At 39.9% G+C, this 144,179-nt stretch overlaps 1 protein-coding gene and 1 pseudogene across 8 annotated transcripts; one reads left to right on the top strand and one right to left on the bottom strand.

The window, feature by feature from the left end:
- Positions 1-21,167: 21,167 nt before the first annotated feature.
- LOC127643786 (RNA-binding protein 47-like) lies at positions 21,168-55,571 on the top strand. 8 transcript variants are annotated; one of them, XM_052126666.1, is made up of 6 exons: positions 21,168-21,434; positions 43,676-44,399; positions 45,100-45,568; positions 46,880-47,086; positions 48,368-48,558; positions 51,262-55,571. In XM_052126666.1, exons 2-6 carry the CDS (start codon positions 43,707-43,709, stop codon positions 51,505-51,507), a joined length of 1,806 nt encoding a protein of 601 aa, XP_051982626.1. In that variant the 5' UTR covers positions 21,168-21,434; positions 43,676-43,706; the 3' UTR covers positions 51,508-55,571. The 8 variants fall into 8 exon arrangements, with proteins under 8 accessions (XP_051982626.1, XP_051982633.1, XP_051982634.1 ...); XM_052126673.1 differs by having other exon boundaries at positions 46,883-47,086; XM_052126671.1 differs by having other exon boundaries at positions 21,185-21,323.
- Positions 55,572-62,232: 6,661 nt separating this feature from the next.
- LOC127643541 (5,6-dihydroxyindole-2-carboxylic acid oxidase-like) lies at positions 62,233-82,565 on the bottom strand (annotated as a pseudogene).
- Between the last annotated feature and the right edge of the window lie 61,614 nt (positions 82,566-144,179).

Consider the following 144,179-nt stretch of genomic DNA (forward strand, 5'->3'; position numbering starts at 1 on the left):
CTAATATGCCCTTTACTGGGATAGGTGCCGATTACTCTGGTAGCCCCCTGTGATATATTTTCCATGGTACAGTCTCCCTGTCAGGAGACCAACATCTCCCTTAGGCAGAGCTCTCTCTGCCCCCGGGCGCTGTGTTTGTAGAGCTCCTCCCCTAACCGTGCCTCTTCCATGTGCGGCTGGTGAGGCCATGTGTCGTATTGCCACACGCTGACCTCCCCTTTTGGGCAGGATGTGGTCTCCATGGGGTCTTTCCCCCCTGAAAGAATAGGAAAGGAAAAGAACCTGATGCGTATAATAGCGTTAGATGGCCCCAGCCGAATCTAATACTCTATGGAGAGAAAAATGCCGCAACCTGCTCCCATGCTAGTTATGTCACTTCCCCCCCTCAGGGATGTGGTGAACTACAGGCTATGTGCAGTCTGATGCACCTGCTTTTATGCTCGCAGCAGATTGCTTGCACCTGCATTGGCAGTTCATGTAACACGGTTCAACTGTTCAGCCATGTGGCGTTTTTCTATAGGGACCCCTAGTGTCACTACATCAACACAATGTGAGTTAATGTCTTAACCTCAGGAATGAGACTTTATGTCCCTCTTGCCACAATGCTGTACTAGCCCCTGAAATGGCCGGGACCTTGTCTCGGCTCCTCAGCACAAAATCTGAATGAGAGTGGGTATTCCTTTTCCTTTTATACCCAATTGTCCGAGGGAGTCGCCAATTTTCATTGTCCTTTTCTCAAAGATCAAAGAGGTGTTTTGGGGCTCCCAAGAGCGACCCCTAGTGTCACTACATCGACACAACCTCTCGTCCCCTCCATCAGGGAACGGAGGTTACGACACTAACCGAGACGTTCTGCATTAGATGATTTTTATAACATTTATTTTTAAAGAATGGCAAAGTGAACACTGAATGGGTCTGCCCAAAAGAAATAGGTTATGCTAGGTGCTTGGTTATGCAATGAAAATTAGAGGGAACATTGGTTGGATGATTGTGTTTCTCTGGTAGGTCGACAATACTGATGCAGAGGGCAGACTGATTCTGGCTGATGCTCTGTGTAATGCTCATATTTTCAGCCCAAAATCAATAATCCATGCAGTGCCACACACACACACACACACACACACACACACACACACACACACACACACACACACACACACACACACACACACACACACATACTCTTAATAGACGTGGCTTGACATAAACATGGCATGACCTTAACATCTACATTTACAGACAGAACTATAATCAAGATAACAAAACTAAAAAACTTAAACCAATGACAAACTAGAACTGATAATGAGTAACAAGACAATAAACCAAAGAATAGAAGTCACATAAACATGGAGGGAAACAGGAATCACATGACTAGGGATACAGGAAATATACTTTTCAAAATAAAAGACATGGAATACATGAACCAACACATTAAACATTACAACCATTATGTTTTCTCATTTATATGAATTTATTTCTTCAACGGAACACAAATATTTATTATTATTATTTATTTTTTTAGATATGTCTGTTTGTAAAATGCAAGTAAATGGTGACCAAATTTTCAAGCTTCAAAAAGCACATCCATACATTATTACTCCAGTGGTTTAATCAATGTCTTCTGAAGTGATCCAATTGGTTTTGGGTGAGAACAGACCAAAATGTAACTTCTAGTCTTATGGATTTCCTTTTTGATGCCCTCGTCATTTTTTGAGCTTGGAATTCAGTTCACCATTTCCTTGCATTGTATGGACAAACAGATATCATATCCCTATTAAAATATCTTCTTTTGTGCTCCGTTAAAAAAAGAAAAGGCATACGAGCTTGAGTCGACATAAGGTTGTGTAAATGATGAAAGAATGATAATTTTTGGGTGAACTATTCCTTTAACGTGTGCTCTTGTGTTGGTCTGGTGGTAACAAATCAGTTTACAAAAGGGGGCCATAGAGTTACGTTCAAATGTCTTTAAACAGGAAGTGTTATTGTTCAGGTACAGTAGCTAGTTTTAAGCGTGTTAAGCAAACTTGCTTGGCAAAAATATCCCTCCCTCTCCTCTGACTAGAATGTTAGAGCAGCAGATTATGGTTTTGGTGGGCCAAGATGTGAACTTAAATCTATTGGCCAATGGCCATTAAAAAAACGGATAAGCTCCTGATCAAGGATGCATTCTATTCACCTTTTGGCTAAAGTGGTTAACCTAATTTTCCCAATATATTTGGTCAAATTGTCGACAATGTATTGATCAAAATCACTTGAAATTAGTACTTTAAGCTTAAACACTTTACTTTAACTTTAAATACAACAAACAAATAAACTGAAAATACCTTTTCACCTCTCATGAATTTGCATTGCTGCTTGATAAATCTTGCCCCAACTTACAATTTAAATAGAAAATGCATCAACACAGGAACAGAATTTAGTTTGGAAAAACCCATTTTACGGCGTCTTTATTCTCCATTTTAAAACCAACAGAATAACATCTTCCCATTGATGTCTCTGTGATATGTAATCACTGTTGTGACTGTGCTTGTTTATGGTTGCCATGCCACTGAACTGGTATGTGACCTCACAACTCAGGAGGTGCTTGTACTGCTGCAGCCTTCCTAAGAGTTTGTGACAGCTGATCATTGGGGTTTCATGACCAACAAGGACAAAGTGCTTTACCTGCAGAAAGGAATGTCTGGAAGACCTACACACACTTTGGTGGAGTTTGCTGCTGGCTTGGCCTCTGAAACCTAATATGAACTCTTTGTGACCTAACTGCCTCAGGACTGCAGCCAAAAAAGAACAGACATGTATCCATGAGGATCAATGTTCAGGATGATGGTTATAAATATATACTGTTATAACTATTTATGTAAATCATACAGGTTTGGAACAACATGAGGGTGAGTACATTTTTGGGTATACTATCCAATTATGTTCCAGAGGAACTGGGAAGGGGAAAAAATGTCCAATGTAAACCTTTATTACATAAAAGATAATGGTTGATGTATTTATACAAATGACAAATATATTGGTAATTGCTTATTTCTGTTTAGTTCATTTTTAAAGTAGTATTTTCTTTATTGGGATTGAATGGAAACCCTCTTGGTGCAGTCTTGTAGAAGTTTCACTCTTGCTTTTTTTTCTTCATGTCACATTATAGGCCAAATTCATAGACATTTTGTGTCTGTAGTGCTGAAGCACCATATCAATTGGTGACATGGCAAAATCTGCTCAGCCCAAAGTGAAATTATTGCAATTATATGATTTCCATCTTTTAAAGTTATGAGTTCAATTTTATATCCAATATATTAACTTAAAATCTCTGAGCATTGTATTAGGAACAGTGTGGTGCTAATATATTGCCCATTCACCTCAAGGTTTGACATGTGCAATTTGAGATGCTGTTCTGGTCACTGCAATTGTACAGAGTGGTTATCTGAGTTACCATAGCCTTCCGTCAGCTCGAACCAGTCTGGCCATTTTCCGTTGACCTCTCTTATAGTTTTTGGTACCATTCTGAGTAAATTCTAGAGACTGTTGTGCATGAAAATCCCAGGAGATCAGCAATTACAGAAACACTCAAACCAGCCCGTCTGGCACCAACAATCATGCCATGGTCCAAATCACTGAGATCAAAATTTTCCCCATTCTGATGGTTGATGTGAACATTAACTGAAGCTCCTGACAAGTATCTGATTTTATGCATTACACTGCTGCCACAGGTTTGGCTGATTAGATAATCGCATGAATAAGGAGGTGTGCAGGTGTTTATAATAAAGTTATCAGTGAGTGTATATGAAGAGGACATGAAAATGTATTGCATAGTAGTAGGAATGACTCATTTAATGATTGAGTAGCTCTGTACTCATCTCCACTAGATGGCATTGTGTAAGTGAATGAAGGAAGAAGAGAAGGGTTGTGTTATCTCAGAAAATTCAATGTTGTGTCAGCTGGGCCTGTACACACACTCAACATTTAAACAAAACACAGAACAGTTTACTGGAATGAAAGCCGCTCACACCATGCCTGCGTGTGTGTGTTCATTACCTAGCTAGTATTACTAAATGTCTCCCAAAAGTTTCCAAAACGTAAAACTTTTTGGGCATCCTGAAAGGGAAAAGTGGTTCACAAATAAAGTAAAGGCTAGTTTGTTTTCTTTGTTTCTGCTAAAAATTCAGAAAGATTCTTTGTAGGTTTTTAGCTATTTTTTTTCTGTAGTACTTTTAATAAATAGCTAGGTTAAACATGAGTGTGTGTTTTGTAGACATTATGTTGTAAGCTGATGTGGAATTTGTGCAATAAACTGTTAATCTGAAAAGCGGGGTATACATGGAGAGGAGAACGATTGTTCAAAATGCGTGCTATGCTTTCACCCTGAAATCCCCCTTACACGTGCACAACCTTACACCAAATATCCACTACACACACACAACATGTTCCCCACTTAATCTTACAAACAACACTACATCTCATTACCTCCATGGTGGCATTTTGATCATTACATTTTACATGTTAGTAACTGTTAATGATAATAAATTGAGAATGAGGTGAGAGAAATTTCTTCAATAATAACATTTGTTTTAGTTTAAAAGCTTAATTGATACATCTATGTGAGTGATATAAAAATTGTGGAATGTTTGAAGTTGATTTAAGTGTCTAATGAACAAAACCAGACTTAAGATTGATTTTATCTGGAGAATTGTTCAGAGGCCATAGTTTGGTAGTTAAAAATCTTTCTCTCTGTGAAACACTACTTTCACGCATCAAGAAGTTGAATCAGTGTATACGATTTTAATAAGGTGATACGTGAGATTTGTGTGTATTAGAGAGAGAGAGAGAGAGAGAGAGAGAGAGAGAGAGAACAAGACAGAATAGCTTGATAAAAGTCCAGAAGTGCAGTCAGAGGACAAGGTCACTCTCTTACAGTCAAAATATACTTTTTGTCACTTTGTGCATTTATATTTTTGGCAAAGAGAACGTTGTGGTGAATGAGTGCTGTTGGATTGGGAACAGCACACTAGCGAGTCTACTTACCTATAGGAGTAAAACATATTATTTACACTTACATGTTATTTATTTAGAAGATGCTTTTATCCAAAGTGACTTACAAATGAGAATAATAAAAGCAGAAGCAATTAATCCAAGGGAGAAAACAATACGTTTAGTACTAACATACACAATTTTATTAGAACAGCACAACTCTAAAGTGAAAGTTTTATTAAACTCTGGTGAATTTTTGGGTTGTCTCCCGCAATATTTCTCACTCAAACTTAAAAGCTCACAAATAATAATCAAATCTGGGCTGTAATTACTCTAACACCTGTCTCTCATTATAGTGATGGTGGAGGGAGACCTGATAAGGCTCGCCAGAGCGGCAGAGGAGGGAGAGAGAGTGGCTCAGAGCAATCGTGGATGAAAGCCCTATTTGAGTTGGCCGCTAAGCACTGTTTTCTTTGTATATGTAAAGCTGAAGTGTGTGTGAATAAACACTCAACTGTTTGCTGTCTCCTGACTCCTCCATTGCCACGAACTTAACGTTATCACACTCACAGAAAAGTAATCAATGGCTTATTTTTTTAGAGAACTTAGGTAAAAGCAGATATCAAGTTTTTAGCTATTTGGGGCTTACAGCAGCAGTTATTGGAGCATAATTATATGTTTGTATTTGATGATATAATCACTTTGTGATTCATTTGAAAATCTTTCGAACTATGATATTAGGGCACAGTCACAATGTACAGTCACATTTATGAGAGTGAGAGCTTTCATTTGATATGTGATTGTCCATTTATGTGCTATGCGAAGGACTTTTATCTTTATGTACATATAGTGACGTGAATGTTTTGAGGCCTTATTTTGTTATATTAAGTAGCATAAATGCAGAAATGGTGGTTATCTCTGAAAAGTTCGGAGACTTTAACATTTTGTGCATAACCTTTTTCGCAATACAGCGCCCTCCTTTGGACCCGCTGTCAATCCATAGAGTTTAAGGTTACAGAACAGTGGAGAAGGATTTTTTTAGTCAATATGCATTCCTCTGGTCTTTAGTGACCCAGGACCTTATTCCACCCCCTGTACCTCATACATTTTTTTGCAGGTATGCCCACACCTCTTGTCTTCAGTATTCCTCAACCTTTCTCTTCTGCGTAGTGTAACGTTTGGTTACGTATGTAACCTCCGTTCCCCGAGGGAGGGAACGACACGTTGTGTCGGAGAAGCGACACTAGGGGTCTCTCTTGAGCGCCGATATTCACCTCTGACCTATTGAAAAGGGCCAATGTGAGTTGGCAGTCAGTATTTGCATACCCCGCCCCCGCATACGGGTATTTAAGCGGGGCAAATACGGAAGTTTAGTCAGGATTTTTCTGAGGAGCCGGAAATGGTCCGGCCACAACAGTGGCTCGGTTCAGTGACATGGCGGAGGAAAAACACAACATACGTAACCAGACGTTCCCCTTCTGTCGCTCTCTCCACGTTGTGTCGGAAAAGCGACACTAGGTGACCCATTCCAATCTTGCCATGTGCTGAACCGTGTACGTGAACTGCCGATACAGAGGTGGGCAGGGATTCATCCAGTGCCGCGCATCGTCTGTACCTGGCTGCACGTACCCTTCCCCAATGCCCCATACGAACATCGGGATCCTTCTAGTTACCCTGAGAGGGGAACAAGGCGATGTTTGCCAACATGGGAACGGGCCAGCCTGGCTGGGCCTCTTTTCTCTCTATGTTTCTCGCATAGAGCAATCACGGCCGGGGCCCTTACCTGCGGAGACCACACCTGCCCTTTTCTTGGGGAGGAAAAGTGGTAGATCCAGCCTCGAAAGGGGGGAGTTGCTACAGCACGGCGACCGGGGCAGCTGTAACTGCCTAAGGGAGACACTGGGGTCCGCTCGTAAGGGGACAGAACCGTGGAAATACACACAGGAGGAGTCCAAGCAGGAGGCCTTACCTGTGGAGCACCTATACCAGTACAGGGTAGCCATCAGGGTACCCGCAGTGGCTTGGGTCGGCGAGTTCCTCCGCTGAACCGGGGACCCGGAGGGCTGGGGAGGAATCGACCAGGGTCCCGACTCGGAGTGGGGCGCCCTGGGAAAAAAGGCGCACTACTTAACCTAGACATCAGGAAAGGGTGCTGGGCGCAAGCGATCCACCCGGCCGGTCGGTCTACATGTTACCGAGTTCTACAGGCTCGGACCTGACAAAACACGAGACGCAACCGACTCAACGCGGAGGTTGTAAAACCTCGCGAAGGTGTTGGGTGTTGCCCAACCCGCGGCTCTACAGATGTCTGCTAGGGAGGTGCCCTTGGCCAGTGCCCACGAGGACGCAACACCCCTTGTTGCGTGAGCTCGGACCCGCAAGGGTAGGGGCACGGCCTGGGTGTGATAAGCCAGTGTGATGGCGTCGACAACCCAGTGGGCGAGCCTCTGTTTGGAGACGGCATTCCCTTTCTGCCGCCCCCTAAAGCAGACAAAGAGCTGCTCAGAGCGTCTGGTGCTCTGTGTGCGGTCCAGGTAAATGCGCAGGGCGCGCACTGGACATAGCAACGAAAGGGCTAGGTCTGCCTCCTCCCGGGGCAGCGCTTGCAGGTTCACTACCTGATCTCGGAATGGTGTGGTAGGAACCTTGGGCACATAGCCCGGTCGCGGTCTTAGGATCACAGACGTATCTGCCGGACCGAACTCCAGGCAAGTGTCGCTGACAGAGAACGCTTGCAGGTCCCGACCCTCTTGATAGAGGTGAGCGCGATCAGCAGGGCCGTCTTAAGAGAGAGGGCCCTGAGTCCAATTGATTCAAGCGGCTCGAAGGGGGGTCTCTGGAGTCCTGCCAAGACTACCGAGAGATCCCAGGAGGGAACTAGGCCTGGCCGGGAGGGATTCAACCTCCGGGCGCCTCTCAGGAACCTGAGGATCAGGTCGTGCTTACCCAAAGACTTGCCGTCTACAGGATCGTGGTGGGCGGCAATGGCGGCAACATACACCTTGAGGGTGGACGGGGACAGCCTCCTGTCCAGCCTCTCCTGTAGGAACAGGAGCACTGACTTGATCGCGCATCTCTGCGTGGTCTTCAGTTCGGGAAGAACACCAATCTGCGAACAAGCGCCACTTTAGGGCGTAAAGGTGCCTGGTAGAGGGGGCTCTGGCTTGGTTGATTGTATTCACAACGGTCGCCGGTAAGCCGGCTAGCTCTTCCGCATCCCGTCCAGGGACCAGACGTGGAGGTTCCAGAGGTCTGGGCGCGGGTGCCAGAGCGTGCCCCGTCCCTGAGAGAGGAGGTCCTTTCTCAGGGGAATTCGCCAGGGAGGAGCTGTAACGAGAAGCCTGAGTTCCGAGAACCAAGTCCGGGTGGGCCAGTAGGGGCCACTAGCATGACTTGCTCCTCGTCCTCCCTGACCTTGCACAGCACCGGTGCAAGAAGGCTCAGTCGCTGCTGGCTCCATAGGAGGAGACGGCGGGCGAGTTGTGACATGTGGCGGGAGCGTACGCCGCCTTGGCGATTTATGTACGCCACCACCGTGGTGCTGTCCGATCTCACGAGGACGTGTTTGTCCCAAACTAACGGGAGGAACTTCCTGAGAGAAAGAAGGACGGTCAGCAACTCCAGGCAGTTGATGTGCCAACGCAGCGGGACCCCTTTCCAACGGCCCGCTGCTGCGTGCCCGCTGCACACGGCACCCCACCCGGACCAGGAGGCGTTGGTTGTGACCAGAACGCATCGGGACACCTGCTGCAGGGGCACTCCTGCCCGTAAAAAGCAGAGGTCTGTCCAGGGTCGGAGTGTTTTGAGGCAGGCGGGGGTGATCCTTACCCGATGCGTGCTGTGGTGCCATGCTTGTCTCGGGACTCATGTCTGGAGCCAGTGCTGGATTGGTCTCATATGCATCAATCCCAGCGGCGCGACAGCCGCGGAGGACGCCATATGCCCCAGGAGCCTCTGGAAAGTTTTAGAGGGACCACTGTGCCTGGCTTGAAGGAAGCGAGGCAATCCAGCACCAAATGAGCAAGCTCGCTCATGAGACGTGCTGTCATTGAGACTGAGTCTAACTCCAGCCCGAGAAAAGAGATGCTCTGAACCGGAGTGAGCTTGCTCTTTTCCCAGTTGACCTGAAGCCCCAAGCGGCTGAGGTGCCGGAGCACCTGGTCTCTGTGTGTGCATAGTAACTCTCGAGAGTGTGCTAGGATGAGCCAGTCGTCGAGGTAGTTGAGAATGCGGATGCCGGCTACTCGTAGCGGGGCAAGGGCCGCCTCTGCGAACTTCGTGAAGGCGCGAGGGACAGAGACAGGCCGAAGGGGAGGACTTTGTACTGAAACGCCTGGCCGTCGAACGCGAACTGTAAGAAGGGTCGGTGTCGTGGCAGAATTGAGACGTGGAAGTATGCGTCCTTCAGGTCTACCTCTGCGAACCAATCTAGATGCTGAACGCCAGCCAGAATATTTCTCTGCGTGAGCATTTTGAGCGGGAGTTTTAACAAGGCCCGATTGAAAACTTCGCGAGGTCCAGGATTGGTCGTAAGCCACCACCTTTCTTGGGTACAATGAAGTAAGGGCTGTAGAAACCCTTCCTCATTTCGGTTGGAGGGACGGGCTCTACACGCCCTTGGCTAAGAGGGTCGCGATTTCCGTCGCGCAGGGAACTGGCATGCTTGCATGTACTGGCCATAAAGCGGGCGCCCTGAAGGGGCGGGAGCCGGGCAAACTGAATTGCGTAACCGAGTCGAATGGTCCGGTGCAGCCAGCGTGATGCGTTGGGAAGCGCAAGCCACGCTTCCCAGCTCTGCGCTAGGGGCACCAAAGGGACGAGTATTTTGGACGTACCCGGCGGGGCCTCGCAGCGGGGCGGAACAGGTAAAGCAGCGTCGGGCGGCTTCGTCGTGGCCTGAGGTGCTGAGAATAGACTCAAAGCACTTACCATGCTCCGCGCACCCGGCAGGGGGCGGGTTTGTGACTGAGGAGGAGGTCTGATGCTGGTGTCCTCTGGACTTGTCTGAACCGGCCGGCCGGGGGACAGTCGTGGGCAGGCGGAAGGCGGGATCGCCGCGTCCGGTGTACCAGGGCTGTCGTAATCTGAAAGCAGATTGCCGTGAGAACGGCATTTGCGGGCCAGGTGACCCAGAGGCAAAGGAAATAGCTCTTATTGAGAATGTGGGTACCACAGCCCCCGTCAGGGGGTGTGGCAAATGAAAAAACAAAGGATTCTCCTCCGGCCCTCCACCGGGGGCGGAGCGGTCTTACCACCTCCGGAGCTAACGTCTTCGGCTCTGGGTCGGCTGTCTCAGGAACAATTGGGAGCCTTCCGGGTCCTCGAGGGGGTTCGTGAAACAGGGGGCGTGCGCCGCCTGCGGGGTGCTCGACGCTGGGGCTGAGAGCTGGGCCCGGGTTGAGGCGGAGCAGGAGCTGGTTTTTTCACAGGGGGACGCCCTCGGCGGGCAGACTGGGCAGGGCCTGTAGCGGCAGGTCTGCGGCGGGGCATGATGCTTGAGAGATGACCTCCGTCTGCTTCTTCACCGCGGAGAACTGTTGGGCGAAGTCCTCGACGGTGTCGCCGAAAAGGCCAGTCTGAGAGACAGGTGCGTCCAGGAGGCGGTTCTTGTCAGCCTCACGCATCTCGACCAGACTGAGCCAAAGATGGTGTTCCTGGACCACTAGGGTGGCCATCGCCTGTCCGAGTGCCTGCGCTGTGGCCTTCGTCGCTCTCAGGGCGAGTTCGGTCGCTGAGCGCAGTTTCTGCAGCACATCAGGATCAGGTCCACCCCCGTGCATGTTTCTGAGTGCTTTGGCCTGGTGGACTTGCTGGAGGGCCATCACATGCAGGGCGGAGGCAGCGCGTCCAGCCGCACTGTAGGCCTTCGCGTTGAGCGAGAATGTTGTCCTACAGGGCTTGGACGGGAGTACGGGGCAGCCACGCCAGGAGGTAGGGCTACCGGGGCATAGATGGTACGCAACTGCCCTATCGACCTGGGGAATCGCCCCGTATCCGTGGCGCTCTCCGCCATCGAGGGTGGTGAGAGTGGAGCGGGTGCACCTAGACGGGCGGAGAGCAGGGCTCTCCACGTGAGCGTCAGCTCGTCATGCACCTCCGGGAAAAGCGGGACCGGGGGATGCGAGGCCGCGAACGGCGCTGCCCCCAGGAACCAGTCATCCAACCGTAAAGGCTGTGGGGAGGATGGAGGGTTCCAATCCAACCCCACGCTTACGGCGGCCGGAAAGCATGTCAGACATCTGAGCGTCGGCCTCAGCCTGGGCCTGCTGGCCCGGCGGCAGTCCAGGGAGTCCTCGGCATCAGACATCACACTCTCCGATGCAGCGGCGAGCTCATCTGCTTCGGGCTCGGGAGGATAGACAGCCGGGCCATGAGGCGAGCCGCTGCCGCCCCCAAATCGCCCCCAGCGCCAACCGCATCGTCCTCAATCCCGTGGGAAGAAGGAGCAATGCGGGGTGCAGCTGGGGTGGCTTGCTTTCTGTTGAAAGCAAGCCACACACACATCTGTTGAAAGCAAGCCGCGACCGCAACGTGGTCATGGTCATGTTCTCGCAGTGAGAACATGAACCATCCACAATCGCCGTCTCGGTGTGATCGCGGCCCAAACACACGAGACAGCGCCTGTGGCCGTCTGAAGCAGGAACGTTTTAATGTGGTGTGTAACTCGCAGCAAACTGCAGACAGACCATTGGCTCAGAAGAAATTTTCTGACTAAACTTCCGTATTTGCCCCGCTTAAATACCCGTATGCGGGGGCGGGGTATGCAAATACTGACTGCCAACTCTCATTGGCCCTTTTCAATAGGTCAGAGGTGAATATCGGCGCTCAAGAGAGACCCCTAGTGTCGCTTCTCCGACACAACGTGGAGAGAGCGACAGAAGGGGAACAAAAATTACCAAAAGTGCATTGGGTCATTAAAGACCCTAGATATATAATAGTGTCTTCGATTTTTTTATTTATTTTTGTACTTCCATGAATCATATTTTTATGATTATTTTATATCAATTTAAGTTTACTAACACAGGATATATATTCATTTTAATTACAAGACAAATTAGTACTATATTCATACAAATGACTACTATATCATGTTGACAATAGTGAATTATCAGTATTTCATATACGTATACACGTACATATTGTCACAGTCTGGCTATGACTGTGTGTCATGTCTGCGTGTGCCTGTGAGTTTCCCTCTCGATTCTCACAGGTGCTGCTGAGCAGCAATCAGCATTGCTGGAGGTATTGCTTGTTAACAGATCTGCAGCACCTGTGTCCCTTTATTTTCACCTCTATTTTTTATTTATTGATTTTTTTCCCCCCAATTTGGAATGCCCAATTCACAATGCGCTCTAAGTCCTTATGGTTGCGTAGTGACTCGCCTCAACCCGGGTAGTGGAGGACGAATCTCAGTTACCTCCGCGTCTGAGACCATCAATCAACACATCTTATCACGTGGCTTGTTGAGCGTATTACCGTGGAGACCTAGCGTGTGTGGAGACCCATGTTATTCTCACAGCATCCACACACAACTCACCACGTGCCCCACCGAGAGCGAGAACCACACATTATAGCGACCACGAGGAGGTTAACCCAACGTGACTCTTCCCATCCTAGCAACCAGTCCAATTGGTTACTTAGGAAGCCTGACTGGAGTAACTCAGCACACCCTGGATTCGAACTGCAACTCCAGGTGAGGTAGTCAGTGTCATTAATTGTTGAGCTTCCCAGGCCCCAACGTTTTCTCCTCTACTTATACTCTCCTCTGTCTCGTGTTCCCTTCTTATTTGTTTTTTCATGCACACAATCTGTTGGTTTGACCGTAGAATTCTTCATTCGGTTGTTGTATTGTACTAGTTTGGTTTTGAGTAAAATTTTTCTTCCAATGTGAGAGTTTTTGTTTGTATTTTTTCTCTTTATTTAATAAGGCCTTTTAATGGAGTCATATGATGCCATGCGAGGAGCGGACATGTAGATGACGAGCTCTGCGTACTTTGCTAGTTTTTAGTTATTTTTGTTTTATAATCCGGTGAGATTTATAAACCCTGCTGCATATTTGCTCTTTGAAGTCAATATGTAAAAAAAATCGAAATCCTTGGGCTCTGGAGATATTAAAAGACACTTATGTGCTCAAGCTGAAATTTATGATGGGCCTGCTGACCGGGACTCGATTTGTGCAGCGTGACAAGAAATCCAGTGTCAACTGTCCAACATGTTTGTGATGCTGACGAAAGTTGTTGCTGACTTAGAAGATCTCACTGTAATATGTCAACCGATTACAGCAATGGAAACAAAATAATTGGTTACAAGAGTGGTTACAAGAGTGGCAGATGTTGAGAACAGGATCGATTATCTGGAATCATCGGAGAGGGAATTATCTGATAATCTGCTTGCAACCAAAGTTGATTTGGTTAAAAACTTGAAGATCTTGAAAAACTTGAAGATCTTGAGAATAGCAGCTGCAGGAATAACATCTGAATTGTTGGAATTCCTGAGCATGAAGAAGGCAGAGATATGGGGAAATTCCTAGACGAGCTGCTCAACATAACAGGCCATAAGCTGGAAATCAAGCGAGCTCACAGGATTCCAGACAAGAGATCCGCTGAGGGAGACAGGCCCCGATCAATCCTGGCCAAATTCCTGAAATCATCTGATATAGATCTTGTGTTACATGAGGCGAGAATCAAAGGAAAGCTTTCTTGGAAGAATCACAAAATTTTCTTGTTCACAGACTTTGCGAAATCGACAAGAGAGAAACGTGGTTGATTTAAGGAATGCAAGCAACTTTTACATCAATGGAAGGTCTCTTTTCCACTGATCTTCCTGGCCAAACTGAGCAATAATACTAAGGATGGCCGTAAAGTATTTTTATGCCCCAAGCAAGCACTGTCCTTCATAAAAACATTGGAGTGAGTGAGCCATTTGGTGTTCCTCATGTTAGTGGATTGACTCGCTGTACTTACTCTGGTTGTTGGAGGAAGCTGGGTGCCATTTTTGTTTCTTTTCGTGTTTGTTCCGCCTAGCAGCTGGAGTTTGTTTTGTGGAGTGACACTCCTTCAAGAAACTTTTGCATTGACAGAAGATTGCTTTTACACTGAAGTTCCTGGCCAGTGATAAGGATGACCACAAAATATCTAAATGCCTACAAAAAGCAATGTCTTTTATAGAGTTGATGGACTGAGGAAATAATGGTGTGTTTCTTATGTGGCCTCTGAGTCAACTCGACTTGTTAAATATATACTTGACCGTCCAAGGAACCAGGATGCCTGTTTTGTTTATTTTTGTGCTGGTTCCACCTAGCGGCTGGAGTTTAATTGTGGAGGAACATACCTTCAGGACAGCTGTGGATGAATCTGCTTGTTCTTTGTGCTTATGCCTTCTATTGTCTGGAGTTTGTTTTACAAATATTTTCTGTTATGTAATTTTGCCTCACAAAATTTTTATAGAAGCACTGTGAGTGAGCAATCCGACAGCAAAGTTGTTGCGGGGACTCTCGTAGGCGTGCATGGACTCTTTGAGTGTAGAGGGATGGACGCCTGTTGGCGCTGCTGTGGCGCAGCTGTGCTGTGTGATGATCAGATTTTGTAGATCTTGAAGGGTTGTTGCAAACCGTTGGTGCCCCTCATGATATAATACTGGGAGGAGACTTTAATCTATTGATGGATTCAGTCAATGATCATAGTGAAGCAAAAGTGTGCAAGCCCCCTAGAGCAACATTGATGCTTCACAGGATGTGTAAAAATCTTGGACTTTGGAGTTGGAAGGGAAAGTGCAGGAGAAAGTATAAAAAATTCAGAGGCAGAGCTGAAGTACCAAATGTCATCGTGTGAGCGCATGGTTTCAGGTTGTGATTTCACTGCTGTGCCCTCTTCGGTCAGTTTTAAAATCACACGTGTTATTGAAGTACATGATTGGATTAAACTATACAATCACAATCCCCTATCAATAGACATCCAGTTAGTGAACTGTTTGAATAGTCAGTTTGAAAGTGCACAGAAGAAATTGCGGCTGGACAAATCTCAAGGAAGCTTGTATGTACATTTAATGTGGATCTTCGCAAAGTGTTTATATTTCTAAAAAAGGCATCACAGACAGAGCCCAGTAAAGTGAGGTGTGAGATTTGTGGAGCTCACTATTCTATTGCCCATGGAGGCTGCCTCATCATCCTGCTCCATATAAATAAAGAAAGCATGTGGATGCTGCTAAAAGTAAGTATGCCACACCAAGTGTTAGTGATTTTATTGTGAAGCAAAGTTCAGTATCTGACAAGGTGCACGCAAGTGAAGGACTTCTTGCTTATAATCCTGTTGTGCACAGCCATAGCTTTACACATTCATGACCTGAGATAAGTCAGGCTGGAGGAAACATTCATACCCTCTGACATTAAAAAAAACACTTGGATGCCCTGGCTGAAGCTGGTGACATGCAAGCAGATGATTTCTTTTGTGCAATATGTGGTGTGATCACTTTTGCCTTCAAAACAGCTATTCTCCTACTTATACCTTGACACAGTTTTTCTTGGTTTTTGGCAGATAGGACGTTCCAAGCTTCTTGTATAATTCGCCATAGTTCTTTTATTTATTTAGGCTGTCTCAATTACTTCTGTCTCTTTGTGTAATCCCAGACTGACCTGATGTTCAGTAGGAGGCTATATATATATATATATAAACAAAAGACTTTCGTAAATAAATGTGTAAGTGTCATTTATTTCTACTTTTGCCATCAAATTTAAATCATGCCTATGAATTTCTACACCCTATTTTGATTATTATTGTTGTTGTTAGGCAACAATTAATTATAAGAATAACTATAAAAACCAGCAATGATAATGATAATAATAATGATAATAAAAATAATGGAATATGAGTAAATATTAATTAAGAATTTTATTAAATTCTTCCATCTGCTCAACAGCAAGGTTTAGTAGAAAACCAAGAACATTACAAACTTTCTTCAAAGCTTCATTTTAATTTTTTTTCTTTCTCTATGTCTCAAAGGGACTGGGTGCTTTGACATCGCAATTTGTAAGTGCCTTCTCCCATGCAATGAAAATTGCGTGACTGTGAAAAAAATTATGTGGTTCATTACACATCTCAGGGCAGTTCCGAAGTGAAATTTCAACTGTGTGGCGCAAAAAGTGAGTGAAATTTTCTTTCGAGCATTTTTAAGGTTAATGCTCTATCAAGGTTTCATTCAACAAAACCAACCTCCCTACCCTAAAGCTTAAACCTAAACCTAACTGATATTGTCAGAAAAAGCAAATGTGAGAAGAAAAAACTCACTTCATTTTGTGGTGCTTCTATGACACTGTGGGCTCACGTGTTGATTCACATGCCATGCTCTTCAGGACTCTTACCCCAGTCCCCAGGCCAGTACGCTCTATCAGTTGAGCTACAACACAATATAATGACACTTGAACAAGCTTGTAAATGTAGTTGGTTATGTAATGCAAATGTTAAAATGAGCTATGCGCTATAGTAAATATGTTTATATGTCATAAGATAGCATTGTGTGAGGAACAGAGCGAAAAGTAAGTCTTAATGACCTGATAATCTGCCGTTTTACTCTTGATTTGAGTGGAAGGGAATAAAAGTAATTGCTATTGTAGCGCCTCTAGTGTTCATTTCACCAGCAGTGTTACGTACATCAGGCCACAAAAATATTATTTCTTCTTTTTAATTTAGTAATTGTAACATGTTTCTATGACCAGGTTATGAATGTCACTGGGGGAGAAAAGACGGTCATTGGAGACAGTAAAAAGGTTACTTAAAAAAGTAACGTTTTACTTTTCTAATACAATGTAATGTGATATCTTTTTACCTTCACCCAAGTATGCTTTTGGCTAGATACTTGGACTTTTAATTGAGTCAAAATTTCACTCTGTGTCCATACTTTCACATAAGTATAATTTCAGAGTCCTTTTTACATCCCTGATATTTGGTAAAACACCCATACATTTAAGGGTTAATACATTTTTTGTTATATTTTGTATTTATTAGCACAACAGCTGTGCCATGGCTCAATCACAAATGAGATGTTATTGCTCAATAGTTTATCCATGACAGCATTAAGATTAAGTGGAAATCAAATCAAAATACAGTTGCTTCTCAAGAGCTTTTGCCAAATAAATATCCTATTGATCTCACAAGATCTCAAAAATGACACAAACTGTTCTCAGATTTGACAAAATATGCAGTCAAATGTCAAAGATTTTATTATGAACTCAAACATTTCTCATCAAATTCTTCCAAGACCAAATCATCAGTTTGGCAATTCACATTAATTGTATCGCAGGTTGATAATCTTATCAACCATTGCCTCTCATTTGTGTCTATGTTTTGCTCCTAGGAGAAACCTAATTGGAATATAACTGAAAACTCCATTAATTCACCTGAGCTGCAAGAGAACAACTTCAGAGCCATACATTTTTTCTCTGGGTGTATGTTAGTGTTTTGGGTTGAGGGGGTGGTGTATTTGTGTTTTGGGATTGCAAATCACCTATTATGTGTATGTTTATGGACTGCATGTTAATGAATGTGTGTGGTTAGGGTGGGGAGCAGAGTGTGTGATTGTACTCCCCCTCTTCAGGCAGGAGTGTGATTGGCTTTAAACCGATTAACATTCTAACAGTCAGAGTCTCAAATCCACCCAGTAACACAGAACAAAAACTGCTCATTAGAACATACTGACCCAATCACATGTTCCTCACTCCCTCTCTGAACATTTCTTTCATTTTTTATGTTTACTTCTCTCTCCACCAGTCTTTGTATATCTTCTAAATTTCCCTTTCCCATTAACATCACTCAGTGGAAAATGTTGTTGCTCAAAGTTTTCTTTTTTGAGATATTAAAGAGATCTTTAATTTCTATAGGCAGCAAAGTAGGCCTGTATCTCGCTGATCAATCTAGTTCATATTGCTGTGTCACTGTACTACAGAGTGACTGTGCAACCAGAGATGTCAGAGGAATGTAATGTCGTTCACTCCTCCTGTTTCTGGCCTTTTTCATGGCAAGCTTTGAGGAAGTGTTTCCGATAATTCTCGCTTTCTCCCCATATTGTCTCTCAATAGAAGGTGTTTTGAATGCACTGACTGTATGAAAGCCATTTTCTGTGTGTGAGAATGGAGAGGAGCCCTCTACACAAAGACTTGGGTTTCATGCATGGGTCTCTCATGGGGGTTGGATCATTCATTTTGTCCAGCTGAAGAAAGAGTCAATAATTTCTCTGACCGATCCAATCAGCAACTGTGGGAAAACAATGGTACACATGAATAAATTACACATTTAAGGAATGATTCATCGTCATTATTTACTCACCCACATGTCGTTCCAATCCAAACCCTTCTTCTGTGAAACACAAAAGTCTTTTGAAGGCATGTGATCACTTTGTATGATAAACAGAGTGAAATTTAAGTCATTATTCACTCAAATCAAATCATTGATCAGCTCATGTATACAGTTGGGTTGGGCAAAATAAGAATTTTAGAATTGGCTCCCATTGAGTTGGAATTTGAATTGAATTGGTCACACTTTACAGGAAGTTAAATTGGTTAAATTTAGGTATATTAGTTTAACGTAACAACACACATTTTGTGACATAACGAAACACATTATTAGATTTGACTAATTATGCCTATTTATTTCCTGATAGAAAATTAAATGTTTTGCTTATACAGTATTTCTTCTATATAAACACTTGCGACCAACATTTTTGAATATTGTACAGATTTTGCTCTTTTGGAAGGAAATTGGTACCCATTGAGCTTTTGTGGGATCAGCTAGACTGTAAGGTGCGTGAGAAGTGCCCGACAAGACAGCCATAGCAAGTGCTACAGGAAATGTGGGGTGAAATGTCACTTGAGTATCTGGACAAACTGACAGCTAGAATGCCAAGGATCGGCAAAGCTGTCATTGCTGCATGTGGAGGATTTTTTTATGAGAACACTTTGAAGTAGTTTAAGAAGTTCTGATTTTTTTTTTTTTTATTGTTTTAGTAGTTTTTCAAATTATTAATGTCTTGACTATACATTGTGATCAGTTGAATGCCACTTTGGTGAAAAAAGTGTTCATTTTAAATTTTGCCATTCAACACCATGGTCTACCATATTATTTTCGGATAACTTCATAAAAATAGATCAAAAACTGAATATATTGATTGTGTAATACATCTTTTATAATGTTTCTGGAAATACCCCATATGGTGTGCAAATGATAACATGTTTCATGTAATTCTGAAAATAATCAAATGTTTAATAAAAAAAACTGAACAGGAATTAATTTCTTTTAATTTCTATCTACTTTAATTCTACTACCTCAAGCTTGAATTCTACATCCAGTTAACTAACCCTACTCTAATTCAGGAATTGAATTGGAGTTGAATTGCCATTCTTAATTTAATTCTGAATGGTACACAACTCTGGTATACCAAGCCCAAATCAAATATGACAACATGTCATTAACACCTGACGTCATTGTGTTTCTGGGTCGGCATGAAGTAATGACATAAGACAATGGTATCCTTCTATGTTTCACAGAAGAAAGTAACATGGGTTTGGAATGACATGAGGGTAGGTAAAAAATGTCATTTTTATATAAAGCTATCTCTGAATTGTAATTTATTTATAACATGAATATACTTATGGCATAACAACTGTAGGACATCACACTGTTGTTTCTGTATGACCATATTTTTTAATTAAAGGAATATTCTGGGTTAAGCTTAAATGACAACATTTGTGGCATAATGTTGATTACCACAAAAAATTATTTTAACTCTTCCCACCTTTTCTTTAAAATAAAATAAAAAATCTGGGTTATAGTGAGACACTTACACTGGAAATCAATGGGGGCAATTCGTAAATGTTAAAATAGTCCCTGTTTCAAAAGCACAAACACAAGACAAACAATATGCATGTTAACATGAATTTAGTGTGATAAAATTGCTTGCTAACCTTTACTGTGCAAAGTTATAGCCAATTTTACAACTTCATTGCCATGATGACATGATGTAAATGACAGTAAAACGACAATTTAAACAACTTTACTGCTCAAATAAAAACAAGTTTTAACAGAAGAATTAATGTAAGTGCTTTTATAAAATTATAAGCTTCACATTTCTACCTTGAAACCCTCCAAAAATTGGCCCCATTCACTTCCATTGCACCTGTAACCTTGATTGCTGCAGTTTTAAAGAAAAGAAGGAACGAGTCAACATTATGCCACATTGTTGTTGTTTGAGCTTAACTTGAATTGCACATTTAATTCAATATACCGTACGTGTTTGTTTTGTTATCATGGTAGGAACTTTCCATTGACTTCTATTGTTTTTATATTTAGCTAATTATATTTGTTATACCTGAACCCTAAACCTTAAGCATTTTTAAGATATTATTATGTTTTTAAGCTGCTTCCCTAATGGGGACCGTTGGCTGGTCACACACAAGCTGGAGGTCAGTGAACATAGGTGAAATGGTTATTTGGCAGATGGAGTGATCACACACACTCCCTGAGTGTCTTTGTGTATTTTTTTGTCTCTTTGAGGACTTTTAGCATTATTGCATAAATCAGAGTAATAGAAAGGGATGGTGAGCTTATGTTTGTAAGGTGTGTGTGTGTGTGTGTGTGGAATGCTGCCCTGGCCAGTCTCCAGGTTGAGGGAGGATAGCATTTCCAATCCGAGAGGCTGGAAGCATTCTGGTTTGGTGAGTTTCTTAGACACACACACATACACACACAAAGAAAGGAACAGGTTGCTCGGACCAGCCCGGTGAAAAAGAGACTAAACATTTCCCGGTACTAACTGTGGTAGACACCGACTGACACACACACACACACACACACACACACACACACACACACACACACACACACACACACACACTTTCTCTATTCCTATTAGTGTCTAAGGCCTTCAAATTGTCAAAAAATCATACCTGTTTCCATGATTTCCACTTATTGGAAAGTTTTTGATGTTTTTTTGAAAAACTTCTAGATTTTTTTAGACCATACACTCTCATGCGGGGCCAGTATTCCTACACATATTCATTCTTTTTCCTCCTCAGAGCAGAGGAATGTGAAGATTATGTCAGTGAGAGGCAGGTACTGAGACTTGCGCTAATTACTCTCTCTCTCTCTCTCTCTCTCTCTCTCTCTCTCTCTCTCTCTCTCTCTCTCCCTTTCTCTCCACCTCATTCTCCCTCATTCTCCCTCCTCCTCCTTGCCAGTGAAGGAGAGAAGCAGGAGTAGGACGAACAAGCAGGGACAGGGAAGTGAAACAGTCTGGAGACAGAAGTCAAAAGACAATTACTTTACATTTTTTCCATTACTCTGGACTGTCAAGACCAAGACTCGTCAGAGGTGAAAACTAGAGAAACAGGGATGAATGTGACTAAACTACTGTACCTTTGATTGGTTTAATTAATCCAACACTTACTGTAGATTCTGTTTGACAACTACTAAACTGTGCAGGTAAGCTCGTACATCGGATTCTTTCATTCTAACTTGTTCTCTCTCTGTCATCTTCTCATAGATGGTCCAGTGATCACGTTTTCCCCTCTGATCTTATTTATTTTCATATAGTTCAATTAACATTGCTTACTTCATCTCACTCTCCCACTCTTTTTTCTTTCTCTCTTTTCCTTCAGACAGTTTATGGTTAGAATGTCTTGTGTTGCAAAAACTGTGTTGAAAGTTGTTCTGCGGGTATTTTGTGTGTGTGTGTATGTGTGTGTTTGTGTGTGTGTGTGTGTGTATGTGTGTTGTGCAACTGCACTCAGGGGGTGTGCTATAATTAAGTGTACGTGAGAGAATCGGGTTTCTGATAGAGAGATGGCTCAGTCTAACAGAAAAAATGAGGGAGATAATAAAAAAAGAGTTTACTTTGGAAAATACAATGATCTTATCATATTGAAAGCAAGATTCCATGCGTTTCTAGAGATTCTAGATTTTGTAATGTGGAGAAGTGTATGTGTGTATATATATATATATATATATATATATATATATATATACACACAAGGTATAAACAGTCTTTATAAATGAGTTGTAAACAAGTTATAACTAACTAGAGGTACAAAAAAGGTCCACTTGTGGGGACCACCTCAAGTACAGTTCAGCACTTTTTGTCCCACTTTATATTAGGTGTCTTTAACTACTATATATTAACATTAAAACACATACAATACAATGTTTTTATTTTTGCAAAATTCTCACAAAATTCACATTTGCTGCTACTGAGGTTGAGGTACGTGTAGGTTTAGGAGTAGGGTTAGGTTTAGGGTTAGGGGTCAAGGTTAACAGTGTAACTACAAATGTAATTAAATGCAGGTACTTTAAATGTAAGTACAATGCAAAAACACGTACACACATAATTAGTACATTGTATCAAATGCATAAGTACATTGTAGTTAAAAACACAGAATATAAAGTTGGTTCACACTTTTGTTTAAAATGCATGAATGGATGAGACACACACACAATTAAACAGATAAATCAGCATTTCATAAACAAATGATTTTTCTAGAGCTGTAAAATCTTATTTTCTGCCAAAATGTATTGAAATGATCCACTGATGCTGATCTAATTGTGAAGTGCTTAAACTTAAGTCCTTGAGTGCATGTGTATGTGGGTTTACTTTGACAAAATTATTCTCAGAAGTGCACTAAATCTGACTAAACCTCCCTATAGGGCAGTGACGTGCGGTGATGTCTTAAAGAGGCTAGGCACTGAGTTATGAAAGCCAGATCACCTGATTTATTGTTTAAGATAATAATACGTAATAACAGTGAACGTTACGCACAAGCGCGGCATATCAAGAAATGTACAAATCAGGATGTATATCGTGTACTCTCTCTCTCTCTCTCTCTCACGCACACACACAAGCGCGTAAACAGTGAACGTTACGCATTTATCAGATCCTTCAAAACCTCTCGGTTTTCCTTTACCTTTTCATTGTGGTAGGTTATATTCAGCTTCCTTTGATCGTCAAGTGCAAGGTCGATCCGAGATTTTCCAAAAGTTTTCTGTGTAATTTGACACTGGATGTGAGCTGACGACTTTTCATGCTTGGTTAAAGCTGCGGGCAGGTTGTTCAAATCACAATATCCCGCTGAAGTCCAAACAGTCTGACTGGTTGAAAAAAGCAGGCAGGGATAGCAGTACAGCCGCTGATTGTTAGCACAGCCACATAGCCAATCTTTTCTTACATGCCAATCAGTTTGAAATGATCGGATCATTTTTGGGCCCTTTTGCTGTACTAGTCCATCTAAGGCTGGCGTAGACCTCCCTCTTGCAATTAACTCATATTTGGAATTAAAATCGAGCTTGGAAAAATTTCTTAATTCCGTGATTACGGCCGGTGCTGTCATTTTGATTTTGAATTTGGTGGGGATTAGGCATGTACACTAGCTGTGGTGTAATGACGTTAGCTACGCAAATGTCCAGGAATATCTCGATTTTAATTGGTCCATGTCTGATACGTAACGGAGATGATTACGGGCATTACATATTTACGTCAAAAGGCACAGCAGATTTGTGCTTTTTGCCGTACATGTTAAAGAATACAGGATCGAAGTGCGCATGCGCAACATGGGTTTTCCGCTTGTCGTCTGCAATGAATGGACCGTAAAAGCACTGCTTATTCTACCATTTGTTTTTAGTTGATTATGCGTAACTGCTGCATTTGTCATCATAACGTCTAAACAATTGGAATAACACACATATTGCATATATAAATCACAAGAATAAAAATACAAATACAAGTTTATTATTTAATAAACATTTTATTTTAGAATTTTGGCATGGTAGGCAGTGCCTAGTTTGCCTACCCAGACCGCACGTCAGTGCTATAGGGAAGTCTGAGGACATCCTCAAAAGTAAGATTATTCCTAAATAAATACATAAAATAAGTGTATCTTAAAATGCTCAACAATTTCTCTAAGGGTTAGTCTGTAGCATTTATAATAAGCTTCAAATAAAAAAAAAAAAAGAATTCTATGCAATGTCTTCATTAAGATAACTAGATAAACGTGTGTGTGTGTGTGTGTTTGTGTGAGAGAAAGAGTGTCTATGAATGGGTTATTTTACACAGGGGATAAAACAAATATTTTGAGTAAAATGTTAAATGCCGTTAGAAGGAATTAACTCTGAGGGGAAGGACAAAGTAAAATGTGATGTGTGCGTACCGATGGTCATGTGACTAAAGGCATCTCTGTTGTTACTCCAAATACTGCACCTGTGAAATGAGTAAGGATGTTTATTTGGTGACAGACCTCTGGGGGCCCAGTAGTGCATGCACTTGAGTGTGTGTGTATGTGTGTGTATGTGTGTGTGTGTGTATCTAAAATCTGATTGGCTGTGGCTGTGAGCTGAACCAGTTCTTGTTGTCTCCATTTAGATGCTTATCTGTTTCTCAGAATGCAGCATATTCAGGTGTGCGTGTTGTGTGTGGGTATGTGTGTGTGTCATTAGTATTTGTATATGCTACACTTTTAATTTCACACTTAAGCATTCTTTTATTCTCTGTGGTAAAATAATATAACAAAACAAAAACACACACACACACACACACACACACACACACACACACACACACACACACACACACACACACACACACACACACACACACACACACACACACTGTTGGTGCGGCTATAATTATGAGGACTCTCCATAGACATAATGATTTTTATACTGCACAAACTATAGATTCTAACCCCTAACTTTAACCCTACCCCTAAACCTAACCCTCAAAACATCGTTTAGTATGTTTTTTAAGCGATTTGTATTGTGGGGACATTAGAAATGTCCCCATAAACCCCATTTATAGCATAATACCATTGTAATTACCAGTTTGTAACCTAAAACAATGTCCTCATAAATCACCCAAACCTGCCTACACACACACACACACACACACACACACACACACACACACACACACACACGTTTACTTAACTATCCTAATGAGGACATACTTCTATTAGACTTCGACTATTTTTATGTAAAGCTAATAAAATTTACTATAGACTAACCTTAACATGTATATTGTTTACATCTGGTAGCTATAATTTTGAAACATTGCGTAATTTAACATTTACAGATTGGCCCATTCACTTCCATTATAAGTGCCTTACTACAACCCTTAATGTTTTTTAGAAAACGATAGATGAGACAAAATTATCTTTGTTGTAATCAAAATTATGCCACAAATGCTATCGATTGAGCTTAATTTGTATTGATCCATGAATATTCCTTTAACCATCAAATAAGACTTTCTGCATTTCCTGAATTAAAAAATAATAATAATTATAATTGGGTTCCTTTATGAATCAATCACCAATTGAGAACGTCCTCAAATGTTCAGGTTTTGTCAGATTTACATAACTTTTGGGGGCGAATTTGATCACCAAACTATAGTTAAGTAAGTACACACATCACGTGCACACACACACACACACACACACACACACACACACACACACACACACACACACACACACACACACACTTGTAGTGTTTCCATGTTTTATGGGGACTTTCCATAGACATAATGGTTTTTATACTGTACAAACTTTATATTCTATCCCCTAAACCTAACCCTACCCCTAAACCTAACCCTCACAGAAAACTTTCTGCATTTTTACATTTTCAAAAAACATAATTTAGTATGATTTATAAGCTGTTTTCCTCATGGGGACCGACAAAATGTCCCCACAAGGTCAAAAATTTCGGGTTTTACTATCCTTATGGGGACATTTGGTCCCCACAAAGTGATAAATACACGCTCACACACACACACACACACACACACACACACACACACACACACACACACACACACACACACACACACACACACACACACACACACACACACACACACACACACACACACACACACACACACACACACACACACAAACTGGTTATTCATCCACCTTGAGCACTTCTGTCAGATTTTCTTTACGTCTTGTAGACATAGGCTGCTATAAGAGTCACCTCTCGTTCTTGGTCCTTAAAGTCATATGACTGATCATGTGACCTCCTCAGCATGATTTTAACCCTGACAGACATCTGGACAACAGTGTGTGTGTGTGTGTGTGTGTGTGTGTGTGTGTGTGTGTGTGTGTGTGTGTGTGTGTGTGTGTGTGAAACAGGATCTCCTCGCTCTCCCTTCTGCTTTTCTTCCCATCTTTATCCCTAACACACACCAAATATCTGCACTCCACAATGAATGCATTCTTCCACTGACTGTCTCTATAGAGAGGTTACAAGAGCTGTGTGTGTGTGTGTGTGAATGGTTCTCCTCCAGGTAGTTTGATTAATAGTGACTTCTGAGGGGTGGAGCTCTTTTAGACCAAAGACTTCATTTGGGATATCCCACAGTGTGACACACACACACACACACACACACACACACACACACACACACACACACACACACACACACACACACACACACACACACAACTTTGTAGTGGCACAGGTTCTGCATTTCCAAATCAAGTTGCTCAATTTCTCATTCTCTTTCACTAATGCTATTATGCCGTTTCATTACACAATTATCTCTTTCCCTTTTCTTCTGTTCTCTGTTGAAGTGAGTAATAATAGGCCTCGTCCACTGAACCTAACAAACAGAACAAAGGAGCACTGGCAATAGTATTTACACACCAATTACATCACTACAGTGCTGGTCTCATTTTATATATAAATCCTTCCTGCTTCAGTGTGTGTACGTGTCTGTTTGTACAGTGAGAGTATCAGACAGAACACAATGGTCCCTATCAAGTTTCCTTTTTTTTTTTTTAAGTAACTGTTTAATACATTTAGACCCTTTTGCTTTGATACTGAAGACACTCACACGCAACTGTTTCCATTTCTGTTCCCAGATACTCAAATAATGTAAGTACACCCCAGCGCTAATAAAAGACTGTTTATTAACCAATGTGCAAGACTTAAGGGTAGTTCACACAAACTGCTGTTTGCAGTGACAAAGCGGATGGAAGTGATTCATTTTCAGTGAGAGTTAGTAATTTGAGGAGACATGAGCGACAGAGACTGTTGGCGATGGAACAAAGTTGAGTTCAACTTTATGGAAATGAGCTGTGACATGATGTGAAAACTAACAATGGGAGTGGAGACAGTGAAGCCTACGTGATATAGTAGTTGAGAATTAACACAAACAAGCCAACAGTACAGCGAATGTAAAGTAAAAATGTTTAAATCAGATATGAGCATCATGTTGCACGTCTGTTCATGAGATGTGATGAGAATGAATGATGTTTGATGTTATCGATGTAGATTTTATTTAAGCAGTTCACTTTATTAAAATGATTTGATATTTAATAATGACTTAAATTCCACCAAGTTCATCGCACAAAGTGATAGTATGGCTTCAAAGACATGGAATATATTGTATGAGTCATGTCGATTACTTTTACTGTGGTTTCATATTTTTGTCCTTTTTCAAATATGACAAAACAGAGTCAGTATTCACTTACATTATAGTGAAAAAACTCTCACTTTTTATAAATTCACTTTTTGTGTTCCACTGAAGAAGAAAGTTATATATTGGTTTGGGGCAACATTAGGGTGAATTTAAATTTTTGGGTGAACTAATCCTTTAAATTGCTGTCAGTGTATATTGCGTCCTAACCAGATGCAACATGAAAAAGTGACTTGCAGTAAGAGCTATTTTCCTTATAAATCTAAGTGTTTGTCTTAAGCCAACAGTTTTTGTCCATTGGTTTTCATTGACCCACTACACATATCCGGGTTTGGAATGCAGAAGTAAACAATAGCAGGGAAAAGTTCTATAGCGGCGAATGTCAGACCACAGCAAAAATACAGTATATACACTCACCTAAAGGATTATTAGGAACACCTGTTCAATTTCTCATTAATGCAATTATCTAATCAACCAATCACATGGCAGTTGCTTCAATGCATTTAGGGGTGTGGTCCTGGTCAAGACAATCTCCTGAACTCCAAACTGAATGTCAGAATGGGAAAGAAAGGTGATTTAAGCAATTTTGAGCGTGGCATGGTTGTTGGTGCCAGACGGGCCGGTCTGAGTATTTCACAATCTGCTCAGTTACTGGGATTTTCATTCACAACCATTTCTAGGGTTTACAAAGAATGGTGTGAAAAGGGAAAAACATCCAGTATGTGGCAGTCCTGTGGGCGAAAATGCCTTGTTGATGCTAGAGGTCAGAGGAGAATGGGCCGACTGATTCAAGCTGATAGAAGAGCAACTTTGCCTGAAATAACCACTCGTTACAACCGAGGTATGCAGCAAAGCATTTGTGAAGACACAACACGCACAACCTTGAGGCGGATGGGCTACAACAGCAGAAGACCCCACCGGGTACCACTCATCTCCACTACAAATAGGAAAAAGAGGCTACAATTTGCAAGAGCTCTCGATTTCTGTTGAGACATTCAGATGGTAGAGTCAGAATTTGGCGTAAACAGAATGAGAACATGGATCCATCATGCCTTGTTACCACTGTGCAGGCTGGTGGTGGTGGTGTAATGGTGTGGGGGATGTTTTCTTGGCACACTTTAGGCCCCTTAGTGAAAATTGGGCATCGTTTAAATGCCACGGCCTACCTGAGCATTGTTTCTGACCGTGTCCATCCCTTTATGGCCACCATATACCCATCCTTTGATGGCTACTTCCAGCAGGATAATGCACCATGTCACAAGGTTCGAATCATTTCAAATTGGTTTCTTGAACAAGACAATGAGTTCACTGTACTAAAATGGCCCCCACAGTCACCAGATCTCAACCCAATAGAGCATCTTTGGGATGTGGTGGAACGGGAGCTTCGTGCCCTGGATGTGCATCCCACAAATCTCCATCAACTGCAAGATGCTATCCTATCAATATGGGCCAACATTTCTAAAGAATGCTTTCAGCACCTTGTTGAATCAATGCCACGTGGAATTAAGGCAGTTCTGAAGGCGAAAGGGGGTCAAACACAGTATTAGTATGGTGTTCCTAATAATCCTTTAGGTGAGTGTATGTGAACGCAGAATAAACATCAAATATTTTCTAATTGGCTGTGATTATGTGGTTCCAAAATGATTTTTTTTTTTGCTTTTAATTTGGGCATAGACATTTGTCAGGTCATGCCTGATTATTACAGGTGCACTCAGTAATTTTTTCCTCATTAAAAAGTTTTACTCCAAAAGAAATTAATTGGCGTTTTAAAAACATATGTATAAAATCATAAACTCTCACATGAGATTAGGACTCTAGCCATATCAATAACCTTATAAAACCTATTTTAATCTACATGAAGAGCATCCCCTCATAGGGGCTGCCATGTTAAAATCACCTGACCAGTCGAATACTACTTGCTTAATCTCATTAGGCGTCCTTTTACTGGCCACTTTCTCTCTTGCATTAAATAATCATGGCGGACTGTCAATAGTGAATTTCTACAATGGCATCTGTAACTGACAACAACTGATTTTGAATGATACTGCATCCATGTCGCTAGGTTTCACTGTACGTTCAAGGTGCACTTGGTTTTGGCTGATAACGAGAGAGATTTTTTACATGATGCTGACACTTATTGGTGTGGATGTAGCATCACGCAGAAGCAAATGTCTTTGGCTAGAAATACCCTATAAGCAGGCGTATTTATACATTTCTTGCTCAATCAAAATGATCCAAAAATAGGTTGATGACCGAGATAAAGTGAGTAGTGAGGCTGGTCATGTGATCTCCACTTAATGACACCCATGAGGGTGCACCCAGCTCCATTAAGAATTAAACAGCTCTAATAATACTGGAGTCTTCATCTCATACGAGTGTTCATTATTTTTAAAATAATATTAAATTCTTTCTGTGTAAAACGTTTTTTTTTTTCATTCTGAGTGCACCTTTAATGAGCAGTGTTGAGCATAAATAAGAAGAACATTCAGGGCAATCATGAAGTTCTGATGTGTACACTAGAGGGCTCTTCCATGTCTGGAGATATTTAAAGCACCGGAGCAGTTGAGCCACCAAGGCATAATCAGCCATCATCAGATGACCTTGACTCAGAGTAGATACTGTAGGTCAGATGGCCCATAAGCATAAAGTTGAAGCTAGCGCTGTGACAGTCAGAGTGGTGTGCGCATGTCTGTGTGCGTGTCTGTGTTTGTGTGTACATACAATAGTCTATTCATGTATTTGTACAGTGTTAAAGTTTGAGTTAAACCTGATTTTCCAGTTACCTCTACCATCAATGTGTAATGCAATGTGTGCAAAACTAAAATGCACTTACATCTTTATCCCCTCTTACTCCCTCATACACACACGTCTTCTATCCCCTGTTCCCTGAGGCTTCATAGATAATAAGTGTCATTCTTGTATATCCAACAAGAGCAGAAGAAAACCGGCCTGAAATCACTGAAGGAGAAGGTTTTTTTTAATATACAGTACATAGTTGCAAGATGTATATAATGGGTGCTGATAAGGCAGTAAAGGCAGACTTTGCACCCTCTCAAGGCATGTTGACTCTTTACACAGCCTCACCCTTCTTTATGACCTACCCATAATGCATCATGCGCTCAGGGATTATGACGTTGTCAATGATTAGAAGATAATAACTCATGGTGCTTTTTTGCATCTTGGTTGATTTTTGAGAGAGGAGGGTCACTAGTGTGTTCTTAGAAGGTACCCTGGAGAAACTTCTTGAGTGTCTAAACACATATTAATATGTTTCTTGTGTGTACATGCTGACAGAGCTCAGATCTACTGTTGACAATTGTTTAGAGATCCATCCAACTGGTTTGCCAACCCTGTGTGTGTGTGTGTGTGTGTGTGTGTATGTTATTTATTCTGTGTGGCTACTAAGGATTCCTGTGATCAGCCAACCACTCAGAACAGAAATGGTTTTGCCCCGTTAAGCATGGCATCATTTCCTGTTTATGCATGTACCCCGTCGCACTTCTCTCACCCCCCTCCCCCATCCCACCCCATGCTGTTCAGTAGTTATAGCTGAATGTGCAACAAAAAGTGACCACCACTACAAAATATCCCAGTGACTCTGCAGAAATGTACTTGGGTAGTTGACAAATGACATGTCCATGACCTTTTCCAAGAATGTAGGTTCAAACTTAGTTTTTAGTAGTTCAATTTAATAGTCAGTTAGAGTAACATTTATATTTTTAAAAGTAACAACAGGGCTCAACAATAAGGAAGGTGTGAGAGAAGTAATATTTAAAGATTCTTTCATCATTTACTCACCCTCATGCCATCCCATATGTGTATTACTTTCTTTCTTCACTAGAACACAAATTAAGATTTTTAGAAAAATATTTCAGCTCTGTCCATACAATGCAATTGAATGGCGATCAAACATTTTTAGCTCCAAAAATCACATAAAGGAAACATAAAAGTAATCATTATGACTGGTTAAATGTATACCTTCAGAAACTACATGATAGATGTGGGTGAGAAACAGAAAGTCCTTTTTTTTTTTACTTTCACTTTTACATCTGAGTAAAAAGGGACTTAAACTTAGATGGACACTCATGGAGCATATTGTGTCATTGCGTAGCATTTTCAGCATACCGTCACATTTTTTAAGTTCAGTGTCAAGTTAAAAGTAGTTTGAAACTTGAAAAGATACCTGCAAGATCCCTGCACGCTATCGTGCTCAGACAAGGTGTCTTTAAATGCAAAATGTTGTTTTTTGTTATCTGTGAATGGCTCCTTTTTTATTTCATGCTGCCTGCCTGCTGTCATTTGTTTGACAAAGCTCATTGCCTGTTCAGTACAGCCCACACTTTTTTCTATGTCTATGGTACAGCTCCAAGATGAGGCTTCACTGACTGCCCCCTGCTGACAGTGGAACACACAAAACCACAAGTTTTATTAAAACATTTACATATAGGATGAATTGCTTTTTTGTAACACATTATTTTTCATACAATTAATCACACTGTAACAATTAAGACGGTAAGGAGGAAGCTGGGACAGGCTTGACAAACACATATAAATTTAATGACACTTTTCAGTGTGAAAAGAAACAAAAACTCGTACTGCTTTTCAGCCAGCTACGTCAAATCATAAAACACACACAAGAACACGGACAAGCTTCGTGCATCTCTCTCCGGTCTGATGCTGTCTCTTCTCCTTAAATACTACCGCCTACCCTCGCTGGAATGCGAGGTCGGTGTGGCACGCAGGTGGAAGTCATTCGCAACTTATCTGCCCAGATGCGGCTTGGCTCTGCCCTGCTCACCACATACTCCCATTGCTGAAATCAGGTTGGGGATTTCTCCGGCCTGTGACCTAATCCCCCCATTGACGGGTCACACTGGTCTCCGGATCTGACCTGTGCATGCCTGGGAGGGGGGATAGGATGAAAAAATAGGAGAAAGGGAGGGGGATATCAAAAGGGGGAGAGAAAGCAGAGAGGGGAGAAAGAGGAGAGAGAGACGAGCTCGCCGGCCCTGGACACACCATTGACTGGCCCTCAGCTTGTTGTTGTGCTTCTGTCTGCTACACTGGGTGATGGCACTGGACCCCTCAGCCATCCCTTTTGTTTATGCTGTGGTGGCCGATATGGCAATTTTCTTGGAATGACTGTATACTGAAAGCTAGCGGCATGTATGCAACATCATGCAAAAGCAATTGTTTTTGGTTACCAATGTCATTTTAGAAATGCACTTTTCACAGTCAGCCATGATTAATTTATTAAGTGAATGAAAGTGTATGAGAATAAGGGGGGTTACTAAAATAAAATTATAATTTGACTGGAGATTTCATCTCATGTTCAATCTCATTTTCAAAAAGTACTATTTATTTCTTTAGAGGTAAACTTTTTAATGTGGAAAAAAGTACACATTACACAGTCTGCACTTATATAGTTATTTTTTAACCTTAGTGGTAGTCAAAGCACTTCACACTCTGACTCATTCACCCATTCACACACACATTCACACACCAATGACAGCAGAGATGCCATGCAAGGTGCTAGCCTGCCAATGGGAGCAACTTGGGGGTTCAGTGTCTTGCCCAGAGACACTTCAGCATGTGGAGTCATGTGGGCCGGGAATCGAACCGCCAACCCAGTGATTAGTGGCCAACCTGCTTTACCACCTGAGTCACAGCTGCCCTCGAAGTACACTTTTAAATATGTATTCAAGGAAATGATATCTCGCCTAGCTGTAGATCTGGATTTGTTGAAAATGAAACGATGACATGATAATGTTAAGAGCACAAGTCGGACTAAAAATTATAAACTAATTAGTAATTTTCTGCACTGTAATGTTTTTCAGCAAATATGTGTTTATGACTTTGTAGGTGTCATGGAGTATTGTTTCTAACAAAAATAGAAACGTGTTGCTATAAATAGCTATTTATAGCTATTTTTAGATATAGATATTTTTACAGCATGTCACACTTCAGGATACTACTGTCACTATTTGACAAACCATGTTAACTACCCACTTACTGTATGTGAGTGTGTGTGATTTTGTGTTTCAGGCTTGCGTGTTTATTTGTGTGAATGGGAGGTGGAGAAAAATGTTGTGGTGTTGTGTACACTTGTGTGGAATGATAATTGCATGTTTCTATTGTACCCATTGTCTTGTGGCATCTTTTGCGTCGGACGATTGTTTTCCTTGTGTTATCAATTTTTAAAACTACTCGTTCTAAATAGATTTTTTTTGTGTGTGTAACATGCACATGCACTGAAGCACAAGCACAAACACACACCCTTGTGAAATCAATGATTTACACCTTATCTATGTAACTAAATAACGTAAAACACACTATGACATGTGAGTACCTGTTTCTTAGGAACTGGAATGAGATTTTACAGACGTTTCCAGGATTGTGTGTTAGTGATGGAGGCTTAAAGGGTTAGTTCACCCAAAAATTACAATTATCCTATATTTTACTCACCCTCAAGCCATCCTAGGTGTATATGACTTTCTTCTTTCACCCAAACACAATCGGAGTTGTATTAAAAAATATACTGGCTCTTCTAAGCTTTATAATGGGAGTGTATGGTACCTTAGAAAAGGTAAAAAGCTCATTCATCCATCAAAAAAAGTAATCCACATGGCTCCAGGGGGTTAATAAAGGCCTTCTGAAGAGAAGCGATGCGTTTTTGTAAGAAAAATATCAATATTTATAACTTTATAAACTATAATCACAGGCTTCCGGTAATAGCCGTCCACGCGTTCACAAGAGAGTCGAGTTCCGGCATATGACGTAGGCGTAACGTAAGCTCCAGTGAGAAGTGACAAATGCAGAAGCACGCATTGTTTACAGCAAAGGAAAACGGCGAAAAGAAGTTAGTTGTTTTATCTATACAGTAGATTTGTATTAGTCTTAAAATGGTGCGTTTGTGCATCTATCCAGTTATTCCAATCATCCATTCATGGCAGCAAACACTCTTAGCCTCTGTTGGCATTACCTCCCATTTCCTGCATGAGCACCACCACGTCTCCCGTACTCTCCATCTACCAGATTCTTTTGTTTGTGCTGCTGCAGCCTCCTTCATCTCCCGGAGTTCCTGGTTGGTGTACTCCGGTTGCAACAAATAGGGCTGAGCAAAAAACTCAATCTCCTCTTCTCTTATATCGAAATCCTCCAACATTTTTCTTTAAAAATCCTTGTTGTTGTCTTCTAATTCGTGACCGGTGATTTGTTTTGCTCCATTCACTGCACTTCCAAGTTCATCACTTCTGTCATACACCGGAACTCGACTCTCTTGTGAATTGCTGACGGCTGTTACCGGAAGCCAGTAATTATAGTTTATAAACTAATAAATATTGATATTTTTCTCACAAAAACACATAGCTTTGCTTCAGAAGCCCTTTATTAACCCCCAGGAGCCGTGTGGATTACTTTTTTGATGCATGGATGCGCTTTTTTGGGCTTCAAAATCTAAGGTACCATATACTCATTTATAAAGCTTGGAAGAGCCAGGATATTTTTTTTTAAATAACTCTGATTGTGTTTGGGTGAAAAAAGAAAGTCACATACACCTAGGATAGTTTGAGGGTGAGTAAATTATGGGATAATTTTCATTTTTGGGTGAACTAACCCTTTAACTTCTATTTACATCTTTAAATGTTTAAGAATGCAGGAACTCAGGAAACTGATCTATATCAGGACATACAAGTTTACTATTTATTTCAGTCAGTTGCATTCTGTAATGAACTTTTCTTCAGTCAATGAACAATCTCATTCACAGTCCATTACACACAGTCACGCACCCGCACAGACATCTCTCTCTCTCTCTCTCTCTCTTTCTCTCTCTCTCTCTCGCTCTTGCTCTCGTTTGCGCCCAGAAAAGCAGGAAAGAAGGGTTCTTGGGTGTGACAGGGAAAAGGAGAAAGAAATATAAAGACTGACAGAGCAAGAGAGAGAGAGAGAGAGAGAGAGAGAGAGAGGTGTAGGAGGGGGCACCTTTTCTCTGCCCCACCCCTTACAGGCACTGAGTAAACACTCTTCTACCTACTGCACCTCCAGTCACACACTCTGCTCCTCTTCCCTACAAAGAAAGAGGGTAACCACTGACGCCAGACAGAGAGAAGGCCTTAGAGAGAGAGAGTGACTGAATGTGTGTGGTGAAACAGCATCACAGTACACGTATACAGCTACAGTGCCACTTGGACACACATTCATTCACCTGAAGAGGCAGGTAAAGTCTGTGTTTTCGCCCTCCACAAGAGAGTGTGTGTTAATTTCTGTTTGTGAGCAGTCTGTTAGTTCAGACTCTTGTTTTAGCACAAAATATACTTTTCGGCTGTTTGGATCTTCTTTTTTGTTTTTGAATTACTGTCTTTTTTGAATGATAGTATTGTAATGACCTTCGGTGACCTTCCGTGGAACTTTAAAGAGAAAAGAAATCCATTTGTTTTCCATATGGTAAGTATATTGAAGTGTAAATTCCACAAAAGAACAAAAATATGTTTAAAATGACTATAGACTTTGCTGTAATCTGGCTAGCTGCATTGGTTGTTTATGCAAGTGAGCGTAAAATTGCCTAAAATGCAATTGTGCTTTACTGTGCACTTCGTTGGTTGTTGGTCTCTGGACTCGACTCCTACAGCCTCCTATGTTTGCTGCTGGGGTGGGCCCAGACCTGTGCATGTTACTGTTATCAGCTGCCATATTTTCTCAATCAGTGGCAGAGGTATGTGTTGATTTCACAAAAGAGAAAGTGATGAGACATCAATACTTAGCTATCAGCGTTCCTACTTAAAGTATTTTGAACAGATCATCAGCTGTGTGTGTATTTGTGGGTCTGTATCAGTGGGTAGTGTTTGATCAGCCATGTCACATTGTTTTGCAGTAAGTAGATTAACTGCAGGAGTGAAGAGTTTAAACAAAAGATAAGAAACCTCAAGATGTCATCAACATTTGCAACTTATTCCAGTGTTCTATGTATGTGTGAGCCAGAGGACTGTGTGTAACAGGTGCATAGCTTACAAAGGGTTATTAAATTGTAGGTTTGTATTTGATTGAGTGTGTATTCAACGTAATCACTTTTAGTTTTCTCACTTCCTTCTTCCTCTTTTGTTATTGATTGTTAGGGGTTTTTATTTTACTGCCTGTCAAGAAAATCTTGCTTTTGTGTTTTTGGCTAGTTTCTTAGTCATGAGAACAAAATTTTTGTATGCTTGTCATATCAATGACTGTCTAAATGTTTTACTGTAGCCTGTTTTCATAGAGAATTGAAACTGAGGATTACGGGAATTGAGAATGGTCTTGTGGGTGATGCAGTTACCATGTCCACTTGCTATCTGTCTGCTGTCGTTCAACTGTCGTGTTCTTTATTAAGAAACTGTGATGTGTTCTTTATTAATATCTTTTGTGACTTTGATTTCTTGTGATCTGGAGTGCAGATGATATCTTTAGAAGAGAACTTGTAAAAAGAAATACAATTACAAATCACAAATTAAAAGTATGTTTTTTTAAGTCAGCATTAAATGGCAGTACAACATATTCTATTTACTATTAATACCATGGTGTACAAGGCAAATTAAGGGTTCAAAACAATTTACGGTCAATTGACAGCATTTGTGGCACAATGCTGATGACCACAAAAAAATTTTTAGACTCGTCATACGTTTCTTTAAAAAAAGCTACATCTGGCTAACAGTGAGGCATTTACAATAGAAGTGAATGGGGCAAATCCGTAAACGTTAAAATACTCACTGTTTCAGAAGTACTGCCACAAAATATAAACAATGTGCGTGTTAACATGATTTTAGTAAGATAAAATCGATTACTAACTTTTTCTGTGTAAAGTTCAAAATTTACAACTGTTATGTAATGCTGTAAACACTAAAATAAAAAACAAACAAAAAAAAAAAAAAACAGCTAAACAGCTGTTAAACAGCTAAAATAATACTTACCTTTTAATAGAAGAATGAAAGTGCTTTTATAAAATTATATGCCTCACATTTCTGTTTTTAAACTCTCCAAAAATTGGCCCCATTCACTTCCATTGCAAGTGCCTCACTGTAACCTCCATTTTTGAGAAACAGTTTGAAATAAATTTTTGTGGTTATTTGCCAAAAATTAACAATAATAAAAAAAAAGGAATAAAAAAAATATATATATATATTTTTTTTTTGCATTTTAGAGTCATGCTACTTGGGTGGTTTAAATGTGCTTAATTGACTGAATTGTCTTAAAAATAGTTAGAATTTTTTGGAAGCAAAATATGTTCTTTCTTTTTATGGGTGAATTATGAGCCCAGACATGCTCTTAACAGATTTCATGAGGTTCACTTGTATACTTTCAAAGTTCTGTCAATCCCACAGTCTTGTTCAGCAGTTCAGATTGATTATTATTGTAACAAATTAACAGGAGCTGGAGCTGGAGGTTCATATCACAGTGCGATTATCAAGAGGTGCACAGTGAGCAAATTGAAAATCAACAGTCAGTAAGAATTTACACAAAAAAAAGTATCTGCTCAATTTATTCAGAGAGCTTGTTAAACTATAGAGAATTGTGGATTCTCATTTTGAGTGAGGTTATGTTAATGATCATTTCAGTGATTACAAGGTGCCACAAGGGTCAAAGTTTGTCAGAGATGAGGTTTAATAATTGTAGAATGCGATTATACAAGCACAAGTTTTTTTGCTTAGTCACTGAGAAGAAGACAAAGTTCTGCTTTGGTTTGTCATGTGAGTGGTTGACTGAATATGAGATGTTTTAAGAGGTCTCTTTAGCAATACACATTAACCCACAAGATTATCTGTTGACTCTTAATGCGCCGACCACTGTGCATGGACACTGATTGTAAATGGAGTTAATCTAAACCTTGCTGACAACCAAATATTCAGTCCGACTCTCTCTCTCTTTCTCTCAATCACTCTTTCCTCATCTTCATGACACTCAGACCACTGTAACTTGTGTGTTTGTGATTGCTTTCTTTGCTCTCTTGGGTGATCTATTGGGTGTATGTTGGTGTATGACCTTAGTCAGGTAGACGGCATATTTAATTTTCCGTGATTGAAAACGAGGCTGTGGGGCATCTAAATGTACTCAACTAAGTAATTGCTATTTTTAGTTGTAAATTATGTCCCTTACAAAAATAGAGAGTTCATGGTAAACTTGCGGCAAATTGTCCAGTGTTGCCAATGGTTTGCTGCAGGTTCACCACTACCGTTGAAGAGCTGCACACTTCTAGTAAACAAGCTCATTTGCATGTGAAAATGATGAGTTGCAAATTTGTGGCAAGGTTGCGGATAGTTTGCCAGAACTCTAATTTTTGTTTTAGGGGAACTACAGTTTACAGGAATACATATTTAACTAACCATATTCTAACAGTTAGAGGAGTGAAAACGCAACTTCTAAACTTTGCCACCATTATTTATGTGATAGCAGTTACTTCCTGGTTTTCATGGGAGCAGAACTCATGTCTCAGAAGTTGCTCAGGGAACACAGAGCCAGTGGGAAAGATAAACTAGCTTGAATTGATGAGAAAATGTCTGATGGGGAATGGCGCTTGTCAGTATGTTTGCAGATTAGGGTCAATTTCAGGGTTCTTTAACATTCGGAAGCAACATGACGATTTCCTGTGTGATTATGTTGGGTCTAGAAATGCACAAACACTTAAACGGAAAGAAAATTTAAAATGAGATCTCTTTAATATCTAAACTTTTTCTCCTTGACAGCAATGAGAATAAATAGAGAGCAAATTGAGATATTTTTTTTCCTAAGAGAAAGACCCTAGTAATCTTCCATGCATCTCCTCTAGAGTTTTAGAAGTGAGCTCAACAATATTTTAAACTATTACTTTTTCAAGACCAAATTATCTGAGCTATGCAATTCACAAAAATTGTGTAGCTTTGTAATCTGTCAATGGTTGTATCATATCATTGTAATAGAGAGTCTGTTAATTTGAATGTCAACTTTTAAAGGATGAATTCTTGTTACTCTGTCAAAATCACAACCTTATTATTCATTAACACCACATGCATGTAACCACACTACTATTTACAATCTTATCAAAGTGGAGCACAAATTCACATACAATACATGTGATGATATGTAAGCAAAACATTTAGATGAAAATCTCAACAACTGACTTAAAAAGCTACCCTACACCCCAAGCCCCCCCAACACACACTCATACACATTATACACACACTTTCTCTAATCATCCAAAATGTCTGTGCTTTATTTTCTGATTCATTTTCTTAGCCACGGTTACCCAGCCCTCTACAGCAGGTGTTTTTGTGTGTATCTGTATACTTTGTGTGTTTGCTGACAGTCGAGTTCTCTTGGAAGCCAGCATGTGTATTGTTCTAGTCTTCTACATTTCACTCTTTTTTTTCACCAAGATTGAGGGAGTTTCACCCAAGTGATAATAATTGATCCGTCTGCACAAAAAAGACCTGTGTGTTTTTCTGTGTGTATGCGTGTGTGTGTGAGTTTATATGTGCTGATTGTCACATATTATTTTGTGTGTAAAAGAAGTCAAAGATCAGATTCTTCTGTCAAACAGTATCTTAGATAATGACAAACCATCATCCCGTGATCACACGCACGTACGCACGCGCACACACACACACACACACACACACACATGTTGTGTTTCCATGTTTTATTGGGACTTTCCATAGACATAATGGTTTTTATACTGTACATACTTTATATTCTATCCCCTAAACCTAACCCTACCCCTAAACCTAACCCTCACAGAAAACTTTCTGCATTTTTACATTTTCAAAAAACATAATTTAGTATGATTTATAAGCTGTTTTCCTCATGGGGACCGACAAAATGTCCCCACAAGGTCAAAAATTTCGGGTTTTACTATCCTTATGGGGACATTTGGTCCCCACAAAGTGATAAATACACGCTCACACATACACACACACACACACACACACACACACACACACACACACACACACACACACACACACACACACACACACACACACACACACACACCAGTTTGTAACCTAAAAAATGTCCTCGTAAACAACCCAATCCCATAACATAAGTTTATGTACAGTATGTGATATTTGACATAAATTGCAAAAGCAAATATGTTCAGGATTCTGTTTTTTCAAGGCCTGTTGTAAAAAGCACATTCTGCATGGGTGTGTGTGTGTGTGTGTGTGTGTGTGTGTGTGTGTGTGTGCACCTAGTGATTTGTGTTGGTTAATCATCCACCTGCTGCTGCCTCAGGTTTCCTTGCACACACACACACACACACACACACACACACACACACACACACACACACACACGTAAAGGTCAACCATTGCCAGGAAGGTACAATGAGAAATGGAGATCTGATGTTTGATGGAAAATAAATAATCCTTTCTCTCCCTGTTGATTTCTCATCTCTCTCTCTCTCTCTCTCTCTCTCTCTCTCTCTCTCTCTCTCTCTCTCTCTTTCTTTCAATCGTTTCTCATTCCTATCTTGACCCGTTTTCTCCCTCCCTCTTTTGCCACTGATTCTCACTTCCTGCTGCTTTCTGTATCTCTGTACAGAACAAGGAAACTTCCAAATAGTCTCACTTCCATAAACACATGACAGCCTAATGGGGCTGATCAAACAGGAGGAATTTTGCATTCAGAGACAGCAAGATGCAACACAATGAAATGAAGTAGAACGCAGGGGTCTCGAGACACGTTTTAACAGTTTATGGTACCCATCAGACTGAAGACATTCTTGCGTAAAAAGAAAAAAGCTAGTTCTTGCATTAGTTCTCGCAGCTACACGAATGGAACTGAATGCAAGTGTCTCAGAACGCATTTAAAACTAAAAATAAAGCCCTTTTAATGTGTCTTAACATGACGCTGTTGACACGTCACATCGGTCAAAGACGTCCGTCTAGCATGTGTTACTTAACAAATGATTGTGTCTTTTGTCCCCACCACTGATTTACCATGGCCTACCTTATAATTGCTTTTTACTACTTTTGCTGAATCACTTTATTATTCTAAGTTTCTTTATTCACTCTCTCGGATCAAATAAAAAAAAATCTCTGGTGGAGTTTCATCATTTATTTTTCTCTCATTCTCTCCTTCCTTCTGAATTTGGCTGAATCATTTTCCATTCCCACACTTCTCATTTATCTCACACTGAGAGTCATTTAATACAAATTGAATACAAACTGACAACCAGTAGCAGTACATTTGACAGTTTTTTGGAAGACAAAAATATAATTCCATTATATGTTTTTTTTATTGTGATGTTAACAACTATTGCTCATCATTGATCTGTACTGTTTGTCATGGGGCAGCTGCCTGTACGTAAAGTCAACATTCATAATCCATTTAGCTTTTGTAATCTGGATATTCAAATAGCAAAACGTACGGCAGGACTTAATTTTATTTATCTGAAATTAATTGGATTGTGAAAAGTGTATGTTACATACCAGAATAATGCCATTAGGGAGGGTTTGAAAAATATGAGCATTTGTAATGTCCTCTGAAAATGAAAGTCATATAAGAGGCGATGCAAATTATTACATTTTGATGAAGAATTATGAATGACGGAATTTTTGTGCAATCACACACAATAAGCATTGAACGTGCATTGAGAAATTTCATGCTAACTTTAAATTTCCTAAAATTAACCCTTTAGTTACAGGGTTATGAGCTGGTTATGCCAATGTCTCCTCATATCTGAGTTTTAACCCTTTGCAGAAGTGAGCACATAAACACTGTATTCACTGAAGGATTACTAAAATATCTTCTATTTGTAAGTCTGTTCGTCCCGCTTAGCTTTTGATTAGTCAGTCTGCTTTTCTTCCTGTTTCTGCCTGACCTTGAGCCACACATGTACTGATTTTCTGTCTATGTGTGTGAATGAGGAAGTGTGTGTGGATGTGTGTAAGAGAGTTTTGGGTTAGTACTGCTGAGTTGCCTGTTATTCCAACCTAACACTCACAGTCACATGCTGCTCCAACAAGCCTCTTAGAACTCATCATGAGAAAACCAGGTACCAACTTGAGTACTGTGTGTGTGTGTTGTAGCTGTGCATTTGTAGATTTGAACTTTATTGCTGGAGTAAATTACTAATTAATGACCTTTAAACAGTTTTTTATATGTGTTCCAATTCTCTTGATTGTATTTTTGTGTCTGTGAAAGTTGTGAACTTAGTTGTGCGTTTTAGGATAAGCTTGGATTGGGTCAGAATGCTCTGCATGTGTAACCATGGTTTTATTGCTAAGCAACTACCTTACCCTCTAACAGGGCATCAAGGTCCAGCTAACTGCTCATGCTAAATTACTGACTAGAGCCAACTAACAGCAGCACATATTCTGGTTGAATATATGACACATTTTTCATTCTCCAGATTAACACCCAAACTCCCTACAAAGTATTAGTTTCATTAGTCAAAGATTTTGTAGTTTACTTCAATTCCTCTGTGTCCTGCTTATGAAAAATTCTGGACCATAGGATTTGGGTGTTTTGGAGATTTTTTCCATGCTAAAGAATGTAGATGCAGCTTAGTGAGGTTTATTAGGCAGCTTTAAGCTTGGAAAAGGATTTAAGTTTTGTGTGTGTGTGTTTGTGTTAAATAGTGTAAATAAGATTTAATGTTTAATTTAAAGCATAAGCATGTAATTTCTGCAATACTATTGCCACCGAACGGAATAGCAAAAAGAAACACTGTTTTCAAATCAGCTTTCTGAATAAACCCTGAGTCTGCTGTTATTCAAAAAGTCAGATAGTCCCATTGCAAACTCATGGCATTGGTTGTGTAACGTTGTTAAAAGTGGGTCACTCAAAACAAACACACACATTTTTATCCTCTACAAAGACTTTTCCGCTTCAGTGTTTACAGTTTTCAAAGAAATTAACCTATGAATTAACCTTACTTATCAAAGTTGTCTCTTTATATTAAGCTGGGATAGAAGAAAGTATCATAACACAGAAAAAGGTTCTTACTTCAGCTTTTTAATGTAATAAGATAAATGTAATGCAATAAATTAAACAATCATATGATGATTATATAATGTATAATGTATATGTCAAGTATTGACTTTCTTTTCTTTTGTTGATTGCCCCTGGATTACTAACAGCTCTCTGGTGCAACTGTACACAGTGGCATTTATTCTAGGGTACTCAACTAATCAGTTTTTACACTTGAGATAAAATTTGTATTGTTTATGGAGAGACATTATTGTTTGTGTATTGGTGCTCATAGTTTGAATAGAACATGGAGCATAATGAGCAAATACATTTTTCTGTTTTTTTTTAGACTCCAATCCTGATTGGATGCTTATTTCAGAATGACAGCTGAAGACTCAGCCTCTGCCGCTGCTATGAGTAACCCTAGCCCTTCCTCCACTTCTAAAGCCTCCTCAGGGCATCCTCAACATCACAGCTCCATTCCAGAGGGTGTGGCTGGTGCCCCCAATGAAGCTGCACTTTTGTCCTTAATGGAGCGGACAGGCTACGGAATGGTGCAAGAAAATGGACAGCGCAAATATGGCCCGCCACCTGGCTGGCAAGGCCCTGTCCCCCAACGTGGCTGTGAAATATTTGTGGGTAAAATCCCACGTGACGTTTACGAGGATGAGCTGGTGCCAGTATTTGAGAGTGTAGGACGGGTTTATGAGATGCGCCTTATGATGGACTTTGATGGGAAGAACCGTGGTTATGCATTTGTCATGTACACACAGAAGCACGAGGCTAAGCGAGCTGTTCGTGATCTCAATAACTACGAAATCCGGCCAGGAAGGTTACTAGGCGTTTGCTCTAGTGTAGATAACTGCCGCCTCTTCATTGGTGGAATTCCCAAAACCAAGAAGCGTGAGGAGATCCTGGAGGAAGTTTCCAAGGTTACAGAGGGGGTGCTGGACGTGATCGTGTATGCAAGTGCAGCAGATAAGTTGAAAAATCGTGGTTTTGCCTTCGTAGAGTATGAGTCTCACCGTGCTGCTGCTATGGCCAGAAGAAAGCTCATGCCAGGACGAATTCAGGTTTAAGAGCTTATACAATATTCCTAACCCTAAATCCTAAACCTTTCCCTAAATCCTAACTCTATCCCTAAACCCTGTCTTTATATTTCGGTATGCCTGTGTATCGCTAGGTGACACCAGTGTCAAACCCTGCTCCTGGAGGGTGAACTTTCTCCAAATCTTATCAAACATCTCAAATCAAGGTTTTCGGTTTTACTTAAAAAATTACTATCAGATGTGTTGGAGCAGGGTTAGAAGTAAACTGGGATGACTCTCCAGGACAGGGCCACCCAAACACATGGCTGGACCCCTGAAGCATTCAAGTGAATGGGCCCCTCTCGTTAACGATCGGCGATTTTTTTCCACCTCGGAAACTAGGCCCTTGTTAACAAGTGCCTAGGCCCCAGGAAAGCTTTCCCCTCTGCCCTGTTTATATGCGGCCTTGCTCCAGGAGCAGGGTTTGACACCCCTGCCTAAACCTAATCTTTATCTATAAATCAAATTCCTTAAATCAAAACAGAAATTATAGGTTGATAAGAATGGTGCACAGGCCTCCAATCCCCAAACCTAAACCAAACCTTAACCCTACCCTTTCCCTATCCCAAACCTCTACTAGGTTGTTCCCAATTGTCAAAATCATGTTCACAATATTGAATATACCTTGCTGACCTAAAAATGTATGCATGTGTGTCTTTCTATTTGTGTATGCCTGTGTATACAGCTCTGGGGACACCAGATTGCAGTTGACTGGGCTGAACCTGAGATTGACGTTGACGAGGATGTCATGGAAACAGTAAAGATTCTATATGTACGGAACCTGATGATAGAGACCAGCGAGGAGACTCTGCGCCAAACCTTTGGCCAGTTCAACCCTGGCTGTGTAGAACGTGTCAAGAAAATCAGAGACTACGCCTTTGTCCACTTTGTCAGTCGAGATGATGCTGTGGTTGCAATGGACAACCTGAACAGCACAGAGATCGAAGGTTCTCTTATTGAAGTGACCCTGGCCAAGCCTGTGGATAAGGAGCAGTACACTCGCTATCAGAAGGCATCGAAGGGAACACCGGCTGTGACGACTGTCGACAATACCCCACAAAGTTACTTGTATCAGTGTGACCCATATACACTCGCCTATTACAGCTATCCGTACAACACACTCATTGGACCCAACCGTGACTACTTCATCAAAGGTTAGACACCTCAGAATCTCTCCTTTTCTTTCTCAGATCAGAAAAATCAGTGAGGTAAGTGTGATTCATAATCACACAAGAATATGTTGCAATGAATTGCCAAAATCAATGTAACTTTGTTAGAAACTCAACAAATGCAATACCATTTGATGAAATCAGTCTGAATGAACCGAAAACGTTGTAAAAATATATTTTCTGTGGAGGCTTTGAGTATCATACTATTGAATGTAGTTGGGAATCTCCAATGTATCCCAATTCTCTATCCCATAACAGTCAATAATCACTTAAATTTGATATGTACGACAACTTTACAATTAATGTTAACATTATGTCACCTATAACCCCTAGGTTTCATTTTGGTGCATCCTAGCATCAAAAAAATAATGACCTTTAATAATAATTATAATTATAAGTTTTGAATCTGGTTCAAAATTAGTCATTCATTAGTCAAACAGATATCCCCTCCCCAAATTCACACCATTTTTTATTCAAAGCAATGTTTTGAAACTGCCACGGTGCTTCAGTTTTACAGTTTTCAGGGCATGAAACCTATGAATGGCTTGTTAACATAGAGAAAAGAAGAAGCTCTCAAAAAAAGCTCTGCTTTGTTTATAACTAATCACATCTTAAATATGGCCACCAGATAGAGTGCACTTTCAGACTTTTTGGGCTGAAGAGCTGAGGAACAGTGGAGATACCTGAAAAAGTATGATACCACAACTAATGATGGGATTCTGGTATTATTTCATTTCCTAACCCGTCATCGTCAGTTACAGATGCTTGTGGTTTTGGGTTGGGTTTGTAACAATTGTTTGAGATCATTTTTGTCTTTCAAGATCTGATTGCATTTTCAAGTTTTCATCAATCTATGATATTTGGTCCCCCCATTTATCTGATTAAAATATCATTTTACCTTCATGTGACATTGTTACACAACGCTAGCACCACCACCCCTCCAATAAATAAAATTCTTAAACTTTTTTAAGGAAATTATACATTCCTTAAACAGAATTCACACTGACAGTGATTTGAATGAGAATAGTGAAGAGTAATAGTGCCTAAGCTCTGCCTCATTTGTAGCCACACCCATATCTTTATCACTAAATCACCCCATGCTAGCAAACCATTTAGCAAATATATTTAACTCTAAAGGAAAACCTAATGACAAATGCAAGGCAATAACTTGTATTTGGAATATGCCTACTCATCCTCAAGCAGTGGCATTACCCCAAGCTACCTGTACTATATTTAGGCATGCGCCTCCTTGTGGCTCTGTACCTGAACAGCACCCCCTTCCATTTGTATCTCAAGCAGGTACTGTAAGAGGCCGTGGTCGTGCTGGGGCTGGTAACAGGGGCCCAGGGCCCCGTGGCTCATACCTTGGTGGCTATTCAGCTGGCCGAGGCATTTACAGCCGCTACCATGAAGGAAAGGCCAAACTGCCGGACAAACCTTATGAGATCATGACCAATTTAGAGCTTGCAGCTGTGAACCAAGTCGGCATGAAGCCTGGCACAAGTCAGTTTTTAAATTGAACCTCATATACACAGAATTGAACAAAATCATGCTGCACTCCAACCAGTAAAGGCAGAGTTAGAAGTAAACTTTGTTTAAATTCAGAAAGTAAGCAGGATTGTAATCAGAGTAAATAATTAATTGTATTCATTATTGAAATTGAACCCCTAGAGAGTTTTTATATTCCACTTGAAAATTTGTGAAAAATAATTACAATCAAGGAAATTCTACTGGGGTTTACCCAACACAATCAGACAGACTCTACTGCCCCTGCTGGCCTGGAGTGGAGTACTGACTTCTTCCTCTCTTTATAACAACTGTCATAACTATGAATGCCTACCTCAATAAGCATACTTTTGATTTATTATTCGGGCTCTCTTGCTTTTTTTTCAATGCTCAAACAATTCTCAAAATGCACTCAACATTTTAATTTTAACTGTTCAACTTTTCAATTATGAACATAAAAATACCTAATTAGATTAACAGTGCACATTGTGACTCATTTTATGTTTATATACCTTTTTTAATATAGCATATCACTGACGTGTTACAGAGTATTTCATTCAATTGAATACAGGGTGGTTAGGAACACTAGGATAAAACAGGACAGAAAATTAAACAATTCATTGAGTAGACCTAGAACCATTTAGTATTACAGAACAATCTGAGAGTATTTTAGTTTGTTTGGGCCTTGAGTTTGTGATTTTTAATGACTTTATTTTGTTACTAATCTGCTGCTCTTTTGAAACTAACTGATCTTTTAGAATTCTGAACTGATTCTGATCTTAGAGTATTCTGACATCACCTAAACCTACTGATCCTAAATCTGAATTAACGTGGGGAATGAAAAGAGTTTTTGTACATGGAAACAATAACTGTGTGTGTGTGTGTGTGTGTGTGTGTGTGTCTGTGTGTGTGTGTGTGTGTGTGTGTGTGTGTGTATGTGTGTTTGTGTGTGTGTCTGGGTAAAAGAAAATGTGTATGTGGCGTGGTGTGGGTGTGTTTTTGTTGCTAATCTTAAGCTGAGTCATACATTTGTTTTAGCTAAAGACAGGTTGTGTAAGTTTTACCCTCTCTCATTTTTTCTCTCCTGTATTATCTAACCGAAACATATCTTTCTCATTCACTTGCTTGTATTCCTTTATTATCTCATGTACTATTTTATATAAGCTACATAAGGTACACAATTTACATAGTGATATACAACATGTACCATTTTATATAATACTTTGTAAACTGTCGACATATTTGTGCCATTTTCTAAGTGTATGTGTATGTGTGTAGTGGCTCTTCCAGCTCTTGGTGCCCAGTACCCTGCTGTGTTTTCTGCTGCCCCACCGACTAAGTTAATGCAGGATGGGAAGATGCATCCAGTGGAGCACCTGATAAACCCTCTGGCCCTTCAGCATGATCCCAATGCTGCCCAGGCCACTGCGGCTGTCATACCTGCAGTCTCCACACCACCCCCTTTCCAGGTACTGTCCTACACCTGTGCAGATGGGACAATTTAAGTTAATATACAGTGGGGTCCAAAGGTCCAATTGAAGAACTGGTGAAAATGCTTCTATTTAAAAAAAAAAATGTTTTGTTACTTTTTATTTACATTTATGCATTTGGCAGATGCTTTTATCCAAAGCGACTTACAGTGCACTTATTACAGGGACAATCCCCCCAGAGCAACCTGGAGTTAAGTGCTCAAGGACACAATAGTGGTGGCTGTAGGGATTGAACCAGCAACCTTCTGATTAACAGCTATGTGCTTTAGCCCACTACGCCACCACCACCACATTACTCATTGCAAGTAATATAATTCAAAAGTTAACTTGAATTTCAGAATTTCTTTGTATTTGTAATTTTACTTTAATGACAGCATACAGTACACTCGAGCAAACTCTGAGTATCCATATTTTCTCATCATGATTTGAGAATATTTTAAAGAGCATCTTGGATCTGACCTTTGAGTTAACTTGCCAGTTTCACAAATTACCTTTTTTGATTAGTGACCTTGAAATAATGTAGAATCTCAAATATTTCTCATTTATTTTATCTCTTTTAAGTTTTAATTCATTAAAATAATATATATATATATATATATATATATATATATATATATATATATATATACACACATACTGTGGCAAGAAAAAGTTTGAGAACCCTTTGGAATTAGCTGGTTTTCTACATTAATTGGTCATAAAATGTGATCTCGTCTTCATCAAAGTATAGACAAACACAATGTGCTTAAGCTAACAACACACTAACGGTTATAATATTGAATGTCTTTATTGAACCCATCCCATTAAACATTCACAGTGCTGTGGAAAAAGTACGTGAACTCTTGGATTTAATAACTAGTCGATCCTTCTTTGGGAGCAATAACCTCAACCAAGTTTTTTGGGTTAGCAGCTTTATTAGACCTGCACAATGTTAACCATTCTTCCTTACAGAACTGCTTCAGCTCAGTAATATACTTAGGATGTCTGTTGTGAACTGCTTTCTTGAGGTCATTCCACATCATCATCATCTTTATTATCATCTTTGGTTCACCTCAGCAGATGCTTCTTTTGAATAGCAAACTCAAAATGTTTGAGTGCTTTTTATAAGTCAAAGTAGCTCTAACCCACACCTTCAATCTTGTTTTAATAATTGGATGTCAGGTTCTAATAAGATATTGTTGATATAATTGGACTGGGGGTGTCACATACTTTTTCCAACATACATTGTGAATGTTTTAATGATGTATTCCAGGGGCTCGCAAACCCCTGGGGGTGCATGAGGGAACACCAGTGGGTTGGTGAGAGAGTGTAGAGATTGCTTACAAAAATGTGACCATCATTTAATGATTTTTAAAAATGGATGATTCCAAATGTTGTCCGCCATTTAACAAATAAAAAACAAGAACACAACTAAAACAATTTTCCTTTAAATCAAACATGTGTCTATGGCTTCAATTAAATTTTCTTACCTCAATTAGATGAGAGCGCACTCTCTCTCTCTCTCTCTCTCTCTCTCTCTCTCTCTCTCTCTCTCTCTCTCTCTCTCTCTCTCTTCCTGTGAGCGCTGCATATGTGTGTGTGTGAGAAAGAGAACGAGAGTGTTCATTCTCATGCAATGGATTGATGGTGAGAAATTGACATTTTTAATGCAAAAGTTAATTATGCGCTACTCTTCATACAAAGTTATGATGTAACATAATTACTTTCATTATCAGCAATGCAATCAAAATTTAAAAGTAAAAAAACCTTCATTAACCTGATATTGTTTGACTGTAGTCCTGAAAAGCAATAGGTGATGGCTGCACCTCCTTGGCCTCTACTATTAACTGCTTGTGCACTGGTTCTGTTCTGACCATTTGAAGGAGGCTTCTGATGGGTTTTAAAGGTGTCGATTAGGCGGCTGCCTAGTATTGCCTTGCACGGAAGCTGAAACTTAAAATATAGGCTAATCACGTATAATTTCCTAAAATATATAAATATAATGTTTCATTTCCTAAAAATATTTTTAGAAGTAAGGGGGACATGCTTCCCCACCCCAGGTTAATATAGGTGCTACATATATATATATTTGGTTTAAACTAGATTTACAATGTTGTCTCAGACTTTTGGACCTGTAACACTATAACAAAACTGTGTTCTTACCAGCATGATACAATAAGTTTCCAGCAATGTTATTTATTTTAAATTTTTCATAGATTTAATTGACAAATTACATTTTGACAAATATTCTAAATTTAGTCAGTGTTTTGTCATGTTTTATACATTAATTTAGTTCATTTCACTCTGACAAAAATGGTATATACTTTTATAAACCATTAATCAAACATATAAAAGATAAACAAAAAACAACTTATGAAACTGTCCTCGTTGTGAAAACCTGAGCAGATAAAATAATAGCCTAAAATTAGTATACTGAAATTTTAACATCTTTTTACAAGTTACTGTATTGTGAATTCCTTATGCTTTGGAGAAAATTTTACACAGTTTAGAATGTTGCATTGAATATTGGAATGTGATTTCATTCGGGGCAGAGTTACCCAGTGCATTGTTGTAGAAACTTGTCTTGATCGTGGCTGGTTAAGAAAAAAACTCAAATTAACATGGAAGAACTTTTATCTCTTGTCGATTTATTGTGACATGTCTGATTAGGATACAGTGTAACAATCTCTCTCTCTTTCACAGGGTCGTCCTATAACTCCTGTCTATGCCATGGCTCATAATGTCCAGAGGATCCCAGCAACTGCTGCCAGTCTGTATGGGGCTGGATACATGCCTATAGCTGCCCACACCAACACTGCCACTCTGGCAGCACTGCAGAAGAATGCTGCTGTGGCAGCTGCAGCCTATGGAGGATACGCCGGGTACATGCCCCAGGCCTTCCCTGCCACCTTCCACATGCCCATTCATGATGTGTACCAGACATTCTGAGATATCATCAATCAAAATGACCTGCAGTTACACACACCAGCACAGACAGCAAGCCTTCATGCTACATCTATGAGGTCTTCTGGCTAAATGAACCACGCCGTGTGACACTGACATACAACAAAAACTAACATTTTCTGACTCGTGTCTAACTCCCTGGACACCTTTAGATTCCTGCACAAGTTAATGCTGGAAGCAAGGATGTAAATCGCTTTTCACTAATCCCAAATTTACTGACCTACACTCATAGACACCTCTCTGGCCTACATTTAGTAATCTAGACATGTGACCTAGACTTCTAATCTACTGATTTAGACCAAAGTCACTTGTAAATTCTACTGATCAGCTTATCAATATGCCTGGTGCTCAATTTTCATCTCTGCTCCCTTTGTGTTATATGTCTATGTAGACACAAACCCCTGCAATGTGTTCCGAGCCCAACCTACTTTCCCTCTAGACAAATGAAAAACAACTGTCATCTGTCAGTCAAACCCTCTAATTGATATGTTCACCAGACTTACTCTGATTCAGAAGCCATCACACAACTAAATGAATGACAAATCAATTTCGTCTTCTCTCATACTCCCTATTCAGATCCCCTCAAGAGGCATATGACATGATAACATGTTTTATGATACCACAGAGGCCTTTAACAACTTTGTTTATTAGTTTAGCACCACTGTGTACTGAATACAGCGGTGGACTGACTCCAGGTGATTTGTTAGTGCATTTATATGAAGAAATGTAGCATTTAATACTTGCCAGGTTACACCTACTGACATATCACTGTCTTCCACACAAACTCCAGTGGATAGCCATGAGCCAGAGTATTTCTGTCTGTTTAGGGACACCAAACACTCCTAATACCACTCATGTGCCTTCATGGCCAAAAGAATACTGAAGGAACATTATAGTATTTGTGGACTTTAAAAGAATGTATTTAATGCCTCTCTTTGCTTAAATACTTTTGTGAAGAAAAACTATAAAACTGTAAAAAGAACAACAAAATCAACAACTGCTGAGCAGGAGCTTCAACAACTACAGAAGTAGAAGATTTTAAGTGTTTTTAAGTTGTATAATGAGATATACATGCAAAATGTTTTGTTTTGAAGACGTCTGAATTTTCCGTCCACTGAGTTGCCCACCTGCAAGACTAGATGAGAATATTAGCATTTATTTTTCTCCTTTAGTGTTTATGACAATAGTTTGCTTTTGCTATTTTATATTTAGATTATTTTAAGATTTGAATATTTAGTTGTTTTTATTGCCTGGAAGATTTTGTATTTTGTTTTTCTAAACTGGGAGAAAAGAAAACACCGACCATATAAACAGATTATGACTTAAACAAGAATCAAACAATGACTATCATTCTGTTTTCAAAGCAACAGTTCATTCCAAAACAGAGTTGAGCCTCTGGTGAAATGCGTTTTATATAATTTAGTTCAAGAACATATGCTGAATGACAATTGTTGCGTGATAATACATTTTAAATACACAAACTGGACTGATAAAAAGTAGCTGGGTTGAAGATACAGTATAGCATAATTTATAATAAAGTATTTCTACCAACTGAAATTGGTTGCGCTGGTGGTTTATAGTTAAAGGGATAGTTCATCCAAAATTGAAACTTCTCATTATTTACTCACCCTCATCCCATCCCAGATGTGTATGACATTCTTTCTTCTGCTGAACACAAACGATTTTTAGAAGAATATTTCATCTTTGTTGATCCATACTGTTGGAGGTCCAAAAAGCACATAAATGCAGCATAAAAGTAATCCATACAACTCCATAGGTTAAAGCTATATCTTCAGAGGCGATATAATAGGTGTGGGTGAGAAACATATAAATATTAAGTCCTTTTTAACTATACATTCTCCAACCTGCCCAGTAGGGATCGAAATGCACAAAGAATGCGAACTGCCAAAAACAAAAGGAGAAGATTGTGTTAGCGGATGTGTATATTTATGTTTAAAAAAGACTTATTGATCTTTTTCTCACCCACACCTATCCGTATCGCTTCTGAATATATGGATTTAACAACTGGAGTCATATAAATTAATTTATGCAGCCTTTATTTGCTTTTTGGACCTTCAAAGCTCTGGCTTCCATTCACTTGCATTGTATGGACCAACAGAGCTGAGATATTCAAGTCATAATTATCTGGGATGGCATGAGGGTGAGTAAATGATGAGTATTTTCATTTCTACTTTCCCTTTAATGACCGAATTGTGCATTGAGCAGCCTTTAGTTCTGTGTTTCCCAGCTACTGGTATTTTAATGCATTACTATCCAGTCTCAGGTGCCTTTTTGGACCATTAGATGAAAATATATTCTCCCTAATATTCCCTTTTGTGCCAATAAAACAAATTACACTTGAAGTACTGTCCAATTTACAATAGAACTAATGATTTCCATGTTGTTTCTTAACGTGGTCCTGAGATGCAGGTCAAGTAAACAAATTAAAACAGAGGGGAAATCAGGTCGCGAGACTCCAATTTCTTTCCACCTAATTCCTCCTACAGATGCCTGTAAGCTCAGCGGACTGTCCATTATGTTGAGTAATTTGCTTTCTTTTGTAGTTCTAACCCTGCATTTTTGGAGACCACACACTATGTGGAACAGTACAGGACATGCTTTAATGTTGACTGTACTGAGGTGTACTTAAACATGTTTTAGGGTGTTAGAAGTTCTTGCTATTTGTGTGTGTGTGACCCAAAAGCTTTTGTCTTTTTTGGGGTATTTTAACTGGAATGAATTTGACCAAACTGAAACCAGGGAGCTCAGAAAACCTCTGTTAAATTAACCATGGCCTTTTCAATGACTGCAGTATGTCATAACAATGTCCTCCTGAAGACTGCTGTATGCCACCACTATGCATTCTGTAGGGATGCATTTGTCACATCTGTGCCTTTTATTCAGACTGCTGTGTCTGACAAGTGACCTCTAAAAACACAGTGTCTCTCCTCTCCTCTCCTCTTTGTTTTCTTTCAGAAATGTTTTTTTGATAACTATTTGTGTTATACTGTTGTATCTATTGTTTTGGGGGGCTCAGAGTGTTAGAGTCGCTGCTTTATGTGGTATTTTGCTTTCATTTATTATGTTATAACAGAAATAATGTTAAGTATAGCATATGCTTAGAAGAGACTGAGTGAAACTTGGTTTGGGGGAAATCTCAAGATATCCAAACCAAAAATGACAATCCACAGAGTTAATCTCTTACAGGTTACACACACCATGTAAGATAAGAGACATGTGTGAGCCACACACATTTTCGCACACTGCCAATATCATTGAGGACAGTGTCTCTCAATCACTCACACACACACACACACTCAATCACTGTGTGTGTGTGTGTGTGTGTGTGTGTGTGTGTGTGGTAATGCCTGTGTGTTTAAGGGGAGCATCCATTCTCTCTCTATTAGAATCTTATATTATGAGCAAAACTGTCAGGATATATTTAATATATACAGTACATTGTTTTTGTGTATGAAGTACAAGGAAATGCTATAATATATTTCAAGACTTTTTTCCATCTTTATATGTGCTTTGTTTAGAGTTAAACAGCTACAAAAACATGTTTTTGTTTGTTTGCTTGTTTTGGCCAAGGTGTTCAATGGGGTGTGCAAGAATGCTTTGTGCGTCCGCGCGTGTGTGTGTGTGTGTGTGTGTGTGTGTGTGTGTGTGTGTGTGTGTATGTGTGAGCGTGTATTTATCACTTTGTGGGGACCAAATGTCCCCATAAGGATAGTAAAACCCGAAATTTTTGACCTTGTGGGGACATTTTGTCGGTCCCCATGAGGAAAACAGCTTATAAATCATACTAAATTATGTTTTTTGCAAATGTAAAAATGCAGAAAGTTTTCTGTGAGGGTTAGGTTTAGGGGTAGGGTTAGGTTTAGGGGATAGAATATAAAGTTTGTACAGTATAAAAACCATTATGTCTATGGAAAGTCCCCATAAAACATGGAAACACAACATGTGTGTGTGTGTGTGTGTGTGTGTGTGTGTGTGTGTGTGTGTGTGTGTGTGTGTGTGTGTGTGTGTGTGTGTGTGTGTGTGTGTGTGTGTGTGTGTGTTAAACGTACCAGTGGATTTATAAAAGTGGATAAAACTCAGCAGTTTGGAGTCAGCACTGGCCCAAATTGAACGCAATGCATTCATTGGCAAAACATGGTTCTTTTTGTGATCATTTCATAAACACTACATGTGTAGCATTTTGTTTTTCTGAACAAGACAAGGTGACCTTGGCTGAAGACATTTAGATAATGTAGAATGTTATTTCCCAAATATTCTTATCTTACCTTTTTTAGATCTTATTTGAACTGTTTTCTATCTTGCATTGTTTGTTTAAGGCCTTATGGCATTGTTGTATTTATAGTGGTAGTTTAATAAAGCATTTCCAAAAAAGAAGAGCTAAATCTGTGCTTGTCGTTCATTAATACTTCTTTTATCTCTGCTGGCCATTTACATGACAATTCTGATTTGAATAAGATTTTTCAACAAATTGTAAATTTTACAATTCTAAGTTTTAAAAGCTTTTTATTTTAATATTAATATTATCTTTTAAACTATTCATTTAACTATTAGTTTAAAAATCACAGGCAATGAGAGTTACCAAATTTTTTTAATCGGACTACAGTGAGATTCAAACATGCAGTTCCGGTTGTACCACAAGAGGGCAGCCACGCAACACGACCAGGTAAAGGATGGGATCTTACCTATTTTTAAATAGGCTTACGGCAGAGTTAGGACTTGGTTTGGCTTAACATGCATATTAAGGACACTGAGTGTGTCACTGTTTCTTCTGTCTTTGGACAGAACCCTTGTGATTGCCATGGATTGTGGTCAGTTTTCTCTTTCTAGCCAATTACTGCAATGGCAAAGAAACAGTTTGAAGAGATATAGGCCTAGCTGAGCAAGTTGAAGTCAGTATGATTATAGCAAATTACCTGAATAATAAGCCTAGCTAATAACACATCCATCTTAATTGCACAGACTTTTGAAGATAACTCTATTGCACCTTAAGAACGTCTAGGTTACGTATGTAACCTCCATTCCCCGATGGAGGGAACGAGACGTTGTGTCAGAGAAGCGACACAAGGGGTCTCTCTTGAGCGCCGATATATACCTCTGTTCTATGAAAAAAGGCCAATGAGAAGTTGGCAGACGGTATTTGCATATCCCGCCCCCAGACATACGGGCATTTAAGCGGGGCGAATACGGGAGTTCATTCAGGATTTTTCTGAGGAGCCAGAAATGGTCCGGCCACAACAGTGGCTCGGCTCAGTGACGTGGCAGGGAAGACACAACGTCTCATTCCCTCCATCGGAGACGTTCCCCTTCTGTCGCTCTCTCCACGTTGTGTCAGAGAAGCGACACTAGGGGTCCACCTTTAAACGTGCCATGCACTGAGCCATGTACGTGAACTGCTGATACAGGAGCGGGCATGTATTTCTTACGTGCAAAGGCAACCAGCTGTATCAGGCTGCACGTACCCTTCCCCAATGCCCCATTAAAGCCATCAGAATCCTTCTGGTTACCCTGGAGAGGGGAACAAGGTGATGCTTGCCAACCTGGGAACGGGCCAAGCCTGGCTGGGCCTCTTTTCTCTCTATGTTTCTCGCATAGAGCAACTACGGCCGGGGCCCTTACATGCATTAAGGGAAGGGGGTCTTACCACGTAGACCCTGCAGAGACCAAAGAGTGGTGAATACATCACATAGCCGCTTAGGACCTATGTGGGAAAGTTGGCGGGTGGTAGATCCAGCCTCGTAGAGGGGGGAAGCTTACAGCACGGCAACCGAGGCAGCTGTAACTGCCTAAGGGAGAGACGGGAATCCGCTCGTGAGGGGACAGTACCGCGGAATTACACACAGGGGGAGAACGAACAGGAGGCCTTAACCTGTGGAGCACCTATTCCAGTACAGGGTAGATTGAGTACCCGTAGTGGCTTGGGTCGGCGAGTTCCTCCGCTGAACTGCGGACCCAAAAGGGCTAGGGAGAAATCAACCAGGGATCCGAGGGAAAGGGCGCTAGGCGCAAGCGATTCGCCCGGCCAGAACATCAGCGTGTTACCGAGTTCTACGGGCTCGGACCTGAGAAAACACGGGACAATACTGACTCAATTCGGAGATTGTAGAATCTCACGAAAGTGTTGGGTGTTGCCCACCCTGCTGCTCTACAGATGTCTGCTAGGGAGGTGCCCCTGGCCAGTGCCCATGAGGATGCAACACTCCTGGTTGAGTGAGCTCGGACCCGCAAGGGGGGGGCACGGCCTGGGTGTGATAAGCCAGTGAGATGGCGTCGACAACCCAGTGAGTGTTGCATCCTCATGGATGCAACACTCGAGTCTGAGGCCAGTGCTGAGGTGGTCTCATATGCATCTACCCCAGCGGTGCGGCCGCTGCGGAGGAAGCCATATGCCCCAGGAGCCTTTGTTGAAACGTAAAAGGGACCACAGTGCCTGGCTTGAGGGAAGCGAGGCATTTCAGCACCGACTGTGCACGCTCGTTGAAGAGACGTGCTGACATTGAGACTGAGTCTAACTCCATGCTGACAAAAGAGATGCTCTGAACCGGGCGAGCTCACTCTTTTCCCAATTGACCTGAAGCCCCAAAAGGTGAGGTGCCTAAGCACCCGGTCTCTGTGCGTGCATAGTAGATCTCTCCAGGATGAGGGGACAGAGACAAGCTGAAGGGGAGGACTTTTGTACTGATACGCCCGACCGTCGAACGTGAACCGTAGAACGGGTCGGTGTCGTGGCAGGATCGAGACGTGAAAGTACGCATCCTTCAGGTCTACCGCTGCGAACCAATCTAGATGCCAGACAGAATTCTGTTTCTGTGTGAGCATTTTGAACGGGAGTTTGGACAGAGCCCAGTTGAAACTCGCAGGTCCAAGATCGGTCGTAAGCTGCCGCCTTTCTTGGGTACAACGAAGTAAGGGCTGTTGAGACCCTTCTTCGTTTCTGTTGGAGGGACAGGCTCTATCGTGTCCTTGATTAGAAGAGAGGCGATTTTTTCACGCAGGGACTGGGCATGTTCGCCATGTACTGCGGAAAAAATGGACGCCCACGAAGGGGGGGCGGAGGCCTGGCAAACTGAATTGCACAACCAAGTCGAATGGTCCAGTGCAGCCAGCCTGACGGGTTGGGCAGTGAGAGCCACGCCTCTAAACTCCATGCTAGGGGCACCAAGGGGACGAGTATTTTGGACGTACCCGGTGGGGCTTCGCAGCAGTGCGGAACAGGTAATGCAGCGTCAGGAGGCAGTGAAGCGGCCCGAGGCTCCGGTGCTGAGAATAGACTCAAAGCACTTACCTTGCTCCGCGCACCCGGCAGGGGGAGGGTTCGTGACTGAGAAGGAGGTCTGGTGTTGGCGTCCTCTGGGAACAGTCGTGGGGCTGAGGGCAGGAACACCGCATTCAGGAAGCCGGGACTGTTGAGACCTGGAAGCAAGGTGCCGTGAGAACGGCATTTGCGGGCCAGGTGACCCAAAGACAAAAGGAAATAGCTCTATAGAATGTAATGAATTTAACAAAAGATTCTCCTCCCGGCCCTCCACCGGGGAACAGAGTGGTCTGACCAGCTCTGGAGCTACCGTCTCGGTCTCTGGGTCGGTCATCTCAGGAGCGCCTGGGAACCTTCCGGGTCCTCGAGGGGGTCCGTGAGACGAGGGGCGTCCAAATTCTGCGGGGAGCTTGACGCTGGGGCTGAGAGCTAGGCCCACTCTCTTTGTTAGTTGAGGCGGAGCACCACTTTCTTTCTTTCTTGAAAGCCGCAGGAGGACGCCCTCGGCGAGCAGACAGGGCATGACCCCTGGCGGCAGGTTTGCGGCAGAGCAAGATGTGTGAAATAGTCTCCGTCTGTTTCTTCACCACGGAGGACTGCTGGGCGTAGTCGTCAAGTGGTGTCGCCGAATGGACGAAGCTGTGAGACAGGGGCGTTTTGAGAAAGCGTGCTTTGTCTGCCTCCTGTACTGCGACCAGGTCCTGTCCATACGTTGCGTTTCTGGACCACGGGGGTGGCCATCGCCTGTTTGAGTGCAGTTCCTGCAGCACGTCAAGAACAGGACTACCCAAGTGCAGATTTTGAAGTGCCTTGGCCCGGTGGACTTGCAGGAGTGAGCCATGGCGTGCAGGGGGGAGCGGTCTGGGACCGTTCTACCACCGAGGGTAGCGAGAGCGGAGGAGTGAGGAAGCTGGGCTTGCTCAGCTCGTCATGCACGTCCGGGAAGGAACCGGGGGGGGACTCGTACTAAGAACATAGACCATTCATAAAAACGCTGCCTGCGTGTGATTGCAACCCAGGTATGCAAGGCAGTTTTTATGATCGTCAAAGGTGGGGAGAATCAACCGCATCCAGAAACTACACAGGGGCGGAAAAATCGTCTTTAAAAAGACGCGTCCTGAGAAGTACGTTCAACGCCGCTGTTTTGCTCTTTTTTAGTGCGAAATTACTCTTTTAGAATAACTCTTTCGAGTTGTCTGCGCTGTCAAAGTGCCCAGGAGCAAGAATGCACAGCCGTGCACGAAAAGTTGTGCCCCGTAAAGTCCAACAGCATGCAGAGCATCAGAGGATTTAAACAGGAACTTGGTGTGTAACTCGCAGCAGACTGCATGCACGACCATCGGCTCTGAAGAAATTTTCTGAATGAACTCAGAAAATGAGTTCATTCAGAGTTAATTCGCCCCGCTTAAATGCCCGTATGTCCGGGGGCGGGATATGCAAATACCGTCTGCCAACTTCTCATTGGCCTTTTTTCATAGAACAGAGGTATATATCGGCGCTCAAGAGAGACCACTAGTGTCGCTTCTCTGACACAACGTGGAGAGAGTGACAGAAGGGGAACTGAAGTTTGTCACCGCCACAGTAAAGAACTCAACTAAACTGGACAGCACATGAGCAAAACATGTGTAAGCAAGTGTAGCCTATATTATTTTATTACTATTTGCTCTGTGTGTACGTATGGTGTGGATGCTTTTCTCTTGCGGATGACCTGGGTTCGATTGCCCCTTTAGACCCACGTTTCCACATCCTGTTTCCTGTCTCTTCTCTTAATATTTACTTTAGTACTATTTATAATAGTAAATAAAAAATAATAGAAACTACAGTACCAGTACTCCAGTTTACTACAGTAACATGGTGTTAATGTAGTAACAATGTTTAATTTTGTGGTTACAAGGATTTCCCTTCAAACCACCATGGTAATACTATGGTGTAACGTATTCAATGGAAAGGAGGAGGCGAGAACCGGCTTGACGATATAACTAATAGTTTAATGGTAAAATTAAAAGACAACACAAACACACATGACGGACATGTCCGCTAACGATCTCTCTCTCTCCCGCACGACACCCTGCAGTCGACCTTTAAACCTCAGAGGCTTGATTAGCCTAATACGGAACCGTGTGTGTATGATCACGACCCGGCCCTGCCCTCCGCCCTGCCACATATGGCTACTGCAGTAAAACCATGGTACATTTTTGTATGGGCATGAAGTGATTCCACTATACTGTATTTCAGAATTGAATTACAATTTAATATAAACTATTTGCACTTAGTGCAAAGAAGATGCTTTTTGTCGCTATTTGCAATGAATGTCCATTTATTATGCCTTGCACTGAGTGCCTATCTGTGTTATATATTTGCCTATTGTTTTATGTGTTCAAGCTTTAAAAGTGGTAAGCTATTGTGTGAAATCTTGTGGCACTTCTGCAAGAAAATTTAGCCAAAACCAGCTACAGATGGTAGCTGCTTTGCATCTTTAGCTTGGTGGGGCTGACATCGACATCACAGACCATCTTGGTTAAGCTGGTTAGGACTGGTAGGCCACTTTGGGCCAATACCAAACCAGCTGCCATGTTTCCTAAAACAGCTTGACCAGCTTTGGCTTTAGTTGAATGGACCTATAGGTCTGAGAATGGACCTATTTTTAGGACCAATATTCTAGTGAAAAGCAGTGCCTTACTGTATTCAAAAGTATACAATCATCACATTGAAATTTTTTTATATATTGTTTTGAAAAATTAACATTAAGGAGGGCTGTTGCATCATATAAAGGCTGAGAGGTTTTTTTAGGCATTTGGCATACACTGATTTGTGCATCCAAGCTACTGTACACTGCACATTTAATGCAGGCAAGTCTTGCCTGAAGGTGTAAAATAATTTTAAAAGCTTGACGATTGAAGGGTAAAGATTTGAAGGTTATACATGACTAACAGATGGATGGATGGATGGATGGATAGATAGATATTTGTTGGCTATATTTATGTATGTTGTTTGCACTCTCTGAAAGCTTGGTTGGTTCTTTGAAGTTGCTGCTGAACTCTTCTGCACTGTTAAATGCAATTAAAACCAAACCATACAATGGAACTTGCATGACTTTCAACTTTTTACATCAGAGTAATATAAAAGAGGTCACACCTTATATTAGTCTTATGTCATATTAATGTGTTCATAGGGCTTTCACAAGCGGTGCATAAAAACTCAACACCACACACTGAACATTAAATGTGTTTTAAGGGCAGATATGACTGGGTTCTCAATGTCTCGCTGGACATGAAAAGTACCAAACTAAATGGTCATAAATTAAGCCCCCATGCTCACAAAACTTGTACGCTGCCTTTAAACAAAATGCTAATAATTAATAATTTATACTCTTGAGTACAGTGTGATTGCACAGTGCAATGATAAAAATGTTTAAGATGTGTTTCATAATTCATCAGTCAGACCACAGACTGAAATTTTCCTACATGGCACTCCCGGACCTGTTCTCCTAGCATCGGGTCGAGACCCTCAGCTAAGCAGTAAGAGTGTGCCTGAACAGCACTCCTGATGACTCCATCCACCACAGCCACAACAAGTACCACAGCAACAATTGCTATGGTGATGATCTCTGAGACAGTGTATGTTCATGTTGGAGAGGAAGAGAGAGACACATTATATCCAAACTGTGATTGTATTTAATATTTATAATACTGCTGTCAATTGATTAAATGTTTTAATCACAACGAACTGCAGATTTTGAAAGTGGCCAACAAAGCCTACCAAAGTATTAAGATAGAAATGAACTAAAATAACTGAATTATGACTGTGGCTAACTGCTTTGTTACAGCAATCGTGAAGCCACCTTCATGATTCGTGTCAGGGTGACAACGCCAGCGTCAATCGGCACTTTGAACTCCACATGAAAGCGCTTGCAGACAAAAACGTCTCATTCTGCATTTTGTGATAGTTAAGTGTAATGACTCCGGGTGGACACATCGTAAAATTTCCAACCTTCCAACAAGTGCTTAGGCTGTTTTATGCTGTTTTAATTGTAAATGCGGAAATAGTGATTAAGAAAAATGACGCATAAACTTTTTAATGAATCACATGTGTTAATGCGTTAATTCTGACAGTTCTAATTTATTTCTAAGATACTGTATGCTACATTTAGATTTAAGAATTATCTTTATATTTTATAGTGTTGTTTTTTTTTTTTACCAAATCTTTCAAAGTTTGTTTTTCTCTGCTGTAACAATCATGAGATCACTAGTGCACCTCTTGAGGTCAGGAGAGTGAGGTTTACACACTGCACAGCTATCTACCAGCTGGCTCCCGTTACACAGGTAAGGGGTTACAACAGATTATTGTGGTTGTGTATATCACCAGTCACTCACTTAGCCACTGAACCTCATAGGTGTACCCCAGGTTGTCCGGGGCAGTGACAAACATTTCTACATTTCTGAATGGTGGCCAGAAAGGAATCATGTTGAAATCGCTGTTGTGACCAGGATAGACCACTGTACCTGCTGTAGATGCACAGAAAGCAGCAGGTTAGGATGCAGCCTGTCTCTGCAACATGAAGCTGTGTTTTGGGTTATGTATGTGTGTGTTTACCAACGCTGTGTCTCTGAAGCCATTCATCAAAGATGGCATCGGCGAAAGTGTGAAGTAGGACAAAGATGGGGTCATTTGGTGACAGGTGAGTCTGTCCACCTGTGCCATTGAGAAACAAATGAGCCAGGTTGTGCAGTCTCCTGACCACTGGATCATAGTTGCCCAGGGGAGCACTGTAACCTTGTGACAAAACAGAGCATCAATTAAAAGTCTCTGCCATTCTCTAAAAGTTCTAAAATGCCTCAAAGAGTTTGATGCATGTTATTTGTTTGTGTGTGCAATAGTCATAAGTAATTGTGTTAGATAACAAAATATCAAACAAAGTGGCAAGAAAGAAATATAAATCTGTTCTCAGGAATAATTTCACTTTTCTCAGCCATTTTTTAAAATTATTATAGCTAACTGGTCTCAAGGTCATTTTTAGTGAATTAATAAAGTCAGTTCCCATCAAGTTCACACAGGCGTCCCAGCAGAGTAAGCACAGATGTAGTTCATTATATTAACTATGGACATGTTTCACTAATGTTTAACAACCAGTAAGTGTCCAAATACATTTTATCTTAAATTTGATCAATATATTGGGGCCTGGGTAGCTCAGCAAGTAAAGACGCTGACTACCACACCTGGAGTCACAAGTTTGAATTCAGGGTGTGCTGAGTGACTCCAATCAGGCTTCCTAAGCAACCAATTGGCCCAGTTGTTAGGGTGGGTAGAGTCACGTTGGGTTAACCTCCTCGTAGTCACTATAATGTGGTTTCCACTCTCGGTGGGGCACGTGGTGAGTTGTGCGTGGATGCCACGGAGAATAGCGTGAAGTCTCCACGCATGTTTAGATCTCCGTGGTAACACGCTTAACAAGACACATGATAAGATGCATGGATTGACGGTCTCAGACATGGAAGCAACTAGGAGTCGTCCTCTGCCACCCGGATTGAGGCGAGTCACTACGCCACCATGAGGACCTAGAGCGCATTGGGAATCGGGCATGCCAAATTGGGCATGCCAAATTGGGGAAAAAATTTAATAAATACATTTGAACAATATATCTATTGTTTTTTTTGTTTTGCTCTTTTTGCCTTTAATGTTTTGAAAGGAGTGCTTCTGCTATCGTTTGTTAAAATAAATGCCATTTGGTTTGATATTTTGTTATGTCATGTAAAGATGTTCATGCTCCTTTAAGTCTAGCTCCAAATACATTTTTGGGACCACTGAATGTCAAATAACTTTGGAAAGAGGTGGTGTTATTTGCAGCTGCATGTGTTTCATACCCGCAATAGTATTCCTGAATCTCTGAGAGGAAGTTGAGTAATACGGTGGTGTGTCGAAAGTGTTCAGCTCTAGACAGTCGATGACATCCTGTGGTTCTGGTAATCGCTGGACCATTGGGTCGAGGGACATTACCAGAAGGGTTTCTCTGGATCAGACTTGGCTCTGTATCTAAACACACACCAGACTGAGAAAGTTGCTCAAAGTATCCAAATCTCTTTTTAACATCCAGCTATTTAAATGGATCACGAGAAAGAAGCACCATAATTATGATAAATGGGTCTTCAACCTTTTTCAGTACTAAACAGTGTTGCATTTTAAATCTGCCATATAATAACTTACATACAGTACCATATTGTCTTTACATTCAGTACTTTGTTATGATTCTTAAATTGCATTATTAAAGTAATCATTATTAATTGACATGCACATTTACTCAACTACTTACAGTATATTTACATACATTTACTGCATTTATTTAAAGGATAATTCACCCAGAAATTAAAATTCATAATTCACTAACCCTCATCCATCCATCCATCCATCTTCAACCGCTTATCCGAAGTCGGGTCGCGGGGGCAGCTGCGCCAGCAGGGGGCCCCAAACTTCCCTATCCCGAGCCACATTAACCAGCTCTGACTGAGCGACCCCGAGGCGTTCCCAGGCCAGTGTGGAGATGTAATCTCTCCACCTAGTCCTGGGTCTTCCCGAGGCCTCCTCCCAGCTGGGCGTGCCTGAAACACCTCCCTAGGGAGGCGGCCAGGGGCATCCTTACCAGATGCCCAAACCACCTCAACTGACTCCTTTCAACGCAAAGGAGCAGCGGCTCTACTCCGAGCTCCTCACGGATGACTGAGCTCCTCACCCTATCTCTAAGGGAGAAGCCCGCCACCCTTCTGAGGAAGCCCATTTCGGCCGCTTGTACTCGCTGACCTAGTTCTTTCGGTCATGACCCAACCTTCATGACCATAGGTGAGGGTAGGAACAAAAATTGACCGGTAGATCGAGAGCTTTGCCTTCGGCTCAGCTCTCTTTTCAGTGACAACGTGCGATAAGCGAGTGCAATACCGCCCCTGCTGCCCCGACTCTCCGGCCAACCTCCCGCTCCATTGTCCCCTCACTCGTGAATAAGACCCCGAGGTACTTGAACTCCTTCACTTGGGGCAAAACCTCATTCCCTACCTGGAGTACGCACTCCATCGGTTTCCTGAACAACTAACCCTCATGTTGTTCCAAAACCGTATGACTTCTTTCTTATGCAGAACACAAAAGGAGGCATTTTAATTAATATACTTCTTTTCAACAGTCTTGGGTAAGTTACTAAAAAGTAATCCATTACAGATTACTTCTCTAAATTTGTAATCAGAACACTGTCTTTACTGATTACATCATAGAAAAAGTCATTACATTACTAATTACGCTTAAGTTACTTTCTAAAAACACTTCACAGAAAGGATTTCATTTTTTTTTTCACTCAACAAATTTAAAATAATTCTACAGTATATATACTCCACTCCCCGCCCAACACTGATCAGTGATAGTGCCTCATTTTAAATCTTCAAAAAGGACCCACAAGTGTAATAAAAGCAGTCTATGCAGTTTGTGTGTCATATTCCAAGTCTTCTGAAGCCATATTGTAGGTTTTGTTCAAGTTCAAATTTATTTATAAAGAAAAGTTATATGAGTTTGGAACAACAGTATGTAAATTATGACAGTAAGTTATGAAAGACTTAATTTTTTGGAAAACTATTCCTTTAATATAATATACATTTAATATGAATGTGGGAGGGACAATGAAACATTTAGTTTCTTACCTTTAGCTTTGGTTGAAGTTAACTTATTATTGTATTTCTGATTAACACTTTTATCCCAAAAAATGATAAGTCAAACAATAATCAACAGACCATCTGCAGTACTGCCAGCAACCCCCTAGGGGTCGTGGGCCCCCTGTTGAAGGCCCCTAGTATAATATACAGACTGAGTCATGTACTTGCAAATACGATCACATGATGCTAATCATTTGCCCACATAAGGTTTTATCTTCCTTCTCAGCTATCGAATGCCTTGAAGGATTAGTTTAAACAGCATGTGAGCAGTCTTATGTCTTGGAATGCATGTGTTTGTGTGTACATCTATGTGTGTGTGTGTGTTTCACTGTTGCAGATGGTCTCCAATGTCTCACACTCCCCCACACTCTCAAAGATCTCCCACCAGGGAGAGGACACAAAATTAGATGTGTGTTTTTGCAGTATTTGGTGTGCTTGCAGAGAGGCTGTGTGTGTGATTGGTATGTTGTGAGAGTGTCTTACTGTTGCAGATGGTCCCCAGTGTTTCATACTCCTCCACATTCTCGCAGATGACTCTCCACTCAGAGAACACAGAGTTGGAACTGGTGCCATTTGTGTCAAAGCTGCTTCTGGCTCCCAGCAGGTCATGAGCACAAATATGACACTCACTGCCTCCTATAGCAAAGTTTCAGTATGGCAGGGCAAACGACGGGTCCCCCAGCATGTCCTATACATGCACACATACGCACCTTGTACCATTATCTTTGCACTCTATCAATGGGGAATAGCTGGTATTTCTCCAGCTATAAGATGAATTGCTCTATATGTCATTTTTGGAATATCAGATACATTTTAAAGTGCAAACAGTAATTTATCCCTTATGAGAAAAAGTTTAAAACAAGTAGAAATGTATAGTACACTCACATGAGATGAAGACTTACCTGTCATACCAGTTGCCTTATATAAGCTGTTTTATTTTACATGGAGTGGGTCACCTCATGGTGGTTGACTTACTACGATCATATGATTATCAGATGAACACTACTCTGTTTAGTACTGTAACTCCCCTGTTATTGGAAACTTTTGAGCACAGAATAAATTAACCATGGCCAACTGCAAATAGGGTATTTCTGGACACTTCTGAAAACAGGGGAACTGAAAACTTGCTTATGCGTGATGTTGCATCCACGGTTCGAGGTGTCAGTATAAAGGGGCAGTCACACTTCACCCAGTGCTCCATTTACTCCCAATCAAATGCACCCCCCCATATTTATTTTTCTGTCATTTCTGTTTCATTATTAATACTAGATGTTTAATTATTCAGCGTATGCATGTATATTTGTAGTATACTTACAGCTATGTGATGGGTATCCAGTAGGTGGCAGTAGCCTGGAAGAGAATCCCAGAGTACCCCTAGAAAAAGAAAAGAGAGAAGAAAAAGTTGTGTCGATGAAGTGACACTAGGGGTCGCTATTGGGAGCGCCATGCATCTCTGATCTTTTGAGAAAAGGCCAATGTAAATGGGCGAGTGGAATTTGCATGCCACTCCCCCGACATACGGGTATAAAAGGAGATAAATTGCAGCCACTCATTCAGGTTTCGCACTGAGGAGCCGAGACAAGGTCCCGGCCATTTCACCAGGGTAGTTCAGAGTTGTGTTAGGAGGGACACAACATCATCCATCAGGGAATGGAGGTTACATTAGTAACCGAGACGTTCCTCTTCTGTCACTCACTCGACGTTGTGTCGATGAAGTGACACTTGGGGTCCCTTTGGAAAATGCCACAACTACTGAACTGTGTTACGTGGACTGGCGGTGCGAGATGGGCAGAGCTCTGTGTGCCTCATAGCCAGTGTACCAGGCCGTAACTACCCCCAATGCACTGGTAGGCGTCAAAACGGTCCCCTGCACCTTGGGGATAAGTTGACTGCTCAAAAATTAAGGACCGGCTGACCAGCCATGGCCTTCATTCTTTTGTTCTCCACAAGAAAGGAATGAAACTGTTCAGCTGGACTTTTTTTGGACTATTTTGGGGAAAATATATCCCACAGGGTTATCAATGGGATAACCAGTGCATGTGGAGCACCTACCTCATACAGGGCCAAGTTGACGCACATACTGGGCTGGCAGTGAGCTTCTCTGAAGTCTCACCAGTCACTGGGCTAAGGAGGAAGAACGTCCAGGGTTCACACTTTTTTATGAACATGACTGCGAAAGAAGCGCATATCTTCACCTCAAGGAAGGGGAAAGGCGCTATGCGCAAGCGGTACACCTGGCCAGCTGTCCCGAACTTACCTGTTTGTGTCACCTGATAACACGCGGGATGAAACTGGCTCAAACCTGAGGTTGTAAAACCTCGCAAAGGTTTTAGGTGTTGACCAGCGGTCACATAACATTTTGCAAGGGAGGGGCTGTCGCGAGGAGTATGAGGTCCGAGAAACAAGTTCTTATGGGCCAATAAGGGGCCACTAGGATGACATGCTCCTTGTCCTCCCCGACCTTGCACAACATCTGTGAAATTAGGCTCACTGAGGGGAACACATATATGTGTAGCCCCAGGGGCCAGCTGTGTGCCAATGCATCTGTGCCGAGGGGAGCCTCGGTAAGGGCATACCAGAGCGGACAGTGGGAGGATTCCTGGGAAGTGAACAGGTCTACCTGTGCTTGACCGAATCGACTCCAGATCAGCTGGAATAAACTGAGGGTGGAGTCTCCACTCTCTCCTGAGTACTACCTGCCGCGACAGCACGTCTGCTGTGCTGTTGAGGTGGCCCGGGATGTGAGTGGCTTGCAACGACTTGAGTCAATGCTGACTCCAGAGGAGGAGACGGCGGGCGAGCTGCGACATTCGATGAGAATGTAAACCACCTTAGCGGTTGATGTACGCGATCGTCACTGTGTTGTCCTTCCAGACCAACACATGTTTGCCCCGGATCAATGGCAAAAGCCTCTGCAAGGCAAGTAATACTGCCAGCAACTCGAGGTAGTTGATGTGCCAATGCAGGCGCGGGCCAGTCAATGGACCAGCGGCTGCGTGCCCATTGCCCGATGTGCCTGGAGACCTGGCCTAAGTAATTGAGGATGCAAATGCCCACTTCCCTTAATGGGGCAAGGGCTGCCTCTGCGAACTTCATGAAGACATGAGGGGATAGTGTCATGCCAAAGGGGAGGACCTTGTACTGATACACCTGACCGCCAAACGCAAACCGTAGGATGGGTCTGTGTCGAGGTAAAATCGAGACAGGAGTCTGTGCAAATCCCGGTTCACAACTCGCTTGTCCAAGATTGGCCGCAACCCGCCTCCTTTTTTGGGTATGATGAAGTAGAGGCTGTAAAACCCCTTCTTCATCTCGGCTGGATGAACAGGCTCTATCGCATCCTTCTGTAGAAAGGCCGTGTGTGGCAGCGGGGGCGTGGTCAAGCGCTCGTACGGGAGAGAAAAGCGGTAAGGGCGCTCTCACCTGAGCTAAATTATGTCTAACACCTGTCTCTAATTACAGTAGAGCGAGGAGAAGCGGATAAAAAGCCAGCAGCCACAGAGCAGAGGGAGACGGACGTACAGCAACTCAGCGTTCCTGTGCTTACGTGTGTGTGTGTATGGTTGCACATTATAAAGAACCATTAAAAGACTTACCTTGTGCCAGATCCCCAGTTTCCCTGTCCTCCTTGAGAAGGTCGTTACACCGTGATCTCCGCACACAAGGCAGCGGCGTTCTCGACCTTCACCGCTGTGAAGCTAATGCCATTGAACCTGGACAGGCGTCTGGCAAACTGAATCGCTGGATCGCTGGAGTCTCCACACTGGGGCCAGCCCTCTGGGGTGGGCTGTGGTGGAGCCGGTGTTGTCTCTGCAGGAGGACGACCTTGGACGACCACCAGGGTGTGGGATCTAGAGCCCATCTGCTTCCTCACTGTCGAAACCTGCTTGGCAAAGTCTCTGACGGTGTCAACGAACAGGCCTGGGAGAAGGAAACAAACCTTGTCGACCACTCTCGACTCAACCAGGTTGAGCAAAAGGAGGCATCCCTGGACCACCAAGGTGGACATCGCCTGCCTGAGAGACTGCGCCATGCAGCTCATGCATCAATACCGGGTAAGGACTACCCTCATGCAGCTCTTTAATTGCCTTGGCCGGGTGCACCTGCATGAGTGCCATGGCATGCAGGGTGGAGGCGGCACATCAAGCAGCACCGTAGCCTTTTGCCGCCACTGACGATGTAAGCCTACATGCTCTGGATGGGAATCTCGGACAGTTCCGCCAGGTGCTGGTGCTCTGCAGGCACAAGTGCACCGAGACCACCTGATCGACATGAGGAATTGCCGCATACCCCCTTGCCACCCCACCATTGAGTGTTAGTTTGCGAATCGGGACCGGGCAGTAAAAGATACCTGCCATGTAATAAGCAGTAATAAGGATAAGCAGTTTAGAGCTCCTTATTGGCTGAGGTTAAGGGTCCAACCAATAAGAGGCTGTTCACACCATAGCATGTTTTAGAACACTATAGATTTACTGCAGATATTTGTTTGTTGCTGATCTGGTCATACTGACAGAAATTCTTGCATTGTATTTTATACTGTGTGCGTACATTTAAAAGTAAGTGATCTAAACTCTTGTTCATACATCTAAAGCCTGTCTTTAATCATTATTTAAATTTAATTGCTTTGTTAAGTTCATTTATCCAATTTTAAGTGTCATTCAAAGGTTAACTTAATAAGATCTGCAGTTTGCTAATTTATCATAGATTGAAGACTTTTATATGTCAATTGATCGTGTAACTCAGGAAATAGGTTGAAATACCGAAGTTTTGCAGTCGCATGACGCATGCAAGGTTAGGACGTGTGAACGGCGAGCTCTGCACACTTTTTGTGTCATAAACCGGTGAGATTCGATACACCCTGATTCTTAACTGTTCTAGGAAGACAATATGCCAAAGAATTCAAAAACCTCAGGCTCTGGAGATATTAAAAGACACTTAAGTGTATTTTATATTTTCATTTAATCATTAAGTTAGTCAATTTTGATAATTGAATTAACATGTATGCAATATGCAATGACCTAAAAATGATCATGTGTAATCAATGTACTACGAATAACTGCATTATGAATGTTATTCAATATGTTAGATATTTAATCATTCATTTATTGTTTTAATTATCATTTACTCAGTTTAATAATCAAGGAGCAAATCAATGGAAAAATGCAGCTTGGCTTCTTTAGGGAGAATTACAGCCTCTTTTTTTTAAACTTTGTATGACTCTACAGGATATGTGCGTGGGGATACTAAAAGGATGATTTAATGTTTTAAAAAGAGCAGAGCTGGTTTTCAAAAAAGGCAGATGATATATGTGCGTTAATTAGTGGTAGAAATTACATGAAACATGTATGTGGGCAGCTTCTTTTTGTTAAACTCTATATGACTTTAAAGGAGATTTGTGTATGTGGGTATTAAAAGGATGACTTAATGTCAGGGACAGGAACTGCCTGGTGTCCAAAAAAGGCAGATGATATATGTTTGTTAATTATTAGTGCTAGAAATTAGATGAAACATGTATGTGGGTGGACATACAACTCTCCATTTTTAGGAATGTGTATTCCCAATCCTGTAAAATTCCCAATCCTAAAACGCCTAATCAAGGCATACCCAAAGTAAATTTAAAGCTGTTCTTGCACCTTTTGGAGTACATGCATGATTTTGGTCACTTTTGAAAGGTGACACTCTGAAGTTTTTTCCCCAGCAGTTTTACAGAATTACTGTAAGTGCTACTGATTTTGAGTAATAGAAGTTTGAACACAATGAAATAGAAGTTTGTTTTTCCGCCTGAATTTTTCTTTTGCATACAGATGCCTGCAGATGACTATAACTAGTGGCTGTTAGCTTGAAAACACAATGGGATCACAGCATGATGCCTTACCTTGTCCAAGTTAAAATTTTATTACAATACCATAAAACATTTATAAATACACATGTTTTTCTAAGGGTTCACCCAGGCGTTTTACAAAAGAGCCTTTTGGATACTCCAAAAGGACCCTTTGGTAACCATGGACATATACCTAGGATAAAAAGTCTACTACTTTTACAGTCATCATTTTGGGCTCTACTGAAAGATGACACTTAGAGCTATCATAATCCATATCCAGATCCACTATTAGTTTTGCTGACAAAGAGTAACTGATGCATAAACACATTAGAGTGCATTTTCCCTTCTTGAAACTTAACGTTGTGCATATAAAAGAGTCAAAACTAGTGCTATGGTGGAAAATGTGTTTATATAAAAAATGCACATCAAACTATTTACATACATTTTTACACAAAGTATTTACAAAGCAAGACAAACCTTTACCATCTTTTCTGTAGTCTACCTTTTTACAGCTTGCTTCCTCACATCTCAGCAATTTACACAATGAAACACACACACACCTCCCCCAAACTTATATTCTTTATTCAACTTATATATATATATATCGAGGTTTTTTCGAGTGTGTATATATTCGTGTATGTATATTTACTGTAAATACTGTATGCTTTGGCAATGAAAACATCTATATACCACGCTAATATAACTAGATCTGCAACAAACAATGAAACAAAAGCGTAATAATAAAAAATCACACACGCATAATCACAATCTCATATTCAACGTGTATATATAGTTTTTCATTTCAAGTATGTAAATATATATTCGTGTATGTACATTTACTGTAAATACTGTATGCTTTGGCAATGAAAACATACCACGCTAATATAGCTAGATCTGCATCAAACAACAAATTAAATCCTCACACAAACACACACACACACACACACACCCAAAGAAATACAAACAACTCCCGCAAACAGTTCAAGACACTCACTATTTATATGGAATATACAGTAATATATGTTATAAAATACAAGAAAACACTTACTTGTCCAGAGAAATGTCTCCTCCCTCCATAAACATTTCCTCCGCTTCGGAATCAACATATGACGAATCATCCATATTTTTCTCAGAAATTTCATCTCCAGACTCAAGGCTTTCACACCGAGTGCATTCTTCCATCACATCCTGGAGAGAAAATCTTGTTTTCCTCGTGCGTTTCGCCATCGTTCAATCTGCAAATGTGTAAACAGCTCCAAAACGGCACTCTTCAGCTTTTGCGCGCAGGCACAAAAAAGATTTGGTAAGGGCAAGTAAACTTTACGCACACGCTTTATAGAACCATTTTTGAAACTTCCCACTAAAGCCGTCTGTGGGTATTTATTGATGTAATAATGTGATTTGGACTAAACATTTTACTTAATTTGATCGTTTAGACATTTGACAATTTAACAACACTGTTTTTGTCGGGATGTTATGGATCAGTGGACTACTATGAGGCCTCATAGGTGAGTTGCCTAAATTTGGTTATTGTTTGTTTATATGTTGGTGGTCTGACAAAGGTATAGATTGTTCCTGTTGTTATGATTGCATCTTAAAATAGTTTATATCAATATAAATGTAGCTTTCCAAAGATATGTGGCATGTGTACCAATGTACACATTTTAACATTTACAGGCCCGCCCGTGGGCTGTTAAAATGAAATGGAGATAACCAACGACTGTAATAAGGGAAATTATTGAATATACTAATCAATGTAATGCAGGAAGTAAGGATAGTTAGTAAATATAAAATATGTAACCATATGAAGTGATTGCAGTGTGTTTTATTCATAGAAAATTAAATAGTCTTGCTTTTGCCATCATTGAAGCACGTTGGGGTCAAGGGTGACCACCTAGAAGGAGACAGCGAAGATGAAACTAGGGAGGCATAGGCCAACACTAAAAGAGATTAGGGGGAACAGAAACTGTATAAAAAGTGCATGATTCTGAAGTGTAATTTTAGATGCTCTGTGGATCACCTTGGCTTTGTTACTCTGTAATAAAAGTATATTTTTAGAATCAGAACTTCCGAGAAATCTTTGATTTGGGGAATCTGCCATGACACGTGCTCAAGCTGAAGCCCCTGAGCAGCAGGCCGCAAGGCCAGGTGTCAGTTTGGATGGTGAAGTGAAAGAGATTCGGCGTCAAATGATGAACGTGTCGGCAATGCTGATGATGGTTGTTGCTAACTTGGAGGATCTTGCTGTAATACATCAATCGATCACTGCCATGGAGACGAAATTCATTGAGTTGGTTACAAGAGTGGCCGATGTTGAGAAATGTATCGATTATCTGGAGTCATCGGAGAGGTAATTAGCTGCTAACCTGCTAGTGACAAAGACTTGAAGCGTGTCTAGGAAAAGTTGGAAGACTTGGAGTATCGTAACTGGCAAAACAGTGTCCGAAATGTTAGAATTCCTGAGGACGAAGAAGGCCGAGATATCTTGATATTCCTAGACAGGCTCTTCAAGAGTCTACTCGACATAAATGGCCATAAGCTGGAAACTGGGCGAGCTCACAGGGTTCCGGCTTAGAGATCCGCTGAGGGAGATAGGCCCTGATCAATTCTGGACACATTTCTGAGATCATCCGATTAAGATCTCGTGTTACGCTAGGCGAGGAGTAAAGGAAGGCTTTCTTGGAAGAACCACAGCATTTTCTTGTTCCCAGACTTTGCGAATTTGACAAGAGAGAAACATGATCGATTCAAGGAATGCAAGAAACTCTTACATCAAGAGAAGGTCGCTTTTGCACTGATGTTCCTGGCCAAATTGAGAATAGATACTAAGGTTGGCCACAAAATATTTACATGCCACAGCAAGCAATGTCCTTCATAAAATCAATGACTAAGTTATTTCTGGTTCTCATGTAACAGCTGAGTGGGCCTGACTCGCTGAATATTCACTTGACTGTCTGAGGAAGCTGAGTGCCTTTTTTGTTTCTTTTTGTGCTGGTTCTGCCTAGCGGCTGGAGTTCGTTTTGTGGAATGACACACCTTCTGGACAGTTTGTGGATGAATCTGCATGTTCTTTGTGCTTATGGTCCTAATGGCTGGAGTTTGTTTTATAGATTATTTTCTGGTGTGTAATTCTGTCTCACAAAATTAGTATAGAAGCACCAGACTTGAGCAATCAGATGGCAAAGTTGTCATGGGGGCTCTCGAAATGCGTACATGGACTGTTTGAGTTTAGAGGGATGGATGCCAGTTGGCGCTATCGTGCATGGGGTTAATACGCACATTTTTCTTTTTTCTGTTTGTTTGGTTCAGGAAGAGGTTCTGGGTTTGATTGTTGCACTAATGGTGGAATATGGTCGTTATAATTTTTTTTTTCTAGTATGTCAAATGTTAATATGAGCAGATTATCTCTCTCCACATGGAATGTGAAGGGGTTGGGGCACCACATATAAAGAAGGAAGGATATTTCTTTTCTTAAACTTAAGAAATATGATATAATGTTTCTTCAAGAAACGCATCATTCCCAGCAACAGAATCTGAAAAATTTGGGAAGATATAGGGTGGACATGTTTTCTTAAGTGCTGGCTCAAGTAATAGCTGGGTAGTCATTACATTGACAAGTAAGCATCTACAATTCAATTGTTTCAAACAGATTAAAGATAAATTAGGAACAGTCATTATTGCTTTAGCAGAAATTCAGGGGCAAATGTTGATTTTGGCTAATATTTACACACCTATCACTGATGTCACCTATCAGGGCTTTTTTATAGATCTTGAAGGGAGGTTGCAAGCCACTGGCACCCCTCATGATATAATATTGGGAGGCGGCTTTAATATTTTGATGGGCTCAGTCCTTGATCATAGTCAAGCAAAAGTGTGTAAGCACCCTAGAGCAACAGTGACGCTTCACAGGTAAAAATCTTGGTCTTTGGCTCATTGGTCACTTTCACCTGAGAGAGCCCCTCCCTGGTTTTGTATTGAACAGGAGTTCTGGCCCTATTTCGCCCTTGCAAAACCTTTTTATCAAACTAATCGGAGAACTTAAGTTACATGCGTTATCTCAAATTTGCACTCTGTGTTTAATTCAGAAATGTATTTCAATGTTGCCTCCTATATGGCTGAACCCAAAATTATGTGTTAAGAGTGGATTGTGAGGGAGGTTAATACACTCTGTGACCAGAGGTTAAATTGGGCCGGAGCGCACCGGAGCGCAGCTCCGCCTCCTCAGGTCCACAACACACCCTGACGGAGCTCAGCTCCGTCTTCTTCAGAGGCGGCGGCAGCCGATTTTGAATGTTTTGAGTGTAGCCCCGAATGAATTTTGAAAAGTTGACTGACAAATATGAAACCGGACAAAAGCCTATGTAAACCCCCGAAATCATAAGTTGCCTTATTTCATTGTGTTTTGGCTTTGCACATACTGCATACAGCCTGTAAAAATAGACATAGGCATAATCTAGCCTATAGAATAAGTTCCTTTGCTGTCGGTAGCCTATGGGCGACTCCGTTTATTCCTCTCTGTTGAATATGCAGCAGGTAGGGGAGGAGCTGACATCAACTAACGTTACGTAGTGGCGAGTTAACAGCAGTTAGCAGGAAAGACAACAAAAATGAAGCAAATGAGGCTTCTAAAATTTCCGAAAGAAGTCAGTGGGTAAGCATTCTCATTTGTTTTTGTCCTTAAAGTCTATCATCATCTAGCTGGCTTTCACCCACAGTAGGCTAAACCTCAAGACGTCCACTACCGCCTATTATCGTATGTTATACCCTCTGGCCTCGTGGTTAGTTCAATCTCCTTTCACGCCAGAGACCGCGGTTTGAGCCCCATTTGTAGCGTAATTTTCTTGTTTATCAGGTGTTGTTTTGCCATAAAAGGTGCCATAAAAGTTGGGCTAAGTGACAAAAATAGCACCATTTTGGATCCAGAGTGGCACTGCTACCGCACTGCCATCTTGGATCAATACTTGTAAGCCATTGCTTTTCTGTGATAGATTGTCTGCTCACAATCTATCACATTGCTGTTTCAGTTTGCTAACGCAGCAAATAGACATGTTTTAACCTCTTCAGGCCACAGGAGAACCAGTGCACAGAACATCTCTTTACTCCCGCCTTCCCTTTCCAATGATGTCATCACTTCATCTCAACTTCTGCCCACATCAAACCCATGGGGAGTAAACAACCAGCAAACCTGGATCTTCATCCATATCTCATTCACTTAGGAGATCTGCCTCAATCGAACCACTGCATCCTCAATCGGATTGCACGACCCGGCGCGGAAGGAGCAAGCTCCACGCCAAGTCCGTCAAAATCATCGGCTCCGGCAGCAGTTGGTTTCCATCAGAAATAAGCTAAGTTATTATCATATCCATCAAATGCATTCAGATTTAGTCATGGGTCTAGGCCTTCTGTTGCCATGCTGCAGGCAATCGCGCAATCTCATGAGGGCAACTCAGTCAAGGTTCATTCTCATGTCATTCACCATGCCGCATGCCCGAGCGTTCCCCATCGGGGAATCAAGATAATTATTCAGGCATATCATCATGTGCTTATTGTATGGGGTCCCATTACTCCATTCAGTAAGATATCCCCGTTTTGCTGGTCGCCTTCGCCCAAATCATGTAATGGGTGCTTTCCAATACAATTTATCATCCCTATACCCTACTCACTAGGAAAGAGCGAACCCATGATGTGGGCATTCCAAGGGAGCATGGCATCACAATTTAACCTGTTGATGTGTGCCCCCTTTTTTGAGCACAAACCATGAAAAATGACATACCTGAACTTAAATGGTTGTATTTGCTGGACCCTTTGGAGAATTGACATAGTTGTAGTATCTTTTGAAAGAGACTCTTTGGGCTTTATTTCCCAAATTTCAGAATTAATATTTGTTATTTTTTAAAGTTAGAGAACTATGACGTTTATAGTAATGGAAATATTTCGTGCTGAACAATGAACAATGTTATACAATGAACCCTTGTCATGGACAATTGACCCAAGAGTGGCGAATTTGATTCATCTGGCGATCGCGATTTCATATTACATAATAACCAACGGGTTATTTTGTTCGGTACAACATTTTGAGTGATGTTCCCCCGAGCGCCTCCATGGGCGCATTTATGTGATCCATAAAACGCAGCATTTCCTTACTCAATACGTACTTCCACGTTCTCATCGCAAGCACCACTGTTGTGGCGTGCCTCTGACACCTAGCAGTAGGCTCCGCACTGCATCCCCTTATTCATCAGATTATTTATTTGTCAGCATAAGGCATATTGCATAATGATCAGGTCATACAGCGAGTAATTCCTATCTCACGACATATTTAAATTTTATTATCATTCAGGCATCATTAAAGTGCAGAAATTCGTATGACATTTCTTCATAAATCATTCACTCATTGTTGTTCATACCATGTTTCAATCTATGGGGATCTCCAAGCACTTGGGGCTTTATCAATGTCTCTTTAAATTCAAATGAGTTGCCGCAACACACCCCCTTTCTTGAAGAGGGCTGTGCCTTTACAGCTCCCGCTTCAGACACTACAGCAACAACAAATCAGAACCAATATGATTGACAGCGTAAATACCGGAGTTCAGCCATATATGTATGAATATATATATGTATATCTGGTCTCCATGAATACAGTCAGAGACAACATTCCCCTATACCCTCCAATGAAATTCTTTACCCTATATGGGGTAAAATATATGTTTGAGTACAGAAATAGGAAATACATTCCCAGAACCACCGCAGCTGCGTTTTGTGATGACACAGCAAGCTACATCAACAAGAGAAGTTTAAAAGAGGCCTTTATTTATTCTACACCCATCGTCACGGGGTGTAGAATAAATAAGACACGCAAACGCATCGTAGTTATGCGAGAATTCTGCAGTCGTCACTATAATCAATAAAGGCTGGTCCTCCTCGAACCATCATGTCCCTTATGAGACGTCTGACATGGCAGAGCATTTCCTGTAACTTCATTATCCCAGCCAGACACATTCCTGAGTTTTTCAATGTAATCTCTGACTCACTCCCTTGTTTCGCAGGAGTTCCACAGACCAGCTTCTACTGGCACCCTTCGAGGTATACTGGAATCCACAATGAAGATGCTCGGCCGCTGGTCTCCCCAATCATACCTAAAATAGTCAACCTAACCCAAATCATCAAAGAAGCTCAACTCCCCATCAGCCATAAGTTCTCATGCATATCTGGTGGTGGTTGGTGGCTCTCTCCCAGCACATCCTTCCCTACACAATGATTCAATTCAAGCACGCCCACTGTTCGCAAGGATGGTGCATAACTATGTCTACCCCCCCTGCCATGGCTTCCATAATCTCAAGCATGGTTCCTTTGCATAGGTATTGCACAAGCCAGCCGCCCTCGCTGGAAAGCTCGCACTATAACGGGATATCTTTCAACAAGGTATTGCATGACAACATCGCCATTATCGTATGGCGTTATGTATGTTGTTCACCTTGGCAAAGATGACCATTTAACAACGGCCGCCCTTGCTCGAGTGCTTGAGCCTCATGGAATATCTTTCTACGAAGGGTATTGCACGCAACGTTGCCATTATCGTATGGCTCTACACATGTCGTTCACCTTTCGGCAAAGATAACCATCAAACAACTTCTCCCTCATCGGAGGGTTTTCATATCAAATGCTGTTTTCTTTCAACAAAGGGATTGCATGCAACGTCGCCATAATGGTATGGCTTTACGCATGTTGTTCACCTTTCAGCAAATATAACCATCAAACAACTTCTCCCTCGTCGGAGGGTTTTCATAATCAAATGTTGTTTATCTTTCAACAAAGACACTGCACAGCAACACCTGCCTAACATGGGCCGCATTCCATGTTGTTCATCTTTGGCAAAGATTCTGCACAACCAGGGGCCCTCGACGGAGTGCTCAAAATCACACTCAAGGAGATTAAAAGAAAAACGCACAAGGACAAAATCAAACTTGAGGAGAAAAAGAGAAAACGCACAAGGACAAAATCAAACTCAAGGAGAGAAAAAAAAACAAACACGGCTTTCCCTATTGCACGGCTTTTCCTATTGCAAAGAATGAACACAAGACCTGGCTCGTACCCGATCGCATTCTACATTCTCTCTCTTTTGGGGGTAGGCTCCTAACCCCTGTCTCATATCTCCGGCAGGATATGACGGTTCTGAGTACTACAACTTCGGACTGCCAGACGAGGCCTATGCCAAAGAGACATTACTTTTCTGTTTTATATTCATCAAATAAATGTAATCTTCAATTTCACTCATGTCTGCGAGACTTCCTGATAGAAATGTAAGCGCAGTGTAGTTCTAGCGAGAAGACTAGCAGCTGTACATCATCACACCATTAGCTGGGTAATTCCCAACCAATCACATGTAAGCCATTGCTTTATAAGTCTGCTCACAATCTATCACATTGCTGTTTCAGTGTGCTAACGTGGCAACCTCCACCACCCCACCACCACCAGTTGAGTCCCGTCCTGCAAGGGGGTAGTCTCCTCGCCCCTGCCTCCTATCTCTTCCGAGTACTACAACTTTGGACCACCAGACGCCAAAGAGAGACATTACTTTTCTGTTTTATATTCATCAAATAAATGTCATCTTCAATTTCACTCAAGTCTGTGTGTCTTCCTGATAGAAATGATTATATTGTGAACATCTGTTTAGTATATAACTGTTATCATTATATTCATTATTATTATTGTTTGTAGAACCACACATATATACAGACACATACAAACAGGAACATTAAACCTTGTTTGTGATATGGACCGTGTGATTGTTGTTCTGCCTGGACAATCTGTAGCGATTACCACTAAGATTAAGAAATATCTCAGTTTTCCCAGTCCGCACTACAACAGTGTTTTAAAATGCATCCACTAGGGAGAGCTTTTTCAAAAAGGTCCTTTTTCGCTGGATAAAAACGCTGTTTTAGTGTGGACAGAAGGACAAAAATGTGGAAATTAATGTGTTTTCACACAAAACTTATTTGTGTGGACGTGTCAGAAGTGTGACCACCCCTTAAGGGGCTGCTCACACCAAACATGGTTTTTGCATCTGTCTGCACTTTTTCTTTTGTTTTCCTATTTAAACATGCACTAACTAAACGTATGTTGTCTCTCGCTGTTTTTGGACCACCAGACGCGGTGGTCGCGGTGGTTTTAGCATCTTGGTGAGTAGTGTCACGTTTTTTAGATGCTGTGTCGTGTTAAAAAGAACTTCAACAGTTTAAAATGTGTCTAATGACACCTGCATTGTTCTATTCGTTGTGCTGCTTCTTGCTTTTTAGGCCTTAACATATTCTACATAAGTATGCAGACTTCTACGGTGAGTCTTCTCTTTCTAGTCAAATATTTGCTTTGGATAAAAGTGTCTGCCAAATGCATAAATGTAAATGTAAATATATAAACCCAAAAAAATTCATAGATGTTTGCTTATTTAATAGGTTTGTATTTCCTGTTGTATGATTGTCATTTATTCATCTGATTTGAGTCACCTGCATGTCTCTTTCTAGTTGCACCAGTGGTAGCAGTGCCAGGTGACGAATCCTGGCCCTTCGTGAGAGAACTCTACACTTCCAAAACTCTGCTGGCCGGGACCCATGTCTTGCCAACCGAATAGTAGTGGGTCCAAACAAAGTAATTATAGATGGTGATGTTCTCAAACCGAACACTTGCTCCATCCGGCCCAAAAATTTTCTGATAGCATTCACAAACGCTCTTTTCTCATCAGCAGACATCTGCATGATGTTGTGTCGCACTGAGTACACGTGAGAAACAGAGCCCAAATACAGCACAAATGGGGAGATAAAGTGCAGTGTGTTTATTTGTGCTATTTTCACACTATCAGGTTTATTTTATGACAATTACTGTATATTACTGTCTGCATATTATCCCTAATGTCTCTGTATATGTGTATGTACATTCATCCTCACCCACGGAGATTCTTTGATCACAGTTTGGCCCTGTCAGACCATGTCAGCATCTCCCATGGTTAAATCCAATTAAGTTTCCGTTGCATTGGCAGGTTCTGTTAAAGAACCGTAGTGGCCATCGTTCACTGTCGTCACGCCCATCATGCGAATACTAACACACACTGACCTGTTTCAGTACTAGATCCACACTCATCACTGGGCAGTCCAGTAGGTGATGGGCAACAAGTGCCACTCAGAAGACCCTCTGTTGTCACACACTGACGTGGGAACTGAGCGTGTGTCAGCACAATGCATCTAAATATTAAACACAAACTCGTCCACATCCTGTAAAGAAAAAATGTACCAGCATTCAATAAAATGGACATATACGTAAGTGCATAGATTGAGAAACTTAACTGATTTAACAGACTAATCACACTATGGGGGCCGCACGGTGGTGCAGCGGTTAGCACTGTCGCCTCACAGCAAGAAGTTCGTGGGTTCAAACCCTGGTTGCCCTGGCCTTTCTGTGTGGAGTTTGCATGTTCTCCCCGTGTCTGCGTGGGTTCTCTCCGGGTACTCCGGCTTCCTCCCACCATCCAAAAGACATGCAGGCTAGGTTAATTGGTGTCTCCAAAAAAATTGCCGTGGAGGTGAGTGTGAGTGTGAGTGTGAGTGTGAGTGTGAGTGTGAGTGTATGTGTGGCCCTGCGATGGACTGGCGACCTGTCCAGTGTGTCCCCCGCCTTTCGCCCAATGTTAGTTGGGATAGGCTCCAGCCCCCCGCGACCCTGTACACAGGATAAGCGGTTGTGGATGGATGGATGGATGGATGGATGGATGGAATCACACTATGAATGCGGAAACAGGAGGTTGAATATCCTGCTGCTGAAAGTTCTGTGAACAGCAGGACATTCAACACAGTTCTGTGCTGAAACCACTGCCCCCAGCGGCCCGAGCTGGAGGTGTTGTTGAGGTGAAATGTTCAGAGTGTGGCGACAAAAGCGAATTTGTGTTTGTAGTTGTAAATAATGTAATACAGTCAACAGGAATGCAGGTGTCTCAATCATAAAATTGTTCCAGTGCACTGAAACTTTTACTCCCTAAATATTTTCCCAGAATATTTTGATAAAAAAACATTCCAGTATGCATTCCAGTAAAAATATCTAATCAACCTTAAGAGATTAATTTACTTGTCTAAATTGTTTTCAGATAATATATCTTGAATAATGATTATTTTTCATACCCCATTGGCAAATCTTTTTTCTTGTTTTAACTTACACAATTTGCTTGGTTATCTTGTTTTAATAAAAAATAAGAATAAATACTAGGTAAGTACTATGTAAATTGGATAAAATAGGCACAGAGAGAAAATAATTTCACAGTGATGCAACCTAAATAAACCGTAATGTTTATGGTTTTGCTTCAGGAAAAAGTGGAACCCACTGTGGTTTCAACATTTAGTGGTTACCACAACAACAACAAAAAAAAACACTAAAAAAGTGATATGACGCAATTATTACCTCAAGGAGCTATTTCAACTTGTTCTTACACATAAAAATGACTTTTGTTGGTGTAACCGAATTGGTCAGGTTGATTTAGTCAGATTAAATAACATTTTTGGTTTGAATAAAACCAGTTAACTTAAGTCTTACAACATGTACCGTACATTATTAGGTTGCCAACAAAACATTTTTAGAATGTAAGTGGCATCTAATGAAGCAAGAAAGCTTATGAGATCAGTGCAGGAATGTGAACAGTAAGATACATTCTTACTGCAGCAGATCCAGAAACATAAGAAATGTATTACCCTGTCAGATTGAAACAATGGAAAGCAACAGTTGATTTTTCTATTTCAGTTTTTTGGTGTTTTTTTTTTTTTTTTTTGCCATTGTATAGCAGTCTTTTAGAAGCTTTTTAAGATTCCTCCTATTACAGACTGTTCTAACACAAACTTCACAACCTCAAACCATCTAACTTATAATTGATTGGGTTTGTCCTCTGTGTAAACCCACATATATAATTCTAATGTTTCTTACAAAAATTATATAAATCATGTACTTTAGCGATTTTTCATCTTTCCATTTCTTTTGATGACATAAAAGAAACAGACAAAAACTAACATATATATATATATATACTGTATAACCCAGTGTGTCTGTTCCTAATATTAATTCTGAATACATGTTATTCCAAATTTGCCTTAGTCAGCCACAAAGCCAATCTTCAAACACAGCAATGATTTAAAAAAATAAAGAAAGTTTCAAAAGTAAAATTAGTACCTTTATGTCATCTTTTCTTTCTCACACTCTATCTCTCTCTCTTTCTGCAGTACTGTTGTGCCCCCGTGTGCTGCCCCTTGGCCAACCCTTTTATACGTACACCCCTCCTGACTGCACTCTTCCCTTCATAATGTGATCAGCAACCAGAGAAGAGAGGGAGAGGAGGAGAGAGAGAATGGATAAAGACAGTGCCTATAGTTTTTTCTTCTTTAATTCAGAATCAGAATGAGCTTTATTGCCAAATATGCTTACAAGGAATTTTTCTTGGTGATAAAAGCTTCCAGTGCACAAACAATATAGCACAAGACAAAAATAATATTAATACAAATAAAAAAGCCACTAGAAAATATTTATAGAAATACACAATTAGACAATATAATAATACTAATAGTATGATAATATAGTAGTAATAATAATAGTATAATAATTATAATAATACTTTGGATTACTTCTTCAGCACTGGTAGATGTTTTCAATTGTTTTGACTATAAAAACACTGCCAGTACTTAGTAAGACAAAATACACATCTTAAAAATGCATTCTCTGAAAAACCTAAATATCTTATGCAGTGTTGTTTCTAAATGTTCAAATGCACTTTGGATTGCATCATTTATATGTATACATTTTACCTTTTGAAAGGACTAAATATTAAATTAAACAAATTACAATAAAATGCAATCATCTCTTGAGTACTCAAAATACTTTTTGAATGTAACTGTATTCTAAATACCAACTATTTAAATTGTAACTGTAGTGGAATACAGTTACTTATATTTAGTATTCTAAACACCCATTACATGTATTTAATTACTCCCCAAACCTGTATGTATATATATATATATATATATATATATATATATATATATATATATATATAGTGTGTGTGTATTTGTGTGTGTATGTGTATGTGTGTGTGTGTGTGTGTGTGTGTGTGTGTGTGTGTGTGTGTGTGTGTGTGTGTACAAATTATTATATACAGTGCAAGGGAATGTAATTTAGAAGAGGTAGGATATGTTAAATAAATATAATCGACTAAGCTGTGTATTGCACATAATGGGGCAGTTTTAACTGTTCATGAGATGGATAGTCTGAGGGAAAAAACTGTTCTTGTGCCTGATGGTTCTGGAGCTCAGAGCTCTGTAGCTTTGGCCAGAAAGCAACAGTTCAAAAAGGTAGTGGGCAGGGTGAGTGGGGTCCAGAGTGATTTTTCCAGCTCTTTTCCACACTGAAAGTGTATAGATCTTGAAGGGAGTGCATAGATCAACCAATAATCCGCTCAGCATTCCGAACTGTCCTTTGTAGTCTTCTGATGTCCGATTTTGTAGCTGAACCAAACCAGACAGTTACTAAAGTGCAGAGGACTCAATGACTGCTGAGTAGAACTGGATAACTAGCTCATGTGGCAGGTTGAACTTCCTCAACTTGTGAAGGAAGGACAACCTCTGCTGGGCCAATGTGGGTAGTCAATGTGGGTATCCCACTTCAGGTCCTGTCAGATGGTAGTGCTCAGGATCCTGAATGAGTCCACTGCTACCACAGTGCTGTTTATAATGGTGATCGGGATCAGTGTTGGGGTGTTCCTTCTAAAGTACACAATCATCTCCACGGTTTTTAGTGTGTTGACCTCCAGGTTGTTATGATTGCACCAGTGAGCCACCCGTTCAACCTCCCTTCTGTATGCAGACTCATCATCATCTTGGATGAGGCTGATGACAGTAGTGTCCTCTGCAAACTTCAAGAGCTTGTCAGAACTTGTCAAGTTCTTGACGGTGTTACATATCTGTGTATTTTAGACAAGACAACACCATCTGGGCCCTGTGCTTTCCTTGTCTTTTGTTTCCGGAAGACCCGGCATACATCTTCTTCACAGATCATAAGTGAAGGCCAGAGCAGGTATGGAGTGTGAGACAGGGCTTTTCAAATCTACAGGAAAACACATTCAGGTCGTCAGCCAGCTGTTGATTCCCTACAGTGTTGGGGGATGGTGTCTTGAAGTTAGAAATGTCTTTCAGGCCTCTGCACACTGATGCAGGGTCGTTAGCTGAAAACCTGTTTTTCAGCTTCTCAGAGTAGCTTCTTTTAGCCACTTTAATTTCCTTAGTCAGTGTGTTTTTGGCCTGATTATACAAGATTTTATCCCCTGTTCTGTAAGCATCCTCTTTGGCATGACGAAGCTTTGCTGTAAAATGGTCACTGTTGAAAAATAAGTCCTAGTAGGAATGCACATATCCTCACAGAATCTGATATATGATGTTACAGTATTTGTGAACTTGATAAAGCATACTTTCGTTGTGTAGCAGAGATCCAGTATATTTCTGTCTCTGGTGGGGCATGTAATGTGCTGTCTGTATTTTGTCTGTTCACAGTTGAGGTTGGCTTTGTTAAAATCACAGAGAATAATAATAAGTGAGTCATGGTATTATTGCTCTATGTCTGTGATCTGATGCATTCATGCACGCGTGTGATGGGAGGTACACACTCACCAGAATAAATTAGGAAAACTCCCTCAGTAAGTAGAAATGTTTATAGTTCATAAAAAGCACTTCAAAATTAGAACAGCACACCTTATTTATGTTGTTACATCTGTATACCAACTTTCATTGATGTAAACGCATGCGCCACTGCCTCTCTTTTTCCCTGTTAACTCCGCAATGTGATCCCGACATATGTAATGCGCTTTCCTGAGTGGCTTCACTCAGGTAGGTTTCTAAGGCAGTAGAGTTTGAAAAGTCCTTGTTTGTAAACAGATGAGATGTAGTTCATCTGTTTTGTTAGGGAGAGAGCAGAGATTCGTTAGATGAATACTCGGCAGCGCTGTTCGGAGATTTGCTAAATGAATATTTGGCAGTGCTGTTCGAAAGCCATGCTGTTGGAGCTTGACCAGCATCCCGGCTTGTTTCACTTGCTTGCGTCTGAAAGCACGCTTTAACAACAGAAGCTGCACCTCCAAATAAAATGTCCAGCCAAACGTCTGAATAGTCCAAGACTAGGAAAATATTGTCTGGTATGTGCTGCTGAATGTTCAGCAGTTTGTCCTTCGTAAAACTAATTGTACAAAAATTACTAAACACAGGACAAAGGACAAAAAACTAAAACGGGAATGGTGGTGGCGTAGTGGCTAAAGCACAGGGCTGTTAATCAGAAGGTCATTGGATCGAACCCCATGGCCACCACCATTGTGTCCTTGAGCAAGGCACTTAACTCCAGGTTGCTCCGGGGGGGATTGTCACTGTAATAATTGCATTGTAAGTTGCTTTGGATAAAAGTGTCTGCCGAATGCATAAATGTAAATGTAAAACAACAAAAGAATTGGAGAGCTCCTCACTGATGTGGCCATTTGCGGTGCCATCTTGAGGATCAAATAATAATAATATTATAATAAATCATATAATGAATGTGACTCTTCATTTACGTCTGTATTGCTTTCTGACTGTTTTTACCTTTTCAAAGTTCTGATAGATCAGGGTCTCTTGCTTCCATAAAAGTATTAGGCAAAATACTGGGCCAAACAAAATGCTTAAATGAAAAATGGAAAGACAACAACATTTCAAACCTTTTTAATTCAGAGCACATTAAAGTAATACATTCCAAACATATGTCATACTTTTCTAATTCTTTACAAACTTTAATGAATTTGGATATATGTTTACAAGTAAATGGCCATGCGTTTTAGTTTCATTCATTAAAGTTATGTGAATTGCAATTGTAGTTTGGCATTATCAAGTTGCAATATGATTTGAGGACAAAACATGGAGAGATTTGGACAATACATATTCATACACTTCCTGCTTCTTCATTTTCTTCCTTGTGTAGTGTATTTGCAAATTACTGTATTTTTCCTCTAATAATGAGCCATTCTTCTGTACGGTAAATAACATAGGAATGACACTGATGTCAAGATTAACCAAGCCACTCAATACATACACTTAACCATTTATACACACACACACACACACACACATATTCATGTACATGTAGAATCCTATTCGTAAGGTCAGCAGTGCTAAACAACTGAGGTTATGAGGTCATGGGATGAGTTTTTTTCTGTGGAGTCCAGTGGGATGGTTGTCATGGCAGCGTCTTCTTGCTGCACGTGTGAGTACTCTGGAAGGTCATCTACAGCATTTCTGTAAACACAAACATATATAATTGAGCTTATTGTTCTTTTCTATTATGAGGAGTTTGTGGTCGTATATTCACTGTACATCATTTGGAATAGTGGTATCTAGGATACGTCATGTTCTATAGTTCCATTTCCACTTTCAAGCACTTTGATTGGAGCCACGCTACTGCTAACATACATGCATGTTACAGTAAGTCAGATGTCATTGAAGACTCACACACACACACACACATACACTCACATACACACACACAAAATACACTAATTTGTTTTTACACGGTTCAGTTTCATAACAAACTTCCATCAAATTGAACTGAGTACTCTTTAACAAATTAACATTTTAAAAAGTTATATTTTAAGTTTTATTTAATTTGGTTAAAAATTACACAATACATTTTATGGAATATTGTTATGAAATGATTGTATTATTTGCTGTTGTATATATACTGTAATTGCAATATCAAACAAGGAGAAGCCTATACAAACATAAATAACATTCTTTCCCCGTCTGGCGCTCACTTCGACGTTGTGTCGAATGAAGCGACACTAGGGGACTTTCTTGAAGGCGTCGGTTACCCCTGAACTTGAGAAAAGGCCAATGAGAATTTGGCAGACAGAATTTGCATGTCCCTCCCCCGAACATACATGTATAAATAAAGGGAATCAAGCATCTGTTCATTTAGATATCTTTATTGCAGCCGAGCGGTTGTGCGATCAGCACAGGTTCGGCAAAGCACAGGTAGACCTATTCGCTTCCCAAGAGACCTCCTACTGCCCTCTCTGGTACTCTCTAGTGGAGGCTCCCCTCGGGATAGACGTACTGGCACACAGCTGGCCCCGGGAGCTGCGCAAGTATGCATTACCTCCAGTGAGCCTACTTGCATGGGTGCTTTGCAGGGTCAGGGAGTTCGAGGAACAAGTTACTCTAGTGGCCCCCTTTTGGCCCACATGAACTTGGTTCTCGGATCTCACACTCCTCGTGACAGCCCCTCCCTGGCAAATTCCCCTGAGGAAGGACATTCTTTCTAAGGGATGGGGCACCCTCTGGCATCTGCGCCCAGACCTCTGGAACCTCAACGTCTGGCCCCTGGACGGGATGCGGAAGATCAAAGTGGCCTACCACCTGCTGTCATAGACATGATTAACCAAGCCAGAGCTTCCTCTACCAGGCAACTTTAGTGGCGCTTGAAGTGGCGCTTGTTCGCGAATTGGTGTTCTTCCCGATCTGAAGACCTACAGAGATGCGCAGTCGGGTCAGTGCTCTCATTTCTGCAGTAGAGGTTGGAGGAGAGGCTGTCCCCCTCCACCTTGAAGTTTATGTAGCCGCCATATCGGCTCACCATGAAGCAGTGGACAGTAAGTCCAGAGTGAAGCATGATCTTATTATCAGTTTCCTCAGAGGCGTCCAGAGGCTGAACCCTCCCAGGCCATGCCTGTTCCCCTCATGGGATCTCTCCGTGGTCCTTTCAGGCCTTCAGAGACCTGCTTTCAGCTGCTAGAATCAGTCCAGCTCAGAGTTCTCTCCTTGAAGATGGCCCTCCTGATCGCGCTCGCTTCCATCAAGAGGGTTGGGGACCTTTAAGCGTTCTCTGTCAGCGACACTTGCCTGGAGTTCGGTCCAGTAGACACCCATGTCGTCCTAAGACTGCGACCAGGCTACGTGCCCAAGGTTCCTACGACCCCCTTCAGGGACCAGGTAGTGAACCTGCAAGCACTGCCCTGGGAGAAGGCAGACCCAGCCTTTTGAGCACACTCGACGAAAAATTTGGCATCCTCTTGGGAACTGACAAGGGGCACCTCCCTTGTTGACATTTGCAGAGCAGCGGGCTTGGCAACACCCAATAACTTTATGAGATTTTACAATCTCAGGGTTGAGTCGGTCTCGTCCCGTGTTCTCTCAGGTCCGAAGATGTAGAACTCGGGAATGCAGAGCGTCTGACCGGGTGTTCAGCTTGCACATAGCGCATTTCCCCTTCACTGAGGTGATCACGTGCGCTCTTTCCACCCAGGAGAGTCCACTAAACTTGCGCTCCCTCTATGTTCTTCCTCCCTAGCCCTCTGGTCCATGAATTCAGTGGAGGAATTCCCCGACCAGACCCACTATGGGTACTAAAATTACTCTGTACTGGAATAAGTGCTCCACAGGATGGGCCTTTGTGGATTAGTCCCCCTGTGTTTATTTTCCGTGGTGCGGTCCCCCTACTGGCGGACCTGCGTCTCCCTTGGGCAGTCCCCGCTGCCCCCCTGGTGGCCGTGTTTTTTAGCAACTCCTCCCTCACAGCAGGTAGGATCTACCACTGCGCCATTTCCACATGTGGCCTGAAAACCCATGTGACTTATTTCCCCACACTTTACCTCCCCCCACAGCCTGGGCAGGTGGTGGTCTCCTTGGGATCTTTTCCCCCTGAAATAATAGGAGTTGGAAAAGAATGCCTTCCTCGATGCATGTGATAGCATTAAGATGGCCCCAGCCACTTTTAACTCTATGCGAGAAACATAGAGAGAGAAAAGGCGTAGCTGGAGCAGCCTGCTCCCATGCTTGGCACGTCACTTTTTTCCCTCCCTCCAGGATGCAGGGAACCTGAAAAGCTTATGATGATTTTTATGTGGCATTGGGGAAGGGTATGTGCAGTCTGACGCAGCCTGTTGCTTTGGCTCGCAAACTGCCTGCCTGCACCTGTGCCAGCAGCTCACGTACATGGTTCAGCGCATGGTGTGATTGAATAGGGACCCCTAGTGTTGCTTCATTCGACACAATGTCAAAGTGAGCGACAGACAGGGAACGTCTAGGTTACTGTTCTAACCTCCGTTCCCTGATGGAGGGAACGAGATGTTGTGTCTCCCCGGCCACAACGTTGAACCGAGCTACTGTAATGGCCGAAACTTAATCTTGGCTCCTCAGTGCAAAACCTGAATGAACAGATGCACAATTCCCTCCTTTTATACCCGTATGTAAATTCTGTCTGCCAAATTCTCATTGGCCTTTTCTCAAGTTCAGAGGTAACCGAGGCCTTCAAGAAAGTCCCCTAGTGTCGCTTCATCTGTGTCTTTTTAGACCATTTATCAGGTGTTCAAGAATGTTACAGGGCCAAGTTTGCAACCCTAGTTCAATTCTCAGGGAACATACAAACTGATAAAATGTATACATCAATTCTCTGTATGTTGCTTTAAGTAAAAGCATCTACCCATTATTATTTGTGCAAACTACATATGTACCTCCTATTTATTCCAGCACAAACCTGTTCGTCTTTCTCCTACACTTTAGAATGTAGAGAATAGTGACGGCAGTTTGCAGAATAAGAAAGAAAACTGCTGCTATGGCTCCTATTTTCCATACTTCCTGCCCCAAGACTTTTGACTCTGAAGAGTGAAAGAGAGAGTACTGTCAATAGTTAAAAGTTCAATAAAACAAAAAAGAGAAATGAGCAGGTGTGCCTCTCTATAGAAACTACCACCTATTTAAAACGATGTCATGCTGCAAATCTCTCCCAGTGCTAAATTCATTCCTTTGATCCCTATTAATGTCTTTCTTTCATCCAAAGCTGGTTTGTTTCTGGTCCAAGTTGGTCTACCATGTCACCTAAATGCTGGGCCAAGCTCCTTGGAGACAGCTAGAGACTATGTAAAACCAGCTACTAGAATCTGGTTTTGGAGACATTTTCAAGCATACAACAAGATTCCACACAATAGCTTACTGTTGTTAAAGCTTAATCACATACAGTAAACATCTTTGCTGTGTGTGAATTCTGTTTGTCATGTTGTTGTCATACGTGTGGAGTCATCATGTGTCCCATCAAGACCCAGGCCAAGAATGGGTGTTGGGGGGGGCTCCTCAACAGTGCTCCTCATCGCTGGTTCACCCTGATCGTTCTGGTCCCTGGATGCAATCATTTCATTCACATCACTGGCCTCATGTGTTCTACCTACTTAGAAGAAAAAAGAAGTTTCAACATTCATTGTGTACTGCACATAGACATCAGGTGTCTTTAAATATACTTTGTGTCATTAACAGCCTCACCGCTCGTTGCTTTGGACTTTGAAATGACAGGCTCCTGCAACTTAACTGGTCCCTTAGTATCCATGTTGACCTCTGATGTGAAATGGGAGAGACATTTAACAGACTGGTGAAAATTACAGCGGAACGGTGCAACGAGATCTGGTTGATACATCTGGAATTTTAAATGATTCTCTCACAGTATGTACCCATGTGTGTGTGACACATTTAATAAAAGAGTTCAGTATATAAAGGGCTAAACCCAAGAAAAGTGAAAATGTACATTTTATACAATGTTGAAGATTTTCCTCCAGACCTTAGATTTAAATAGCCAAAGAAACTGGTAAACAAATAATTATTGTTTTTATGGAGGACTAGACTGAGAATCTTACTCATAAATCTGAAAAGCTTGTACCTATATTTGAGTTTACCAAGCTCCTTTATAACATAATCTCTGAAATAAAAGCAATGGTAGATCCTTATGTCCCACATAATGAAGCAAACCACTTTAATTTTGTACACTCTAATACAATAGTACACGCATAAAACATCCTCAAATAATTAAAGGGATTGTTCAACCAAAAAAGAAAATAGAAGAATATATAAGCTCAATGCAAGTAAATGGTGACCAAAATGTTGAAGCTTCAAAAATGAAATAAAGGCTGCATAAAATTCATCCATATAACTCCAGTGGTTTAATCCATGATGTTTTAAACAATCTAATCAATTTTGGGTGAGAACAGACCAAAATGTAACCCCTTTTTCATTGTAAATTTTGACATCAGCAGTCTCCTTGCCAGTCATGATTACAAGATCAATTCCTAGTGTCATCTAGTGCTCTGCACATGCGTCAAGCACTAGGAAGTGTAATCAAGCTTGAACTCATGATCGTACCTAGAGACTGCAATGGCAGGATGTACAGTTAAAAGGAGTTACATTTTGGTCTGTTCTTTCCCAAAATGTATTAGATCACTTAAAATGGCATGGATTAAATCACTGAAGTCTTCTGGATTACCTTTATGCTGCCTTTATATGTTTTTTGGAGCAACATTTTTTTGTCACTATTCACTTGTACTGTCTGGACCTACAGAGCTAAGATATTCTTATCAAAATCTTTGTTTTTGTTCTGCAGAAGAAAGAAAGTAATACACATCTGGGATAACATGAGGGTTGAGTAAATGATGGGAGAATTTTCATTTTTGGAGAACTATTTCTTTAAATTGGTCAAAAGGCACTTTTAAGCATTTAACTTTTTACTCTGCTTTATCTGCACAGAACACAGTGTGACAGAGGCTATTTGACTTAGTGGAGTTTCTAGTGCTTTTAGCAAGCTGTATGGAAATTAAGGTTTAGGAGTGTCTAAGTCTTAGTAGGATGAGTTTTTTTCTGTATGTAGGGCACAGGAGTAACAGGAGCAGAAACATATAGGACAATGGTTCATCAGAAATTAAGCTCCAACTGGGTCAGTGTGAGTTTTGGACACACACCAGAACTGACCTTTCTCTCACTGGTCGCTATTAGGTCTTCATAGATGTTAAAATAACACTAATGGAGATTGTGTTTCTTTTAGAACATCTTTTCAGTCACAGATCCTTATTCATGTAACACTAGCAAAACACATTTGTGTGTAAAAGAATCTGTTCTTACATGAATTGTTCCATTGAATTCAATTGGTCAGTTTATGTAAGAATTTGGTTTGCTAACTATTTACACACAAATTTGTTCAGCTTGTTTTTCATGAATAAGGTCTAGTGTGTTTTTTAGGAACTTTTTCTCATGCAGAGTACAATCCTGTTGTGCTTTCTGGTGTTTGGGTGGGATTTATTACACTCTTTTCTCCCAAATGTACTGCAACAACATTCTTTACGTTTGGTATATACTGTTATTATGGCACAATGTGTTGTCTTTCTATTCTATTTTATGCTATTGTATCCTATTGTATTCTGTTCTATTATTTATATTTGGTGCTTTATGTGCACATTATGTATACAAATATATTTTATACATTGTGTATAATGTGTACAGTACATGCTGTACATTGCACACTGTGTACATTGTGCTCTAAAATCTGTTATACCACTGCATTGTTTTTGGAGCATGCATTCAAAACTTTCACCAACAAATTACAGTAGTGTAAATAGTGATGTGACAAAGTGATTTGTTATTCTATTCTATTCTATTGGCACTGTCACTTTGATCTCACTTGTAAAATACCTGTACAGTTGTACTGTGTGCTTTATGTGTACATTATGTATGCAAGAAAATTTTGTAAAATGTGTGTACTGTACATGATGTACATTGCACATTGTGTCCATTGTGCTCTAAAATCTGTTAAACCACTGCATTGTTTTTGGAGGATGTATACAACACTTTCACCAACTATTACAGTAGTGTATATACTGATGTGACAAAGTGATTTGTTATTCTATTCTATTCTATTCCTGTGTTTCGATAACAGTCTGCTCTACTTTTTAAATCCAAAATCTAAATAATGAGATACCCTCTAAATCTCCATTGTGCACAGCTTGGATGTGGCAGTATATTGCAGAGCAGCGTGATTGTGTAATTGATTGTGTTTAGAGGACTCGGAGTGCAGACCAGACTTCAGACAGTCATCTCCAGAGAAGCATGTTATGAGTCTTTATGCTGTTACAAACTGAAGGGATGCCCTCCATTTCCTTTGTTGTATGTTGTAAGTGCAAAAAGCAGAAAGCGAAAGCCTACTTGCATTAGGACTGGGGAGAAAAAACACATGAAAAACAGCATGTTGCTTCAGAATATTCATGTATCCTGAAATGAATTCCATTCATCCAAATTATTGACAAGTTCCATCTCGAATCAGAGATTTTTGCATCAATTTAAGCATGAACACACTTTCCTCTACCTCTCTTCACGATTCAGAAGTTGTCTTTGCGCTCTAAAAATAAAACAATTTACACCACTGGTGGTTAGGTTTAGGGTTGAGGTTTGGGTTAGTGGGTAGAGTTAATAAAATATGTGTAACAAGTAGGAGGGCGTGGCCGGGCCGAGAGAATGCACGTCCTGTGCTGAGTCGCCCAATCAGCGGGAGCCGGATCCACATTCAACAAGACTTTAATTAACACAAACGCTGAACTGAAAGCATAACATCACAACATAAACACACACGAACACTGCTGCGTGCCTCTCTCTCTCTCTCTCTCTCTCTCTCTCTCAGGCTTTTCGTGCCACTCTGTGGTCATTTCACCGTGAAACTGGAGCTACATTCTTTTTGTCTAGGGTTCACTTGAATAATTGCACAGTAATTAGAAGTTAAATTACCTGGTTTCTTTTGCATTTCCACCAGTTCGGTTTTGTCGGTTGGGATGACCTCCACTTTTCTGAAAATCTTCTGAAGCTGTGCCTCTGTTCCAGCCTCTACCTTCTCTCTCCCTGCCTCAGCTTCAATTACACCTCCTCCAAAATCTGCTGCTCCCTGTTCCTGCTTTTCCCATTCCACTTCCTCTGTCTCAACCAGAACACCACCATCAGAACCATCCTCTGCTGCTACAGCTGGCCTTTTCTCTGGACTGGGCTCTGATTGTGCAGGTTCTTCTACTTGGGGCCCTTTAAGTTCGTCACCATCTATTATCCCCTCAACTTCCTCTATTTCACCTTCTGCAGTCTTCTTCTCTACCTCAGATAACTGAGGCTTCTGCACCTGGGCCTCTTCCTCAACATCTCCTGGCTCATTTATTTCAACTGCTTGCCTTCGAGCTTCATTTTCCTTTAGTGTGGCAGCAGTAAATTCCTGGACAGGTGATTCTTCAGAGTTAGTACCCTCCGCAGGTTGTATATCACCCTCTTCAACAATTTCAGGGCCTTGCAAAACTGACTCCACGACTGATTCTGCTTGTCCCTGAACTGACTCTGCTGCCTCAAGGACTAACTCTGGTTCTAAAACTAATACCTCTGAAACTAGTGGCTCCTGAAATGGTTCCTGAGCTGTCAGTCCTTGAATCAACCCTGCAGGTTCCTCAACTGTATCTTGAGTAAGTCCTGCTTCTTGAGCCTGTTCCTGAACTGATTCCTCATCTATTTGTTCAGTTGATTCTGACACATTAACTTCTGGTTCTCCAGCAGTGAGCACTGCTGACACCTCTTCACTAGCTTGCACCACAGCTGCTTCTTCTGTTGTATGATCTGTCATGTTCTCTGCAGCTGGTGACTGCTCTGCTGGAGTCTTCAGTGGCGTAAGTTCCTCTACAACCTGCTCGAAGTCCTCGCGTATGGAGCCGTCTGTTGATATCTGTACTGCCTGCTCAAAGGCTGCTTTCACAGCATCTGTCACATCACCCAGGCTTGGTGGGGCTGGTTCGGGGTCAGGAGAAGGGAGGGCAACATCTGTGTAAAGCAGCAAAGAAAACTCTAGACTTTAGAGCAGAATTGACTGGGTCAGAACACCAGACAAGTGTTCATTAGACATTGCTGATTCGAAGCAGGTTCAAGCTCTTTCTGTGGAGTCTGAATGTACACTATGAATGCCAATGCATTAGATACAAAATAATAAACCAAGTGGCATCTGCAAACAAATGATGCTAGATATTTTCTCAGAACTAACTTCACTTTTTTGGCCAATTTTGTCTTGTCTATTACTTTTAGCCAACTTGTTTCATGGTAGTTTTAAGTAGATGCATGAATTCAGTTTCCCTAATTTCACACATGTGACCTAGCCAGGGTTGGGATGGTTATTTTTTAAATGTATTCCACTACAGATTAAAGAGTACATGCTGTAAAATGTAATTTGTAACGTATTCCATTAGATTACTCAAGGTCAGTAACGTATTCTAAATACTTTGGATTACTTCTTCAGTACTGGTAGATTTTTCACTTGTTTTGACTTTAAAAAGTACAGTAAGACAAAATACACGTTTAAAATACATTCTCTAAATACCTAAACATACTATGCAGTATTGTTTCTTAAACAAGATTAATCAAATTGATTCCTTGATTTTTATAGGAAAACAATACAACAATTATTATAAAGAATATGATTTTTGCCCTAATATCAAAGGTCTTACTAGAAAAAGATATTATGAACAAACGTGAATTTTCTTGATAAAAAAATATGATCGTGCTTTGTAACATGTCCTTGTAAAATGGCTAGAAATTGAATTTTAGCTTAGCGTAAAGCTGACAATTTACACAAAGTTTATTTCTATTTCTTCTGCTCCAAACTTCAATCTTACTTCTCTGTCTGCTCGTATGAATGTAACACATCATATGAAATTCTTTTGCCACTGTTCAAATGTACTTATATGTATAAATGTTTTCCTAAATATGAAATGAAACAAATGACAATAAAATGCAATGTAATCTCTTCAGTAATCAAAACACTTTTTGAATGTAACTCTATTCTAATTATCAATTATTTAAATTGCAACTGTAGTGGAATAAAGTTACTTATATTTAGTATTTTAAAAACGTAATACCATTACATGTATTTCGTTACTTCCCAACCCTGGACCTAGCAGAGTAACCAACAGGTGCAGTTCTTCACATTAATTATGGACTTTTCACAAAAAGTACCCAAATACATTTTGTTTTCATTTTCAACACTGTATCAATAGATACAAAAGTTAAAACATAATAAACTTGGTTTCATATTTTGTTATAAAATCAAAAGATATTTATACATTTAATTCAAAATCTAAGAGCCTGCAATTAATTTACGTACCTTGGAAACTAAAACGATAGCCTTTCATTAATGAAATCAGAAAATTGGTTGGATAAAGAAATTGAAATAACTACTAAACTGTACATTTGTTCTGATATAACTTAACTTTGTACAAGACATCTACAGTTCAGGCACTGGTTTTCACAGCAATTTTCAAACACAGCGAAGTGAAATGGATTTGTGTGAGTTCCGGTGGAATGTGAGAACTCATCTGATATGAATGAAGGTGTAGCAGTGTTGGGAAATTGAGATTCAGTCACTTCTATAGGCCTGAAATGAAGCTATGGGACCTGAGTATAGAGTCTACAGATGCATTGGTTTGTTTGTACCACTGCCAATTCGAGCTGAGGCTGCCAGTCCTGTGGTTACCACTCAGGCTTGGCAAACTCATTTGAAGTTGTTAATGGTTTCAGACCTGGTTGGCATGTTTAAAACTGGGATTTCAGCCAATCATCAGCTAAACTTGCCTTTGGAATGACCAAGCATATTAATCATGTAGAGAGCATTTCAGATATTGATCTCAACATGGATCTAGCCATTTTGTCCGGAGGGGTTCTTAACCCTGTTCCTGGAAGCCCCCCCAACATGCCACATTTTGGATATCTCCTTAAACAAACACACCTGATTCAACTCATTATTTTGTATGTGAAGACTCTAGTTCATGACCTGAACTGGGTGTGTCAGATAAGGGAAATATACAAAATGTGCACTGTTGGTAGGCCTCCAGGAACAGGATTGAGAACCACTGCCGTAGAATAAAGAATCCTTTTCCAGTATTTAGACTATACAACAGAAATACATCAGAGATTCGTGTCATTCAAGGAAAAGTTACTGTACCTTGTGCATGGCAAAGATGAAACAGCAACATCACTAACAATCCATAATGAGAATACAGTCCCATGGTGGAATAGCACAGATGTCCGAAGTTCTCTTCTTTTTGTGGGTTGTATTTGTGTGTTTCTATATGTTTGAGATGAATGATAGAAGAAAATCTGTAAACTGGCTTTAGCTGAACGCTTAAGTGGATATCTGTAGTTGTGGCTGGAGATAAGTGTGGGATCCTCATTCATCGCCCATCAGATGGCGTTTGGAACAACAACGATTTGCCGTCATATGGAAAAGTCGCATGGCTCTGCAGAATGCAGTATGGAATCCTCAGAGTGGCCACACTAAGCTGTGATTGCATGTCTCACTCATATAGTAATTAAGGCCCATCTGTGAGTTTGTCAAGGTAATTTGTAAGGGCACTACATCAGGACTATAGGTCTAAATGTTCAGGAGTGAGAGAACATCATCATGCAGATTACTTAAATCTGACATTAATGTGTTTATGTAAAACATTGTGACATCCAAACACCTCTGATCCAGTGAGATTACCAATACTGAGTTGATGGTAAATATTGACATACATGTAATTGATAAATTGGTCACAAAATTTAATGGTGGTGGTTTTCCCAAAGGCCGATATTTATGGCAGTTTTTGTTTTGCAAAAAATATGTCTTGGAACTGAAATTATTATAAAATATGTATTTATTTATTGGGAAATTATCCACATTAATCATCCACAGTTTTCTGACCAACCAATTGGGGTAACCTTGATGATTCTGATTGCAGCTGTATGGTTTTCTGGTTCCAGTCTCCATAAGAAGCAATGAAAAACCTACCGAAATGAGTGATCCATTTTAACCCTTTTAATTGTTTGTAGGAGTAAAAATGAGTTCAGGCTCAACTTGTGCAGTTGTTGGCTGACATAACAACTTGAAGTACTGTAGTTAATCAATGTACTTCAGGCCATAGCTTCATGTCATCTATTCCCATAAAATATAATGAAATGTAATGGGTCACACAGCGAATTCTGGGAACGCCTGATTACTGTTGTTTTTTGTAACCGTTATTTTAACAATAATTTACAATAAAAAGTACATGCACTCTCTTGTTAATCATAATATAATTTTTTTTTTTTACCATTAATTATACAGTAAAGTCATACATTTAACATCTAAAGGTCATTTTTACAACATTTTACCATAAAATGACATGTCATTATTTACTGTATATTTTAAGGTAACTACCCATTAACCAGTTTTTTTTTTTTTCTTTTTGGCTGTAGCAATTTTATAGACTTTTATCGTTAAAATTTCTGTCAATTCTTGCAGTGTATGTATTATAAAACTGTAATTGTTGTAATTCTAAAATAATTGCAATGTTTCCAAGAGCATGAGTTCCAGTGTGTCTGGGAATAACAGAATTTTGAGCAGCTGAACCCTAGGAAGACTAAAAGTATGATTAACAAGAATCCATATAATATAGGCCATTGGGTTAATATTCACGAGCATTCCAAATATTTGATTAATTTCTCTTATGACATCAGACACTCAAAAACCAAATGGAAATATACCATCTTCAGTTTTTCATTTGCCACAAGTCTTAGACAACTTAATATTGCATTTAAGTTGCCTTATTTGTAGGCAAATACCCAGATATCCCTGACCAGAAGATTTCTTTAACTTTGAGGTTGAGTGAAGTGGGCAATGCCTTCACAAAGTCCATTCGAAGCTGGTGAAGCAGTTAGTTTTTTAACAGGTCCACTCCATGCAGCTTTTAATTAAAGATTCTACTGATGTTTATCGTTTGACTCCATCATGTTACTATGCTGACAGATAATCAATGAAAGTAGTCTATCATTTTCAAATAATTTGTTTTGTTGTTGAGGTGAAGGCATCAGCACCTAATATGTCAGTTCATTATGTTTTGAACATCTTGAAATCCTCAAGTGTTCAGACTACTGGGCTTTACTGCTTCAATTTAAAGCATATAGAATGCTCTTGCCCTTGTTTCACTGTTCAGAATGGGACCAAAGGCATGATTTCAGTCATTCCATTTAAGTCTGTTTGAAAATCACATCTTAACTTGTTCACATAACCAACATTGTTTCTAGCACATTGCCCTAGCACTCAAAATCTCAACTTAATTGTGAGAGGGTTTGTTCCTGCACTTTTGTATATGTAGTATTTTACATAAGAGTTGCATTGTGTTCAATAGCGCTCGTTCAATCATATGACAAAATGACAAACTTGTATGACAAAACCACTATCATAAGATGTGTTCTTCAGTGTTTTGCTGAAAGGAAACAGAATAAGGTGAGAGTTGGCACAACCCAATCAATGGCTTTGGGTGAGACTGACAATGTAGACAGCCCATTTAAATTTTAAATGGTAGTTAAAAAAAGAATGTTGTGTTGAACCTGAAATTTTGAAAACTGTTTAATTCCCACTACTGCAGATTGCTACTTCTAAGAATTTCCTCCTGCTTTATTATTCTCTGTGGCTTTGTTGGTGCTGTGGTTCATGACTGTACGGAGATTAGATCAGGCTAGTCTGACAGTGAGATATGCTAATGCAGTCACATGCCGCTCACTTTGTGTGCGCTGAGTCCCGGTAGGACAGAGGCTCTGTTAGCTTATGACTGTACTGGGATTACTGAGCCATGCAATGCAAGACCCAAACACACTCGTGCACAGCTGGAAGTAGTTCAGTTTACACACACATACACAAGCTGAGTCCCTAAACTTCAAATGGATAAAAAATAATGACTTAATTCATGTTTCAAAGGGAATATAATTTTGATGCCAATTAATGTTTTAAGATGTTTATTTCATTTTGAATAGTTCCCTTCTGTTTTGCTAGTCAGTTGGCTTGTTTTAAAGGAGTTTTGGGCACCAAACTAGCTGAAAAGGAGACTTAAACCAGCTAAGACCAGCTTAATTAAGGCAAGACCTGTCAAGCAGCTGGGCTGGATTTGGCACTTTTTTCAGCAAGGTTGTCATTATCGTGAACAGTGTGATTTGAGACAATATATCATCATTAAAAGGGATAGATCACCCGACAATGAAAATTCTCTCATCATTTACTCATCCTTATGCCATCTCTGATGTCTTTCTTTCTTCTGCTGAATACAAAGATATTTAGAAGAATAACTCAGCTCTGTAGGTCCATACAATGAAAGTAAATAGTGGCCAGAACTTTGAAGGTCCAAAAAGCAGATAAAGGCAGCATAAAAGCAATCCATATAACTCCAGTTGTTAAATCCATATATTTAGAAGCAATTTAATAAGTGTGGGTGAGAAACAGATAAATAATGAAATCCTTTTTTTACTGTCAATCCCCACTTTCACATTCACGTTCACATTTCTTTTGGGCAATTCCTTTTATTTGTGCATATTGCCAACTACTAAGGACCTAAATATTGATCTGTTTCTCACCACACCAATCATATCACTTCTGTATATATGGATTAAACCACTGGAGTCTTATGGATTACTTTTAAGCTGCCTTTGTGTGCGTTTTGGAGCTTTAAAATGTTGGTACAGTACCCATTTACTTGCATTGTGAGGACCTACAGAGCTAAGATATTCTTTTAAAAATTTTCGTTTGTGTTTAGCAGAAGAAAGAAATTTATACACATTTGAGATGACATGAGGGTGAGTAAATTATGAGAGAATTTACGTTTTTGGGTGAACTATACCTTTAAAAAGCACTATAGGAAATGCTTTTATGCAAACCCTTAATAATGCTACTAAACTCTTTGAAAGACAACACAAGGCATTTTTGAACACAGCTGTTGTTTCTAACTTTTGTTTTTCCCTCTGGATCTGATAGCAGGCCCTCCTACAGTTCACAGCTTACTGTAATGTCAGTATGTAAGACCCTCTGTGCCCAAAAGAGAGAGTTACAGGATGAGTGAGCTTGCATACATTCCTTATATCACCAATGTAGACAGGGAGCAAAATTTTATTTCTTCTTATAAAAGAATCCCTTTGCAAGTTTGCATTTACTCTAGTTGCTAGGAAATTTCAAAAAGTCCAGTGAAAATGGAATCAAAAGTAGATCATTAAAGACATCACGACTGAAATAAACAGTTACCCCAATCGTTAGTGAGCACTGGGTGTGATCAAAGTGTCTTGTTTGTATCATAACGACAGCTTCAGCTAAAAAAAGATTTACTATAGCGTATGCCAAAAGAAATTAATTATTTTTGAAAATCTGACAGTGATGATGTCATTGTACCTAAAACTGGTGGCTTTGCTTGTGTCCCTGTGTGTGAGTGTGTACGTGTGGAAGAGAGCGAAAGAAATATAAGAGGGAGAGAGCATGTTTGATGTGGATTTCGAGGTATCTAGGACATCTTTTTAGGTCAAAAACTTCAGAAATACTGTTTTCAGAAAGCTTCCATTTTTCATATGTAAATCAGCTCCATGGAAGCAACAGAAACAACAGCACCAATGATATATTCATTATTAATATTCAGAAAGTTAGTTCTAATTTATGTAGCCTTCGTTAGGAAACTTATCAAAGGAGAGCACCAGTAACAATACTGTTGCTAGTCGACAAACACCCTGATTTTGCGGTATGGTTATGAGCATGTTTGTGTATGTCAAAGAAAGGTATTTTTATTTTTTCCACCTTATTCCTGGGGGTCTTACTGGGGAAACGGATATGGAATGAACATCTGCCGGAAGTCATTCTGTAGATAGCGGTAATTTAGACCCCGTTTTCAGCTGGTCTTAGGATGTGATTCGGATGATCCAAATGATAAGTGATCAGCACTATATACAGGTATAAATGGGGTGAAAAAACTTTTGTGATCGAATCACAAAAAACACATATGGAGTTAGTCAAAAATGCATTTGAAACACTGTAAACACTGTTCAAGATGCAGCGAAATGCCACTCCTTATCTGTCAATCAACCCCTGCGCTAAATCAAGAGTTTAAACTGTTCATAACTCTTGTGACACATGGCTGTATGAAGAAATAACTGTTCGATCAGAAAAATTGCTTACATATGCATGTATGAGATCATTACGGATCTTCTTCTGTGTCTTCGTGTACAATAGATGACATTTGAGCTGTACCTGCTGCTATGTCTTCTGTGACATTTTTCTGGTTTATTAATTTATGATACAGTGATGATATATGCCACCATGAAACAGGATATACATTTGTGCGACCAACAGCGATGTGTCTCGTCTGACCACATGTGATTGGCTCACCCGATATACATCTTGATACTGTGATGATGTGCATTAATTACAATACCTGTTGTTCTTCAAGAATCCAATAGATGACATTATATTACAGCAAATGTTACAAATGGTTTGACAAACAGATGTACAAGCCGAACATGTAATGTGTGATCAGTCAATAAACAGAGACATGTTGAGATGTGAGTCATTTTATTTTGAATCATTGAACAAAACAAATAAGCTATAAACAAGGTCTTAGTGAGTACTGTATTATGTTTTACTCAAGTTGTTTCGGCTAGAACATGTTACGATGTCCTTACAGAGCTCAGGGATAACATGTGTAGTTTGTGGCTCTAAATACATCCTGAGGCCACAAATTTAAATCGTTCTCCCAAACCTCAATTAAAGATGGAACGGCTATCTGTATATTGTCCTTATTAAGCATCAGGCTGTGCTCACACGGCTAGAAGTATGAATGAATGATCAACACTGCAATGAAAAATTAATAAACGTACAATGCAACTACAACTTCTTAGTGGAAGTACCTCCCACATTTCGCACAAAGCATCATGGGGTACAGGAATAAGGTGGAAACAACGTGGATCTGTGTTGTTTACAACGATGTTTATGATCTGCCGCAATGGTGATTTATTGACGCAAATATGGCTAGTTTGTAAAGTCTGAAATGTATTGATTAATATTATGCCATCCAAATGGAATTTCTGTAGCATAATACCAGTTTAAATTATGCATTCTGACTAAAAATAAGCAGACCAGATTCTACAGACTACAGTGTGTGTGAGAGAGAGAGATGCACAAATGTGACAGTGAGTTAAAGCATGACTGCTGAAAAGTGAACAAGTCTTATTGTACACTGAAAAGTGTCAAAACAAATGTCTATGTTTTTGTCAAGCCGGTCCCAGCTTCCTCCTTGCCCATCTTGAGAACTTGTTATATATATACACTCATGCACACACTCATTGAGCACTTTATTAGGTACACCTGTACACCTGGTTTGAGTATTTCTGTAACTGCTGATCTCCTGGGTCTCTACATTTTTCTCAGAATGGTGCCAAAAATAAAAACATCCTGCGACTGGCTATTCTGTGGACAAAAGTCTTGTTGATGAGAGAGGTCAATGAAGAATGGCCAGACTGGTTCGAGCTGATAGAAAGGCTACAGTAATACTCGGTACCATTATAGTGAGCAGAATAGCATCTCAGAATGCACAACATGTAAAACTTTGAGGCGGATGGGCAAAAGACCATGTTTGTCACTTTCTTAGGACCATAGTGTTCCTAATAAAAGTGTATACACTCACTGAGCACTTTATAAGGAACACTATACTAATACTGAGTAGGGCCTCCCTTTGCTCTCAAAACAGCCTCAATTCTTCTTGGCATGGATTCTACAAGATGTTGGAAACATTCCTTTGAGATTCTGGTCCATATTGACATGATTGCATCACGCAATTTCTGCAGATTTGTCATGCTGTGAAACTCTTGCTCTACCACATCCCAAAGGTGTTCTATTGGATGCAGATCTGGTATTAACTGGCCCAATGTGTGCCAAGAAAACATTCCTCACACCATTACACCAATGCCACCAGCCTGGACTGTTGACACAAGGCAGGTTGAGTCCATGCTGTTGGCGCCAAATTCTGACCCTACCATCTGTGTGTCTCAACAGAAATTGAGATTCATCAGACCAGGCAATGTTTTTTTAAAATCTTCAACTGTCCAGTTTTGGTGAGCCTGTTCCCACTGCAGCCTCAGCTTTCTGTTCTTGGCTGTCAGAAGTGGAACCCGACATGGTCTTCTGCTGTTGTAGCCTATTCGCCTCAAGGTTTGACGAGTTGTGGATTCTGAGAAGCTATTCTGCTTACTACAATTGTACAGAGGGGTTATCTGAGTTAACATAGTCTTTCTGTCTGATCGAATCAGTCTGGCCAATCTCCATTGACCTCTCTCATCAACAAGGCACTTCAATCTGCAGAACTGCCGCTCACTGGATGTTTATGTTTTTGGCACCATTCTGAGAATACTCTACATACTGTTGGTCATGAAAATCCCAGGAGATCAGCAGTTGTAGAAACACTCAAACCAGCCCCTCTGGCACCAACAATCATGCCACGGTCGAAATCACATTTTCCCCATTCTGATTGTTAATGTGAATAATAACTGAAGCTTCTGAACCGTATTCCCTTTTTTTTTTTTTTTTTTGCATTGTACATTGTATATATATATAAACTGAATATTGTCTGATCTGTTTGTTTTTAGTCAAATGGAATATATAACCAGCATGTTTTTTAAGATTAGAATTTCTTAAGAATGCTGCTGATGTCAAAAGGTAAGGTGTAATAATGGTACATAACTGCTGATATGAAAGTAAAATATTATAACACTGGTTAACAAAAAATTCCAAATAATTTTTGGAAGACAGCTGTTCAGGTTGAAGTAAAAAAAAAACTGAAGAATTAGAATTTTCCTTTTCTTGTGGGTTTTTCTATTAGCAGTTTTTAATTTATGAGTAAAAAAGTTAAGCTTTATTCTGCATTCCATTCAACTCAGAAAGTCAAAATTTCCAACATCCTACTAGGAAAAGTGCAATGGAATGCCACTTGAAGTTGGACCTCCAACATGGAAATTTGTGCTTAAATCCAATTTCACCAAAATGCAGGTGCCTTATTTCACGCAAACTTGTCAGCACCCAAGATTTACTGAGCTAATGATAAACATTCACTATTATTAAATAATATCCTTCAATGAGAGTCAAAGTTTCTACATTATATGATAATACAGTGGGTATGGAAATTATTCAGACCCCCTTAAATTTTTCACTCTTTGTTATATTGCAGCCATTTGCTAAAATCATTTAAGTTCATTTTTTTTCTCATTATTGTACACACAGCACCCCATATTGACAGAAAAACACAGAATTGTTGACATTTTTGCACATTTATTCAAAAATCCCTTAAAGCAAACGTTTGCAGATGAAGATGTTGAAAACACTGTAGATTATACTCTTGATAATCGTAGACCTGCTGAACAAATGCTAGCATTGCAGCATCATTTATCCATCAGTGTTGCTAGGAGATGTATCATTTGACAGCCGAACCCGTGCTAGGCTAATGGGAGCATTTGAGCACGTCCATGCATGCATATGAGTTCTAACTCATGGGAGGGTGTCGGTGTATTTGCAAATAGTATTTAATACAGACAACATGCAGAGACAGACATACTGAGTCATGGAGGTAGATATCTCTCATAATTTCTACATACCCTGTGAAATCAAAATTATATGACATTCAAAGGGAGCACAATCCAGGGTTGTTGTAGAGTTGTTCCAAACAGAATTTCCAATAAGGATAGCTTAAAAAAGTGAGTTCTGACTGAGCATTTTCACCTTTCAGCCGTCTGAAACTCTCACAGTGGAAGGTAATTATCTTTGAAGGGAATTGGGCATAGTGATCACTTCTGAATGGGAATTTAGAGTTTATTTATATTTTTTTGTGCACCCAGAGGTTTTTTGGGATGTAGAGCTAAAGTGAGTGTTCTTTATTCTTTATGCTTAGTGTATTGTGATTCAAAACATGGATATATTATATTTTACTCACTTGTTTCTTATTCATCTGCATTGGACTTTTACAACGGCTCCAGCATCTTCGTAAACAAAGACTGCGATGTGCTATGTGTGTTTGTAGACTGGTTATGGATTAATGTTGTCAGTTTGATCATTGTTCGGTTCTCAAGTCTTTGGAAAAGCTGGCTGGTATTGAGATTGCCTCACAAGTTTCCCCGGGTAATGCCTCTGACATGAGCAAAATGGTGGAAAGTGGTATTTTCCAAGGGGTATTTGTGGCTAACTGGCAATAAACTAAATGGTAAATGGTCTGAACATATATAGCACCTTTTTAACCTTAGCTGTATTCAAAGCGCATTACACTGCGTCTCATTCACCCATTCATAAACACATTCTCGGCAGAGCTGCCATGCAAGGCGCTAACCTGCCATTGGGAGCAACTTGGGGTTCAGTGTCTAGTCCAAGGACACTTCGAGTGGTGTGGGCCGAGAATCGAATCACCAACCCTTTGATTAGTGGACAACCAGCTCTCCACAGCCACCCCACTAAGCTCCCACTTCCTGTTTCAGTAAGAAATACGTCAAAATACCAAATTGAACTGCGCTCATCAAGGCACTTCAGGGAACTTTAAAAACAGACTGAGGAGGATTGAAGGATTTAAACACAAAGAGAGAAAAATGGGTGGGTGCTAAATAGATGGTGCAATACCTGTGACTTGTCAGCAGAGGGCGCGCATGTGGCTTCATAAAATACCTCATAATATAGATGTGAAACCTTAAACCTTATATCAGCATGTCCCCTCTCACACTTCCCCCTGCTCTCTCCATAATTCACTCACTTTCTCTCAACAAACACCTCTGTTTCTTTTTCTCTAATAATATTGTTTTAAGCTGTCACTATGGCATGCATTATTTGCAAAGAGAGAAACAGAAGGAGAGAGAATGAGAAAGAAATAGAAGGGAAAACATTCCTTACAGCATCTTTCCTAAGGCAGAATTGGGTCAGGCTGCCTCCAGAGAGTAAGAGCATCTACCTACCAGTAAAAAAACCTGTGTGTGTATGTGTGTGCGCTATGTTTCTACTACATTGTGGGGACCAAATGCCCACACAAGGATGGTAAAACCTGAGATCACCTTGGGACCATGCCATGTTTTAGCCTGTGAAGGAGGAGGATTTGAGGCAAAGGGGATGGAAAACATGAAACTGAAAGACGGGATGTGCTAGTGCCAACTGTGATGTATGAGTATAATACAGGAACAAATATATTTTAAGGTATCCAGTGTATTGAGCTCTCTCTGTGTGTGTGTGTGTGTGTGTGTGTGTGTGTGTGTGTGTGTGTGTGTGTGTGTGTGTGTGTGTGTGTGTGAGCATGTATTTATCACTTTGGGGGGACCAAATGTCCCCATAAGGATAGTAAAACCCGAAATTTTTGACCTTGTGGGGACATTTTGTCGGTCCCCATGAGGAAAACAGCTTATAAATCATACTAAATTATGTTTTTTGAAAATGTAAAAATGCAGAAAGTTTTCTGTGAGGGTTAGGTTTAGGGGTAGGGTTAGGTTTAGGGGATAGAATATAAAGTTTGTACAGTATAAAAACCATTATGTCTATGGAAAGTCCCCATAAAACATGGAAACACAACGTGTGTGTGTGTGTGTGTGTGTGTGTGTGTGTGTGTGTGTGTGTGTGTCTCAACACCAGGGATGCACTTGAGTGCATACCAGTATTATATTTTCCATTGATGTCTTAAGGTTTAATGTGTCTCGGATTTACTTTAATGACTCATAATTTAAACGTCATCGATACCTTCCAGAGTCTTAATGGATTTGAATGTAAGTGTATGTGTGTCTGTGATGGATGAATGTTACTGTAAACCACTGACTGAAGGTTGTAGTGTTAGAAAGAATGATAGTTCTGAATATGAGAGCAGATTCTCAGCATTTTGTGTGTGTGTGTGTGTGTGTGTGTGTGTGTGTGTGTGTGTGTGTGTGTGTGTGTGTGTGTGTGTGCAGTGGTGCAAAAACAATATCAATGTACTGTAAGCCATTCGTACCGGTGCTACATACTGCATATGGGCACCATATAAAGGGGGAGACTCCAAAAGGTGAATTGTAATACAAAAGATTACATTACTGATTACAATTTTAGTTGTGTAATTTGGAATCAGTACCCGATTACATTTCAGAAATAATTTACCCAACACTAAATATATAATCTAGACACTATTTTGCAAAAGATGGATTTTCAGGGGACAACAATCTGACACTACAAAAATCTGTCACTCATTCTTTTACATTTTGAAAGAAAAAGTTGTAATGCACGCAAGCAAATGCACCGAATACAATAGCATTACTTATGATTTTATTCTGTACTATTTCAAATTTGTGTCTGTTAAAAATACTGTGCCATTGTCAATTACCTGGTAATGCTGTATATTGTACACACAAGGACAGGTGTTACAGTATTCTGCCATCTGGATGTGACCACATCATTTTTTATCTACATGACAGCGGATTCTGGTTCCTTGGCCAAACAGCAGGGGAAGCAGTGCCTAGAATGAGAATCCTCTATGTGATGTCATTACAGTCTGTGTGGATTACCTCATTAAGAGTAACTTGTTCATATGGGTTTCAATCATATATTTTACATTCCCAGGTAAAAAACATAAAGAAATTCTCAGCTGATTAAAGGGATAGTTCACCCCCCCCAAAAAAATAATTTACTCACCCTCATGCCACATGCCCCATGAACACAAATAATGTTTAGAAGAATATCTCACCTCTGTTGGTCCATACAATGCAAGCGAATGGTGGCCAGAACTTTGAAGGTCTAAAAAGCACATAAAGGCAGCATATAATAGGTGTGGTTTAGAAACAGATCTATATTTAAATCCTTTTTACTATAAATCTCCACTTTCACATTCTTCATCTTTTATTTTTGGCGATTCAACTTCTTTGTGCATATCACCACCTACTGGGCAGGGAAGATAATTTATAGTAAAAAAGGACTTAAATATAGATCTACTTCTTACCCACACCTATTATGCTTCCTTTATGTGCTTTTTAGGCTTTCAAAGTTCTGGCCACCATTCACTGGTTTTGTATGGACCAACAGAGCTGAATTTTCTTCTAAATGGAAAGAGGGTGAGTAATTGATTGGGAGAAGTATCCCTTTAAGAAAAGGGGTATATGGTGGGAGTAATGTCATCTAATAGGTTAGGTGAACCATTCTTGCACTCTATATGGCAGAAGATGACTTGTCCCATATAACACCACAGGTCATGTGATCTGGGCTCCTGTACTGTTCTCTGGGGTGAGAATAGATGCTTGTACAATGCACTGAGGAATTTCAAAAGCAGTGCTTTGTTGTATGGTCCAACTGTGACATTGTGATGAATAACCTCTTATAGACCAAGGACAAGCCACATACAGTGTTTTTTCAATTGAATACACACATTTTGTAGAATCATACTGTATTGGGTTCAATCGGGCTAATGGCCCCCTATAAGGAAAATATAATCTGGTCCCAAAATATATGGTGATTTAAAATATGTTTGTATTGCTTTTTATTGAATAATGATTCAGATAACACAATAATAGAAGAAGGTTATTTCAATTAAAAATCATCTAAGTCTATTGAAGGAGCCTTTTACGCCATGTGTTGGGAAAATAGATTCTTTTTTAGGGGGGAACCATCTGACACCAAAAATTGGTGTATCCATTTGGAAAATGTAACACCCAAGTCTCAGTCTGCCTCTGTCTGATATTCCTATCTGATCTAATGACAAACAGATGATTTAAGCTGTTTCTAGGGTTCTGCTTTACATCTAATGGTCCCTCTACTGTTTTAGCCTGTGAAGGAGGAGGATTTGAGGCAAAGGGGATGGAAAAGCATGAAACTGAAAGACGGGATGTGCTAGTGCCAACTGTGATGTATGAGTATAATACAGGAACAAATATATTTTAAGGTATCCAGTGTATTGAGCTCTGTGTATGTGTGTGTGTGTGTGTGTGTGTGTGTGTGTGTGTGTGTGTGTGTGTGTGTGTGTGTGTGTGTGTGTGTGTGTGTGTGTGTGTGTGTGTGTGTGTGTTCTGATCGTAATTAATCTCTGCACTGCCTTTCTGGGTGAGAGGGCAAAGATATTAAACACACAAGATGGGTTTAATTTTTTAATGATCAACATTGCATCTTATTCATACATCTCATTATTTTTAATCACTTATTTATGTAACAGAGGCTGTCAATGTCAGGTCTATGTTTATTTACATAGCGTATTTAAAATGAACAATAATTGAGCCAAAGATATTTACCATTCAGAAAGCAAAAAGGAGACAAAAAAAAAAAAGAGATAAAATTGAATAAAAATAATAATAATAATAAAGACGCAAATAGTTAGAAATGGAAAAACCATGACTTTGAAACTCAAACTAAAGGATACAAATTTGCCTTTGGGATGGATAATAAATGTGGTGACTTTTTAATTTATAATTATAGTGTTAATTGATGCATACTTTTATATTATTTCAAGAATTTATAAGCAGTGCTATTTTTATACATTTTAAGACATCTGTTGATAAAATCTATGTTGTAATCCTGTTTAATGTGTCCAACATGTTCTGTAATCAGACTTGATTATTTCTTCATTTGCAGTGTGTGTATGTGATAAACAGTGGCTTCTGTGTGTGTTATCTGGCAGTGATTCTTATGAGAAGTGAGACAGTCTTTCACTGAAAGATCCTCCACCTGCAGTCTCAGCTGTATGGTGATGAGACACACACACACACAAGCACATATACACACACATACTCCATCACAATCTCTCACACACAAATTCACACATCAGCTCTCTCTCTCTCTCTCTCTCTCTTCTCTCTCTCTCTCACACACACACACACACACACACAATCAAACATGCACCCTCTTCCTCATGCACATTGTCTCCTTATCACACACTCAGAAACAGCGAGAGAAGAGGTGAGAAGAAAGGTGTTTCTTCTTATTAAGAGTCACATGCACGATCTTAAAATATTTGGTCTACCTTGACAAACTGCTCTTTATTTTCATAAACCACATTTATAGCATAATACCTTTGTAATTACCAGTTTGTAACCTAAAAAAGTCTAGTAACCCACCCAAACCCGCCTGCCGACACACACATACACGCGCCCACACACACACACTCCCATGGGATTGTTCAAAGAGAGTTATGGCTGTGCATCTTTGACCCATCTCACTTAGAGCAAGGTGCTGAGTTGCAAGTGTGTTTTATCCAACCTTAATAAATCTGTACACTCGACCACAAGGTGAGAGGGCAAAGAGTTAAATGCACAAATTACGTTTCAGCAATAAATATTTTTAGTCATGATTTACCATCTTCATTTCCTGTTCCTTCATTTAATCCATTCTGTTTTCTCATTAAATCACAGCAGCCAGAATGTGAGAGCAAGAAATGAAAGATGATGAAGACTGGGATGAGGTCATTATTTAGTGCTGTTTGCATGTTGTGTAATTGAGTGTTTGATGTGTTTGTGTGTGTCTCTATTACACAGCCCCCATAAGTACAGGAAGCTCTGGGTGGGCTATACGACCTAGTTTTAGACACACACACACACACTCACACACACAATGATGAAAATACAACGACACAATGATACGCATGCCAAATCTGCTCCTTGAATATGTCTACATGAATATGCATGCTGTTAAAGCATTGTGTTTTGTTGTTAATGAGATCACACTCTTCACATCTTATAAAGCCATGGGATGTCCTGGAATGGACGCTCTGTGTGTGTGTGTGTGTGTGTGTGTGTGTGTGTGTGTGTGTGTGTGTGTGTGTGTGTGTGTGTGTGTGTGTGTGTGTGTGTGTTGTCTTTTGATGAGTTAATGAATGATGATGAGCCATTGCTCTGGGCTGAGCACCCCCTTGGGCTTTTATTAGCATAAAGTTGTTTAAAATCTGTCCTCTTTGTTACATCTCACACTAACACAAGTGGATCCCCTGCCAGAAACGTGGTTTAAATGCCAGATGACTATTCACTGCAAAAATATCGTTACAAAGACTATTCAAAAGATTCTACCATTAATCGCCCCCTCCGCGAGATTGTTTAGTGTGTGTGCGCGCGTGTGTATGGGCTGCATCTTGCATATCTTCGCTTGCATCTTTATCAGATAGGCTGTGTGATGTGGATCAACTTGAACCACGACTCTTCTTCTGTCTTCGCGCGACCCCGAGGACCACCTGCGCCTGGAGAGTATTTTTAAAGCACGTGAGAACACATCATTACTCGCGCGAAGCGCATCACATCAAAAGCATCTAAAGCTTTTCACTTGTATCGGGTTGTAAGCGTGGTCTCGTCGGGTTTTTAAAAACCAGTACATAGTGCACTCGCCTTTTTTTCGGAGTTAACGGATCTTGGACTCTCGCTCGGGTGGATAGAGAGACGGGTCTCCGCCGGGATCTCCTCGCACCACGACTACACTGGAGAAACCGGTAAGAGGTTACAGGTTCAGTATGCCCGAGAAACGAAGTTTCTTTGGACATTTCTTTTTTGTGTTATTTGTGAGTTATATTTGGCTAAAGAGGAGCTATCGGCAGGCGTCTGTTCCCTTACTGTCCAATATGTGCCTTTGTAGATTATTCAGCCGTTCAGCCGTGCAGACTGCTCTTAAATTGAATTATTTATTAGATTTGTAAGCACTGTCGAACATTTTAGGACACGGGGGAGTCATTAAAATGAAAAGTCTGGAAGTTTTGTTGGCTTTCTAACAAACCTGAAACAACTCACTGTAAAAATTAAAAGAGTTTCGAGGCGCCATTTGGGGTTCATCAGACGGCACACATACGGAACCCTCTGAAGATCCTCCAGACACTCTTTAAAGTAGCCTCATATATCATATTTATGTACTTGAAATTAAAATTATATTTCAAGACCCTCGAAGCCTTTACCTTCTGATTGACACTCCTAATTGTCCACAGCTGTGGTAGATGGGTAACCCCAAATTGTGCCTTCTCGAATATCTTTCAAAAAAAGATTTTTATTTTTATTTTTTTTTTTTACAGTGAAACCATATCTGGAGTAACTTTTGCTTCCCTGTAGTGGGAAGTAAAAAATAAGGGTTATCTTTTATCTATTCGGTTTGTGTTTGTAATATATATTTAAAATAATGCGTATAAAATAAATAAATAAAGTAAAATAAAGTTTATGGAGATACTCCAGAATTTAAAGGAATATCCCGGGTTCAATCGACAGTATTTGTGGCATAATGTTTAGTACCACAAAAAATCATTTAGTGGATTTTTTTTTTTTTTTTCATTTAAAAAAAAGAAGCAAAAATTTGGGTTACAGTGAAGTGCTTACAATGGAAGTGAATGGAGAAATATTTTGGAGGGTTTAAAGGCAGAAATGTGTAGATTATTATTTTGTATAAGCACTTACATTCATTTCTCTGTTAGAACTCATATTATTTGAGCTGTAAAGTTTAAGTCATCATTGCAGCAAAGTTGTGAAATTGGCTATAACTTAACACAGAAAAGATTTGTAAGCGATTTTATCCCACTCTCACGTTAACGTGCATATTGTTAATGTCTTGTGGCTATGACTTTTAACATTTACAGATTGGCCCCATTCACTTCCATTGTAAATGCCTCACTGTAACAAATATTTTACTTTTTTTTTTTAAAGAAAATGTTTTTTGTGGTAATCAGTATTATGACACATATGCTGTCGATTGAGCTTAAATTGTATTGAACCCAGAATATGCCTTTAACACATGCATCAGGCTTTATGTTGTTTGGGAATCCTGTGAATGGAATGCTCTTGAAAGTCAGAGGTCATTTTACCCCAGTGATTCTTTGAGAGACAAGAGGCTTGCATAAGCAGTTTTTTCTTTCTTTCTGTACATTCCTGTCATATTTTGACATTTTCTCACAAGATTAGTATAAGGGCTGACTTCTTCCTGCTTAAAAGACACTCACGTTTTAATACACAAGTTCTCTTTCCCGTAACACAGGCACTAATGGCCACAATTATTAAAAGGTAGAATAAAATGAGACGGAAACCATCAACATTGCATTTAAATAGAAGTTCTATGGGCACTTTTTCTCCTATTTTAGCGCCTGCAGATTTAGGCAAGGTGAAAATGAGAGCGAGAGAAATAGGGATGAGCTGTTTCTCCCTCGTGCTGTGTGGGTGACTTAGTGTCTCTCACCTTCATCCTGACACATCATCTATTATCATTAGGCACACAGTCAAACAACTCTCTCAAGATGTGGGTGTGAATGTGTGTGTACGAATGTGAAAAAGACGATGAGTGTGAAAACAAGGATCTAATGGAGAGAAACAGAAGGAGAACTCTTGAAATACACAAATCCATGACTGACAGGCCTGGGTAACAGTCGTGACCTGCTTTACTTTCACTCAAACATACACACGCAGCCTGTTCACAACATTTGGTGCTTAGTGCATTGACTTGACATGACCCCTTGAACTGTCAGGCAGTTAGTCTGATCAGAACCTGCTGAATAACCCTTAATGATTTTATATAACCACAGCAGTTTATACAGTGCAAGCCATAGACCATCGATGTATAACAGACCAATTGATATCGGCATTGTGTACCGTATAAAGGCTGCAGATATTTAGTCTGGAAATTAATTGCATGTTAATGAAGTGTTGATGTTATGCTGTCATTTTGTATGACTGTATTCATAATTCTCTCTCTCTCTCTCTCTCTCTCTCTCTCTCTCTCTCTCTCTCTCTCTTTCTTTCTCCAGATTGACTTGAGTAGAAACAGAGGTAAGTGAGATATTTATACTGCTATTTTTACAGCTTGGAAAAGCTAACAAGGTGGGTGAAGGAGTGAGAATGAAAGGTGATAACAAAAATTTGATTTTTTGAACCAGAAATACCCTTTATCATGAGTTTTGTGTCTGTTTTTTGGATTAAACAAACAACCAAACAAAAACACTAAAATCAGATCTGAAAACACCTAATATGAAGAAAACACTCCCAACATCCCTTGCAACTGTGAGCACACCAAAATCTACCATAACGCTAGACAATAGAAAGCTGTACTGATGAGCCAAAACATTATGAAGTGAATTATGTTGATCATCTCTTAACAGGCCACAGATCAAGGTCTGGGTAGATTAGATGATAAGTGAACAATCAGTTCTCGTTGTCAATGTGTTGAATGCAGAAGAAATGGGCAGGAGTAAAGACCTGAGCGACTTTGACAAGGGCCAAATTGTTATTGCCAAATGACTGGGTCAGAGCATCTCTGAAATGGCAAGGCTTGAGGGATGCTCCCGGTCAGCAGTATCTACTGACAGTGGTTCGAGGAATGACAAACCGTTGGACGCCCAAGGCTCATCAATGCGCAAGGGCAACGAGGCAATCCAAATCGACTGAAGGTCCATTGCGGCACAAGTCACAGAACATTTTAATGATGGTTACTAGAGAGTCACGCCATGTGACGATCAGACATGTGAATTTTAACGATATAAACCGGTGAGATTCGGTACACTCTGTTCCATAACTGTTCTAGGAGGACAGTATGTCAAAGAATTCAAAATCCTCAGGTTCTGGAGACATTAAAAAACACTTACGTGCTCAAGCTGATGCCCCAGAACAGGCTGCAAACCAGGGAGTCAACTTAGTCGGGGAGGTGCGGGAACTGTGGCAAGAGATGCTGAATATGTAGGCAATACTGACGAAGGTTGTTGCTGACTTGGAGGATCTTGACTCTCTAATCTGCTAGTGACCAAGGTGGATTTAGAGCATGTCTGGGAGAAGTTGGAGGGAGTTCCTGAGGGAGTAGAGGGACAGGAGATGTTGAAGATCCTGGATGGGCTCTTTACGAATCTGCTGGACATAGCAGGCCATAAGCTGAAAATCAAGAGCTCACAGGGATCATGCTCAGTGACCCACAGAGGGAGACAGGCCCTGATCAATTCTGGTCAAATTTCTGAGATCATCCAATAAAGATCTTGTGTTACGTGAGGCGAGGAGCAAAGGAAGGCTTTCTTGGAAGAACCACAGCATTTTCTTGTTCCCAGACTTTGCAAATTTGACAAGAGAGAAACATGATAATTTCAAGGAATGCAAGAAACTTTTACATCAACGGAAGGTCACTTTTGCACTGATATTCCCGGCCAAATTGAGAATAGATGTTAAGGATGGCCGTAAAATATTCACATGCCCACAGCAAGCGATGTCCTTCATAAAGTCAATGGAATGAGTAAGTAATCTTGTTGTAGTCACGTTGCAGCCGAGTGGGCTGGCTTACTGTACATTCGTTTGACTGTTTGAGGAACCTGCATGCTTTTTTTGCGCTGGTTCCGCCTAGCGGCTGGAGTTTCTTTTGTAGAGTAACACACCTTCAGGACAGCTTTGTGGATAAATCTACACACTCTGTGTGCTTATACCTCCTGTTGGCTGAAGGATGTTTTGTGGAGTATTTCTTGTCAATGCAAGAAAGTTTGTAATCAAGTTGCAGCCAAGTGGGCCGGCTCAAAGAACATTTGCTTGACTGTTTGAGGAATCTGTGCGCTTTTTTTGCTGGTTCCGCCTAGTGGCTGGAGTTTATTTTGTAGAGTAAAACACCTTCAGGACAGTTATATGGATGAAACTACACACTCCTGGTGCTTATTCCACCTATTGGCAGGAATTTGTTTTATAGATTTTCTTTTGCTGTGTAATTCTATTTCACAAAATGTGTATAGAAACACCAGACTTGAGCAATCCGATGGCAAATTTGTTGAGGGGGTTCTTGTAGAAGTGCAGGGATTGTTTGTGTTTGGAGTGATGGACACCAGTTTGCGCTGTCATGCGCGCGGGTTAAGGAACATACTTTTCTTTTTTTCTGTTTGTTTGGTTCTGGGGGATGTTCAGGTTTGGATTGTTGCACTAATGTTCCAAATGCACGCAATCAATTTTTTTGTATCCTCAGTATCCTCTGTGGGCGTGGCTTGGGAGGCACTTAAGGTAGTTCTTAGGGGTTGGATCATACAATATGCCTCATTCACCAAAAAATCCAAAGCACAAGAACTTGTGGAATTGGAAGGGAAAATAAAAAATGCAGAGGCAGGGGGCCTGGGTAGCTCAGCAAGTAAAGATGCTGACTACCACCCCTGGAGTCGCGAGTTCGAATCCAGGGCGTGCTGAGTGACTCCAGACAGGTCTTATGTGATAAGATGTGTGGATTGACGGTCTCAGACACAGAGGCAACTGATATTCATCCTCCACCACTGATTCCACTTTTGCTAGAAGTTTATATGGAATCATTAAAGAATGGAAAGCATTCGCCAACATGATACAAGCCTAGATCTGTCTGATTCTTAAAAAGGACAAAGATCCAAGCGATTATACAAGTTACCGTCCAGTTTTCATGATCCAGCTAGACGTTAAAATATTTTCCAAAAATTTGGCTAACTGATTAAGTAAAGTTATGACAACTCTTATACATATAGATCAGGTGGGGTTTATTCACGGCCGTAACTCTTCTGATAACATTAGTATTAATGCCATGTTGGCAGTGGCAAATGATTAGACTCCGGTCGCTGCCATCTCACATGATGCCAAAAAGTCGTTTGATATGGTAGAATTGGATTATCTTTTTAAGATTTTGGAAATGTACAGGTTCAGGAATACTTTTATTGGGTCGATTAAGATACTTTATAGATAGCAGCGCTTCAAACGAATGGATTAATTTCAGATTTTTTTACTCTGGATAAAGGAATCAGGCAGGGTTGCCCTCTTTCCCCCATCTTGTTCTGTCTTGCCCTGGAACCATTAGCAGCCGCTATAAGAAAGGAGGAGGATTCTCCAGGGGTGGTGGCAGAAGGTGTGGCGCATAAGCTTTTGCTTTACGCAGATGATATTTTATTATTTGTCTCCGACCCTACTAGATCTATGCTTTGCCTCCACAGAATTATCAATTCCTTTTCTAAATGGTCAGAATTAAGAGTGAATTAGAAGGTGTGAATTGTTGCCTTCTAGTGGCCTAAACAGGAGATTAAGTATTTGGGTATTTTATTCCCAGCAAATTTGTGTACTTCAGTTAATTTTGACCCTTTAATAAAAAGGTTTTCGAGCGATGTGGGTAGATGGGCTGCATAACATTTATCTATGACTGGGAAGGTTAATGTTATTAAAATGTATTGTATTCCAAAATTCAACTACCTGCTACAATATCTCCCTATAGATGTCCCCCTCTCTTATTTCAAGCAATTTGATAGCATAGCAAGGTCCTTCATTTGGAATGGTAAACGTCCCAGATTACATTTCAGTAAATTACATAGGCTGATTGACAAAGGTGGGCTTAGCCTTCCCACAAATTTGTTTTATTATTATGCATTTGGTCTCAGACATTTGGCTCATTTGTCTCTTCCACCTGAGAGAGCTCCTCCCTGGTTTCGTATTTAACTACCTGTTTGGTGACCTATTTGACAGTGGAGTCTTGAGATCCTTTGAAAATATGGTTCAACATTTTGGGATTCACAGGTCTCAATTCTTTAGGTATTTGGAGCTGCGCCACCTGCTCTGTACTATTTTTGGGAGTAGCATATACCCTTCTAAAGCAGCAGATACTCTGGGAGAGGTGATTACTGCTTTTGGAAAAGATCACGAAGCATCAGTCTATTACTCCGTGCTAATTCAGAGTCTGGGGAACGGAGCTCCAACTTCTCTTGAGTTTATGGGAGAAAGATTTAAACTTTGTATTGGAGGAGGGAGTGTGAGCTAGGATTCTAAAAAACGTGAAGTCTACATCTAGAGATGCAAGGGTGCGCCTTATGCAATTTAATATTTTACATTGATTTTATTGGACCTCCTCTAGATTGTATAGGCTTGGTCTTAAAGACACACCCACCGGCTGGCGATGCCAATTAGAAGATGGAAACTAAACCATGTTTTAATAACCATGTTTATGTAGGTGATAAATACATAAAGAATTGGGTCCTGGCCTGTGTTGTGATCGGCAGCCAGGGTTGGGAGGGTTACTTTTGAAATGTTTTCCACTACAGATTACAGAATGCTTGCTGTAAAATGTAATTTGTAACATATTCCGTTAGATTACTCAAGGTCAGTAATGTATTCTAAATACTTTGGATTACTTCTTCAGTACTGGTTGTTTTTTCACTAGTTTGACTATAAAAACTCTGCCAGTACAATAATACAAAACACACATGTTAAAAATATGTTCTCTGAAAAACCTAAATATCTTATGCAGTGTTGTTTCTAAAACAAGATAAATCAAATTGATCTTGTCTTAAGGATTTATTTATATTTTTACAGGGAAACATACAAAAAGTATTATCAGTAATATGATTTTTGCCCTAATATAAAAGATCTTACTACAAAAAAGAAATTATGATCTAACATGAATTTTCTTGATTAAAAATATGATCATGCCTGTTACATGTGCATGTAAAATGGTTAGAAATAGCATGTTAGCTTAGCATGAAGCTGACAATTTACGCAAAGTTTACTTCTATTTCTTCTTCTCCAAACTTCCTTCAAATTTCCTTCTTTGCCTGCTTGTATGAATGTAACACATCATAAGAAAATGTTTCACCACTGTTCAAATGCACTTTGGATTGCATCATATGTATGTATAAATATGAAATGAAACAAATGACAATAATTTGCAATGTAATATCTTGAGTAATCAAAATACTTTTTAAATGTAACTGTATTCTAATGACCAATTATTTAAATTGTAACTGTAGTGGAATACAGTTACTAAATGTATACATAATCTTATTACATGTATTCCATTAAACTCACCCAACCCTGTTGGCAGACGGGTTATTCTTAGAGGATTGAAGTCGGGGGAAAGGGTTACATTTTATTCCACATTTTTTGTTATGTTTATTTAATTTGTAGAATGGAATCAATAAAAATTGTTAATAAAAATACATAAATTATGGTTATGGGAGGAATGTGTCACAACACAGTGTATCGCACCCTGCTATGTATCGGGCTGCGTATACACATACTGGTCAGATTGACCATGATGACCCATGTCCACTGCCGAAAGCAGCTACAATGGACAGGCAAGCGTTAGAACTGGACATTGGAGCAGTGGAAGAAGATCGCCTGGTCCGATAAGAACAGTTTTCTTTTACATCACATGGACGGCCGTATATGTGTGCGCTGTTTACCTGGGGAAGTGATGGCACAAAGATGCACTGTGGAAAGATGAGCTGGTAGAGGGAGAGTGATGATCTCGACAATATTCTGCAGGGAAACCCTGGGTCTGACCCTTCATGTGAATGTCAATTTGACACGTCCGACCTACCTAAACATCGTTGCAGATCAGGTACACCCCTTCATGGCAATAGCATTACCTAATGGCAGTGGCCTCTTTCATCAGGATAATGTGCCCTACCACACTACACACATTGTTTGGGAATGGTTTAAGGAACATGATGAAGAGTTCAAGGTGTTGCCCTGGCCTCCAAATTCCTGGTTGCCCGGGCAAGCATGGCGGTCAGCTCTGCGTCAGCCTCAGACTGGGCGGGCAGACCCGAAGGTGGCAGCCCATTCAAGTAATCGGCATCAGACATCACCAGTGCACTCTCCGATGCAGCGATTGAAGACTCATCCTGGTCTCATTTCAGAACCGGACGGGAGCAAACGAGCGTGCTGGGGAATGGGAGGTCCACAGGGAATTACCTGGTGAGACCGTGCCCATTGAACTCCCCAAATCACCTCCAGTGGCAGCCGGGCTGGCCTCATACCCATGGGTAGAAGGCACAGCGCGGGGGGCAGCTAGAGTGGCTTTCCCCCAGAAGAAGGAAAGCCACAATGTTGCCATTATCATATTCTTGCAATGAGAACGTGAACCATCCACAAACGCTGCCTTAGTGTGATCACTGCCCAGACACGTGAGGCAGCGCCCGTGGCTGATGGAAGCGGAGAGATTACGACTACATCCAGGAATCACACAAAGATGGAAAGGCATCATTATTAAGACTTGTCTTTAAAAAGACTTTCAACGTCAATGTGTGTGCTCCAATAGAGGAAACATACTCTTTAGCAGGAATATACACTCTTTTAGCCCTGTCGACTTGCCCAGGGGCAAAATCTGCACTCGTCGTGAAGAAGGAGAGAAAGCCACTGGAAATGCGCCGTATATCCAACAGCATACGCTTTTTAAGAGGTGAATGGAACAGCAGAAGTATTCAGCTCGCTGATAGTACAACCGCTCGGCTCAGAAGAAAAAATCTGAATGGAGTGGGCATTCCAGCTCCTTTTATACCCGTATGTCCGGGGGAGATGCATGCAAATTCCACTCGCCAATTCTCATTGGCCTTTTCTCAAAGAATGGGAGGCCTTCGGGTCTCTCAAGAGCGAACCCTAGTGTCACTACATCAACACAATGTCGAGTGAGTGACAGAAGGGGAACTTTGACAGCGGTGAATGGGAGAGCATAGCAAATATTATTTTCACCTACCCATTTGCTCCCAGAGCAAAAGAAAAAATCCAGTATTACATTTGAATGACTTTCCAGAAGAGGAAAAAAATAGAGAGCGGTGGATTAAGACTGAGAGATGAGAAATGAACTGTCAATTTCTCAGCAGCTGTAATAGAAACCCCGTCAGAGCTGTGGTAATTTGTTTTTAAAAATGAATTCCAATAACACAAAGCATAATGTTATATATTTACACTCAATATTTAAAAATGTATCTTATAAAAACTTTGCAAGATTTACACTGCTAAATAAGGTGGAAACACGTCATCGTAGTCTCTGAAAAAGGTCTGCACATAATCACTGAGTCATAAAGACAAGAAGAACCTTGTTAAATTTTAATTAAATTAAAAAGAAAACCCATAAAATTACATATAAACCAACACAGATGTATACATAAATAAAATAAATAATCAAAGAAATAAAAACAGTTATAATTTTTATAAGTCATGGTTCAGGAACGTTCTCAGCATATAGGAAAGGATATACACTTTTTATTATTAATTAATCAAAAAGCATGTATTGCTAAAATAGAGAAGAATGTGGTATATTACCACTTTAGAATTGGGAAGTAATTCCGATTGCACATGAAGGCATCATTAATGTGAAAGGGGCATTCGTCTGTGATTCTTTTTGTATTATCGCATTGCCTCTGGTGTTTTTTATTTGCTAAGAAAAACCAGTTCATAGGAGTGATTTGTTTGAAAATTGGACCATACCCGCAGAGCCGGATGTTTCGTGCTGTAAAAGCGCAAAATAACAAAGTAATTTTTTCAGGAATCAGACTACACTGTGCAAGCTGCGTGTTTCACGCTGTAGGGGGCAGCGCTGCATGAAACACTGTCAGGGAATTTTAGTACAGTGTTCAGTCCGCATCGGCGGAAAACTGCACATGTGAGAAACGTTAACGGGACCTGAAATTCCATTCTGTTTTTTTTTTTCCTGAACAAGAACCGTGTCTTGGTTCCCAACCCAATCCATGAAACAGAAAACAAACTTAGAAAACTTCTTTAAATATAAGGAATATCCATCCAGAGCCCCTGAAACATGAAAGGGTCCCTTTTGCATATTTCTCTCGCTCTTTCATAGCCAGTAGTTAAATGCTTGTCTTATCTCATATTAAGTGCTCTAACACTATTTAGATGTTTTAATGGGCCTTTCTGTCTGAGGCCATGCTGGAAGGTGCTGATGTCTCTCTCTCTCTCTCTCTCTCTCTCAATTTTCTCTCTCTCTCTCTCTCGCTCTCTCTCTCACACACACACACACACACACGCACGCGCGCACACACACACACACACACAGAAAGGGGTGCCTGTTTTTATGCTCTTTAGTATATACTCAGTCTTAAACAGAAACACATTTGAACACTCACACTTTGCATATTAGTATTATGATTACATTAGAAATGTTGACTGAATGTTATAAACATATTTCTCAGTTACTGTCACGTTTAAAGCCAGTCAGTGGTCAATACTTTGTTTGATGTATGAAAGTTAATAGCACAACCTAGTGGCCATATGTCCTTACTTCACTCACATGGTCGGAAATTAACCACAGTTTAGACACAAAAATGCACCAGATGATTAAAAATGTGCATAGAATTCCTTTTTTTAATTCATTCTATTTCATTCTATTCTATACCTATCTAGTTATGGGTTTAGTGCCTCTCCAGACACAGTTGTCACCAATACTAACCTTACCTACAAAGCATTGATGCAGAAACTATGCAGACACAGGAACTGAGAAAAATGGCTTCAAAGTTTTTTTATTGTCCAGCCAAATATGGATTATAAAATAACCCCACTCTATTTTCTCCGAATCTGAACATAGGTCTTTGATATCTCTATCTTAGAGGCCCGATTGTGGCCATAATGGTCATATTTTTAGCTGTATTCACTGTCTCAGAGGAAAGTGTTTTTGAATGTGTAGCAACTATTAAGTGTTTTGGATGGAAAAATTAAGCTCTGAAATGACAGAACAGGAAGAAAGCATTCCAAACTATTTTTGAAACCTCAATCATACCAAAATGTACTGTGACAGAAGACAGTAGAGAGCTGTATAATATAACATGGGGGCTGGCAAATAATTTAGTTTATTGTGCAATGATATTTTGTGCATTATTTAAAGCTACTTTTGTCAGGTTGATTTATATGGTTAGAAACAATATGCCATATAGTTAAAAAATGTCCCTGAAAATCAGTTCTAGAATAAAAATGTTAAAACATCACTGATTCACTCCATTCTGCTCTCAAACACAGAATACACACCATCTGCCACAGTAATCTCACACATGAACATGATCTTGCACACAGTATATATGTTCCTCACATAATAATAGCTTCCATGCAAACATTGCATATATTATACCAGGCACACACACATAATATATCAGATACACAGACACACACAAAGAATACCCATACAGTGGTATCCAGTCTGAGACTACTAGGGATATTGCTTCCTTTTTTTTTTTTTTTTTTTTTTGGTATTTAATAATTTCTTTCTCTTACAAATTATAGTATCAAATTATAATTTCAGTAAAAAAAATACATTTAAATATACACATAAACATTTTCAGAACAATTTCAGTTTTTTTTTGTATTTGGCATATCCCTTTTGCTTTAATGACAACATGCACTGAAGCTGGCATTGAATCCACAAATTTGTGCAAAATAAATGATCCAGAGAGCATTTTGTGTGCTTCAATGGAAGCAAGGAAATCTGACCTTTTATACAAAGTCAACACTGTCATTGTCATACATTAGCTCAGATTTGATTAGTGACCTAGAAATCGTGCAATATAAATATGAATAAGAAATAAAGAATATATTAGACATTTTAAACTAATTTAATGTCATAACATTTCTTTGTTTTCCATTTTTCAAAATCTTATAATTTCTTGTCTATTTCCAGGTCTGATATTTTTATACCTTTCTGTATAAACACAGGAGAGTATAACACAGACATCCAGAGTATATATTTCGGCATACCAAAAGTCTAATAATATGCATACAATGAATTCAATCTTGCCAAAGTGACATGCTCATTTAGGTTTGAATACCTGAGTCAGCTGTTTCTAAACAAGGCTGAAACTATCATAAAAGAGATACATTCAGACGGATGCTTTCAGTGAGTGTGTGGATGTTTGAGAGAGAAGGATTAAAAGTGTGTGTGTGTGTGTGTGTGTGTGTGTGTGTGTGTGTGTGTGTTTGTGTTTAATGAGTTTTTCATTTTTCAGGAGAGTCCTGTGGAGTCTGTCCTTCATTCACCCAGCGAGAAACAACTGAGTTTAGACTCTGTTAAACTCATTTTAACACAGGTAAGTTGTTTGCACACATAAACACACACACACACACACACACACACACACATATATATATTATTTTTTTTTATATACATTTTTCAGTGCTCTAACCCTTTAACCTCTTCAGCTCTGGAGCATTTTTGGGGTCCCACCTGCAATATTTCACACATAAATTTAAAAGATCACCATTTACACATACTATGGACTAATTGGCAAAAACATTTCAGAACCCATCCCCCAGATATTCATCCTTCCAATCTATAAACTATAGCTCAGCACTAACATGCACCACCCCCATTGTTTCATCAAATATCTCAGCCTCTGAGTGGACTAGAAGCCCAATATAGGTGTCATTAGAAAGCAGCAATAATCACTGTATGAAAAAGATGTTTGTATTTAATGTCTTACAAATATCATATTTCACTTTGTGATCCTTTTTAAAATCTTTGAAACTGTGAGACTAGGACATCTGAAATGTTCAGATTCTAAGCTTTCAAACGATACCCCATATGCCTGACTTATTTATTCGGAGACTTGAACATTTTAAGCGTAAAATTGTTTTCGTGACATAAAGCCCCCTTTTGGACCCACCAGAGGGTCCGTGCAGAGTTGAATAGGTTTTTAGGGGTGCTGACAGTGAGTTTATCGTATATTGCTGGCTGAAGCACCCCTAAATAGGGTCTTGCAGCACATATGGCTGGTTTCCACAATGTGTGTGATTTCAGGTTATACTGTGCTTTTGATTACATTTGGTCGCCACAATACAGGCAAAACCTGACCCACATAATCACTTCTAGACTGTTCTCTGTTAAATGTGCAAGTACATATACTTCACTGTATTCCCAAAATCCCTGTCTCCCAGCTCTCTTGAGTTCTCACACAGTTGTTGTTTAAGTAGTTTCTTTCTGACCAGCTGCTGTCAGCCTTGCAGCAAATAAAGCACACATGAATGATCATATATGACTATGAAACCTCAGTGGATTTAGTGTGTTTGAGTGCGGGTCCGTTTTATAGTGCATTCGCTGCTGCATTATTGAGAGGTACTCAAAGATGCATTCAGCTCTTTCTGACACTGAAGATGTAATTTACTAAAAATAAATACTTACCTCATCTCTCTCTCTCTTTCTGTCTCTCCCTCTTCCTTACTTCTGGTTTTCTCTCTTGCTGTCTCTCTCTCTTCCTCTGTGTTGGTTTCTTTCTTTCTGTCTCTCTCTCCATCTGTCTGTCCATCTCTTCCTCTCACTCACTCCCTTAGTCTTGCTGCCAGTATTGTGTGTATGCGTCTGTGTGTCTGTGTCTGTATGTTTTAATGTGCTAAACTGGAGCTGCATTAGATTGTTTTCCCCTCTCTCTCTCTCGCTCAATAACTATCCCTTTCTCACTCTCCTTTTTCTCTCCTCTGTAACTATCCATCTCTTTATTAGAGGTGGTACTTACGAATCTGGTAGTGCATTAAGGTGATAGATGAAGATAGTGTATTCCACATTGCTCATCTAAAAATAGAAGGTGCAAATAAACCAGAAACCGGAGACACAGCAGGGACAAGTTTTGCTATTGAGTTTAAGGAGATTTTTATTAATTTTCTCACTCTCGTATCATTCTAAACCCTAAACCACCCCCCGTAAAGCATAAAAGGTGAATTTTTTATCCAGACCATCTTAAAAGTTGTCCATCTGATTCCTGTGCTATATTCCAAGTCTTCTGAAGTCATAGAATAGTGATTATTTTTTGGAAGAGACAAAATTTAAGTTGTTATTCACCCAGAACATTTACATTTGCAGTTATAATCGAGCTACAACAGATTTTTGCATAGTCATGTTATAATCTTTATGTATTTATGGAGTATACATAATGTTCTAATTTAAGCAAGGCTGGACTGGTAATCTGGCATAGCGGGCCAGTGGGTCGGAGGCGAAATGTGCTGAATGGGCCACGATAAGCTAAAATGAGCCGTCGTGTTATGCAGAACGGACCAAAAATGGCACCGCAATATGCAGAAAAGGACAGTGAACATCCGCCCCATCCAAAAGTATATATATGCGTATATAGACCTTTTTTTTTTTATATTGATGGAGCAACATCATTTGTGTGAAAATAATAAGAAAAGAAGGTTGTTTTGATTAAAATTAAGTTTGAAAAAAAAAGTGAAAAGGGGGCCTTTTACCCCACACTTAATGACCCCCAAGGGGTTTATTGTAATATTGTGTACTGTAGAGATACAGTGAGGAAAATAAGTATTTGAACACCCTCAAACTCCGTGTTTCTCAGCGACAGCCCCGAAACCTGACTGATCTAGAGAAGATCTGTGTTGAGGAGTGGGCCAAAATCCCTCCTGCAGTGTGTGCAAACCTGGTGAAAAACTACAGGAAACGTTTGACCTCTGTAATTGCAAACAAAGGCTACTATACCAAATATTAACATTGATTTTCTCAGGTGTTCAAATACTTATTTGCAGCTGTATCATACAAATAAATAGTTAAAAAATCATACATTGTGATTTCTGGATTTTTTTTTTAGATTATGTCTCTCACAGTGGACATGCACCTACGATGACAATTTCAGACCCCTCCATGATTTCTAAGTGGGAGAACTTGCAAAATAGCAGGGTGTTCAAATACTTATTTTCCTCACTGTAGGTCAATAGTCATAGTGCAAAATTTGTCAACATGCAAATAATTTTAACATAGCAAGATGCTTTTTTTTTTTTTTTTAAGTAAAAAATTAAGACAATGCTTATTCAAAATAATCCCTTCAGAAAAGAGTTAATAATTTCCTATTCATTTCATATTTAGCTTTTCATAACATCTCAAGTATTCTATAAACAAATGACTTGGAATATAGTGCAAAAGTCACAAATGGAGCCTGTTAATGATACTTTTATGGTACTTTTTGTAATTTTGGAGTTTAATTTACTTTCATTTTCTTAAAACACACAGCCAGGATAGTCTTTCACAAAATGTCACCTTTTGTCCTCTATATAAGAAAGAAAGTCATAGGAGTTTGGAACCATATGAATGTAAGAATTTATTAATAAACATGTTGCCAGACTGGTGCTGCCCTCCTCTGGTTGTTAATATTTTAACACACACATCAAAAATATCTGAAAATACTAAATGCTTTTCCTTTTGTCTCATATCAGCTTCGGTAACTCTGAACGGCAGCATGTGCCACATTATAAGGTAAGACAACACCTTGGGGCTATGTATTTTTTTATAAATGTATATATAATTATCCAGCCATGTGTCCCGCAGCCAGTTTAGTGCTTGATTTTATGTTAGGAAGTTAAAAAAAGTTTCTGCCATGTTAAGTCTCATGTAAAGAGGAACTATGAACTAGAAAATAGTTTTTATTTATTTACATCTTTGTCTTTACATCAGTTTATACTCCAGTGTCAGATTGGATACATTCTAGAACTCACACAGAGTAAATGCTGATGAAGTGGATAAATTACTCACATCTCTTACACATAAAAACCTGAGACACACAATTACCTCCCACCATGCACACTTTGTGCATACACATTGTATTGTCTATTGTGTATATATTGTGTTTTAACTGTAGTAAACTGTATATTGAGTATATTGTCTACCATGTGTAATGTATACCTTCTATTGCCATTTATCTATCTGCTCTCTGCACTACTCTAATTTTGTATTATCCCACTTACCCCTTCCCCAAGACATTCCTACCACGTACTGTAGGAGAGAAAAAACAATAAACCTACTCTGATTTGGCTTACACTGACTTTTGAGCCAAGACTTTCTTCACAAAGTTGTACCTCGCTGTGTACAAGCAGTCAGTGGATGATAAGAGTGAGAGGGAGAGAGCATGTGGCTTTTTAAATGTGCAATAGTGTGGATATAAATAAACATAATCTGATTATGATCACAGTTAAAAATGAGAATAGGCTAGGGTCACGCATAGATTAACTGTGACTAACAATCCTACACATACATGTTTCTGCATCTTTATTTACAAGTCTGTTAAAGAAAGAATAACCCCCCCCCCCCAATATGTATTTTTTCTTAATTTACTCACTATTATGTTTATTCAAAACCATGTGACTTTTTTTTTACTTATGCAGAACACGAAAGGTGATGTTTTAAAACATATTGCAGAACATCCTTTTTATACAATGACTGTGGATAGGGCCTAAAAGGGATAGTTTACCAAAAATGAAAATTCTCTCATTATTTACTCACCCCAATGCCATCCCAGATGTGTATACTTTTCTATCTTCTGCTGAACACAAGTTAAGAGTTTTAGACCTTATTCACCGTAGCACCATATTTTTAATGGGAATGAAAGCGAGGCTGTGAGGGGTAGACTTACCATCTCTTTAATGGCACGCATGGTATTAAGCTGTAAAAAGCTCCTAGATCACATAGAAAAAGATCAATATTTAAGTCCTTTTTTACTATTAATCTCTACTTTCACTTATGTGAAAGTTAAACTAAACAGGCATGTGACTTTAAAATGTGAAAGTGAGGTGGAGATTTATAGCAAACACTTAAATATTGATCTGTTTCTCACCCACACATATCGTATCACTTTTGAAGAGCATGAAAGGTCTGGTCATTGGTCACCATTCACTTTGTAAGTTACAACAGAGCTGAGATATTCTTCTAAAAATCTTTGTTTGAGTTCTGCAGAAGAAAGAATGTCATACACATCTGGGATGGCATGTTAATTATTAAATTGTTTTAATTTTTGGGTGAACTATCCATTTAAAGCTTAAAAAGGACCTAAGCAATACATTCTGGTGTGAAACAACCTGTAATTTGAGTTATTATTTTAGTGCTAATGCGAAATGGAAGATGTTCACTGAAACATTACTTCAGTTTTGGGTTGTTTCTCACTAAAGCCTGTGGTATGGCTTTACGTGGAATATGACACGTGAGTCACGTGGTTTTTTTGGGAACTTTTTTCAACTTTAAAGAGAGGCACGATCCACCGCAAGTGTATAGAAAAGATGTCATGTGATAAAGTAATTATTGAAACTAATTATTAATCTCCTTTTGTGTTCCGCGTAAGAAAACAAGACTTTTTTATTCCTTTAAATTATCATATATTTTTTTGTTGTTGAATAAGATAGCAGGCTCATATACTTGATGAAGTCAGCTGGAGTTGATCAGTATATGAGGTTGTCTCTTGCACTTAATTCTGCTCAGCAAAACAGTGGACACTGGTCATGAGATCATGACGGTCTTTGTGTGTATAAATGCATGAGTTTGTGTGTGTGTGTGTGTGTAGAGAGAGAGAGAGAGAGAGAGAGAGAGAGATTGGAAGGATGAATATCTGGGGGATGGGTTGGATTTTTTTCTCTTCTTTTTCATGTGGTCACTCACACAAGATATCAGATTAGAGTGAGGATTACAGAGCACCAACCATTTGAGAGAAAAAAGCATGCAGAGGGAGAGAGTGAGAGAGAGCGAGAGAGAGAGAGAGAAATTGGATGAAACAAAATCAGTGATGGAGAACGTTGAATAATCTGTAATCAACGGTTCACTGGAGGATACACAGCGCAGATTAAATAAATGTCTGTTTCTCTTTCTATCTTGTTCTATCTCCAAAAAAGATCAAGATAGATTAATTAATTAAATGGCAGCACTCTGATGTGGTGTATGTTTGAGTGGATGTGTTTGGTGTCTTGCTGTGTGTTAATTTGATGTGAAATGTCAAGTGTCTACTGCTCTTACACTGACATTCTGTTTAAGAGCTTCTAACACCTCCATCTCTCCATCAACCTTTGTTTGTGTTTATGGTGCATTATACTTGAACTGTGCAATCTTATGTTATCATGGCAGATTAACAGCACTTCCTGAAATTACTCTCGTTTGTGCGTGTGTGTGTGTTTGTATATGCTGCCGGCTCTGTGGTTACCTGAGTATTTTCTGCAACTAAAGCAAATGAAGGCCTCATTTACATAGCGCTGTGGGAACTGGGCTACTGATGATGCATTCATCTTTGTGTCTGGGAGTGTGTTTGTGTGAGAGAGAGAAAGAGACAGTAAGCATGGGAGAGAGACAAATTTAATTCTGTATTTTGTGTATTGTTCAGATTCAGGCCACTAGAATAATGTTGACTCAATTTGCATATACTTTAATTTAGCAACAGTAACCAGTTTACTGAAACAGTTCATCACATGTCCCCATATTTACAGCCTCCTGAGATCCAGGAAAAATATGTTTTGGGATGGATATTTTTTTATACTGTGTGGTGAATAAGAGACATAACACAGAATTTCTAACTATATTTAATTAATACTTTACCATTATATAATAATTTCCTAATATAATAATTATATTATAATTAGGGCTGTCAATCAATAAAAAAATTTAATCGAATTAATTACACAATGTCCCGATTAATTAATCACAATTAATAGCTGTGACAGACCCTTATCAGGCTAATCAAGCCTCCGAGAGGGATAAAGGCCGACTGTGTGCAAACCGCTCATTCACATTTTCTCTTCGGAGCCGAACAGTTGATGTTCATTGAGCTGAATTCCCACGGCTTCCCATTCACCTCTGCTGGATTCCTGATGCCGCATTACAATGTCTTTTTAAAGAATCGTCTTTTTAAAGATGCCTTTCCGCTTGTGTGTTATTCCTGGTTGCGGTTGTTGTCTCTCGCCTTCCGACGGCCACGATCACTTTATCTCGTGTCTGGGCGCTGCTTATGTGGAGACATCCTTCGTGGATGCGTCATGTCCTCACTGCGAGGCAACGTTGCGGTCGCGCAACTTTCTTACGAAGGCAAGCCACCCCAGTGGCTCCCCGCCTTGGACCTTCTACCTACTGGTATGAGGCCAGTGCGGCCAGCACTGGGGGCGATTTGGGGACCACAATGGGACCACCTCCACCAGGTAAATCCCCACGGACCTCCAATTCCCCGGCATGCTCATTTGCCCCGATCAGGCTTCCGGATGAGTGGCCCTTGATCCAGGGCAAGCATGTATTGGCTCGGACAGACAACATGACAACGGTGGCATACATCAACCGTTAAGGCGGTTTACACTCCCGTTGTATGTCACAACTCACCTGCCGTCTCCTCCTCCTTATCGTATTATTTTTTATCAAATTAATCGCACTGCATTAACACATTAAATCGACAGCCCTAATTATAATATAATTATTTTGTGTTATTTTATTTTAAAACTATTTTAAAATAATAGAATTACACTGATATATTATGATTATATAATGATTTAACATTATTATATCAAATATTAACTGTGTCTGCAAAATGAATAATTGTAAATGTCCTCTTCGAAGGTGATGTGTGTAATTTTTCTGATGTTAATACTAGTGCTGTCAGTCGATTCCAATTTTTAATCATGATTAATCGCATAATTTTTCATAGTTAATTACGATAAATCGCAGATTTTGAAAGTGCTGAAATTTTACTCTGTATATTTTTATTTTCCTGTGAAAATGCACTTATTTTCTTCTTAGGAAAGAAAACAAAACAATATGTAACAATAATGTTTTATTAACATTATTCAAAATATAAATAGCATATATAAAATAATTTCTAAATAAATAGCACTAATTGAAGTAACATTAATAGTTTCAAAAAGTCTACTTGGGAGGCTGACTAATTGAAAGAACATAGGTTGAGTATTTATTGCAATACCTTATTCATGGTAGAGCCATCTTTGATTTTTAATGGTAATGACAACGAGGCTGGGAGGGATAGTCTTACATCATTTCAATGGCACAAACAGTATAAAGCTGTAAAAAGCTCCTAGATAACATCTGATTTTATGAGTTTTTTGTCTACTGAATGTTCTTGAAAAGATGTTTTTTTTTTTCAATGTGTTGTCTGCGGAACGATCCAAGAACAATTTAAACTGCAGTACAACCCATTGAAGAGGCAAATATATCAGTCACTAACTTGTTGTCATTCCCATCAAAAATCAAAGATGGCACTGCTGTGAATAAGGTTTTAATTGTCATTAAATCTCATAAACTGTCATCCTCCACAGACTGTTTTGCTACAGCAATCATGCTGCCGCATTCAGGATTCACATCAGGGCATAAAAGCCAGCCTCAATCACTGCTTTGAACTCCAAATGAAAAGTGTTTGCAACCAACGTCTCGTTCTGCATTTTCATGATAGTTGCAAAGTACTTGATTTCTATAGGTCCCATTTGGGCTTGTTGTTAAGAGGACCTTTCCCCATCAGCTGTTGTGTGTATGTTTGTGGTGTGTGCATCAGTGTAATGACTCCAGGCGGACACATCGCAAAGGCTCTGCCCTTTTCCGACCAGTGTATATGCTGGTTTATGCTTTATTATTGGCAAGTGTGATCAATAAAAATGTACATGTTAAACTTTTTTAATTAATCATATGCATTAACACATTAACTTTGACAGCTCTAGTTAAAATGTTTTGTCCTAACCCAGCATATGGAGCTAGCCCTATAACTATAAGTAAGCCATTAATAGGAAGTTTTCCTATAAATTAAAGTGTTAATACTTTTGGTGCTATCAAAACATTGTTTTGTTTGTTTGGGTATCCCAATCAGCCCTATTTAGAGCAGCAACATCTTACATTTTTGACAGGAATGAAAACGAGGCTGTGAGGGTACAGTCTCATCGATGCGTTTTATTGTTGTTTAAAGTGGTTTGGATCGTTCCACCTACAAAACATTGCAACAAAGCATCTTTCTAAATCATTTTAGTAGACAAATACTTTTTACATTACATGCCATTATAGATAATGGAAGTCTGTCCCTCACAGCCTATTGTTCATGGTTGTGTCTAGAAGGAACCTAAACTATGGTGTCATTGAATTTGAATTTGAAAAAGCTTCAAAAAAGCTTAAAAAGCTGTTAATTTCAAATTCACCTAAAATAAATTCAGGTCATGAAATTCAGGTCTCAATATTTAGGTTGTCGAATACATGTTGAGAAATTCAGGTGGCAAAATTCGAGGATGGCTAAACTTCTTTTCTTTGCTCCTTGGCTATTCAATTTGAACGAATCTGCTGAAAAGGAAATAAAAATTATTCATGTGCATGCGTACATGCTCATATTACATTATCCCCAGTTGATCCATAACACTGGCCAATTTCAGCGGTACATCACTGTAAACATCTTTCATTCATAAGTTTCAAATGTTTTTGTGTTGTTTTTATGTTCTGATTAATTACATAACACCTGTGACGATCACGTCTGCATGAATGTAAGAGCTGCTTTTAACTCATGAAGAACACAAAAAGAGAAAGCAAGTGTTTATGATAATGTTTACATTATAGTCTGGTGGTGTGAATAAAATCTGTGCTTCATAATCTTATGTGTTGTTTATTGACCAACATTAGTATATACACATATAAAATATACTGTAAATTGGCATTATAGTGCTTTTTATTATTATTATTATTATTATTATTATTATTATGTGTTACAGTCATGACATACCATAGTATGGGTGTTATGAACTATATACATGAATGAACATATGAACATATATACCGTATTTTATATGTGCACAGATAACTGAAATGTAAAAGTGTTATATCTCTGTTCTCCTCCTTCATCGCTGCTGAAGCCATGTCACCTGAAAGATAAAACTAATGAAAGAAAAATAAAATGTTTTTTTTGGTGTATGCACGAATTGAGAGTATAGGAATTTAATTTAATAATACCTGATTAATAATAGCTACAGGAAATGACAAAGAATACTTTATAGGACTCTGTATTATTATTATTATATATTGTGTGTGTGAGTGTGTGTGTGTGTGTGTGTGTGTGATTGCGCATGTGTGTGTGTTTGCGCATGTGTGTTAATAGTTAAAAGAAAATGCGAGGATGAAAAAGACTGACATTTAAGGCTAAATGACTCGTGTAATGATCACTTTTGATCTTACACACACGCATGCATTTCATGCAAAAGAAAAGAAACTATACCGGAATACTGCTGTCTAATTTTAGTAAGGGGTACAATGCAAATGCACATATTACAGAACACAACTTTAAAGTATATAGATGGAGCCCAGATTTGTATTATCATGAAGGTAACGTGGTCTGCCTGAAAATAAACATTATAAATAAGACACTGACGAATGATCAGTAGTCTACATATGTAATAAAAATGAGATTAGACTATTCAGCATTTTGATACAAATATTAAAAAGCAAGATCGTATGCTAATTCAAGCAATCCAGACATCCAATACAGGTAATGTAAACAATTAGTACAGTAAATGTGTTGTGCATTCAAAGTTCACTATAATTTAATTCAGCACTAGAACGAATGTGCAAGAGAAAGTGAAATATAATTATAATAAATATTATCAAACAGCCAAGACATGCAACACTCACTAACAAAATGGGTAAAGGCGACTGTTGTTTCAGTCAGCTCTAGGTCTGTATTATTTCACTTATTTACAGTAACAACAAGAGGTAGCTATTTACCTGATTTATATTACCTTGGATGTAATAATTAAACACTCTGTTGATCTCTGAAGGCAGAGAAATACATTTATTTTATTTATAAGGAAATTGGTACTTTAATTCACCAAAGTGGCATTTAACTGATCACAAATTAGTCAGTACATTACTGAAGTAAAAAAACAGCACCATCACTATTTGAAAAAAGTATTTTTTGATCATATCTATACAGGTACCATTTCCAGCAGCCATCACTCCAACACCTTATCCTTGAGTAATCATGCTAAATTGCTAATTACTACAAAATCACTTGCCATTGTATCAAATTCAGTTGAAAGCTATTTGGTTCATTAAAGCTTAACATTGTCTTTGTGTTTGTTTTGAGTTGCTTGTCTTAAGGTCAATATTCGGAATATCGCACGCCCGGTCCCCAATCGGCCTGATGAGGCGCGCGAGGAATAAAGGCGGCCGGTGACGATGGTTAGAGAGAGAGAGAATTACGGGCATGTCCGTCATGTGTGTTTATGTTTATGCTTTTGGTTTAAGTTTTCATTAAATTATGATTTATGTTGACAAGCCGGTTCTCGCCTCCTCCTTGCCCATCCTTTAACTGTGTTACAATGATAAATAAATAAAATAAAATAATACAATTATGACAGGGCTGTCAGGGTGTCACGTTCTACTCGAGTTGAACGCCAATGCGAAGAGGTGGGTCTTCAGCAGTGAGTTAAACATTTCTATAGTCTGAGCAGTCCTTATATGGAAAGATAAGATGTTCCATAGATTAGGAGCAGCCATTGCAAAGGCTCGAGGCTTATGGGAATAACTGCAATAAAAAAGCCACTTTTGAAACAGAAAAACAAAAAGAAAAGGTTAGAGTGCGCAAAGAAATACAGACATTGGACAACAGATAAATGGAACAGTGTTATGGATCTTAACCCCATAGCACATTTGTGGGATCAGCTAGTCCATAAGGTGTGTGAGAATTGCCCGACAAGACAGCAGCATCTATGCCAAGTGCTACAGGAAGTGTGGGATGAAATGTCACCTGAGTATCTGGACAAACTGGCAGCTAGAATGCCAAGGATCTGCACAGCTGTCATTGCTGCACATGGAGGATTTTTTTTGAGAAATCTTTGAAGTAGTTTAAGAAGTTCTGAAAAAAAAAATCTTTTTCAAATTGTAATAGTAATTTTTCACGTTATTAATGCCCTGACTATACATTCTGTTCAGTTGAATGCCACTTTGGTGAATAAAAGTACCAATTTCTTTCCATAACAGCAAAAACATTACATTATTTCAACATATACACACTGTAAACTATATATATATAGTTATATAAATGTTCAACAATTTTTGATCTCACAACCATTTAACAGATATTTATATTTAGATTTATACTTCTCGTCTATACATTTGTATTTATTTATTTATTTGCAGACTTGTAGTTAAAATGAGGTAGTCTGATTATTCGTTTCCACTGGTAAATGTCCTTTGCCCATATGATTATGAAATTAGGTTCTTGATAAAACTTGCTGTTAGGTGAAGGATCCAATTTACTGATTAATTTGTTTTTTTCCTGAAAGCTATGAAACATTAGAATAAGTATCCCTAAAGTATACCTTTTTGTGTTTTCACAATGTTGAGCTCACAGTTGTTTAAAGTTAATGTTGAGCAGTTTCCTTCACTTTGTGATTGTCCAAGTGAGAGATGGATTAAATCGACGTTTGTTTGCTCTTCCTTGCATTCCCGGATGCCATTCTCAAATTTTGCCACATGAATTTCTCAACCCGTATTCAACTACCTGAATAGACCTGAATTTCACGACCTGAAATCCACCACTTGAATAATAAAAACTTGAATTTCACAACCTGAAATTCTTTTTTAGGTGAATTCACACAAAATATTTTCAAATATTGAAAATTAACAGCAGAAATGTTCAATACATCTAATTACACCCAGACTTTTTTTTTTTTAAAGATTATGAATTTAGAGGCTCTTTCAAATTCAAGTTCTGGTGATATAAAAATGATGCCATACTAAACCCTACCACTAAATCTAAACCTAACCTTAGTAACAATGCATGAGACTCTCACAAGACTTTGGCTGCCAGAGGATAACCTTGGACACAGACCCTTTTTATTCCCATCAAAAATCAAACATGCCACCATTGTGAATAAGGTCTATTGGTTTCAAAAATGGCATAAGTTTGGGACAAGTCTACCTGTTTTTCAACCAGTAGCTGATGAGGGGAGTGTTCGGGAAAATCCCATTCATTTTTTCCATAGACTAATTGATTTTCAGCGATAATTTATAAACCCTTAAAACAGACCTACCTTCAGCTCTGAGGTTGTTCATCGAAGGTATGTGCTTCTGTTGAAGCCATTAGTCTGCGCCACTCCCATGACATACTGTGAATGTCATAATCGAGACGGTGTCTCTTCACCCTTAAATTAGTTATCTATTTGCTATCTACTGTTTCTACTTATAATCAACAACCTAAAATCAACAGGTTTACATATTTTGTTTTTTATTCAATGGCATCATTCACAATGGTTTGTGAAAGGATTGTAGTTTGTGCCCTCGTGAAAAACGGTAAGTACACAGACTTGTACCTTTCCCTTTTTTCTGATTTTCAAATACTGTTTTGGCTCAAAACAAAGTTTCTTATGTTGTGTTTTATCTCGGAGCTGGTTGGTTTGGGTCATAGCATAAAACTCTTTTATGAAGGATTTTATGAAAAGTCCATGGGAAAAATGATTGGGAAAAATACTTCAGGAACCCAGACAGCAGAGTTGCACTCCATTCCCTTTGGCTACAGCAGTGATGCAGGAGTAGCCTATTTTATTCTTTTTTTTTTTTTTTTTTTGCTATACTTGTGTTATTTATTTATTTATTTAGTAGAAATAATTGCTATTATTAAAGCAATATTATAATGACTGTATTTTAACATTAGCCTACTGTAGGCTACTGTATATATTATATTAATATCGTCATATAACCTATACAGTGTCACTGTAAAACCGAGTTTTTCCACTTTAAGATCCACTAAGACTTAAAACAGTGGCACGTATAGTCTCAGAAATATTAATGAATATTATATGAATAGCTGGCTCTCCATACAGAGAATATGATAGACCCCTGACGGTTGCTAGAAGAAATTTGTTTTGCCTCGTTTTGGAACGTTACCTTAAGTCGCTCCTATGTGAAAATGCAATTCCTCCAAATTATTAATTTTTTCTGAAAGGGAGATTTATTCCGGGGCACTTGACGTCACCCGTCGCCGTTGTCGTTCTGTCCTGCCTCGTCTCGAGACAGTCCCCCTTATATGCCACTGTGCGCGCGCGAGCGAACGCTTCTGTTTCCTCTCGCGCTCGGATGCACACACAGCATCAGCATCACCAGAATATCCCTTTTCACCGGGGGAAAAGAGAAAGACCTGCGAGCTCTTTACGAGCGCTGGAAACACGCAGTGCTTCTGCTGCTGTTGCTGTGCTTTTTATAGTTCAGCCCAGCTCCGGTGAACATCAGAGGTAGAGAGGACGGGCTTCTGGATTATTTCTGTGATGCATGAATTCGTAGACGGTATCGAACCAACGAGACCCGAATGAAAACCTGTGCACGACCGCGATGTTGATCAGGTAGGCGAAGAGTAACATCCCCCATACAATCCATTATTTTGCTATGGAGAAAAAGAATAGACAATTTTATCAGTGTTTTCTGTTGTTTTTGGGTCTCATGCACATTGAGCCACATATGCATGAGAACTGATGTGCAAGCTTTGTTTTGTTTTTTGCTGTTTTTTTTTTTTAACATAGGTGTGCAGAAGACAGTGGAGTGTATTGCATGCACATTACCACTTTCTGTGGTGCTTTTTTGCTAGAATATAAAATAATGCTGTTGTCTACCGCTTATTCTCTTAGAAATATTCCATTTATTGACATTCTATTATTTATATTTTCATGTTCATTCATATTAATTTCTAAAAAATATAGCCTATAAAGGTAAAATGTGCTGTTTGGTGTTATACAGCCATTTGCATTGGCATGATTGCCAGATTAATCCACATTTTAGTCGTGGTTTCCCCACTCCTCTTTTGCCTTTTAGATCATTCAGTGATGTTCGGGGAACCCAGTGTCCGGGGGCATTTTGCTGAGCTTAAAGTATTACAGTTTATGACGGAATGTTCTCCATGGATCATTAAAAGCATATTCTTAATGGACCAATAAATTGAATGACTCTACATTTGAACAAAGTTCTCAGGGAAGAGGATTATGTTTGATGACTTTTGCCATAACTCTTAATGCTCTTACTGTGTGAGAGACTAAAGGGGTTTGGAGAGAGACAGAGAGAGGGATATTATTATGTTAGGGTATTAAGGTTTGCATATGTTAGAGAACAACTTTAGAGGAAAGGGGGAGAGAGGAAGTTTGGCTGTTGGTGTGGCGTGTAAATTACCTATTTGACCTATTTTGGAGAAAATGACAGATGGGCACAAAGAGAATTTTGAAGTTATTTTTTAAATAATTTATTTCCATACCTGCAGACTAAATGTGGTTTGCAGCAGCTTGCACATTCAAAAATCAGGTAGCCTCTTATTCAATGGCATATGGTTTATATTAATAATGTAGACATCACCGAGGCACAATCCCTGTGCTTATTACATAGACGTGCATCTATGTCTGATACCATTTAAAGGTGTGGGTCCTAAGTGCTAATGTAAGTAAAAGCTGTGCTTATGACAGAGCTGAAAGCTAGCAGTAAAATCTTTTCCTGAAACTGGAGAAGAGTTTAATAGCACTGATGTGCTCAGTGCTTAAGGCTTGATCATGCTCAAGTGTTCTGTGCAGTACCGTCTGAACTTCAAAGCTTCTTTTTGGAATATGTCTTCTAACCTTCTTGAGAACAACTTTTACTCTGTCACTATTACATACTATCAATATGCTATTGTTGGATTTGTGTAATGTGTATAGGCTACTTAGTGCAGTAAATGTTTTTTTTGTGGTCAGATATTCACATTATGACAGCTGAACTGTATAATTGACCATTGTTCCACTTCCAGGCAACCAATTTCCTAAATATCTGTGTGCGTTTTATAACTCTCATATTACTCTGCGGTCTCTTTCTTCTCACATCCTAAAATAATTTCCACTCAAATCAATGTTTTATTGTCCATTAATTTATTTATTTGGTAAGCAGGATAATGGATGGTCGCTATCGCAAAATACAGTAAACCCTAACAGTGAGTCAGGACGTGTGTCATTCAGAAGGGGTTTATTACTGTACATTATCCCTTATTAAGCTATACTTTTTGAGTATTAGCATATTTCCACATCTATCTGGGAGTCTAGTTTCACAGATGTTTTCATTGTTTGCCCATACAAAATGTAAGGACAAGAGAAGGACAAGATGAATATGGGAAGTAAATGCCCAAATCTAAACTAAGATAATTAACTAAGAGAATAAGATAATACAGACTTAATGTAGAGCATACTTACCACCTAATTTAAAACACAAATATGTTGTTGCCAAATTTATGACAGCATAATATCTGTCTTATTTTTTTCCATAAACATTTAGATATGCATATATCTACCTTTCTTAGGTTTTTGCATATGCCCACCTAAAATAAGTTATGATACGTATGGCCGCCACAACAACGTGATTCTCTCTAAACGTGCACAGAACAGCGGGAGATATGGGAGTGAGGCTGATGGCACTCTTTTAGATGCGATTGGATATTTGCTAACCAATTATATTTTTACCAATAATATATACCTGCATCTAATGCTGATCCACAAGCTTTTCTGGAGTAACCTTCATAAAGTCACAATATGCCCACCTCCTCAGACACTACTAAACCACTTGTTTAAACAGATTATGTATTAAAGCTAGAGCTGTCAGAATTAATTGCATACAAAATGCAAACACATTCATTTTTCTTAATCTCGATGAATGCATTTACCGTTAAGACATAAAAACCAGCATAAACACTGGTTAGAAGGGTGGAACCTTTGTAATGTGTCTGCACGGAGTTATTACACTAATGTGTCTGCACAGAGTCATTACACTAACATTCACACAACAGCGCTTTCGTGTCAGTGATCAAATGATGATGAAAGGACATCTTAACGCTATGATGTACAAAACAAGCCCAGATGGGACTTGTGATAGAAATCAAGTATTTTTCAGCCTAAGTAAGGGGCATTTGAATTATCATAAGAGCACATCAAGTCTTAACTTTCACCTAAATGCAGAATGAGACGTTTTTGTCTGGAAGTGCTTTTCGTGTGAAGTTCAAAATGGAAGTTAAAGCTGACGCCCTGATGCGAATCATGAATGCGGCTTTGCGATTACTTGGATGAGCATTTAAAAGAGATTTAATGTGCATTGCAATGAAAATGCATACTATGGGGAGACTAGTTCTTTCAATTACTCTTTCAAACTCCCAGGTAAACTTTGGGAAATATTTAAGGTTAATTGAATTGGTGCTGTTTTAGTGCATTTCTGTCTTTATACTGTCTTTATACTGTTGAAGGCTTTGTTTGGAAAATGTTAATAAAGGATTATTTTTACATCTAGTTTTTTTTCTAAAATGGAAATAAATGCAATTTGACAGGAATATACTATATATACTGTATATATATATATATATATATATATATATATATATATATATATATATATATATATATATATACAAAAAATGATGACTGACAGCTCTAATTAAAGCACATAACGTTGATCACTTAAATGTGTCTGCCTTACAAGAGTAGAGTGTTTGTTTAAAGTTGTATGGTGGGGGTCATTTGCAAGTTTGTGCTTGAGCTTTAGAATCAATTTAGAATTACTTGGCCTGATTTTGAATAATCCTGTGAAAGGAAGCCAGAGTTAAGTTCAAGTGCAAGTCAAGTCCTATAAGTCCCTATATCAAAACAATCACTTGAAATGGAGTCCAAGAATCTATATGTATTGAATTTATCATTTTAGATTTCAGGAGGGTGCTCACGAATGCTTCCTCAATGTGCTTTTTTCCAACTGTCCGTGTGGCAAAGTGTAGACTCGTAGGTGGACTGAGAGGGCT

This window comes from Xyrauchen texanus, chromosome 5 (genome assembly GCF_025860055.1).
Source record: "Xyrauchen texanus isolate HMW12.3.18 chromosome 5, RBS_HiC_50CHRs, whole genome shotgun sequence".
NCBI lineage: Eukaryota > Metazoa > Chordata > Actinopteri > Cypriniformes > Catostomidae > Xyrauchen > Xyrauchen texanus.

What these genes read in the sequence shown, in the direction of transcription:
- LOC127643786 (XM_052126666.1), top strand. Translation starts at nt 43,707, where the DNA reads ATGACAGCTGAAGACTCAGCCTCTGCCGCTGCTATGAGTAACCCTAGC. An exon ending in TCATGCCAGGACGAATTCAG is followed by an intron (nt 44,400 to 45,099) that starts GTTTAAGAGCTT and finishes CTGTGTATACAG; the next exon opens with CTCTGGGGACACCAGATTGC. An exon ending in CCGTGACTACTTCATCAAAG is followed by an intron (nt 45,569 to 46,879) that starts GTTAGACACCTC and finishes TTGTATCTCAAG; the next exon opens with CAGGTACTGTAAGAGGCCGT.